General features: G+C 48.1%; 7 protein-coding genes and 1 non-coding gene across 12 annotated transcripts; 5 read left to right on the top strand and 3 right to left on the bottom strand.

Annotated features, from left to right (window-relative positions):
• Window positions 1-9851: 9851 nt before the first annotated feature.
• SPATS1 (spermatogenesis associated serine rich 1) lies at window positions 9852-44129 on the bottom strand. 3 transcript variants are annotated; one of them, XM_003923067.3, is made up of 9 exons: window positions 44030-44129; window positions 43553-43691; window positions 32586-32733; window positions 28913-29037; window positions 27492-27653; window positions 20649-20769; window positions 19343-19405; window positions 13519-13634; window positions 9852-12933 (listed from the first exon to the last, which is right to left on the bottom strand). In XM_003923067.3, exons 2-9 carry the CDS (start codon window positions 43689-43691, stop codon window positions 12905-12907), a joined length of 903 nt encoding a protein of 300 aa, XP_003923116.1. In that variant the 5' UTR covers window positions 44030-44129; the 3' UTR covers window positions 9852-12904. The 3 variants fall into 3 exon arrangements, with proteins under 3 accessions (XP_003923116.1, XP_074253957.1, XP_074253958.1); XM_074397856.1 differs by having other exon boundaries at window positions 9852-13634; XM_074397857.1 differs by having other exon boundaries at window positions 9852-13634; window positions 28913-29034.
• Window positions 44130-67356: 23227 nt separating this feature from the next.
• Window positions 67357-81366, top strand: AARS2 (alanyl-tRNA synthetase 2, mitochondrial). Its single transcript, XM_003923065.3, has 22 exons — window positions 67357-67619; window positions 68450-68641; window positions 69179-69324; window positions 69552-69719; window positions 70263-70407; window positions 73293-73438; window positions 73658-73766; window positions 74156-74194; window positions 74297-74408; window positions 74885-75018; window positions 75481-75625; window positions 75823-75995; window positions 76107-76220; window positions 76317-76457; window positions 77229-77366; window positions 77477-77586; window positions 77743-77851; window positions 78149-78271; window positions 78499-78609; window positions 79215-79298; window positions 79412-79522; window positions 79962-81366. The coding sequence occupies exons 1-22, from the start codon at window positions 67377-67379 to the stop codon at window positions 80124-80126; spliced, it is 2958 nt and encodes a 985-aa protein (XP_003923114.1). The 5' UTR covers window positions 67357-67376; the 3' UTR covers window positions 80127-81366.
• A 1705-nt stretch (window positions 81367-83071) lies between these two features.
• Window positions 83072-101645, top strand: DRC5 (dynein regulatory complex subunit 5). 2 transcript variants are annotated; one of them, XM_003923066.3, is made up of 5 exons: window positions 83072-83140; window positions 93147-93519; window positions 94510-95078; window positions 98530-98979; window positions 100704-101645. In XM_003923066.3, exons 2-5 carry the CDS (start codon window positions 93240-93242, stop codon window positions 100911-100913), a joined length of 1509 nt encoding a protein of 502 aa, XP_003923115.1. In that variant the 5' UTR covers window positions 83072-83140; window positions 93147-93239; the 3' UTR covers window positions 100914-101645. The 2 variants fall into 2 exon arrangements, with proteins under 2 accessions (XP_003923115.1, XP_074253956.1); XM_074397855.1 differs by lacking the exon at window positions 83072-83140 and adding an exon at window positions 83152-83651.
• Window positions 87200-87308, top strand: LOC120363473 (small nucleolar RNA SNORD46). The gene has a single exon (XR_005579018.1). It is a non-coding gene; the product is annotated as a small nucleolar RNA SNORD46 (small nucleolar RNA).
• On the bottom strand, window positions 101646-110306 carry TMEM151B (transmembrane protein 151B). Its single transcript, XM_039467200.2, has 3 exons — window positions 109831-110306; window positions 107232-107672; window positions 101646-105679 (listed from the first exon to the last, which is right to left on the bottom strand). Exons 1-3 carry the CDS (start codon window positions 109963-109965, stop codon window positions 104555-104557), a joined length of 1701 nt encoding a protein of 566 aa, XP_039323134.1. The 5' UTR covers window positions 109966-110306; the 3' UTR covers window positions 101646-104554.
• A 4966-nt stretch (window positions 110307-115272) lies between these two features.
• On the top strand, window positions 115273-123044 carry NFKBIE (NFKB inhibitor epsilon). Its single transcript, XM_003923063.3, is given in 7 exon segments — window positions 115273-115406; window positions 115408-116046; window positions 118395-118497; window positions 119220-119442; window positions 120654-120742; window positions 120929-121168; window positions 121922-123044. Coding segments are annotated over 7 exon segments (1494 nt in total). The 3' UTR covers window positions 121988-123044.
• Window positions 123045-123689: 645 nt separating this feature from the next.
• SLC35B2 (solute carrier family 35 member B2) lies at window positions 123690-127129 on the top strand. Of its 2 annotated transcripts, XM_003923064.4 has the most exons (4): window positions 123690-123826; window positions 124347-124540; window positions 124730-124884; window positions 125583-127129. In XM_003923064.4, exons 1-4 carry the CDS (start codon window positions 123816-123818, stop codon window positions 126519-126521), a joined length of 1299 nt encoding a protein of 432 aa, XP_003923113.1. In that variant the 5' UTR covers window positions 123690-123815; the 3' UTR covers window positions 126522-127129. The 2 variants fall into 2 exon arrangements, with proteins under 2 accessions (XP_003923113.1, XP_010332255.1); XM_010333953.3 differs by lacking the exon at window positions 124730-124884.
• Window positions 127130-127362: 233 nt separating this feature from the next.
• HSP90AB1 (heat shock protein 90 alpha family class B member 1) lies at window positions 127363-134279 on the bottom strand. Its single transcript, XM_039467174.2, has 12 exons — window positions 134171-134279; window positions 132594-132740; window positions 131521-131727; window positions 131259-131418; window positions 130936-131069; window positions 130506-130814; window positions 129908-130073; window positions 129506-129696; window positions 129233-129380; window positions 128847-129115; window positions 127838-128171; window positions 127363-127739 (listed from the first exon to the last, which is right to left on the bottom strand). The coding sequence occupies exons 2-12, from the start codon at window positions 132738-132740 to the stop codon at window positions 127630-127632; spliced, it is 2175 nt and encodes a 724-aa protein (XP_039323108.1). The 5' UTR covers window positions 134171-134279; the 3' UTR covers window positions 127363-127629.
• Between the last annotated feature and the right edge of the window lie 274 nt (window positions 134280-134553).

Here is a 134553-nt window from a genome sequence, read left to right as displayed (position 1 = left end):
GGGCAACGCCAACTTCACCCCATCCCCAGGTGATCCAGGCTTGTTTCAGAAACCCGCAGAAACGTCACGTCAGAGTTTTTAATTCATCGCTCAGTCTGGATGAATAATACCATTGATACGCACTGGAATTAGACAAACTCGAGTTGGGTTGAAATCCTGTGAAATCTTGGCTTCCTCGTAAGTTTGGGTAATAGCCTTATTGAATCTCAGTATCCTCATCTGAAAAGTGGAGCTAACAATAATACCTACCTCACAAATGAGGAGGCAGATTAACTGAAACATAACTAAAACTAAGTGAGGTAGGGATTGTCAAACTCTCTGCTATCCCACCCCAATTACGCATGCAATCTCCTTTCAGAACATCTCTGGCTCCATCCCTGCAAAGTATCAAAATATTTCCTGGGTCGGGAAATGCCCTGTTTGATAGTATTTAGTATTTACATAGTGCCTATCTCTTTATATTTCATTTCTCCGTTTGCCTCTTTTGGAAAAGCTAAAGAGTTTTCTTTCTTTTTCCTTTTAGCTTTTATTTACACACATTCTGTACAATTATGGCCAGCAAGAGGGCATTTTCCTTGGCCACCCTGATAGTATTTGCCTCTCAAAGGTTTACACTGGCAGGCAGCCCACCCTTGAGCTATTTATTTCTACGGTGGTTAGGAAACCATCGGACCTATGGCCAGTTAAACTCAAACAAATGTTTTCATTTGGACCTCTCCTGTAATGGGGCATTTAAAAAATTTTTTTATATTTAATTTTTGTGGGTACATAGTAGGTGTATTTATTTATGGAGTACATGAGATATTTTGATACAGGCCTATAATACATAATAATCACATCAGGGTAGATGGTGTATCTGTCACCTAAAGCATTTATCCTTTATGCTACAAACAATCCAGTTATACTCTTTTAGTTAATTTAAGTGTTCAAGTAAATTATTTTTCACTATAGTCACCCTGTTGTGCTACCAAATAATAGGTCTTACTCATTCTTACTATTTTTTGTACCCATTAACTATCCCCACTGTCCCTCACCCTCACCCACTACCATTCCAGGTAAGCATCCTTCTATTCTCTATCTCTGTGAGTTCAATTGTTTTGATTTTTAGATCCCACAAATAAGTGAGAACATGCAATATTTGTCTGTCTGTGCCTGGCTTATTTAACTCAACATAAGGACCTCCAGTTCCATCCACGCTGTTGCAAATGACAGGATCTCATTCTTTTTTATGGCTGAATGGTACACCATTGTGTCTTAAGTACCACATTTTTTTTTTTTTTTTTTTTTTTTTTTTTTTTTTTTTTTTTGAGACGGAGTTTCGCTCTTGTTACCCAGGCTGGAGTGCAATGGCGCGATCTCAGCTCACCGCAACCTCCGCCTCCTGGGTTCAGGCAATTCTCCTGCCTCGGCCTCCTGAGTAGCTGGGATTACAGGCACACGCCACCATGCCCAGCTGATTTTTTGTATTTTTAGTAGAGACGGGGTTTTACCATGTTGAGCAGGATGGTCTCGATCTCTTGACCTAGTGATCCACCCGCCTCGGCCTCCCAAAGTGCTGGGATTACAGGCGTGAGCCACCACGCCCGGCCCACATTTTTTTTTTTTTTTTTTTTTTTTTTTTTAGTCCATTCATCTGTTGATGGACGCTTAGGTTGCTTCCAAATCATGGCTATTGTGAACGGTGTTGTAACAAACATGGGAGGGGAGATACATTTTCAATATACTGATTTCCTTTCTTTTGGGTATATACCCAGCAGTGGGATTGCTGGATCATATGGTAGCTCTAGTTTTTTTTAGGAACATCCAAACTGTTCTCCATAGTAGCTGTACTAATTTACATTCCCACCAACAGTGTACAAGTGTTCCCTTTTCTCCATATCCTCTTCAGCATTTATTATTGCCTATCTTCTGGATAAAAGCCATTTTAACTGGGGCGAGATGATACTTCATTGTAGTTTTGATTTGTATTTCTCTGATGATCAATGATGCATAGCACCTTTTCATATCCCTGTTTGCCATCTGTATGTCTTCCCTTAAGAAATGTCTATTCAAATCTTTTGCCCATTTTTCAATTGGATTATTAGATTTTTTTCAGAGAGTTGGAAAACCTTCTTATATATTCAGGTTATTAATCCCTGGGTAGTTTGCAAATATTTTCTCCCATTCTGTGGATTGTCTCTTCACTTTGTTGATTGTTTCCTTTGCTGTGCAGAAGTTTTTTAACTTCATGTGATCCCATTTGTCCATTTTTGCCTTAGTTTCATGTACTTGTGGGGTATTCCTCAAGAAATTTTTGTCCAGACCAATGTCCTGGAGAGTTTCCCTGGTGTTTTCTGTTTCATAGTTTGAGGTCTTAGATTTAAGTCTTTAATATGTTTTTATTTTATTTTTGTATATGGTTAGAGATAGGAGTCTAGTTTCATTATTCTGCATATAGATATCCAGTTTTCCCAGCACCACTTTTTGAAAAGACTGTCTTTTCCCTAGGGTATGTTTTTGGTACCTTTGTCAAAAACGAGTTTACTGTAGGTGTGTGGATTTGTTCTGGGTTCTCTATTCTGGCATATGTGTCTGTTTTTATGCCAGTACCATGCAATTTTGGTTACTATAGCTCTGTAGCATAATTTGAAGTCAAGTAATGTGATGCCTCCAGTTTTGTTCTTTTTGCTCAGGATAGCTTTGGCTATTCTGGGTCCTTTGTGGTTCCATATAAATTTTAGGATTTTTTTTTTTTCTATTTCTGTGAGGAATGTCATTGATATTTTGATAGAGCTTGCATTGAATCTATAGATTGTGTTAGGCAGTATAGACATTTTAACAATATTTACTCTTCCAATCTATGAACATAGAATGCCTCTTCATTTTTTGTATCTCCTTCAATTTCTTTCATCAGTGTTTTACAGTTTTCATTGTAGAAGTCTTTCACTTCTTTGGCTAAGTTCATTCCTAGGTATTTAATTTTATTTTTGGCTACCATAAGTGGTATTACTTGTTTATTTCTTTTTCAGATTGTTCACTGTTGGCATATAGAAATGCTACTGGCCAGGCACAGTGGCTCACGTTTGTAATCCCAGCACTTTGGGAGGCCAAGGCAGGTAGATCACAAGGTCAGGAGTTCAAGACCAGCCTGGCCAACATAGTGAAACTCCATCTCTACTAAAAATACAAAAAATTAGCAGGGTGTGATGGTGCGTGCCTGTCATCCCAGCTACTCGGGAGGCTGAGGCAGGAGAATTGCTTAAATCCAGGAGGTGGAGGTTGCAGGTTGCAGTGAGCTGAGATCACGCCATTGCACTCAAGCCCAGGCAACAGTGTGAGACTCTGTCTCAAAAAAAAAAAAAAAGAAAAAAAAAAAAAAAAAAGAAATGCTACTGATTTTTGTGTGTTGGTTTCGTACCCTGCAGTTTTACTGAATTTGTTTATCAGTTCTAATAGTTTTTTAGTGGAATCTTAGGTTTTTCCAAATATAAGATTGCATCATTTGCAAACAAGAATAATTTGACCTCTTCCTTTCCACTTTGGATGTTCCTTTATTTCTTTCTCTTGTCTGGCTGCTCTAGACAGGACTTCCTAAAGAATTTCCTGATTTGATTGTTGTTGGTAGTTGTTGCTATCTCGAATTAGGAAATTGTATCAAAATCACGACTTTCTGTTGAGAGAGAGGCAGTGTAAGATTATGAAAAGCACCCAGATATGACCATCTAAGATCTTGGTTTTCTCCCATCTCTGCTGTCAGCTGGCTATGTGACTAGTGATAGGCCATTTTCTTTCTCTGTGACTTCTGTTTACAATGTTCCTCTGTAGGATGTGTAACCATTACCTACTGTCCACACCATTCCCAACATCCACTCAATTGTCAGGCTTATGGACACGGGGACGCACACACACACACACACACACACACACCCCACTGGCTATTTGATTGATATGATTAAAACTGAACAGAGATTTTAACACTGGAGCATAGAGGAGGTGAGTCTCTGCTGACTACCGAACATCTAACATGTGACACCCAGGAGTTGTCTACCACCATGTTTTGGACTCAGAAGGGAAAAAAGCAGTTAAAGAGAGAGACGTAGGTCCTGACCATGTCAGAGTACCTGGATCCAGCATGTTCCTGAGTCCCAGCTGCATTCCTGTTCTTGCATTCTGATTATTAGTTCCCCTGTTGGTGTTAGCCAGTTGGAATTGGGTTTCTATTATTTGTAAGCAAGAGTCCTAACAATTCCAGAGATGGACCAGTACTCTCTCAGAGCCCTTTCAGATCTCATATTCCAAGAGTTGATGATGGCTTCTCTTTCCCACTCAGGGCCACCTCTATACTATATGTTACCTTTGTGAGAACTAGAAAAAGGTGCCCCTTCCTAGAAAAAGATGCCCCTTCCCCAAGACCCTTCATGCCACCTGCTGGAAAATTGTCAAAAAATACTGATATTCTGGAAACAGGACATTCTATTACAAGAAAATTGGATCTACCATGGCTGCTATGTGAATTGCACCCCTAGAGACACGCATTATACAACCTACTCATCCAGATAAAACTTCCAGCCCTGCCAACTGTCCCCTGTTTCACCTTTGAACATGCAGATTGTATATCCCCTTTCAGAATTCAGAAAATGCAACATCATGGAAGTCCCAGGATGTGTGAAAGCAGAGCACTGTAGCCACAAACATCAGAACACAAACAAACTGTCCTACAGGATAGCCTGGCTGGCCAGTCACCCCCACCACACTACTGCAGCCTCACCGGCCAGGTATGGGAACCCCTAAAAACAGGCTCCAGGAACTGCCAATAATCTCTTGAGGGACAGCCATAAGAAGCATCTGCCATCAGGCAACCCGACTGCATTGTCAGTTACTGTGAATCTTTGGTAAAGCGCTTGGCCGGAACTAAACATCTCCTCGCTCACCCAAGACTTTGTTCCCCAAACATGTTCCTTAGAACACCAGTTGCGTAGAACACTCAATTTTTTTAACCAAAAAAAAAAAAAGTTTTTCATGTTCACCCCTCTTGCAGAGTCACTGAAATTAAAGCCTGTAAGACGCTATCAGATGAAGAAATCTGTTTCTCCCTGTTGAGGGTTGAATTGTGTTTCCCCCCAAATAGATCTGTTCAATTCCTAACCCCTGGTGCCTGTAAATGTGACCTTATTTGGAAATAGAATATTTGTAGATGTAATCAAGTTAAAATGCGATCATACTGGAGTAGGGTTGTCCCTGCATCCAATGACTAGTGTCCTCGTAAGTGGAGTAAAAAAAAGATAAACACACAGGGAGAATGTCATCGGAAGAAGGAGGCAGAGATTGGAGTGACGCAGCTCCAAGCCAAGGAAATGCCAGGGATCCTGGCAGCCAGGAGAAGCCAGGAGAGGGCATGGAGCACACTCTCCCTCTGAGCCCCAAGAAGGAGCCAGCCCTGCTGACACTTTGATTTTGGACTCCCACCCTCCAGAAGTGTAAGGGAATACATTTCTCTTGTTTTAAGCCACTTAGTTTATGGTCCTTTGTTGTGGCAGCCCTAGGACACGGATACCCTCCTTTGTTAATACAGCAGATCCTTGAATAACACCATTTTGTGCAAGATTGTTTCATTATAACATTGATGAGGCTGATGCCTATAATCCCAAAACTCTGGGAGGCCAAGGCAGGAGGATCACTTGAGCCCAGGAGTTCAAAACCAGTCTGAGCAACATAGTGAGACCCTGTTTCTACAAAAAATTTAAAAATTAGCTGGGCGTGGTGGTGCACACCTGTGATCCCAGCCACCCATGAGGCTGAGATGGGAGGATCACTTAAGCCTGAATAGTCGAGGCTGCAGTGAGCCATGCTCACACCACTGCACTCCAGCGTGTGTAAGACCTCATCTAAAAAAAAAAAAAAAAAAAAAAAAAATCCATTTGAGGTCAGGGCCACCATCTGCATGGATTTCTTCCAGACACTCTGGTTTCCTCCCACATCCCAAAGCTGTGCAGGTGAGGTTCATTTGTGAGCCTCCAGTCCAAGTGACTGTGGGTGTGCGTGAGTGTGCCCTGCAATGGAATGGTCCTGTCTCCTGTCCAGAGCTGATTCCTGCCTTGCGCCGGGATAGGCTCTGGCCACCTGCAACCCTGAACTAGAATAAGCAGGAGTGTTTATCTTGTTTTTATTAATCTTTGTTTCCTTTTTTTTTTTTTTTCCTTTGAGACAGGGTCTCACTCTGTGACCCAGGCTGGAGTGCAGTGGCACAATCTCAGGTCACTGCAGCCTTGACCCCCACCCCCAGGCTTAAGCAATTTTTCAACCTCAGCCTCCCAAGTAGCTGGGACTACAGGCGTGCACCACCATGTCTGGCTAAGTTTTGAATTTTTTTGTAGAGACGGGGTTTCACCATATTGCCTAGGCTGGTCTCAAACTCCTGAGCTCAAGTGATTCGCCCTTCTCAACCTCCCAAGGTGCTAGAATTACAGGTGTGAGTCACCATGCCCAGCCTAATCTTTCTTAAATGTATGCATAGCTTACATTTATTTCAATGTTTAATATTAGAAGTGTTTTGGTCTTTATTTAGAAGTTTGCTGATGTTTTGTGACCAGAAATATGCCATAGGAGCTTAACTCTTGTTTATATCAATTAGTCTATGGTAAAATTGATTACATGATACCTCCTTTTGCTTAAAATCACAGTTTCCAAAAACCTATCAATGATAAAAGTGAGGACTTACTACATAGTATTTCCAAACTAATTTGACTCTGAAAACCTTTTTTCTTACGTATTTATTGACACTCAGGAAACACAATTTGGGAAACTGGCTTAGGAAAAAGGTTGGAAGTCCATCCAACTTACAAAGGCTAACCAGGAATGTTAGTAGAAGGATTTTTAGGTTGCATTGCCCCCATTTCCCTACCCCTTACCCCTCTCTGGGGAGCTGGTTCTGGATGGATTGACATTTACTTAGCAGAGAAAACAATCAAAATTCTATTTTCCCTTTCATCCAGTTTTTTCACCACCAGGAAACTATGCAGGAAATGGCTTAAAATTAGGGGCAAACCCCCACGGCAACACCAAAGCATAATTTAGAGGCAGGGTTAATGACTCTCACAGTCTTCACCATCTCCCAAATAAACAGACATAATTTAAATAAAAATACCATCCTGCTTTGCAAATGCGGTCACGTGTCAATGACAGGGCTACATTCTGAGAAACGCATCGTTAGACGATTCCACTGTTGTGGGGACATCATAGAATGTACTCACACCAACCCTAGATCCAATAGTCTGTTACGCACCTAGGCTATATGGTATATATAACCCCTTGCTCCTAGGGTACAAACCTGTATGGCATGTTACTCAACTGAATACCATAGGCAGTTGTGACACAATAGCATTTGTTCATCTAAATATAGAAAAGATACAGTCAAAACATTTATCAGTAAAATGTCTTCTAGTCAGGCACCGTGGCTCATGCCTGTAATCCCAGAATTTTGGGAGGCCGATGTGGGTGGGTTCCCCGAGGTTGGGAGTTTCAGAACAGCCTGACCAACATGGAGAAACCCCATCTCTACTAAAAATACAAAATTAGCCAGGTGCAACAAGAACAAAATTTTATCTCAAAAAAAAAAAAAAAAAAAAAAGTCTTCTAATAATTGTTAAAAAAAATCAGCAAAAAAAGAAAGAAACAAAGAAAAAAAGATACAGTAAATATGGACCATCATAGGTGCAGTCTAAAGTTAATCAAATGTTGTTATGTGTTGCATGGCTGTACCACTTCAAGGCAGGTTCTCCAGCCCCACCCTATCCACCAGGTTGCCATCCATAAGCCCCGCCTTCCCGTTTAGAAATTCCTCAACCAGCATTGGGAAAAGCTAATGTCCTAGTGTCAAGTTGCTACAAAATGAATTCCAAGCATACTAAATCCAGATAATTCATGTTGTATTGCTAAAAACATCACCTAAATTGGCTTGAGTTCCATCCACTGACAATTCCTTATGGTGGATTCAATTGTGGTTTTAGAGGTCTTTCTCAGGGGTTCACCTTTGTGGGTGTTACCAAGGGAGTCCCTGTGCCCTGAAGTGGTGAAGTGTTCCCAAGGAGAATTTGCTTGTGCTCAGGCCCTGAGGTTCAAGGGTCTTTTTGAGCTCCTTGCTCAGTTTGGGATGGATATTCCAATTGCATAATTTACATCTAGACCCTGCATCTACATGGCACAGGCTTGGGATACACATTTCTCACAGGGGACTTTAGTTTTCACGTGCATATATCCAGACCCCCAAATTTATATGCCCAACTACACCCTAGACAGTTCCGCCAGTGTCACAGGGTCCTCAGTGTCAACTTGCCTGAAATTGATCTCCTCCCCAAAAAATCTACTTCCCCAGCATTCCTTATTTCGGTGAATAGCACAGGGCTGCTGTGTACGGTTGTGTAAAGAGTTCACTGCACAACAAGAACATGAGGGTTTAAATCCAGCTTGCACACAGCTCACCAAGCTATGCAGCCACAGGTCTGTGTCCACCAAGAGGGCGTCATTCTCTAGTTGTACAAAGATGCTACATGGGTTCCAGACGGCCCTGGAAACTGCCCCACCATCCACCCTCGTTGCCACTTCTCCTCGTCCATTATGTTTCTCCCACCCATCCCCAAGTCATCCCAGAGTCTTACCATCTTGACCTCCTACTTTGCCCTCAAATCTATCTCCCTTGGGCCACCTCCACTCTAAGTTGCCAGATCTGACAAATAAAAATGCAGAACTCACAGTTAAATGAATTTCAGATAAAGAACAAACAATATTTAGTATAACTATGCCCCTACATCCATTCTGTCTGACAGAATCCCAACTTTTACTCCAGCCCAAACTGTACCCAGACAAAAGAACACGTTTCTAGCCAGACGAGCATACCCTTGCTCACAGCTTTACCACTGGAAGCTGGATCTGTCTGCCACCCCCACACCACATTTGGTGGAGGCAGACACATTTCCTCAGAAAACAAGACATTGGGGTATCTTGGCTGCTTATGTGATATAAGGCTAGGACCCTTCATGCAAACCACAAAATGTTGACTTTTCATGTAAGCATTATAGCCTGGATTTAGGAGCCTCAGTATTGGCTCTCAAGTCAGTAGGTAGTGGCCTCCCCATTCCTGAGGGTAGGATCAGGCCACAGTTCCTCCTGGGGCTCCCCAGCATGGGAAAGACACTGGTCATCTCAAATGAGCTCCCACATCCTTTCCCAGAGCACGCTGCAACCTTGGCCCCTATGCGCCTTAAAAAGGTGCACCATCCCACATAAGGCATGTTGTCCATTTCTCATGGCACGTTCATATCTGCCTCTAGACTTACTAAAGCATGTTGTAGCTGGAGAGGTAATTATATACCCAAGTGCTCTTTCCTGATTTCCGAGGCAGGAAAGAAAAGTCTGTTTAGGCCAGGGGCATGATCTTGAGGGGCTCCAACTCAAAAATACTTCACCCAGTCAAGTTCTGTAAAGTATGTTTACCTGTCTAGATTTTGAGATCCAAATGCCTAAGAAAATAACTAGCCAAACTGGGTGCCTCATATTAGAAATGTGAACAATTAGTGGAATCCTACGGTAAATTCCTAAATTCTTTGTGGAATTTTAGCAGTTTAACATCCTACTGTCTTAATATTTTGGTAACTGGGAGTTCAGAGATCGCTGATTTGAACGTTGGTGCCACTAGCTGAATAATTCAATGTTTCCTCATGTCCACAGAGGTCATTTTCATTTATCCCAGAACCTGAAATTAGAATACCTCTGTACAATGTAAAATTGCACACTAAGAAAGGTACTTGTAAAGTGTCACAGAGTTTATTTCTATGGAACTTCAGTTATTGAAAGTAAGAAATGAACACACATGCACCTCTGTACACACACGTTTATATTTACCAAAGAACCTACAGTGAGGTGAAGGGGATCTTTACATCTAATAGGTTCAACCTCTTTGTAGCTGGAAAGAAGCAAAAGCTGGAACAGCTATGATATGCACATATTTTTCCCATGTGGCCTTTCTCTATGCCTTTGTCTCCCCAACACACACAGACATACTCTTCCTGCCCGAAGTTGGCAGTGGAACTCTACCTGCCAGCTGCTGAGGTGCAGTGGAATAAGGCCTGGCCATCAAGATGTACCCACAGAAAACACCAGATCCAGGGAAAACTGCCCTGATTTTCAGGGGATGCAATGTAGTCCTGCAACTCCAGAAGTTCAATCATCTAACAGTTGTATGGGTTTTTTTTTTACTCATGGTTTCTGCGGCCTGGATTAAAAGAAAAAGAAATCAAATCATATCTACTCTGGTTTAGAGCAGCATCTAGGAATTATATAGACCTCTTTGAAACCTAGAGACTCCAAACCTTCTGAAATTGTATTTTGGTTGTTTTTCGTAATATATTTATAGTGTGAGACTCCCTCCTTCCAAAACACCAGGGTACCTTCTGAGAGTAGTTTCCTTGCCACCTAGATAATCCCATCAGGAAATCTCTGCAGAATCTTTTTTTGTTCTATATTGTATCCTCCATTATTAACCCACCTGGTGGTTGTAGTTGACTTTTTTCTTTTTTAGGGGTGGGGTGTTGTTGTTGACTAGAGGGAAGTAAGACTTTTTTATGTTTAAATAACAGAGGCACAAAAAATTATTTTTTCAGAAGTTAATGTGTTCTGGAAAATCTCTTGGCAGCCTCTCTCTTTTTTAAAAAAATTATTATTATTATTATTATTATTATTATTATTATTATTATGTTGGGAGTAGAGGTGGGCCTGTGTCCCAGTGGCCAGAGGATCAGCGCAGATGATGCTGATGTTAACCCAAGGAGTGGTCAGGCACAGCAACTGGCGGTAGGCACCATGCTCCCTGCCAGTAAGTCTAGAGGCAGATATGAATGTGCCATGAATGTATTGTGGTGTGTGTTTGTTTTTGAGATGGAGTTTCACTCTTGTCACCCAGGCTGGAGTGCAGTGGCATGATCTTGGCTCACTGCAACCTCTGCCTCCCCATTTCAAGCGATTCTCCTGCCTCTGCCTCCTCAGTAGCTAAGATTACAGGCGCCAACCATCACACGTGGCTAATTTTTGTAATTTTAGTAGAGATGGGGTTTTGCCATGTTGACTAGCCTGGTCTCGAACTCCTGATCTCAAGAGATTTGCCTGCCTTGGCCTCCCAAAGTGCTGGGATTATAGGCGTAAGCCACCACGCCCAGCCAAATGTATTGTGTTCTAACCCTGCTCCATTCACTTTCGCTGTGTCTGGAGACAACATTTTGACCAGGAAATAAATCATGCTCATGTCATAGACACATTGAATCTCAGCATGGGCCCCAATCTCCACTTTAAGGTCTTGGGGAGATCTGCAACCCTCATTAGCCAACCAGTGGGGTTCCCCAGTAGAGAGAGATTGGCTATAAAAATGCGGAGAGTCAGGCTGGGCACGGTTGCTCCCGCCTGTAATCCCAGCACTTTGGAAGGTTGAGGCGGGTGAATCACCTGAGGTCAGGAGTTTGAGACCAGCCTGAACAACATGGAGAAAACCAATCTCTATTAAAAATACAAAATTAGCCAGGTGTGGTGGCACATGCTGGTAATCCTAGGTACTTGTGAGGCTGAGGCAAGAGAATTGCTTGAACCTGGGAGGCAGAGAATGCGGTGAGCCAAGATCGCACCACTGCACTTCAGCCTGGGCAACAAGAGCAAAACTCCATCTCAAAAATAAAAAAATAAATAAGCTGAGAGTCATTAGTTTGATTGTGTCAAAGCCTGATGGTGAGGCAGCTTTTGATTTCACCTTTTCCTCCAAATGTTTGCTTCTTGTCTGATTGACAGAAGGCCCTAAAACTTATGACTGATAGTCACTGAGCTCTCACGCTGCTTGGCTGTGTAGATAGGCAATACTGAAGTGGGGAATGCAGCTACAGGGCAGTTGTATTACTCACCTGCTGTAGATCCAGCCTTCATGTTTTTCTGACATGTACCAAGTTAACATTGGAGAAAAACTCCAAAAGATATTAATAAAATGAAAATGGCTTTACCAAAAGCAATGAAAGTTCACTGCCAGGGTCTAAATGTTTGTCCTACCAACCCCAAATTCATATGTTGAAACCTAATCCCCGAGGTGATGGTGTTAGGAGGTAAGGCCATTGGGAGGCAATTAGATCATGAGCTCATGAATGAGATTAGAGCCCTTGTAAAAAAGACCCCAGAGAACTAGCTCACCACTTCTACCATATAAGGACACAGCAAGAAGGTACTATCTATGAGCCAGAAAGCTGGCCCTCAGCAGACACTGAACCTGCTGGCACCCTGTGCTTGGACTTCCCAGCCTCCAGAGCTGTAAGAAATTAATTTCTATTGTTTATAAGCCATTCTGTTTATGGTATTTTGTTTTAGCAGCCTGAACAGGCTAAGACGCTCACATGATGTCTGTATTTTATGACTGATTTGAGGGCATCCTGATCTATAATTGACTAAAACTGAATGTGGACTAAATATTAATAATATTCATATCAATGTTAAACTCTGTGAGTTTGCTATTTGTGTTGTGGTTGTTAGACAGCATCCTTGACCTTAGGAGATACATGCTGAAGTACGTAGTTATACAGGTGTAAAGGGTTACAATATCTGCCACTGGCTCTCAAAGAGTTCAGCAAAATGGTAATTGTAATATTGTGAGAGAGAGAAAGTTTGAACAAATATTAACAATGGTAGAATCTATGTGAAGGATATACAGGTGTTTGTTGTACAATTCTTGCAACTTTTCTGTAAATGTGAAAGTTTTCAAAATAAAAAGTTTTAAAAAAGCAAAACACAGCATTTTCTCATTGCAGTCAAACTTTGGATTTAGAACAGTCACATGACAAAAACCATCAACTGGAAAAGGCTCGCCAGAGTGCAGTCAGCACATGTTTTGTGGGCCTGTTTATGCTCAGGATTGTCTTGGAAAGTCCAAAGCACCTGTGGATAGAGGCATGGAGTTAAAGGTTTCTTTCCATTACAAAACTAACAATTCTTAACCACCACACTTGACACTCAATGCTTGGCTATGAAAACTGCCCATGAGACCACCTCAGGACAGAAGACACATCCATCCACTCCAGGAGATACTTTGCCTGCCCTCCTTTATGAAGCCTCTCAAGAGCCTGTTATTCTGGACTCCTCCAGTTTTGTTGTTATTGTTGTTGTTGTTGTTGTTGTTGCTGCTGCTGCTGTTTTCGAGACAGAGTCTTGCTCTGTCACCCAGGCTGGAGTGCAGTAGGGCAATCTAGGCTCACTGCAACCTCCACCTCCCAGGTTCAAGTGATTCTCCTGCCTCAGCCTCCTGAGTAGCTGGGATTACAGGCATGCACCACCACATCTGGCTGATTTTTGTATTTTTAGTAGAGGTAAGGTTTCATCATGTTGGTCAGGCTGGTCTTGAACTCCTGACCTCATGATCCACCCACCTCGGCCTCCCAAAGTGCTGGGATTACAGGCGTGAGCCACTGTGCCTGGCCAACTCCTCCAGTTTTTACACTACTCTTTGATGGTTCTTTAACCCACCAGAAAAGAGTAGATTGTGCATTAAGGGCACTGCCGGCTGCCAGTTGTCAAGCTCCTCAACCTCTTGTATCTCATTCTTCAAACTGTTGGCCTTCTCCTTCACCCAGAAAGGCAGGCTGTGGGAAGAAGACAACACCCTGAGTTGCAGTTTGATGCAAAATTTACAAACACCAACAGCAGATAAGGCAATATATGCTCCAAAAGTAAACAGACCTCCAATTTAGACCAGCTTCAAAATAAAATATGTTAGTTGTTCACCATTTGCCCCTGCCTCAAACCCAGCTCTTGTTAAGCCCTTCTCTGCCAAGAGGCTGACCTCGCAGCTGGTATCACCTGGGCTCCTCTGCACTTCCACATTTTTTTTTTCTTTTTTGAGAGAGTGTCTCGCTCCATAGGCCAGGCTGAAATGCAGTGGTGCGATCTCAGCTACTGCAACCTCCCGCTCCTGGGTCAAAGCAATTCTCCTGCCTCAGCCTCCCAAGTAGCTGAAACTACAGGTGCTTGCCACCACACTTGGCTGATTTCTGTGTTTTTAGTAGAGACAGGGTTTTACCGTGTTGGTCATGCCAGTCTCAAACTTCTGACCTCAGGTGATCCACCTGCCTTGGCCTCCCAAAGTGCTGGGATTACAGGTGTGAGCCACCTCACCTGGCCCAGATTTTTATTTTTGTTTTTTTGAGACAAAGTCTCGCTCTGTTGCCCAGGCTGGAGTGCAATCTCACCTCACTGCAACCTCTACCTCCTGGGTTCAAGTGATTCTCCTGCCTCAGCCTCCCAAGTAGCTGGAACTACAGGCGCATGCCACCACACTCAGCTAATTTTTGTATTTTGGTAGAAATGGGGCTTTACCATGTTGATCAGGCTGTTCTTGAACTCCTGACCTCAGGTGATCCTCCCACCACAGCCTCCAAACTGCTGGGATTACAGGCATGAGCCACTGTGCCTCACCCGTGCTTCCACCTTTGAGCTGGGCTTGGCTAATGGCACTGACAGGAGATCAGAAGGTGGGAAGAGATTAGGGCATTTCTTACCTAGCTCCTCCCCTGATGTCCTATCTCCCCAGGTACCCCCCGTTCTGGCAGTGCCACAGCTCCAGTTGGGCAGCCCTTCTCCCAGGGCTCTAGCGCTTCCTGCTCTGCAAACCATGATCCCTCTTGTTGCTGCTCAGACCCAGGAGTAGTAACGCTTCCCACTGTCGTGAGCCTCTGGGTGCTTCATCCTCCCATGTGGGTTCCCCCAACCCTGCCCACACACCCATAAATAGTCCCTCTCCTTAAGCTGACTTCAGAATCCCAGCTGAGTGTGCTTTCTGTTTCCTGCTGGGACCTTGGCTAATGCAGATACCCAGAGTCTTCCCAGAGCCACTGAGACTTAAAAGGGCATTTCTAGGCTGTATGTGTTACAAGAGGTAGTAGGAAGTGTGACTCCGGGATGAGTCGGAGCAGGGAGATGCAGAATGTTTTCAGCTTTTGGAAGCTAGAATTCTCGCACTTTTGGGGAGAAATATACCATAATTGGCAAAATGTCCTGATATAACTGCTGGGGGTAGGGAAGTCCCTGCAAGAATGAAAAGGAGAGTTGCCACATAGGTGATTGGCCAAAGTCAAGGTTATCACTTAAAGCTGACAAGCCAAATAGTAGAAGCCCCAATAAGAAAGGCAGGACTAAAAGCAATGCATACAGATATTAGCATAAAGAACTATTAGAACAAAAACATAAGCATTTCTAAATATCAGAGGAAAGAATTTTTCAACCTTTGTTAAAGCAATTAGAGAAAACACTGAGTCACAGTAAATATAATATAGTACACATAATAAATGTAACAAGTAATATAACAGAACTGAAATAAAATATATCAGTCAAATCAATAAATCCAAGTGGCCGAATTCACCTGAATTAAAGAAAATATTTTCAAGCTAGCTCACAGAGCAAAATCCAAATCTATACTAAAAGGAAAGTGCTTCAAAAGCAAAAGAACGGGCAAAAGTGTATTAGTCAGATGCAAACAAAATAAAGAATTAGAATCTTAATAACTGGCTAGGTACACTTGAGTACAAAAAGTATTAAATGAGAAAAATAAAGATACTTCTTTTTTCTTGAGATGGAGTTTCGCTCTTGTTGCCCAGGTGGGAGTGCAATGGCACAATCTCAGCTCACCACAACCTCCAGCTCTTAGGTTCAAGTGATTCTCCTATCTCAGCCTCCCGAGTAGCTGGAATTACAGGCATGTGCCACCATGCCTGGCTAATTTTGAATTTTGAATAGAGACAGGGTTTCTCCATGTTGGTCAGGCTGGTCTCAAACTCCCTACCTCAGGTGATCCCCACACCTCAGCCTCCCAAAGTGCTGGGATTACAGCCATAAAGATACTTTTATAATGCAAAAAGACACGATGAACAACAACAATGTTGAAACACTAATATTCAGACAACCTAACTCTCACACTAACTCTCAGTCCAAACTAGGCCAAGTGAACAAAAATAAGGAAATACAGGGATTAAACAACATAACCAATAAAGTCAATCTTCTGGGTATGTAGCTAACTTTCCATCCTGATTAAATAGAATACACTTTATTTTCAGTACATGTGGAAATGTAAAAATACATATTAAGTGACCTAATACAGATGCATTTGTCCTTGGAAGGAAGATATATCACCTGTAATGCCTCATCGAGGACCCAGATCAAATACCACCTCCTCTACAACACGTTCCCAACTTCCCCACATGTCCTCCCTCTATGTACACAGTGTACCACATTTGCTTTCAGTTGTTTTATGAATACTCATCTACTAGTCTCTGCCCCCAATAGACAACGAGCCTTAAAACATGTGTCGTATCTTATTCACCTTTGCGATCCCTGCCTCTATTACCTCACCACCTTCCCATTTCTCCTGTAGATTAAGTGCATAAATGGTATGCAAAGGATATCTGCTAAGTTGAATAAATAATCCATGTAAACATACTGCACATTATAGGGAGCTTTTCAATAAGTAGTCTTACCTCCCTAATTTTCATTCTAATTGTGGCTCTCTCTGTCACTAACTAACTAACCAGAGAAGACTTGGCAACTTTATCTGGTTCTGGTTATCAGGTTTTGTTCTTATTTTAAAGGTGGATTGTTGCATTTGCAGATTTAACATTTTAAATTTCCGAGCACAATAATTATACTATTTAAAGATGTGAATAACTTGATGATGGTAATGGACTAGTACAAAACTGATTCATCAAGTAACTTGGGGGGAAAAACCTACAATTTTTATTCATGGATGATAAATAATAATATTTTTATTCATAGATAATAATTCCAGCCATAATGAAGTAGCAGGGATCAGATTTACTCTCCTGACTTAAACAAGTAGAAAACTGGACAAAATGTATGAAATAACAGTTTTCAGAATGAGACAACAGGCAGTACAGGATTGTGATCCTAAAGAAAAGGAAAACAAAATGAAAAGGAGAGTTCTATAATCACCCAGCTTTTGTCTGGAGGCACATTCGAGACCACAGCGTAGAATGAGCAACCCCACAGAGTATGGCATCCTCTGTAAGTTTGAGGGGCCGAAGATCTGACTTCAAAGAGTCTTGGAGGGCTGGAAGCTGCAGGGCAGAGTTCTGGAGAAGAAGGAACTATACAGAAAAATAAAATGAAGAAACTTACACAGCATTTTCTTTGAGTCTTTGCCTAATATTAAGACACACATGTGTAGGGTAGAACTCTATAAGATCAGACAATAGAGTGACTGGGAACTGAATGGGCTCACGAAGGGCTCACAAAGGCTAAAAATTATTTTATTTTTAAATGATTTTTAAAATCCTACCAACTGAAGTTAAGACTCCTTATCGATCACTCAAGGCATTCAGTAGAGACTCTATAAGGGCAACATCTTACTTAGTAATGAGGTTAAACTATCCCTAAAGACTACATTAGACAGCCCTAACAAAGCTTGAAAACAAGCCTCAAAAGAATCAAATCAAACTGCAAGTGACTTAACTACCTGCTAGAGCAAAGCCTAGCACTCTTTAAAAGAAGACAACAAACTCCAAATACTCAACAATATAAAAGTATAATGTCCAGTATCCAAATAAAAATTACTACACATATCAGGAAGCAGAAAAATGTGACCCATAATCAGGAGAAAAATCAGTCAGTAGAAACACACCCAGAAATGACACAAATAATAGACTTAGCAAACAAAAATCTTTAAACAGCTATTATAACTATGTCCAAGTATTTAAGGAAGACATGAAAATAGGAAAGAAACAACAGATGTAAAAAAGAATCAAATAGAAACCAAAATAAATAATAAAAAATAAAAAAAGAATCAAATAGAATTTCTAAAGATCAAAATACATAATCACTAGATAGGACTAACAGCAAATTAGACACTGCAGGAGAAAATAGAGAATCTAGGAAACAATAAATGCCAAATCCAGCAACGGAAGCCTTTGCCACTTCTGCCATGACTAACTGGTTAGCAGACTTTTTCATCAGGGGACTGTCCCTGAGGAAAGGGTCCAACTCTCCTAATTCTCTTGTTGACCATAGCACAGAAGAATATGCTGATCTACTTCTCTCTCTCCCTTTTTTTTTTTTTTAATTTGAGACAGGATTTTGCTCTGTCACCTAGGCTAGAGTACATAGCACAATCATAGCTCACTGTAGCCTCAAAATCCTAGACTCCAGAAATCCTCCTGCCTCAGCCTCCCAAGTACCTAAGACTACAGTTGCATGCCACTATATCTGGCTAATTAAAAAAAAAATTGTAGCGATAGGATTTCACTATGTTGCTCATGCTGGTCTCCATCTCTTGGCTTTAAGCAGTACCCTGCCTTGGCCTCCCAAAGTGCTGGGATTACAGGTGTGAGTCACTGCACCCAGCCAGTTTTGAACTTCTTTAAAAAAGATACAAACAAACAAACAAAAAAAAACTTAACCTTTCTTTTTAGGAAAACCAGACTAATTGGTATTCTAATGGTTTATACATGTAAAAACATATTTGTATATGAAAGTTAATATACAAAAGCTAAAATAGTTGGGTAGGGTGATTAAATTTAGGCAATTGCTATTATTTGGAATATTCTAGAATAGTGTTTATTAAAAATGTAAAGTATAGACATGAGAAGCCCTAATCGTGTACCATAAGTGACAATGCAACAACAACAAAAAGACATCAAACATCTCAAGTTTGGAATAAAAGGCCTTTATTCCCACTGAGCTACAGAGTTGGTCAGACCCTGGGACACATGCCCACTCATATGAGACTGTTTTGTATTAGAAAGCAAAAAAAGAAAGAAAGAAAGAAAAGAAAATACCTCTTTACAGGTCAGAAACCTACTTAGGTAAATAAGTGAGGTTCAGAATGGAGTGAAGCAAAAGTGTGGAATTAGAGGAGTGATACTTCCCTCAAACCCAGAAGTGCTCTGTTGGCTTTCTTTCTGCCTCTTGAAACTCTAAGCATTCTCCCCAGTTGCAATCATTTAATTATGTGTCTTTCTTTCCCAACAAACTCATGTTCTAGAAATCAGGAGCCCTGCCTTTTTGTTCCACGTGAACTCTCCTACGGTGCACAGCTAGCACAACACGTGGCCTCTGGTAGTTTATCAATTACATCTGTTGATCTGTTGACTATGTGACCATCCCAATTGCCAGACTCTACAGAGTGTCTATCCAAACACCCTTCTTACAAACTGCCCTGCCCTCTTGCTGGGATTCAAAAGGGCCCTGTGTGCTGGTTATCTACTTGTTCCTCCACAGAAGAAAAAAATAAAATAATCGATATGTGTAAAGAAGGGATAACACAAAACATGGTATGAGAACTCACCTGGGAATTTGTGGAAGAGGCTCAAGTGGAATAAATGTATCAAATTTCTTTTCATAAGGCACTCTGAAAAAACAGAAAAGGCAATCATAAAACTGGTATGTTATCTACAGCAAGAAGATCAATGCATCATTGTATTCAACAGAATGTCCTGTTTTCCAATTTTAATTTTCAAGTATGAACCTCAAAAGTGTAAGGACCACAAATTTTATTTTATTTATTTTTTCAGACAGGGTCTCACTCTGTCCCCAAGGCTGGAGTGCAGTGGCACAATCTCAGCTCACTGAACCCTCAACCTTCCCGGCTGAGGTGATCCTCTCACCTCAGCCTCCCACCTCAGCTGGGATTATAGGTGCACAACACCATGCCCAGCTAATTTTTTGCATTTTTGTAGAGAAGGGGTCTTGCCATGTTGCCCAGGTAGGTCTGGAATGCCTGGGCTCAAGCCATCCTCTAGTCTCAGCCTCCCAAAGTGCTAGGATTACAGGCATGAGCCACCATGCCTTGCCCACAGATTTTATTTTATTTTATTTCATTTGTTTTGAGATGGAGTCTCACTTACTCTGTTGCCCAGGCTAGAGTGAGTGCAGCAGTGCAATCTTGGCTCACTGCTATTTCCGTCTTCCAGGTTCAAGTGATTCTCCTGCCTCAGCCTCCTGAGTAGCTGGGATTACAGGCGTCTGCCACCATGCCCAGCTAATTTTTGCATTTTTCGTAGAGACGGGGATTTTACCATGCTGACCAGGCTGGTCTCGAACTCCTGACCTCAGGTGATCCACCTTGGCCTCCCAAAGTGCTGGAGTTATAAGGGTAAGCTACAGCACCCAGCCCACAGATTTTAGTTTTGGTTATTTTTAGTCGACATCATTATATCTTTACATGGTTGATTTTTTAAATGATATTTTTAATGTAATACACCAACTACTTTTCTTTTAATGATCCTCCCATTTTTCTCTATCACTTTGGTCTAAGTTTAATTCTAAGTTTAAGTCCACCTACATAGTAGTCACTATAGCCAACGATCTGATTCAGTATGAAAATTTAGAAGTTTTCAAATGTGTGGCAATAGAGATAGGAACAAAATTAACAATGAATTTTTTGTAGTCCAACTCCTGCGTGTAATTTTAATTATACACAGGCATGTGTGCAGACACTAATTGAATACTGAAGATGAGCTTTTCAAGGAATTTTCATCCAAGCATGTCTTGTTGACATGTAACCCTTTTCAAATATAATTTATATGTAGTAGAGAGACACAATCCCTTTAAAGTTAACTAAATAATGCTAGTATTAACTAACATACACTTACATTGAAAAGTTCACTGGTGGGAGTGTTGATCCTGCTTTGTGAAAGCCTTTACTCTGTTCTGGGTACATATATGGATTATCCCCTGGAGTTAGCTTTGGGATTCCATTCCTGGGATCAATATCTACGGAGAAGATTTGAAAACAAGATCATGCAAGGGCTGAAGATGATCCACAGATTTGCTGTAAGTATTGGCATGACAACAGAAATAGGATATTTTAGTATTTTGTTATAAATTACAAAGAAGTTTCTCAACATTTTGTTTGTGAGTATCTTGCCTTAAGGATTTGAAGATAAACATATGAGCCTATGTTTGGGACGTTTTCCAAAACGTGTTGTTATGACTACCCGTCCTGGAAAAGAATTGTTAGATTCAGAAGGAGTGTTTTGGTTTAAAATATAAGGTAAATCAGAGGTCTCTTTGCAATTGATCCAAGAATCTCTGACCTAAAAATCTCTTCATTACTGCGCATTAGTGCACTTTGAATCTCCGAGTCTTAGGAAGCCCAAAAAACAAGTGTCCCTGGGGCTCTCCCTCTCTGACTGGGTCCCTGAAGGAAACCAACTAAGGGTGTCTTGCTCCTCCTTCTGCCTGAGGACTGGGGCCGTGCAACAGTGAGAGATGGCTTCCTGAGAAGAGCAAGATTACTCAGCAGAGGCTCTGACAGCCAGCTCAGCCCCTGCTAAATCCCCAGGAACAAGAAAACTAATCACAGGAATGGAAGGCATCAGCCTAGTGTAGGATGATCATTTAAACCCACACACCTAAAGTCCTTAAAATGGCCTATTTTAAAAACTTAAAATTAAATAAATCAATCCACACGCTTGACACTAGATACATCTCCTAAGAGAACAAGGCTAGACTACAAGGCTCACCCGTCTTGGGCTCAGAAGCAGGGACACATGGCTGGAAACATGACCTCCATCTTTGCCACACACCCGGATTCTTCTAGCTAACTCGGAAAAGCCATCAGCATGACAGGTGGGAGTTCCTGAGTTACAGGAGTATTTAATTTTTTGTCTTTCTCTTTTTTTTTTTTTTTTTTTTTTTTGAGACGGAGTTTCGCTCTTGTTACCCAGGCTGGAGTGCAATGGCACGATCTCGGCTCACCGCAACCTCCGCCTCCTGGGCTCAGGCAATTCTCCTGCCTCAGCCTCCTGAGTAGCTGGGATTACAGGCACGTGCCACCATGCCCAGCTAATTTTTTGTATCTTTAGTAGAGACGGGGTTTCACCATGTTGACCGGGATGGTCTTGATCTCTCGACCTCGTGATCCACCCTCCTCAGCCTCCCAAAGTGCTGGGATTACAGGCTTGAGCCACCACGCCCGGCTTGTCTTTCTCTTTTAAAAACCTTTTCAATAACTGACTGTGTTACACTTTTGATTAGCTCTTCTGTGTAGTGAAATAACATCAACTACACCCTTGCATTGAGTGCCTGCTGGGTATGAGATGCTGAGGATTCAAAGCACAGAGAGTGGAGGTTTAAAATATAGTGAATCCCCTTGAGGCCAGGAGTTCTAGACTAGCCTGGCCAACATAGTGAAACCCCATCTCTACTAAAAATACAAAAATTAGCTGGGTGTGATGGCACACGCTTGTAATCCCAGTTACTTGGAAAGCTGAGACAGGAGAATCGCTTAAACCCAGGAAGGGGAGGTTGCAGTGAGCCAGGATCATGTTACTGCACTCCAGCCTGGGAAACAGAATGAGACTCTGTATAAAAAAAAAAAAAATAATTAAATTAAATTAAATGTACGGGGAATCCAAAACCTTTTGAATCCCAAACCAGAGCACTGAGAAGTAAGAGTGGAGTAATAGCAAGGTGTGGTGGGAAGGGTTTGGACTTTGGAGTCAGTCACACCTGAGTACATACTCACTCCTGCAGTTTCTAGTTCTGTGCCCTAGAGCTATTTACTTAACCTTCCTAAGCCTTAGTAACCTCGATTATAAACTGTTTATTTCAAATGGCTACTTTGCAGAGTTATCATGAATACTAAGATTAATACAAGCATATAACAAGCACTCAAGAAATAGTAGCAATTATTCTTATTTGAATCCAGAACTGAACTAATACACCTCATCTCAATTATTTTTTAATCCAAAAGATATAATTGCTATATAGCTAAGGTATAAACTTCTCTCCAGGAATCTAATCTAGATGGGGAGACAAGATATGTAAAGAAGAAGATAACACTAAAAGGCAGTAAATGCCATATACTCTAGAACAGTGTTCCAACATTTTAGTATGCCTGAAAATCACCTAGGAAACTTGCTTAAAATGCAGGCTTCAACCCCAAAATCCTAGAACCAACATTTTTTATAAACTCTCCGATTGATTATGATATAGGTGGTCTAAGGAGAACACTTAGAAATAGACTATGGTGGCTGGGTGCCGGGCTCACGCTTGTAATCCCAGCACTCTGGGAGGGAGGCCGAGGTAGGTGAATCACCTGACATCAGGAGTTCAAGACCAGCCTGACCAACATGGTGAAATCCCGTCTCCACTAAAAATACAAAATTAGCTGGGCATATTGGCACATGCCTGTAATCCCAGCTACTCAGGAGGCCGAGGCAGGAGAATTGCTTGAATCTGGGAGGCGAGGTTGCAGTGAACCAAGATAGCATCATGTACTCCAGCCTGGGCAACAAGAGTGAATCTCCATCTCGAAACAACAACAAAAATTATATATATATTAAAAAAACCACTATGGTAAAAGATATCACCAGATAATGTCATTAGAAAGAAAAAGAGACAATAGTGTGGTGTCAGTATAAGGTGTTACTTTTAGGGGAAAAATCTCCCAAACAACATTTCTGAGATAATGTGTTGTTTAAGCTATTAGGTACAATATGGGGCCTTGATATAATTTCTAAATAGCTCACCAGAACAGGTATCAGCCCAAAGTGCTGGCCACTATGTATCAACAGCTGATAGTCCCATAACACTGCATGATCAGTTCTAATGCTTGTTTGTTTTTAGACAGACCATCCAATTTCTTTACATCCTGAATGTCTTTACATCCAGGAAGTAGAAAATGGGACATACATATTAAGAGACAAATAACCACATGAAGGAGCGACTGTCTACCAAATAACTTACTCTGCCCACATTTCAGTGCCCCAGCACACTTAGGTAGAGCCATGTTCTGACTGGTAGATTGTGAGCAGAGATGATATGTGCCACTTGTTAAAAGAAACATTTAAGGAGCTGATGTGAAAAACCTTCCAGCATTTTCTCTTTTCCCTTCTATGACAATCTTAGAAGCCACAGGTTGAGATGGAAAAACACAGATACAAGCAGACAGGATCCGTGGACAGGATCCTTGGAAAGGAGCTGCCCTGGAGAGCTGCTGGATCCACAGTGGACTTTACAGGAGAAAGGAACAAACTTTAGTGCTTAAGCTGCTGAGGTTTCGGGGATTGTTACTGTGGCAGAATCTATCCTATTCTAATACAATATTGCTATACTATAGGAAGAGCTACACAACAGAAATTATATTTTCAGGCCTGGGCATGGTGGCTCACTCCTATAATCCCAGCACTTTGGGAGACCGAGGCAGGTGGATCACAAGGTCAGGGGTTCAAGACCTGCCTGACCAATGTGGTGAAACCCTGTCTACTAAAGATACAAAAATTAGCTGGGTGTGGTGGCGTGTGCCTGCAATCCCAGCTACTCAGGAGGCTGAGGCAGGAGAATCACTTGAACCTGGGAGGCGGAGGTTGCAGTGAGCCAAGATCACGCCACTGCACTCTAGCCTGGGTGACAGAGTGAGACTCCATCTCAAAAAAAAAGAAAAGAGGCCGGGCGCAGTGGCTCACGCCTGTAATCCAAGCACTTTGGAGGCCAAAGTGGGTGGATCACCTGAGGTTGGAAGTTCAAGACCAGCCTGACCAACATGGTGAAACCCTGTCTTAAAAAAAAAAAAAAAGAAAAGAAAAGAAAGAAAATTACATTTTCAGACCCATTTCACTACCACCTACAATCGCAGATGGCATTTTGTTCTGTGGCAACAACTAGACCTTTAGGGCTAATATCCTGGTTAAGGCTGATGGATAACGTCAACCATTATTTAAAGATATTTTGATTGATTTTTTTCTGTAATAATGTGTTGCATTCCAGTTTAAAATAGCAGCTGGTTGGCAATCCCTGAGCCTACCTCTTCATCTCATCCAAGAAATAATGAGTTGGGGCTGGGTGTGGTGGCTCATGCCTGTAATTCCAGCACTTTGGGAAGCTGAGGTGGGTGGATCAGTTAAGGTTAGGGGTTGGGGACCAGCCTGGCCAACATGGTGAAAACCTGTCTCTACATAAATACAAAAATTAGCCAGGCATGGTGACACATGCCTGTAATCCCAGCTACTTGGGAGGCTGAGATGTGAGAATTGAACCCAGGGGGCAGAGGTTACAATGAGCCGAGGTCACACTACTGCACTCCAGCCTGAGTGACAGAGTGAGACTCTGTCTCAAAAACAAACAGAACAAAGAAATAATTAGTGGGAGAGAATTTCACAAAGGAAGAAGTGTCCAGTGTCATGCTTGACAGTATCGAGTGCTACAGTGAGATCAAGGAAGAGAAGAAATAGAAAAAGACCACTGTGTTTAAAGACCATTGATGTTTAAAGAAGTCACTGTATATCACCTAAGAAGTAATCACACTAAAACGAATCATGCCTGTACATCCAACTACCATTTCACAGGAAATACACAGGAAAGAGAAACCTGTTAAATGGTACCAAGGGATGTAATCAGCAAAGTCCTGATCATAGCCTAGTATCTTCACTAAACAAATTGCAAGGAAAAAGGAAGGAGGACCCATATATTGAAACTTAAGAGACCTACCAACCAATTTCAATCTATGGGCCTTAACTGGATCCTGATCCAAACAAATTAAATATTTTTAAATTATGGCATTTATGAGACAATAGGATATTTGGACACTGAATATATTAAGCAATTACTGTTAATTAAAAAAATATATTATGGAATTGTGGTTATGTTAATAAAATAATCCTTATCTATCAGAGGTATATATGATATATTTAGAGATGAAATAATATGATGTCTGGAATTTGCTTTAAAATAATCCCGGGGAGGGGGAGGGGTAATGATGAAACAAGTTAGCCAGGTGTTGATTATTATTGAAGCTAAGTGGATGAGTACATCTGGTTTCATTATACTACTGTTTGGAAATTTACCTAATAAGTTTTTCTTTTTTAAAAAATGTGAAATATGGGTTACTACTGGAGTTGGGGTTTACCAGTGGAGTTGGAATATTCAGGGAAGAGCATATTGGAGGCTTCAAATATAAAGATAATATTTTATGTCTTAAATGGAGTTAAAGAACACAAGTATTTGTGGTATTTTGTTCTATGTAGTCAACACATTTTCTATAAAAATATCATTGCATTTACTCAGTATTTATAAAACTCTAAAGGAATAAGGGATGTAGAGAGGAAAGGAGGAAAGGAAAAAGGAAGGAAGGAGAGGGAAGAGAAGGGAAGGAGGGAGGGGGGAAGGGAAAGGAAAGGAGAGGGAAGAATCATAAACATAAGATTCAGAATAAAGTGGTTTACTCTGGAGCCAGGAGGGCAGTGAAGAATGGGGATTAGGATTTGGATCATTTTGATAATCCCATTTACTTTTGATGGGTACTTGAAGTTCAAGAGTGCGGGGTGGGCCAGCTGCAGTGACTCACACCTGTAATGCCAGCACTTTGGGAGGCCAAGGCCGGCTGATTGCTTGAGCCCAGGAGCTTGAGACCAGCCTGGGCAATATGGAGAAACCCTGTCTGTACTAAAAACAGAAAAATCAGCTGGGCGTGGTGGCACATGCCTGCAGTCCCAGCTACTTGGAGGCTGAGGTTGGAGGACTGATTGAACCTAGGGCTGGGGGACAGGCATCCCAGGCTCCAGTGAGCCAACATGGTGGCACTGCACTCCAGCCTGGGCCACAGAGCAAGACCCTGTCTTTGAAAAAAAAAAAAAGAAAAAGTGCAAGGTACAGGACTCCTCACATATTCCCATATCAATGACCACTCTCCCAGCTCACCTACTATGGCTTTCCACGTATTTTTCTACCTAGATAAATGACAGCCTGAATTCTCAAAACTATTTGTCTCTGCTGTGAGTTTAAAAGTCTATTTTAAAACTCAAAAATGAGAACAGTCTACTTATTTCTCTTTGTATTCCTGCTACAGCAATCCTATTTATTTCTGGAGCAATGGTGGCCTCCTACACAGGGATTTATATAGAAAAGTGTGTCATAAATGGTCCGTTAGTACTCAGCAACTTTTGAGAGTCTTTCAATAAATCTTTTATGAGTAGGTTGGGGCAAAGAACTCACCAAGCTGCAAACCAAGGGGATATAGATACACAGGTAGATATATATTCATTTCAATAGCCCTTAATTAAATAAGCTATAAAATAAAAACATGCACTTTAGGCTGAGGTCTATGAGATGTTTTCCTTGTGGAGAATATAAAGTACAATTTAAATGTGTATGCCAGGCAGCATCTAATTGGAACATAAATTCTTTTCTTCAGACTTCAATGGAGGTTTCTATTAATAAGTATCTGAGAGAACTTATCTGATGACTTAAATGTCACATTTGCATTTTATGAAATTCAGAGAAAAAAGAAAATGTGGATCAGCATCTGTTGTGAGTTCTCTGCCAAAGCATGCAGCCTGCCAACTGTCCCCTTCACTTTTCTGTCTTCCTGGCTCCACTGGGGGAACATGGTGACTCTACAGGGCTGCCCCCAGCTACAGAACGCAGGGCCTATAGAATCACGACTCGAGAGTTTTTCAGGGACGGCACATTCAAGATCCAGAAGGAAACATCACCGTATTTCTTTCTCCCAAAGCATTTGTCCACCGTCCTCTCTGATAGAGACCTCTTGTTGCCGAGGAAGACTCCATTAAAAAAGCACTGCTTTCCAACGTGGTAGGTGTGGATATTGCTGCTAAGCCTTGGGTAAAATGTCCACTCAGGACGATGCCCATCTTCTGTAAGACACCAGAAAGCCTTCCATTATTGCTGCTCCCAGGCTCGTAATGCAACTGGATGACAAAAAGCTGTGAAAATTCCCCAGGCACTACCTGGCTATACAACCTTTACTTAATGTGTATAATCCCTTGGTTCTACATCAGAGACAGTGTGGAACTCTGTGGGACTTGACACAAAAGGAAGGGAAGTAGTGGGAGAACTATCTAAGAGGCCTTTTTTGCTTTTGTTTGTTTGCCCTCTTCACCCTCTCCTTCAAAAATAAAGCCAACTTTATGTTTGGAAGTTAAGTGTTTATTGGGAAACTCAGAGACAGTCTTACAGGCACCTGTGATGCAATCTTCACTCTGATGAGTGTGTAGGAAAAATAGAATGCCATCAACCAGCAAATGGCTAGGCCAGTGCCATCCACACGGTACCTCAAGTGGATGAAACATGGTGTTGGCTGCAGCAATAGGACACACATGCGCAACAGTGACACCAGGAAATGTACCCATGATCATTTCAAATGAGAAAAGCTGCCGTGAGACCTCAGGCTAGTTTCTGGGCCTTGCAGTGCCTTTGTTTCATCGTCTGATACTTTTCCTGTATTGCTAACAGTGACTTTAAACAACAAAAGATCTCCTAGCAGCTCAAGGGATGCTGGAGAAATGTGGGCACTGGGATAGCCAAGAAGAGCACAGGCTTTGAGACAAGCAAGTTTGTGTTCTGATCCCATCGCTATACTCCCTGGCCATGTAGCTTTATGGAGGACTGAATGTCTCAAAGCCTCAGTTTCCTCCTCTGTAAAATGGGTATGTCTATATTAGCCACATGGATCTATCTGTATTGACACAGAAAGAGGTCCATGATCTATTTATACCAGTTTGTATATTAACCCATTTGTTTAATATCTATATGTGTACACATGTGTATATAACACACACACATTTCAAAATACTGTAAAAATATATATCAACTCTTCACAGCTATGGGGCAGAATAGGGATATTGCTTGAGAATATTGGGGAAGGGGTTTTTATACTCTATATACTTCTATATTATTTTAATGTCTTGCTGCAGTATTTTAATGGGTTTTATATAAAGGCCTGTCATTTTTGAAAAACATATAATAGCTTCCTGGGAGAAGAACTGTGAATTTTGAGATAAAGCATGTCAAATGCCTGGCAGTTGTGGGTCTTCAGTGATGGTGGCCAACAGTATGGCAGACTTCTGAAAAGACCTGGGGCACAGAGGCCTGTGGAGGAGGGCCTGTGACTTACTTGTCTGCAACTTAAGCAGGCTGAATTCCTCAGGATACTTATGCTTCTGGACTGCAGGCAATGATGTTTCAGAGGAGTGCTCAGAATGTGAGGAGGAGGATTTCCGATCCAAGTCAGCAGTACTGCTGGAAAGAAAGCAGAAGGACTGGATTCTTCCACATGCTTAAACTGGTAGTTAGAGCCTGATCTCACTTAGTTCACCCTAGAATTGCCCTCACTTATGAGAACTGGGACTGCTCCACTATAAAAGTCCCTGAGCATATCATTTATTTACTCACAATTTGAGGGGTAAATAAATGAAACTTATTCAAAAGATTGGTATTCAGTAGCTCACACCTGTAATCCCAAAACCTTAGGAGTCTGAGGCAGGTGGAACGCTTGAGGCCAGGAGTTTGAGACCAGCCTGGGCAACATAGTGAGATCTCATCTCTACTAATTTTTTTTAAAGGATGTTTAAAAATAATTTGGTGGTTCCTCAAAAAGTTGAATATAGAATTACCATAAGACTTGGCAATTCCCTTTCTAGGTATATACCTAAAAGAACTAAAAACAGAGACTCAAACAGAAACTTGCATGTAAGTGTTCTTTGCAGCATTATTTATAATAGGCAAAAAGTGGAAACAACCCAAATGTCTATCAAGAGAAGAATGAATAAGCAAAATGTGGTACATAATACATTCCATGGAATATTATTCAGCTTAGAAAGGAATGAAGTGGCCTGAGCAAAAAAGTGAGCCCTCATCTCTGTTTAAAAAAATTTAATTAGCTAGGTATGGTGGTGCATGGCTGTAGATCTAGCTACTTGGGAGGCTGACGTGGGAGGATCACTTGAGCCCAGGAAGTGGAGGCTGCAGTGAGCAGTGATTGTGCCACTGCACTCCAGCCTGGGCTACAGAGTGAGAGCCCATCTCTTTAAAAAAATGTTTTTAATAGCTAAAATGGCAAATGTTGTGCCATATATATTTTACCACAATTTTTAGAAAGGAATTATATATGTTATAACATGTATGCACCTTAAAAGCATTACACTAAGTGAAAGAGGCCAGACACCAAAGACCACATATTGATAATTCCATTAATATTCTATATCTGAAATAGGCAGATCTCTAGAGACAAAAAGTAGATTATGGTTGTCTCAGACTAGAGGGATAGGAAGACAAGGGTGTGGGGGGATGATTGCTAAAGGATATGGATTTCTTTTTGTGGTGATGAGAATGTTCTAAAATCGATTGTTGTGATAGTTGCACAACTTTATGAATACACTAAAAACCACTGAGTTGTATGTACACTTTAAATGGGTGAGTTATATGGTATGTGAATTATGTTTAAATGACTTTGTTGGGCTGGGCATGGTGGCTCACGCCTGTAATCCAAGCACTTTGGAGGCCAAGGTGGGCGGATCACCCGAGGTCAGGAGTTTAAGACCAGCCTGACAAACATGGTGAAATGACAAGAAGAAAACTTAAATGCATATTATTAAGTAAGAGAACCCAATCTGAAAAGGGTATATACTATACAATTTCAACTATATGTCATTCTGGAAAAGAAAAAACTATGGAGACAGTAAAAATATCTGTGGTTGCCAGGGGGTGGGAGGGGTGGGAGGGGTGGGAAGGGATGAAGAGATGGAACACACAGGATTTTTAGGGCAGTGAAACTACTCTGTATGATACCATAATATGCTGGGAGCAGTGGCTCATGCCTGTAATCCCAGCGCTTTAGGAGGCTGTGGTAGGTGGATCACTTGAGTCCAGGAGTTTGAAACTGGCCTGGGTAACATAGTAAGACCATGTATCTACAAAAAAAAAATTAAAAGTTAGCTGAGCATGGTCGCACACACCTGTGGTCCCACCTACTCAGGAGGATGAGACAGGGGAACTGCTTTAGCCTGCAAGGTCAGGGCTGCAGTGAGACATGATTATGCCACTGCCGTGGTGAGCCATGATCATTCCACTGCCTTTCTCAAAAATAAATCAATAAATAAAAATGGAAAAGGTACTATAATGATGGATACATGCCCTTTTACATTTGTCCAAACCCATAGACTGTGCAACACCAAAAGTGAACCCTATTGTAAAATAGGGATTTTGGGTGATGACGATGTATCCATGTAGGTTCATCCATGGTAACAAATGTCCCACGCTGGTGCAGGATGTGATAGTTGGGGAGGCTGTACATGCGTCAGGGCAGGAAGTACATAGGAACTTTGTACCTTCCTCTTAATTTTTCTGTGAACCCAAAACTGCTCTGAAAAAGTAAAACCCTTAATAAATCTTTTTAAAGGGCAGGTTTTATGAAAGAGTAGTATAATATGATCTTAATTGTAAAATACTTTATGTGCAAGAAAAAATTAAAATTAGAAAAAAACTAATATCAAAATGTTAACACATATTCTCTAAGATGTAAAATTTACATCTTAGAGAATTTATTTTGACTTATCTATTTATTTATTTTGACACAAGTTCTTGATTTATCTATTTATCTTGATTTATTTATTTATTTATTTTGACACTAGTTCTCACTCTGTCACCCTGGCTGGAGTACAGTGGCTCAATCATACAGGTCACTGCAGCCTGGAACTCTTGGGTTCAAGTGATCTGCCCACCACCTCAGCGTCCTGAGGAGCTAGGATTACCGGTGCACACCCACATGCCTGGCTAAGTTTTATATTTTTTTTTTGTAGAGAGAGGTCTCACTGTGGTGCCCTAGCTGGCCTCGACCTCCTGGTCCACCTCAGCCTCCCAAAGTGCTGGGATTACAGGTATGAGCCACCACGCCTGGCCATGTGACTTTTATTGTTAATACTTTTATTTTTAAAAAGCCTTCATCTTTTCAAATTTTCTACAATAAACTTAAATTACTTTCATTGTAACAAAAATTACTGGAAAAACATTTTCAAAACTTTTTATTGTAAAAGAAATATAAACAGAGAAAGTACATAAAACACAAAGACAGTTTTACAACTAATTACAAAGCCAACGACCTGGTCAAGAAACAAAATGTTAGCCTAGCACAGTGACTCACACCTATAATCCCAGCACTTTGAGACACCAAGGCGGGAAGATCGATTGAGCCCAGGAGTTCAAGGTTAAAATGAGCCAAGGTAACACCACCTACTCCAGCCTGGGTGACACAGCAAGACCCCTCTCTCTACCCAAACAAAAACAAAACATGGCCAGTCCTTCCCTTCCCCACTCCCCAGAAACCATCTGTGTGTGTCCACCTCTGGGAGCAGTAACCATTCTCCTAATTGTGACTCTTACAATAATCATTTCTTTGCTTTTCTTTAAGTTCTACCACCCGTGTATGTATGTATGTATCCTAAAAATATATAGTTTCACTTATTTTTCAACTTTATAATAGCAAACACACAGAACTTACTGTGTGCCAGGAAGTCTTCTGATCTCTTTCCAGGTATTAACTCAATTAATCCTCACAACAATCCTATAAACTATTGTCACCATTTTACAGATAAGAACACTGAAGCCCAGGGGGGGAAGTAATTTGCTCAGATTCACACAGATGTGAAGTGGCAGAACCAGGATTTGAACCCACACAGTCTAGCTCCAGAATCCATGCTCTTGCCAAGCATACTATGCTACCTCTCAGACTGTTGGCTTCTTGGTCAGGATCTCCCCCAACAGTGACAGCTCTGCACCAGGCCCTTACTTACTCTAGGTAAGCAGACACTCTGGGGAGGCCTGGAGACTCACTGATGCTTGGGCCTGTTTCAACAGAAGAAGAGGAACTGACACTTTTGTGAGAGGATGTTGTGTTCGCAAAACATTCCTTAGATTCCAGAAAATCACTGCAGCTAGCACCTGCAACACAGAGATATCATATTTAATTACATTATTGAAAATACATTCCACCCTATTTTATTTCCTAGATTATAAAAAAATTTTTTAAACAGCTAACATGTATTGAGCATTTAATGTGCACTGAGGATTATGTCAACACCTTACACACGTTATCCTATTTAATCCCTATAACAACCCACAGGCATAGGTATTCCTTATTATCCCCATTTTATGGTTGAGAAAACTGAGGCTGAGAAGGTTAAGAAACTTGCCTATGATCACATAAAAAGTAAACATCTAGGCCAGGTACAGTGGCTCACGCCTGTAATCTCAGCATTTGGGAGGCCGAGGTGGATGGATCGCTTGAGGTCAGGAGTTCGAGACCAGCCTGGCCGACATGGTGAAACCCCATCTCTACAAAAATATAAAAGCTAGCTGGGCATGCTGGTGCACTCTTGTAATTCTAGCTATTTGGGAGGCTGAGGTGGGAGGATTGCTTGGACCCAGGAGGTGGAGGTTGTAGTGAGCTGAGATTGCACCACTGCACTTCAGCCTCGGCGACCAGAGACTTTGTCTCAGAAAAAAAAAAGAAAAAAATCTGGGCCCATATTTGATTCCAGGTCTTGTGACACTAAAGCCTGAGATCCTAACCCCTCTACTAGACTGCTTGCCCCTACACATAGTTCACCTACTCTGAACTAAGTGGAAGACCTAGGATCTGAAGTGAGCTGTATAGCAGTATCTGTTGTATTAAGCATCTCAATAAAAGTATTTGTTCACAGAAAGACTGATGAATATAATGGTAATCACAACTCAAAGAACACCCTCAGAAATTTTGTGGGTTTCCTTCACACTTCTTATTCATGATAGCAGCATCCATAACAGTGCCTGGCGCAAAGCAGGTGCTCAATAAATGTTTGCTTGAACAAGTGAAAAAGAATTATAACTCCCCAACCACCCACAGTTACAAGTAAGGGAGTCCTGAAAACCAGTGAGTGTCAGACAGAGAAGAGCACCCATTATCTTCACTCTGCTATACTATTAATACTTCATGAAAGTCAATCTGTTCTCTTATCATTTTATATAGTTACATGCCTCATCCAGCCACAAAAATAAAAAATCAGATGAGAGGATTATGCATATTTCTTTATGCATAAATTTCATAGAGCACTGAAGCTCAATAGATGGCAATGTAACCTCTGGTAATGAGAAAATTGTAAGAAATAAGAGTCAAACTTGTCTGATTCTTGAGTACATTTTTAGACTGACTACTAGTCCACCTACACAGTATCATGCTTCACACATATAGAACCATCTTTTGGTATCGAAGGGGGATTGGTTCCAGGACCCTTGAAATACAAAAGTCTGAGGATCCTCAAATCCCTTATATGAAACAGTGTAGTATTTGAATATAACATATGCACATCCTTCTGTATATAACATATGCACATACTGTACTGTAAATCATCTCCAGATTACTTGTAATACCTAATATACAATGCAAATGCTATGTAAATAGTTGTTATATTTTTATTTGTATTATTTCTGTTGTTATACTTTGTTTTCTTTTCTTTCTTTTTTTTTTTTTTTTTTTTTTTTTTTTTTGTGAAGGAGTCTCACTCCGTCACCCAGGCTGAAGTGTAGTGGTGCCATCTCAGCTCACTGCAACCTCCGCCCTCCGGGTTCAAGTGATTCCCATGCCTCAGCCTCCCGAGTAGCTGGTATTACAGGCACCTGCTACCATGCCTGGCTAATTTTTGTATTTTTAGTAGAGACGGGGTTTCACCATCTTGGCCAGACTGGTCTCGAACTCCCGGCCTCAAGCAATCCACTTGCCTCGGCTTCCCAAAGTGCTGGGATTACAGGTGTGAGCCACTGCACCCGGCCTTGTTGTTTCCTTTTTGAATATTTACTATGGGCTTGAATCTGCCCGTAGTAAATATTCTGCCCAGTTGGTTGAATCTGCCGATGCAGAGCCCACTGATAGGACTGTAGAGTAGAAACTATGCAAATTCCTACCACCTATCAGCAGGACTGCTACTCAGACAATTTTTTATTCATTTCCTCTCAAATTCATATCACAAGTGAATAATATCTTTTCCACTCTCTGTCACCAAACCTTTCACTCCTAAGAGGACTTTGCCTGTGACTCTACAAAGCTTAAAGTTCAGCTGAGCTACTTCCTCCCTTCAAAATCCTCCCACTCTGAGTTTCTCAGGACATGGCACAAGGCCTATCTGCATCAGAATTACCTGGGAAGCCTGTTAAAAATACAGATTTCTGAATTCCATCGCAGACCCATTGAATTAGAATCTCTCCAAGTGAGGCCTGGGAACCTGCATTTTAAATAGGTCTCCCCCACCCCCCGTCCTTACCCCTGCTCTTCATTTAGGCTCATGTCTGGCAGTGATCTCCTTCTTGAGGTCTAGTTGCATCACTGCACTATATTTTATCCTGTTCCACTTCCAGATTCCCAGCTACACAGAACTTCCTGAATATCCCCAGTCATGAGAAGCCCCTTGGGGTGCTTGTTCAACATGCAGGCTGCAGGGCTCTTACTCAGACCTACAGTCTGGGAGCCATGATATTTAAGAAGCACCTCAGGTGACTGTTAGGGCCTGCCAAGTGTGGGAAGTGCTGCTCTGGAATATGCCCCAGAGCCTAGAGCAGCCCCCAGCACAGTGAGGGCCAACTGGTTACTTGAAGTGTAGCCGGGATGGAGTCAAGCCCAGGGGAGATGGCAGGAAAGCAGCAAAGCTGTGAGGACGAGGGGACAGGTCCCCAGCAGCCTAGGGAAGAACCACCCATATACTAAGCCACAAAAGAAGTATCAGCAATACATAGACCACACTCTGACCACAATGCAGTACAAATTAGAAATCAATAATAAAAAGACAGCCAAAAAGTATTCATAAGCTTGGAAATTCAAACCATGCTTCTTAATAATTCACATACAAGAAGAAATTGTAATGGAAATCATGAGGTGCTTAATGATCGATGACATTAAGTACTGTATATCAAAACTTGTGGGATTCAACTAAAGCAGTAATTAGAAATCTGGAGCCTTAAATGCATATGCTGTATTTCACTGAATATGAGACACCATCAATGGTACCAGCATTGTTATTTTACGTACCACAAAGAACAAAGGCTGCCAATTGAAGTATGACACATGCTTTCATCCCTTAGAATTTTTATTTTATACTTATTGAAGCATTCTTTTGGATTTACTTAGACATAGATTTTAATCACATATCACTCATGTGCATATGTGAAGAAGGAAAATGTAGGCAAAATAGACTGGCTAAGGCATTCCTAAATCTTATGCACATTCGGAAGTCTGACTACTAAATCACTTTCAACTCAATCACTGATGTCCACATTTTCCACCTAATACTGACCTAATAATTCAATAAGAATGATGCAGCTTTTTTTTTTTTTTTGAGTGGGAGTCTGGCTTTGTCGCTCAGGCTGGAGTACAATGGCCCTATCTCGGCTCACTGCAACCTCTGCCTCTCGGGTTCAAGCAATTCCTGCTTCAGCCTCCTGAGTAGCAGGGATTACCGGCACTCACCACCACAACTGGCTAATTTTTGTATTTTTAGTAGAGATGGGGTTTCACCATGTTGGTCAGGCTGGTCTTGGAACTCCTGACCTCATGATCCACCTGCCTTGGCCTCCCAAAGTACTGGGATTACAGGCATGAGTCACTGCACCCAGCCCCACATTTCTTAAATGAGTGCTTCTCTATTGTCTCTGGAGTTTTCTTCCAAGCTATGAACATACATTCTACTTGCTTCAGCACTCATACAGCAAAAATTATTACAACTACCTCATGGCTGCTGCTGGGCTCACAGACCTGGTAACATGCAGTCCCTACTTGAAAGATGCAAACTGCCCATCTAACAATTGACAGGTTATAGTGTTCAAAATCAAAAATTCCAAAATGAATGAACTAAGCTTTCAATTTAAGAAATAAGAAAAAAAAAAAAAAAGAGTAAACCCCCCCAAAATTTTAAGGAATGAAATCATAAAAGCAGAAATGAATGAAATAAAGATTATCAGAACTATGGCTTCATACAAAAGCTAACTAATGTAGATAAACAAGGCTCAGGAAAAGATTTTAAACACAAATAAATAATACTAGGGCGGCCTGTAATCCCAGCACTTTGGGAGGCCAAGGCTGGCAGATCACCTGAGGTCAGGAGTTCAAGACCAGCCTGGCCAACATGGGTGAAATCCCGTCTCTACCAAAAATACAAAAATTAGCCAGGGCATGGTGTCACACACCTGTAATCCCAGTTACTCAGGAGGCGGAGACAGGAGAATCCCTTGATTCCAAGAAGTGGAGGTTGCAGTGAGCTGAGATCACGCCACACTGCACTCCAGCCTAGGCAACTGAGTAAGACTCAGTCTCAAAAATACTACTACTACTAATATTATTATTAAAAATGAAAAGAAGGCCATAATTATAAACAAAATAGAGATAACTTTACAGATAAAGAAATTAAGCTCCAGAAATGTCAAATAACTTGTTCAGGGTTACATAACTATGGAGTATAATTTTTTTTTTTTTTTTTTTTTTTTTTTTTGAGACGGAGTTTCACTCTTGTTACCCAGGCTGGAGTGCAATGGCGCGATCTCAGCTCACCGCAACCTCCGCCTCCTGGGTTCAGGCAATTCTCCTGCCTCAGCCTCCTGAGTAGCTGGGATTACAGGCACACACCACCATGCCCAGCTAATTTTTTGTATTTTTAGTAGAGACGGGGTTTCACCATGTTGACCAGGATGGTCTCGATCTCTCGACCTCGTGATCCACCCGCCTCGGCCTCCCAAAGTGCTGGGATTACAGGCTTGAGCCACCGCGCCCGGCCAACTATGGAGTATAACTTATAAAATGTAGTCTAATATTCAAATAATCAAGATGGTACTGACAAAAACCCTAACAGATAAATCAATAGGACAAAATTGTAAACATAAATAGAATAAAATTTTATATGAAAACAAGTGGCATTTTATCTTTGTGAAGAAAAGATAGGTTGTTATTCAAAAAATATTGCTGGAACAACTAATCATTTGGAATAAAAATAAAATTAAACCTTTTTTATCCCAAACTGGAATAATCCAGATGAAATACAGATTTGAATATAAAAATTGAAATTAAAGATGTACCTGAAAAAATAAGTGAACGTGTATATAATCTTAGAGTGAAGAAGTTATTGCCAAGAAAGATACCAAATGCAGAGAGAGATCCAAGATGGCTGATCACTAGCAGCTCGGGATTGTAGCTCCCAGCGAAAACACAAAGAACAAGAGGACGCCACAGCTTCACATGAATTCTTGTTGCTCACGCACCAGGAGATTCCCAGCGGAGGAGCCCCACAGGTCGCCAGTGGGACTCTTGTGACCGGCGAGGTGGTTTTGCCAGCGCCTCGGAGCGTCGGTTCTTGGTGCAGAATCAGAAAAGCACCATCAATCTTAACGCCGCTGATTTAGTCGGCGCAGTGGGTTGCTCAGATTTCGGCCCTGAGAATCAATAAGTTGGACGTCCACTCAGAAACCCAATGACAAAGACGGTAATTATAAAGACCACAGATGGATAAATCTACAACGAAGGGAAGAAAACAGTCAAAAAAGGCCGAGAATACCCAAGATCAGAACGCCTCTTCCTCAGCAGGGGATCACAGTGCCTCATCAGCAACGGAACAAGGCTTGATGGAGAACGAGTGTGTTCCAATTACAGAAGCAGGCTTCAAAATGTGGATAATGAGAAACTTCTGTGAATTAAAAGAACTTGTTCTAACCCAATCTAAAGAAACTAAGAACTTTGAAAAAAGGTTTGACGAAATGTCAACAAGAATACAAAATTTAGAGAGGAAAATAAGTGAATTGATGGAGCTGAAAAACACAATAGGAGAACTACGTGAAGTATGCACAAGTTTTAACAGCCGAATTCATCAAGCAGAAGAAAGGATATCAGAGGTCGAAGACCAACTCAATGAAATAAAACTAAAAGATAAGATTAGAGAAAAAAGGATAAAAAGGAGCGAGCAAAATCTCCAAGAAATATGGGACTATGTGAAAAGACCAAATCTACGTTTGATAAGTGTACCTGAATGTGACGAAGAGAATGAATCCAAGCTGGAAAATACGCTTCAGGATATTATTCAGGAAAATTTTCCCAACTTAGTAAGGCAGGATAATATTCAACTCCAGGTAATACAGAGAACACCACAAAGATATCCCTCAAGAAGAGCAACTCCAAGGCACATAATCGTCAGATTCACCAGGGTTGAAATGAAGGAGAAAATACTTAGGGCAGCCAGAGAGAAAGGTCAGGTTACCCACAAAGGGAAGCCTATCAGACTTACAGCAGATCTCTCAGCAGAAACCCTACAAGCCAGAGGAGAGTGGGGACCAATATTCAACATCCTTAAAGAAAAGAACTTTCAACCAAGAATTTCACATCCAGCCAAGCTAAGCTTCATAAGTGAAGGAAAAATAAAGTTTTTTTGTGAACAAGCAAGCACTCAGAGAATTCATCACCACCAGGCCTGCTTTACAAGAGCTTCTGAAAGAACCACTACACATAGAAAGGAACAAACAGTATCAGCCTTTCTAAAAAATACCAAAAAGTAAAGAACATCAATATAATGAAGAATTTACATCAACTAATGGGCAAAATAGCCAGCTAATATTAAATGGCAGTATTAAACTCACATATATCATTATTAATTCTAAATTTAAATTGACTAAATTCCCCAATTCAAAGACAGACAGGCAATTTGGACAAAAAACTAAAACCCATCAGTATGCTGCATCCAGACCCATCTCACATTCAAGGATTCACAAAGACTCAAAACAAGGGATGGAGAAAGATTTACCAACCAACCAGAGAGCAAAAATAATTAATAAAAAGCGGAAGTTACAATTTTTGCCTCTGATAAAATAGTCTTTAAAGCAACAAAGATCAAAAGAGGCAAAGAAGGACACTATATAATGATAAAAGAAGCAATGCAACAACAAGAAGAGTTAAAGATCCTAAATATATGCGCACCCAATACAGGAATACCCAGACATACAAGACTTATAAAGAGACTTAGACTCCCACATAATAATAGTGGGAGACTTCAATGTTAATATTAGACAGATCAATGCGACAGAAAATTAACAACGATATCCAGGACTTGAACTCAGATCTGGAACAAGTAAACGTAATGAACATTTATAGAACTCTCCACTTTACACAAAATATACACTCTTATCAGTACCACATCATATCAACTTAGAAGTTTAAACGAAATGTTGGTTGGCTCCTTGTTTGTTATTCTCTTCCCTCATTTTCTTTCATGTCTCCATTATTAAGGACAATTATAGGCATACCCATATTTAGACTGCATTCTAGCCCGGGCAACAAAGCAATACCCCCATTCTCTCTCCCTCTTCCTCTTTCTCTTTCTTCCTCTTCTTTATTCTTTTTCTTATTATTCTTTTTTTCTTTCTAAAAATAAAAAAAAAAGAAAAAGAAAAAAGAAAAAAAAGAAACCAAATACAGGCAAAATAAAGGAAAAGAGGCATAGATTTGAATATGCCTCTTTAAATATACACTTAAAACTTTCATAGCAAACTATAAACTGGGGGGAAATCTGTAACATACATGATAGAAAAAAAATAGTAGCCATGACAAAGTATGAGCTTCTATACATTTATAAGATGAAAATAAATATCCAAAAAGAAAAAAGAAGGGCAAAAGACATGATCAGGTAACTTATTTTTAAAACAGGCTGGACACAGTGGCTTATCTCTGTAATCCCAGCACTTTGGGAGGCCAAGACAGGTAGACTGCTCGAGGCTAGGAGTTCAAGACCAACCTGGTCTCTAGAAAAAAACTGAAAAGTTAGCTGGGCGTGGTGTTGCATACCTGTGGTCCCAGCTACTTCGGAGGCTGAGATGAGGGTTGTTTGACTGGGGAGGTCAAGGCTGCAGTGAGCCCTGATTGTACCACTGTACTCCAGCCTGGGCGACAGAGTGAGACCCCATCTCGAAATAAGATGAAATAAAATAACACATACAAATAGCAAATATATATTTGGGGGAAAAGTTCATCAATCATAATTGGGTTTGGAGCAGTGGGTGGTTATTTTTTGGGTTTTTTTGTTTGTTTGTTTGTTTGTTTGAGACAGGGTCTTGCTCTGTCACCCAGGCTGGAGTGTAGTGGCATGATCTCAGTTCACTGCAACCTCTGCCCCTAGGACTCAAGTGATGCTCCCACTCCAGCCTCCTGAGTAGCTGGGACCATGGCATACATCACCATGCCCAGCTATTTTTTTTTTTTTTTTGTATTTTTTGTAGAGATGAGGTCTTACCATGTTGCCCAAGCTCATCTCAAACTCCTGAGCTCAAGTAATCTACCTGCCTCAGCCTCCCACAAAATGCTGGGATTACAGGTGACAGCCACTGCACCTGGCCCATCCTAATAACTGAAGAATTGAATTTAAAATAAGATACCATTATTTGCTAACAGTTTGCAAACACTCAGGGTTGCCATAGCTTGGAGTAATAGCATTCCTATCATTGCTGGTGGGAATGTCCCCATCTTCCTGAAGAGCAATTTGGCCATATGTTACTTCTGAAGCCTATGAGAAGTGCATATCATTTGACTCAATAGTTCTACTTCTGGCAATGTATCTATGAAAAAGGCATGAAATGTACATATAGAAATATAGAATGGATTCACATATGTGGAGAATAAATGAAATCAAGGCCAAAGATGTGAGCTCTGAAGTATTTATGGTAACATCTACTTATGACAATTTTGGCCTGTAGGTTTTCACAGTGGCTGCCTTTCATAGCATGTAAACATTTTAATTGTATATTGCCACTCTAGGACTTGAGAGTTCCCCCAAGCAAGAATTGGTTGGCTCTATCGATGGTATCAGAGAGGGCCCTTTCCGAAGTTTTTTGCTTGTTTGTGTTGGGGCAAAATTTAAATGTTTAAATACTGATGCTCCCACAGTGTAGAGTACCATCCGGTTACTCTGAGCAAGTCAATTACCTCTCCGCATCCAGCTCCCAATGGCTACCCTCTCTCCCATCTGGCTCATAAGGCTGTGGGGAGAAACAAACACGCTAAGGAAACACACCCTGCTTGAAAGGATCGCCATTTATCTTGAAAATTATTATTCAAATGCAATAAACGTCAAGCAAGCCAGAAGCTAGGAAATTCTAACAAGTTTCTAAAACACTATGAAATAAGAAGAAACTATGTAATTAAAGGCCAAGCGAAGGTTCTGGTGACCAGAAAGGAATTCAAGGGAAAAAGGAGAATTTGGAAGAAAGTCTTGTTTCTTTAGTGCCATCTGTGGAATTCAGGATAATTATTTCCCTTTTTTTTTTAGGCAGGAATAACACCTTACATAACCAAAGCACTTTCATATGCTTGTCATCTCAGCTGATTTTCACAATAGCTCTGTCTGGTAGGGAGAAAAATAATACATCAAGCCATGTTTGTTTAATGTGGATACTCATTTAACCAAACACTATTTCCCACCCCTGCTTATCTGCCTAACAAGGGGCCTAAGGATCAAGGACAGTGATTTTTAACCCGTTTCTGGATTATATCCCCTCCCCCATGAGCAGTAATGAAAGCAATTGGTTCTCTGGTGGAAAAATGTGTGCACACACACCCACACCCACACAGGTATCTTCAACTGGTTTGTGGAGCCCCTTCCTTCCTGAAATCCATAGACTCCAAATGTATTCTAAACTCAGATGTATTCTCCTGAATGGACTCACCTACACAGTAGAAAAGGACACCATGGGTCTTTCATTAATGTGGTCTGGGATCTGGTACCCTTCTTGTACCCCTAACTAAAAAACATGGATCCCTAGGACATCCCTAAAACAGCAGCTTCCTCCTTTACGCCAAACCTAACTGGAAACGGCTGGAGCTTAAGTTAGAATCCCAGAATCCTTTTTTCCTTGCTGTTCCAGACCCACTTGTACAATTAATAGTTCTAACTCCTCCAGCTCCTCCTTCTCTATGGTTCCAGCATATATCAATAGCTGGGTGGAACGAGTAGTACCTCCCTCCTTTCTCCCTCCTTTCTCCCCACTGTGAAGGAGAATGAGGCGATCATAGACCCAGAATACAGAAGACCAGGGAGAAAGCTAAGATTTGATTCAGCAAAGTCTGGACATTTCACAGCCCCTTTTTGCAGCACGCAGACCACTCACCCATAGCAGGTAAATGAGAACTTGAGCGCAGACGCACTCTGAGCTTTTCTGGGAGACTGTGGCTGTTCGGCGACATGACACTGTTCTCTAAAGGCAAACCAAGGTGCCTCCAAGTACCCTCCTCGCCCAATTATGGAGCTACCAGCCATTATTTAATTTTTAGAGTGTTCATAATTCCCGCCTGAACGGTCCCATCCAATAAACACTGACACAAACCTACTAATATACGAGCAAAAGAAAGATGAAAGGCTCGGCAGTATGGCAGACTCACGTCAAATCCAGGCTCACAATTTACTAACCCAGGCACTGGGCAGGTCAAATCTCTGGCTCCGTTTTTACTCATAGGTAATATACTTCTCCACTGCTGTGAGATCCCCCGAGGTAACTTATGAGAATGTCCGCTTTGGCGGTGCTCTCTGCCTAACCAAATCTTGGGTTAGTACAGACATAAGCTACTAATCAAGCAGCTCTTTTTACACGCCCCCAAACTAGCCTCCTTCTAAACTTCAAATGGTGCCCCACCCCGACCCCCGACCCGGGTGCAGTATATTTGCATGTGAACGCCAACTCCACACCCAGTGCTCTGGGTTTCTTAGCACTCAACTGTAGGTCCTCTCCGCCTTGGTCATGCCAGAGTCCCTTTTCTCTGGAACCTTCTCCGGCTCTCTGGCACAGGTCACGCTGGAGATGGAGGGGAGACGGCAGCCCCGTGGACCGTTTCCAGTGAGCATAGGTGGTCTCATCTGTGCACGTGTTGGTTTTAAATTTTAGAAGGAACCCAGAGACAAAGAAAAGACTCTTGTAAGAAAGGTGTCTGTGAAAACAAATTCCACAAGCCACCGAAAGTCAGGAGGGAGGAATGGCCTCTAAACCGGAGCCTCCCTCCCTCCACCCAGGCGTTGCTTGGTTTCGAAGCCCTCTGAGCTCCAGCAAGTCCTCCCCCAGCCAGAGGGGGAGGAGCTGCACCCCCACCGCCAGCTCCAGGTGCTCCTTCTTTTCCATCTCGGGGTCTTCCCACCCCCGCCCCCCGGGGAGGCTCGGGTCTGTGCTCAGAGGCCTCCGCAGCTTGGGACCAACGCACCAACTGGCAGGCGAGCTGCCGAACGCACGCCGAGGCCGAGGAACCGAGAGCCCAGGGCAAGAGGGACGCCGCGGCCGCCTGCTCCTTCCGCGGAGGCGCGTTCCGGGGTTGCCGGGACACCGGCCCCAGCCACGCGGTGCGCAGCGTCCCGCCTGGCCCGGCTGCCGGCCCGCCCACCCGGGCACTGTGGCCATCGTTATGGGATGGAGGCTCCCGAGAGGTGCGGAGCCAGAGGCTCCAGCAGTCACCCCCAAGGATCGCTGCAAAAGCCACTTTGTGGTTTTGGATTTTTTTTTTTTTTTTTTTTTTTTTTAAGAGTTGTGGTTCTTTTCCAGGCAATTTTCGTTATTAGAACTGTAGGCTCTGGTGGCAGTGAAAGATGCGCCCTCCACAAAGCTTGCAGATGCCTGGTTATAATTGGCATTGATTAGACAGGATCCACCTACCACTTACAGAGAGCCTTTTCTGGGCCAGGCGCCCTGGTGGATGTTATCTTCCTTAAGCAGCCAGCTGCATTTTTCAAAATAGAAAACCAAATTTTAGCAAAGGCTTGCTCAAGGTCACCCAGAAAACAGAGTCCTTTCCAAGTTTCCTCATTCCAAATCCACCACTCTTTCCATCATATTGACTTAAATTTATCTTCCTCATCCTTTCCAGTATCTAATAAATCTTGCATAGAAAGCTTCTCTTCAAGTCTAGTTTAAGTCCTTAAGTTTGCATTTAGACCAAGTTTTCCCTTTTTTTGTTGCTGATTATAAGAGAAATAAATAGTCATTGTAGAAATATTGGAAAATGTGGAAAAATATTGTCAATATCCATGATCCCACAATATAGAGGTTAAATATATTTTTCTGGTTAGCTATTGCTGTGTAACAAATCACCCCCATATTCTGTTGCTTTAAACAACAACATCCATTTTTATTTTCCGATTCTGGTGGTTGACTAGGCTAAGCTTGACTGCTCATGCTTGGGGTCTTTCACATGGCCACAGTCAGAGGTCACAGAGGAGCTCTCTCACTCACGTGCCTGGTGACTGATGCTTGTCAGGGGAGGTCAGCAGGGGTAGTGCCGGTTCACCCACGTGTGGCGTTTCCATGTGCTTTCTCACAGCAGTGTCTGAGTTTCCAATATGAGCATCCCAGGAGGACCAGGAAGAAGTTGTACTGCCTCCGTAGCCACAAGTGCACGGAGAAGGAATTATGACCACACCTCTCCATCAAGGTCATACTGTATGAAAAGCTCAGGGGACAGGGCAGCTTGTGGCAGTCCTACAAAATACAATCTCCCCTACTGATATTTAGGGGTTATTTCCTCCTTGTCCTTTTTCTGTTCACATGTACATCATATAACCCTAGTGATTTACACCCCTGCTGATATTTAGGGTCTGCTTCCTCTCTGTTCTTTTTCTGTAAACAAATAGGTTAATATAATTCAAATTATTTTATATATGTATATAATTTTGTATTGGGTTTTTAAAATTTAAGATTACAGTTGATGGCTAGGCACTGTGGCTCACACCTATAATCCCATAATCCCAGCACTTTGGGAGGCCAAGGTGGGTGGATCACTTGAGGTCAGGAGTTCAAGACCAGCCTGGCCATCATGTTGAAATCTGTCTCTACTAAAAATACAAAAAAAAAAAAAGCCAGGCATAATGGTGGGCATCTGTAATCCCAGCTACTTGGGAGGCTGAAGGAGAATCTCTTGAACCCAGTAGGCAGATGTTGCAGTGAGCCGAGATCACACTACTGTACTTCATCCCGGGCAAGAGAGCCAGACTCCATCTTGAACAAACAAACAAAAAAAGTAGGCCCTCTATATCTGAGGGTTCTGGAGCCACAGATATGACCAACTACAGATTGAAATATTCAAAAAATATACAGAAATTTAAAATATTACATGCACTGGAACAGAATCATAAAAAAAAATAATAAAAATAAATTTTTAAAAAATTTAAAAAATAATACAAATAAAAACAACAAAGCTTAGCAACAATTTGCCTAGCATTTACATTGTTGTAAGTATTATAAATAATCTAGGGATAATTTGAAGTACTGTACAGGCAGATATACATAGGTTATATGCAAATACTATGCCATTTTGTAAAAAGGACTTGAGCATCCTTGATATGCTCAAGATTTTGGTATGTGAGGGGAGTCTTAGAACCAATCCCCTAGGGATACAGAGGAATGGATGCATTTCCTGAGCTTTTCCCCGTACCGAAGTTTAAAAAACATATTATCTCTTTATCCCATGGTAGGAGAGGTAACAGTTCTGTAACAGAAACGTTAGCTGGGGAACATTAGTTATTACATTAGTTATTAATAACATTAGTTATTAATGGCTTGACTCAAGATGCTGCCTCACAAGGAAGGCAGAGATTTTTGTCTGTTTTGTTCACTGCTATATGCCGAGTAACTAGCACAGTGCCTGACACATATAGATGTTCAATAACCATTTGTTTATGAATGAATAAATGAGTGAGTGGGTGGGTGAATGGGTGGATGATTACAATGGTCTGAGCTGAGCCCCTCCCTCTCTTGCTCGCATCTGCCTAGAAGGAAAGAGAACCAGGTTTCTAACCTGAATGACCAGGTTCCAAGAGATCAAGACCTATCTGTTGGTCAGGTGATTGCAAGGCAGGCGAGTGAATCACAGAAGGGAAACTTTCTCATCTTTGGTGAGTCCTGTGAACTATGACTCATAAGCCTTCCCTTACTCTGCAGCTTAAAACCTCCCACACCATGTTGCCCCCACTCCTTGGGCAAGTTTTAAATGCCTGCTGCACCAGGCCTGCCCTGGCAGCTGTCCCCAAGTTTTGGTGGGGCACTGAAGCCAGCTAAGGGATTCTCAGGGCTTCAGAGCTGCCTCTAATCAGCTTGGCCCCATCACACAGCCAGTGCATTTCCAGGATTGGCACCTGAAGTTTCCTGTGCCCAGCAGCCCCACAACCAGAGTTTGGCAGCACAGGCAAGGGGAGGATGCTGGGTGTGCCCAGAAGGCTGGGGTTTCTGAAGGTCCCAGAAAATCCTGACCATATAGCCAGGAGGGTGAGCACAGTTGGGCAAGAAGGAGGCCTTCCCCAGTGTTCCCTTGCTGGCCCCTGGCTGAGCACCCCAAACCAAGCCCCACCTGGAGGTTACTGTAGACCCTGCACAGGAGCATGGAGGCCTGATGTGGGAAGGGGCGTTGGTCCCAGGTCCTTAAGGTCAATTCAACCATTTCTCCCGCGTTAGGGCCCTCCTTCCAGCTCTACTGCTCGGGATCCTGTTGTTCCACAAGCCTGGCTTTCCTGGGTCTGAATGAGCTCAGGAAACCTGGGGCTCCAGGCCACCACAAACACGCACAGGGTTTACATGTGAAGTATTTCTCTGAACTACATAAAATTTCTGGTTTTGCGGGTGAAACAGAGTTGCATATCAGCAAATTTGTGTTATTTGACTTAATCATGAAAGACAAATGCTTCTAGCAGGTTTCATGGTGAGGTCAGAGGAGGGTGGGCTGAGCTTTAACCCCCGCTCTTCCCCTGTGCCCCTTCTCCCTGAAGGACCCCACTTTACTTTCAGTACCTGGGAGCTTGGCTCTGGGAAGGAACGAGTGACAGCGAGGTGGAGGTGGAAGCAGGGACTGGGCACTGGATAGGGATGGTCGATTCTGGTTCTCCCCTGGCTCCCATGACCCCAGACCCTTGAGAGCAGCTGGGGCAGCCATAAGAATTAAGAGCCCAGAAATTAGAGAAAACCAGACTGTGGAGGGAGAAAGATAAACTCAATACACTCTACCCCATTCCTCTTGAGTCTTGGCAGGACAAAAAGTGCCTGCTGGAGAAAGAAACTTGAGCCTAGAATGGTATTATTTAATGGCCAAGGGGTCAAGAGACCTTGGTAAAAAGTCTCTGAGTTAGGTAACCCTCAAGAGCTGCGAACTAAACTGGGTGGGGAGGGCGTCTTAAACACTACTTCTCGCAAGAGCACAGCAGAAGGTCTATATGGTGGAGCCTCTTTTCCCCAATGTCAAGGAAAGGTCACCCAGCAGAAGCCCTCATTTAATGTGCTTGTCCCATAAGTATGCAGCAGAGGGCAGTATAAACCCAGGTATGGAAAACAGAATGTGCTCATAGATTCTCTACGGTTTATTTCAAGTAAGAGGCATCACAGAGCCTTGTATAAAGACAGCGCTGGGGGAATGGGCTTGAGTGAATTACTGATGCACGGTCACCGTCAGAAACCTTCAGTGGTAGGTAGAGGAAGCCTGGCAAAGATGGGGAGAAAGAGCATTTGCTACCTCAGAATCAGCTAACATCGCCAGCTCCCAAATAGTCAGAGGGCCTCCCCGTCAGTTCAGTCCAGGAAACAATGACCAGATGCCTGCTATGTTCCAGGCACTGTGCTAGGTACAGGGATTTACAGGTGAGTAAAACACAGTCCCTTCCCCGGCTGAGTATCCGTGATAGCGACGCCCATCTCTTTCCATTCATTATCTCACTTAATCCTGGCCACAGTAAAGTGTTAGTAGAATCATCCTCTGTTTGCAAATGAGAAAAGACAGACTCAGAAGGCAGAAGTAACTTGTCTCACCAGAAACTGGCAAAGCTGGAGTTTAAATCCAGTTTCTCTAGATTCAGAGCCTGGGCTCTCACCGTGGTCCCAGAGCTGTCTTAGTATGTCATTGCCCTCAGCAATGAGCAGGTCCGTTGTCAACTCAGTTCTGGTCAGGCTGTCAGGGCCGCCTCATAGGCTGCCAGACCACCCAGGAGAAGCCTGGGAGGACAATCATCCCGGAAACACAAAAGTCCCTTGGGACTTGGATTTCTGAGTAACATAAATCAATGACTAAGATTTTAAAATGTATGTAACATATGTAATACATAAAACAGACATGCAGAGTGGGATGCCAGTTCTCTATGGAACAGGAAAGGAAAGGAAAGGAAAAGGCTGAATTAGGTGAGGTTGAAGTGGAATTCCGTAAATACCAGGTTTAACGCAATATGGAATAGTCACTGCAGATCTCTCATCAGAGGTATGAGGAGGCAAAAGTGGTATATGCTGCCCATCTTTGTATCCCTCCCACGTCCATTCCCATTGTCCCCACCCTGTTCTGTGCCTGGGAGGTTGGCCTATGTGGACTGCACCCCCCAGATCCCATGGAGGCACTGGAGGGAGGCACAGGGAGGAATGAAGTCGGGGTATTTACCCCTCAACCCCCAGCTCCTGTCCCATTGGCCTCAGTTGTCTATGCCCCTCCCCTTAGGGCCACACAGGGGTGGGCTCCACACAGGGGTGGGCTCCACACAGCTCTCTTTGGGGACTACTGACTACTTCCTTCCCTGGACCTTGCAGGCCTAGGAGTAGCAGTGACTCCCAGCTGTTACAGTCCTGAGGCATTGCCGCATTCCCTGCTGCTTTTCCTAAACCCCACCTGCACCACTGTGAATGATGCCTTTATTATACCCTGCAGTTATCCAGCTGGAGGGTGCCATTTCTTTCTTGCTGGAACCCTAGAGCTTTAGGGAGATTAGTCTGATGAGGTAGGAATGCTGCTGTCTGAGGAAGAGGGCCAGCCGGAAGGAACTTATGGGATATGAGAAGCCAACCTAACAGAGGAGGCAAAGACAACCCCAAGACTTATGGCTTGAGGACCCCAAGTCTTGGAAAAATAAACCTCATTATACATGAGTCTCTGTGTTAGCCTAAGAGGAAACAGTAGCAAAAGAAATGGTTAAGTTGGTTTCAGCCAGGCTGAGAGTGGGAGATGTTGGCACGAACAGGAAGTTGAAGGAACTTTTCCTGGTGCCTGGAATTGGTACCTGGGGCTCCAAGTTGGAGACAAAAAGGCATTAACTAATCCACATTCTAAAGAGAACATTCGCCCATGGAAGGCCAGACTATTCCTGGAGCCTATTAAGAGGCTGCCAAATCTCTGAACATTGCTGAATCTTTGTTACTTTTGCAGAAAAATAAGCAGATAAATGTCATTGTGGCCTTCAACCCAGCCAGTACTGTGAAAACAAGCATGGCGACGTTGTGAATACAAGTGCGGTCTCAGAACCAAACTCCCCAAGTGCAAATCTTGCCACTCCTGCTAACCAGCTGTGCACTCTAGGTAAGTTACTCTGCCTCTGGAAGCCTCAGTTTCCTCCTCTGTAAAGAGAGATCATAATAGTACTTCCCTCATAAGGTGGAGAGGATTCATGAATAAATGCATGTCAGTCACTTAGAATGACATGCACATGGTAGGAAGTCAATCATTGTGTGCTTTTGTTATTAAGAGCAATTCCTTCTATGACTGATTTCTGTAATAAAGAAGTACAAACACTCTAATCTGATGCAAGAGGAACTGTACAGCATTTGGCCTGTTCTCTTGGGGAAGGGTGGAGGAGAGAAACCAATAGAAGCAATTTCACTCTTGCAAGTTGTTAAAGAGCTAGAGGCCCTTAGGGAAGGAGTTAGATCATCTCCTTACCCTGCTCATCATGAACTCTGTGAGGAGGGTTGCTACATCCTCCGGTATCTTCACTCAGGTTTGAACCAGGACCAGGGACAGACTAAAAGCCTCCAGAAAAGCCAGCTTTTGGAAAACGATGTGGAAGACTGCATCCTGAGACAGGCCAGCGTCTCCACACAAACTCCAAGAAAAATGCAAAAATGGCTGGGTAGGGAGCTCACTGGCCTTGGAAACTCTCCCCTGAAAAAGCAGAGTGCAAGACAGAACTGAGGCGAGATTCTTCGGTAGGTCAGGAAAAGAAATGCAAGCTAGCGTGACAGGATCTTCCTGGTTTAAAAAGCCCCAGCTGTTGTTGTGATGAAGGTCATATGATCCATTTCACAAGCCACAGGTACAGCAGAGGGGTCACCTAGGTCATGGTGGAAGTGTCAATATAATATAGCATTTCCACAGCCCAAGCTGGTGGCTGGAGCTAGCATCCTGCTGAGGTCCACCTCCGCCTTTTTTCCCCCCTACAAAACTAGAAATAGACAGATTTCCTGAGAAACAGAGAAAGGGGAAAGAAAACAAAAGCCAGCAAGTTGGCTGACATGGGCTGAGGAACAAATGGTAGAATTCAGATTTCTGCTCAGGGTATTGCTAAGGAGAGTTCCAACTTGGTGTGACAGTCTATCTGATGGGACTTCTGTTTTTTGTTTGTTTGTTTTGTTTTCAGACGGAGTCTCGCTCTGTCACCAGGCTGGAGCGCAGTGGCGCCATCTCAGCTCACTACAACCCCCACCACCTGGGTTCAAGCAGTTCTCATGCCTCAGCCTCCCAAGTAGCTGGGATTACAGGCCTGCGCCACCACACCAGCAAATTTTCTGTATTTTTAGTAGAAACAGGCTTTTGCCATGTTGGCCAGGATGGTCTCGATGTCCTGACCTCGTAACCTGCCCACCTCGGCCTCCCAAAGTGCTGGGATTACAGGCATGAGCCACTGTGCCCAACCTTCTACTTTTAAGAAATATCTAGGCTCAGAAAAACAAGACATATCCATTTCTTACGGAATGTCAGATATCAGTCTCATTACAAAATGGCAGCATAAGTTGTGCATGGTAGCACATACCTGCAGGCCCAGCTACTCAGGAGGCAGGGGCAGGAGGACTGCTTGAGCCCAGGAGTTCAAGTCTAACCTGGGCAACATAGCAAGACCCCAACTCAAAAAAAGAAAGAAAGAGAGGGAGAGAGAGAGAGAGAAAGATAACGAGGAAGGAAGGAAGGAAGGAAGGAGGGAGGGAAGGAAGGAAAGAAGGAAATGGCAACATGACTATTGATATTAATTCATGGCGGGCTTCACTCTGCCAGCCATTGTCAGAGGCTCTCTACCTTGACTCTTTGTAATAGTCCTGTGAGGATAGGTACTGTTATTGTCCCCATTACCTCCTAGTCTCAGTTTGGAGAGATTAAGCAGCTTCTTCACGGTCACAGGACCTTACAGAGCCCTGCTCACACCAGCATAGCCTGGAAGTTCTGCTTTGGAGAGCTGGCTCCCTGTACTAATGGCCGTGTAGAGTTAGGGAGTTCCCAGCTAGTGATGCCAATACCCATTCAGCAGCGCTCTCCTTAGATCTCAGGTGCTCCACCTTTCCATTATTGTTGCATTGACACAGCATGACCATGAGCCCAGATTGACTCCATAACTGGAAATCTTGACCCTGTTAGGAGTCAAACATCTACTCTCTAGAAGCCTCCTGGATATTGGAAACACTGAACAAAGACAGCAGAAAGGCCCAGTGCTCAGCAGAAGCACAGAGAGGAGGGGTGTTGGGGGGGGCGGGGGGGGCTGCCCCTCCGTCCAGCCTCTGGTGGAGCTGCAGTGCAGCGTTCCTTTCCCCCATCTTCTCCACCCTGTTCCTGCAGGAGCTTCCCCACATGCTGTGTGCTCAGACCCCACCATCGCTTCCTTATTGACTCACACATCAGCCATCTACTCCACTTACCCTTTTACTCTTGGCTTCTGCATTTTGGCCTTTGTATTACTCAGCTATTGGCAACATAATGTTGTGTAACAAATTACCTCAAACTCAGTGGCCTACAACAACAAACACCTGTTTTGCTCACTCACGCGTCTGGAGGTCAGCTAACATCAATCTCCTTCAGGCTAGACCTGCTCAGCTGAGCCTGGCTTCAGACTGCGGCTCGGATGCAGGTTCGCTCCCTGGGATTTGTCTCACTCCCCAGGGATCAGCAGCAGCTCCCCAGGGTCTGCTCTTCTCATGTCGAATGGCATAGCGCAGGAGGGGTGCATGAAAACACATCATGTCTCTGGAGGCCTCTGCCTGAATTTGTTGCACTTCCACTCATATTCTGTTGGCCAAAGCAGGTCACATGGGAAAACCCAAAATCAGTGAGGTGAACACACAGACTCCATCTGCACACGTGGAAGATAACATAAAGTCACGTGGTGCAGAGAGTGGCTGTATAGTTCTAATACAGGGAGGCTGTCATGAGTGGAGAACGATGATTGGGTCCTGTGCATTTCATCCATCCTCAGTGTTCCTCCAAGACACCCATGGGGTTAGGAGGCCATTGGTTCTTGTTACTTTGCAAGTGGAAGGAAAACACCTTCCTCTTCAGTCTTCTGGAACTCCAGAGAGGAACTTGTGGTCCACATGTATGAGGACTGGACTGCTGGCCGGTTCGTTATGGGGCTTTGAAGGGAGGAAGGCCCCGGCTGCCGGACTGCCCACTTCCTCCAAACCAAATGTCGTCATGAATCTCATGCTCTGCAGTGAGAAATGGACACGTTCTCCCAGCACACTTCAATCTTGTCCAATTTCCATTCTGCTTTTTCATTTTCCAGAAATACTTTAAAACAGATGTGCCTTTCTCTCACATGAAAAAAAAAAAAAAGGCCTTGAAAAGTCCCAGATGTTCCTTATTCAGCTAAACAGGATTCAGATTTAGGAGAAGGGATAATGGCAGGAAAGAAGCAGAACTGCATGCTTAACGCATTTTTTTTTTCCCCAAACAGACGCTGTTTTGGGTACAAAACCTACCTATTTAGGAAGAAATCTTTCAGAGGAAATAAAGAGGAAAAACTCAGAAATTATCACTGGTAGAAGCAGCATCCTTCAAACATGGCTTCAATTTGTTCTGAGAGATGTTCACGGCACCACCGGCTCTTACCCAAATCCACTTAAGTGGAAGGAATCCACTGATTACTGTGACGGGCAAGAGGAGTTAACTGTGAAGCTGGCAGCAAGTCCTGCTCACACTGGAGACTGCGGTCTGACATGGAAACATTAGCTGCGTGGCAGTTTCTCACAGTGATGACAGGAAATGAGAGAAAAATCCCTGAGCACAGTCTTCAAGGCACCGTAGCTGGCTGGGGACTGTCATCGCACGGCTTAACAGTAATACACTTAAGCCAAATAAACAGAAACAGGAGGCACATGATGTCGAGTGCTCAGGGTCACAGCCAGTGACTCATGACCACATATAACGTACTGGGAATAGTCAGATTCATAGAGGCAGAAGGTAGAATGGTGGAAGCCAGGGACCCTGGGGAAGGGGAATAGGGACTTCATGTTTAATGGTACAGAGCTTCAGTCGGGGTGATGAAAAATTTCCAGAGATGGATAGCAGTGATGGCTGCACAACAATGGGAGTGTACTCAATGCCACTAAATTGTACACTTAAAATGGTTAAAATGGCAAATATTGGCCGGGCGCGGGGGCTCACGCCTGTAATCCCAGCGCTTTAGGAGGCTGAGGTGGGTGGATCATCTGAGGTCAGGAGTTTAAGACCAGCTTGGCCAACATGGTAAAACCTGGTCTCTACTAAATAATACAAAAATTAGCTGGGTGTGGTGGTGGGTGCCTGTAATCCCAGCTACTCAGGAGGCGAGGCATGGAGAATTGCTTGAACCTAGAAGGCGGAGGTTACAGTGAGCTGAGATCGTGCCACTGCACTCCAGCCTGGGTGACAGAGAGAGACTCCATCCCAAAAACAAAAACAAAAAAATGGTTAAAATGGCAAATATTGTGTTACATATATTTTACAACTAAATAAATAAATAACATTTTTGGAAGTCCGTGACCTTCAGAAAAATGCATCCAGCAGTTCACCTACGCACTTTTCTGCACCTATGTTATACTTCAATGACAAGTTTTAAGATGGTAGAGAAATAAATATAAAAATGAGAGATAGAAATAAGTTCTATAAGGCCAGGCACAGTGGCTCACGCCTGTAATCCCAACACTTTGGAAGGCCAAAGCAGGCAGATCACTTGAGGCCAGGAGTTCAAGACCAGGCTGGCCAACATGGAGAAACCCCGTCTCTACTAAAAATACAAAAATTAGCTGGGTGTGGTGGCGGATGCCTGTAATACCAGCTGCTCAGGAGGCAGAGGCATGAGAATTGCTAGAACCCAGGAGGCAGAGACTGAAGTGAGCCAAGATCGCACCACTGCACTCCAGCCTGGGTGATAGAGTGAGGACTCTGTCTCAAAAAAAAAAAAAGAAAGAAAGAAGTGCTATGAAGAAAATGAAATAGTGTAGGGGTATGGAGAGTAAAAGAAGGAGAGGCAGGACTCAGGGCACAGTGCTTGGAAGGCTGTGTTATGAATTTAATTCTCTCTTCTAAAAACACAGGGAAGCAATTTTATACTCTTCTTTTTGTAGAGAGAGATTAGATGAAAATTCAAGCACTTAGTATGGTGTGTATAATAGTTATAGCTCAATATATTTATCTATTGTGTCAAAGAGGACAATGTTAATACATTTAGGGTTAAATTTATGTTAAATAGAGGCCTCTTATCATTACATTTTCATTTCAGCAAAATTCAAGGGCTTTTTCTCTCTGTATTTTATTTGTTCTATTTTATTATCTTTTTTCACCTTGTCACAACGTTTTGCACGAAAAGCAAATGGGATAAACACATCTTTGTTGAAAGCCAAGTGAAAAGCATCTGTGTATATGTATATGTGCATATGCATATGTATTAGTCCATTTTCACACTGCTGATAAAGACTTACCTGAGAGTGGGTAATTTATAAGGAAAAAGAGGTGTAATGGACTCACAGTTCCATGTGACTAGAAGACCTCACAATCATGGCAGAAGGTAGAAGGCACGTCTTACATGGTGGCAGACAAGAGCAAATGAGAGCCAAGCAAAAGGGGCCTCCCCTTATAAAACCATCAGGTCTCATGAGACTTATTTACTACCATGAGAACAGTATAGGAGAAACTGCCCCCATGATTTAATTATCTCCCACCAGGTCCCTCCCACAACATGTGAGAATTATGGGAGCTACAATTAAAGATGATATTTGGGTGGAGATGTAGCCAAATCATATCATGTATACGTATATATACATAATATACATACATACGTATGTGTATGTATATTGTGTATATATACATATCGCATATATATTATGTATATATACATACATGTGTATACACACACACACTCTTTATGTGAAATAATGCAGTTTTCCTTAAAATATAATTTTAAGCAGTTTTCCTAAAAGGCCGTGACCATATACTGCTGGATTTTGTCTTTGACATATGGCTCAGTCAGAATCAGACCCAGGTCTTAACTCTGGAGACTAGAGCAGTATGGAAAAACTTTGGGGTGAGACCCCAAGGATGCCAGCCTCAAACCACATTTCAGGGAAAGAACATTCTCAGGACTGACCCTACCCCACCTTTTCTTGCTTCTCCTCTACATTCTACCATCTTCTACTCCAACTACCAGAATCTGGACTCTCTTTCTGAGTTAATACTCTCTAAGGAAAAGAGAATGTCACATATCTTTCAGACGTCAATATTTCTGCGACACTGCTCCAAGATAATTAATTACTGGCTTTCTTTCGTAGTCTGGCAAGTGTCATCTAATACCTTCAATTGATCACTCTCCACAGTCCCCTGCTTGGACAAGGGTAACATCGTCATCCTCAGAGCTGACAACCAGAGTTAAATAATTTGTCCGTCCTCTATCTTCCTGTCATCTGGGTGGGCTTTTCAATTCCAGTTTCCATAAAACATATGTACTCCTTTCTTTAAGGAAAACTCAACTTCTTTTCAGCCTTAGAACTCTGTTTGGCCATCTCTCCAAAGAGCCTTCCCTGATGCCCTAAGCCAGGGCTGGATTCTGTGCTCCACCAGCCCTGATCACTGTTGATGTCTGCATGCTCATCTGTCATTGTCCCCCACACCCCAATGACTGTGAGTCCCTGAGGGTAAGGACTCTATCTGCCTTGCCTGGCACATAGTAGCCATTCCATAAACATCCATCTTCTACCCCAACTACCAGAATCTGGACTCTCTTTCTGAATTAATACTCTGTAAGGAAAAGAGAATGTCAAGTATCTTTCAGACATCAGTATTTCTGCGAGACTGCTCCTAGATAATTAATTACTGGCTTTCTTTCACAGTCTGGCAAGTGTCATCTAATACTTTCAATTGATCACTCCCCACAGTCCCCTGCTTGGATGAGGGTAACATTTGTGGACCTGAATTGAATTTACATGCCCCCTTTATTACATGAACCAAATAATGCATACCTCCTTTTACTGTCATCATTAAGGAATTTTCCAGAGATATTTCCAAAGAATTAAAGTTGCCCCTATTAGGAGTCAAAGGTTGGTTGTTACTGAATTTCTAAATGCTTTGAATAATTCCTTGACTTGTTAATATAATGTAGCCTTACTTTCATGCCCTGGGATGAATTCATTGCCTTGTGAGTTTGGCTGCTATCATAGAGATTTAAAGCATCTTAAACAGAAGATTTATTTCTCTCACATGTCATAATGCAGGAATAGATACTCCAAGGAATCCTTGGTACCTCCACAGGGTCAGAACCCAAGCTTTTTCCAAACTCTTGCTCTGCCACCCCTGAGTGTGACCTTTCTTAGCACTCTGACCCCTAACACCACATTCCAACTCGTAAAGGAGGAAAGGCAGAAGGGCAGAGCTGTATGACCTGGCACATCTCACTTCTGTTCCTAGAGCAGAGGCCAAAATGCATCCACATGGCCACATCCAGTAGCAAGACAGACTCAGTATGTGTGGTCTGTGCAAACACTGTTCTGTAACTAAAAGACAGAAGGGAAAATTGAGCATGGTGGTTAACAGCATCAGCTCTGGCACCAGGCTTCCTGGGTTCAGATTCCTGCTCTACTATTTACTGTCTATAGGATGTTTAGTAAGTCACTTCACTTCTCTCAGTTTCTTCATCTGTAAAATGGGAATTATAACTTACCTCATTGGATTGTTGTGAGAATTAAATAAGTTATTACATATAAAGCATATTACCTGGTACATAGTAAGTGTCCAGTAAGGGGTAGCTACTCCTATTAATATAAAGGAAGTTACTGATTCCACAGGCCCTGAATGAGTATGGTAAAGACCCTCCTTTGAATTGAGCTTCTCAGACTTCACGGCAGCACTTCTCGCTGCTCAGAGGCCCTTTTCCCTCACTCCCATGCTCTGGGCTGTGTCCCAGACAGCTTAAAACCACTGGAAGCCGGTGGGCCAGAGAAATGGAGTGCCATTGTAAACTGGAATCAGCTTGAATTTGATGTTTTATCTCACTAACATCCTGCATGCATTTTTAATAGCATCTCAAAGACAATGGAGTAAATTGATAGCAAATGAAAATTGCATTAATGTTAGGATTCTTAACTCTGTGTTTACATTTCCATTCTCCAGACATCCTTACAGAGGGCCCCTTTCAAGAAGGGATAATGGAATTCTGTGTTCTAATTTATTAAACACTTCATGGAAGGGCTTCCTAACACAGATTTCTAGACCAAAGACAGAGCAACTATCTCCTTCCCTAACAGCGCAAATGAAAGATGGAAGTCAGATACTCCGGCAAGTGGGCCAACTTGACTCCCAGGAGCCACAGACCTCATATAACACCTGACTTTGCAACAGGTCTTCTGAAAAATAACATTATTCTGCAAACAAAAATCCCTCATTTAGCAAGGGGTCTGTCTAAATATCTTTATGAAAGGAAAGGATGTGATGATAAACTTACCTGTAGAATAAACAAAGAAGCAAAATAGAAAAAAAAAAAAAGAGAGAGAGAGAGAGAAATGAAAACAGTATCAAAATAAAGTACCTTGACAGCAGAGCCTCATGCACATGTGTTAAGATGCAGAGTCTCTGTCTCACAGCGTGGAGCTCATCTTTGTAACTGAAATTATGTTCAATCTGGGAAAGGCACAGCCTAAAATTTCCCTCTCTTATTTCTTCCAAGGACCTGGAGAACATTGTTTCATGTTATTCTATGTCTCTCTTTTGTATTTTACTTATTTAATTTTGAACAGGAAATTTATTTATATAGCGTGCGAAATCAAAAACTATAAAAAGGGATCCAGGGAAAGCCTCTCTGCCACCCCACACCCCCAGGCAGGCCCCACCTCTACCCCCATCCCAGCTGAAATCACTGTTATTTCTTTTTTTCTTTTTCTTTGTTTTGAGATGGAGTTTTGCTCTTGCCTCCCAGGCTGGAGTATAGTGGTGCAACCTCAGCTCATGGCAACCTCCACCTCCCAGGTTCAAGCAATTCTCCTGCCTCAGTTTTCTAAGTAGCTAATATTACAGGCATGCACGACCACACCCAGCTAACTTTTGGATTTTTAGTAGAGATGGGTTTTGCCAGGTTGTCCAAGCTGGTTTGGAACTCCTGACCTCAGGTGATCCCCCTGCCTTGCCCTCCCGAAGTGCTACAATTACAGGCGTGAGCCTCCGTGCTCGGCAACCACCATTATTTCTTATGTGTCCCTTCCAGAGCTACACAAGCCAATATGAGTACGTGTGTTTTCTTATTTTCATCCCTTTGTAGGCAATAGTAGCATATAATCACACCATTCTGCATGTTTTTCTTTCTTTTTTTTTTTTTGAGATGGAGTTTCGCTCCTGTTGCCCAGGCTGGAGTGCAATGGCGCGATCTCGGCTCACTGCAACCTCTGCCTCCTGGGTTCAGGCAATTCTCCTGCCTCAGCCTCCTGAGTAGCTGGGATTACAGGCACGTGCCGCCATGCCCAGCTAATTTTTTGTATTTTTAGTAGAGACGGGGTTTCACCATGTTGACCAGGATGGTCTTGATCTCTTGACCTCGTGATCCACCCGCCTCGGCCTCCCAAAGTGCTGGGATTACAGGCATGAGCCACCACGCCCGGCTCTGCATGTTTTTCTTTTCAAGCTTGGAGATCTTTCCATAGCATTACGTACAGACCTTCTTTATTCCAGATTTTCTCAAGGAAGGAAAAAACATTACACAAGACCCCCAACCTTAGTTAATTCTGATGGAAAAAATTGATCTTAACTGTGAGGCCCCAAGGAAAGCTGCCCAGACACTACACCACATGAGCTTTATTGGCTAGTCAAACACACTGCTTAGCTAATAGGGCTGGGATTATAGATGTGTTCTTTGTGCATCTCAGCCCATCTTTCCTTCTTCCATTCTCTTCATAGCACCAAAGCATCTCAGGCCCATGACACAAACCCAGGATTCACAATTACACCTTTTTTTATTTTTTATTTTTTATTTTTTATTTTTTTGAGACGAAGTCTAGTTCTGTTGCCAGGCTGGAGTACAGTGGCACAATCTCGGCTCACTCAACCTCCGCCTCCCGGGTTCAAGCAATTCTCCTGACTCAGCTTCCTGAGTAGTTGGGACTACAGGTGCACACCACCACATCCATATAATATTTGTATTTTTAGTAGAGACAGGGTTTCACCATGTTGGCCAGGATGGTCTCGATCTCTTGACCTTGTGCTGGGATTACAGGTGTGAGGCACCGCACCCAGCCACAACTACTCTTTTAAAAAAGCTGCTTAGCCAGGCATGGTGGCTGACGCCTATAATCCCAGCACTGTGGAAGGCTGAGACAGGCAGATCAGGAATGATATCAGGAATTCAAGACCAGCCTGGACAACATGGCAAAATCTGTCTCTATAAAAAATACAAAAATTAGCCGGGCATGGTGGCTCGCACCTGTAGTCCCAGCTACCTGAGAGGCTGAGGAAGGATGATGGCTCGAAACCAAGAAATGGAGGTTGCAATGAGCCTAGATCGCGCCACTGCTCTTCAGCCTGGGTGATGGGAGTGAAACTGTTTCAAAAATAAAATAAAATTAAGGTGGGATGTGGTGACTCACGCCTGTAATCCCAGCACTTTGGGAGGCTAAGGCAGGCGGATCATCTGAGGTCAGGAATTGGAGACCAGCCTGACCAACATGGAGAAACTCTGTCTCTACTAAAAATTCAAAATTAGCCAGGTGTGACGGCGCATGCCTGTAATTCCATCTACTCGGAAGGTGGAGGCAGGAGAATCCCTTGAACCTGGAAGGCAGAGGTTGCAGTGAGCCAAGATCACACCATTGAACTCCAACCTGGGAAACAAGAGTGAAATTTTGCTTTAAAAACAAAAAATAAATAAATAAAAATTAAATTAAGGTAGGACATGGTGACTCACGCCTGTAATCCTAGCACTTTGGGAGGTCCAAGAGGGCAGATCACCTGAGGTCAGGATTTCAAGACCAGCCTGGCCAACATGGTGAAACCTCTTCTCTACTAAAAATACAAAAATTAGCTGGGTATGGTGGTGCATGCCTGTAATCTCAGCTACCCAGGAGGCTGAGGCAGAAGAATCACTTGAACCTGGGAGGCTGCAGTGAGCCAAGATGGTGCTGCTGCACTCCAGTCTTAGCGACTGAGCCAGACTCCATTCAAAATAAAATTTAAAAGTTAATAAAATTAAAAATTAAATTTGTAATGATATTTTGTTTCATTATTTTATTCACTGAGGTAAAATTTATATAACACAAAATTAATCATTTTAAAGTGTACAATTCAGAGGCATCTAGTACATTTGCAATGTTCTGCAACCACCACCTCTATCTAGAGTTAAAACATTTTCATCATCCCAAAATAAAACTCCGTATTCACTATGCCACACTTCACATTCTCCTCTTCCTCAGTCCCTGGAAACCACCAATCTGCTGTCTCTGTGAATTTACCTATCCAGGACATTTCATGTAAGTGAAATCATGCAAGATGTGCATGATTTTTTTTTTTTTTTTTTGAGACAGAATCTCGCTCTTGCTGCCCAGGCTGGAGTGCAATGGTGTGATCTCGGATCACCGTAACCTTGGCCTTCTGGGTTCAAGCAATTCTCCTGCCTCAGCCTCCTGAGTAGCTGGGATTACAGGCATGCACCACCACGCCCAGCCAATGTTTGTATTTTTAGTGGAGATGAAGTTTCTCCATGTTGGTCAGGTTGGTCTCAAACTCTCGACCTCAGGTGACCTGCCCGTCTCCACCACAAAGTGTTGGGATTACAGGCATGAGCCACCATGCCCGGCAATACGTGCCCTTTTATGTCTGGCTTCTTTCATTTAGCATAACGTTTTCGAGGTCCATCCCTCGAAAACATTATGCTAAATGAAAGAAGCCAGACATATATATGTTTTTTTTTTTTTTTTTTTTTGTCTTTTTTCTTTTTTCCCGCACCTGCGCACGCACTCAGCCGAGCGCCCCTTCACCTGCCCCATCTGCGTGGCTTCTTTATGGCCGCCTATCTGCAGTGGCACCTGAGGACGCACGCCCCAGCCAACACGGCTCCCAGCACCACAGCCCCCGTCGCCGGCCGCCGGTCCCCAGCCCCCTGCGCGGCTGGCCGCCGCCGCAGCCCCGCCAGCCACCCAAGATGTCCACGTCCTGCCCCACCTCCAGGCCACGCTCTCCCTCGAGGTGGCGGGGGGCACGGCCCAGGCCCCGACCTTGGGCCCAGCGGCACCCAACTCTCAGACGTTTCTCCTGGTGCAGACTGCCCAGGGCCTCCAGCTGATCCCCAGCTGATCCCCAGCAGCGTGCAGCCCCCTGCTCCTTCATACAAATGTATGAAGATTTTATTTCTTTCTATGGTTGACTAATACTCCATTGTATGCACATACCGCATTTCATTCAGCACTGATGAACATTTGGGTTGCTTCCACTACAATGAATAGTGCTGCTCATTGCAGGGTTTTTTAGTGGTTGCTGTAAAGCAGCAATTTTCAAATGTTTATTTTAGGTTTCACTCCTAAAAAGTATTGAAAATCCCAAAAGAGCTTCTATGTGGGTAATATCTATTAGAAATTAAACAGGGAGGCCAGTCACAGTGGCTAATGCCTGTAAACCAGCACTTTGAGAGGCTGAAGTGGCTGGATTACTTGAGGTCAGGAGTTTGAGACCAGCCTGACTAAGATGGTGAAACCCCATCTCCACTAAAAATATAAAAATTAGCCAAGCATGGTGGTAGATGCCTGTAATCTTAGCTATTCGTGAGGCTGAGGCAGGAGAATCACATGAACCTGGAAGGCAGAGGTTACAGTAAGCCAAAATAGCACCAAATGCACTCTAGCCTGGGCAACAAGGGTGAAACCCTGTTTCAAAAAAAAAAAAAAAAAAAAAAAAATGCAATGCAGTGATTACTATTAAAGTCAGAGTAGTGGTCACCTTTGGGAGAAAAAAGGTGGTTGCAGGCAGGGCAGAATCCATGGAGAGGCTCTGGGGTGGCTGCAAAGTTCTACTTCAAGGTCTGGGTGGTGGATACAAAGCTGTCTGCCTTTGAATCAACAACATTGAAACAAATCAACATTTATTTTGGTTGATTTTCTACATCTATGTTTTATGGTATGATTTTTTAAAAAAATCTTTATTGCAATGTTTGGCAAACTTTTTTTAAAAAGGGCCGCATATGAAATATTTTAGGTTTTCCAGGCCAAGAGGTAAAATCGATGTTGTTATGTAGGTATTTCCATAACCATTTTAAATGTTCCCCTTGGAGACCGAAGCGAGAAGATCACTTGAGACCAGGAGTTCAAAACTAGCCTGGGCAACACAGCGAAACCCCATCTCTTTCAAAAATAAAATAAAAATAATGTAACTACAGTATTTTTTAAATGCATAAGGATAAACCTCTAGAATTGAGACCCTCAAAGGTCCACTAATACTTGAATTACCCATCCAGGGGCTCCACTGGCCATCAGCATGCCCTGATGACTCCACCAGATTCCCACGAGCACCGTTCCCCTCCCACCCTGGTCCACATTAACCTCCACATCTCTCTTTTTTTTTTTTTTTTTTTTTTTTTCTTTTTTTTTTTGAGACGGAGTTTCGCTCTTGTTACCCAGGCTGGAGTGCAATGGCGCAATCTCGGCTCACCGCAACCTCCGCCTCCTGGGTTCAGGCAATTCTCCTGCCTCAGCCTCCTTAGTAGCTGGGATTACAGGCACGCGCCGCCATGCCCAGCTAATTTTTTGTATTTTTAGTAGAGACGGGGTTTCACCATGTTGACCAGGATGGTCTCGATCTCTTGACCTCGTGATCCACCCGCCTCGGCCTCCCAAAGTGCTGGGATTACAGGCTTGAGCCACCGCGCCCGGCTTTAACCTCCACATCTCTAAGCCACAGGCAGATGTAATTGCCACCCTCAATTCCCTAAGAAGCTGGTGGAGGGAAGGGTTCGAGCACTCTTGCCCACATGAGCTCCCAGCTACACCCACCTGCTCTGGGTGAGCGCCCCTCCTAGGAGAAAGGAAGAACCTAAGGGCACCTAAGTCTTAGGCCCCAGGACCAGGCAAAACAATATTTCCCAAAGCCTGTGTCCAGACTGTCCTCACCAGTCCTTTACTACAATCTTGTCACTCAAGGAAGGGTCTAGTAAACTAGCAGCAGCAGCATCACCGGGAGCCTGCTGGAAATGCAGAATTTCACCCACCCCAGACTTACCCGATCATTGTCTGCATTTTTAACAAGATTGTAGGAGATCCATATGCATATATTAATGTCTGACAAGTGTTGGTTGGTTTCACAATTCCAGATAAGGCAATGCCATAAATACATACAGCAAACCAGAAACACCTCTTGAAGGCTGAATTTTTAACCTAGATGCTAAAAGCCTGCTTTTATGATTTTTAAGAGGAAATTCCCACAGCTGAGTTCCCCATGCTCAGTAAGAGTGAAAATTCCCTCCTGTCTTCTCTGACCGTCAATCCAGGGCAGAATGTCCCAATGACCTTGGGGTCCTGCTCTGAAAGCCAAAGGGGAAATCAGAAAGGACAATTTCTACTCCTAGAATAACAGTGTTACATCTTTTAAACAAGGTGAAAGGGAGAGCACAAAGAATGGCTGGGTGCCTTGAATCTACCAAGATAAGTAGGTCAAATGGCAACATCAGGAAAAAGCCCAGTTCCAGGGAAGATAAAGCACCACTGTCTTAAACAATGAAAGGAGCGCCTAAAAACGGTGCTCACAAAACCCAGCTGAGTAACTCCCAAGAAACAGACTCTATTTGCATGTTAAACCTCAAAATGAAATTCCCACAAATACTAAGACAGTGGATCAGTACCTTGAGAGAAGTTCCCAGGGTTGGTAACTTCCCTGTCTGATGAGTTTTCTCCACTCCATCTATCTTGGGAAGCTGCAGTCCTTACGTTTAACTTCCTCATCAGATGACAGTTGCAAACCAGAATAGACACATCCCAGTCCTAGATGAACCACTTACTTCACTTGGAAACACTAAAAAGAACCTAATGATTCACCAAAGAACACCACATTTAAAGAAAAGAAAATTATCTTGCTCATGCATGGCTAAGAAAGAAAAAAAAAAAGAAAGAAAATTATCATTTTTAGTGGCAAAGACAAAATAAGATGAGAGAAAAACCTACTTCAAAGAGAAAACAAGTAAAAACATTTTTCTAAAAATCCATGGTACATGCTACAACACGAAGGAACCTTGAAAACATTATTTTAGGTGAAAGAAGCCAGTTGCAAAGAACCACATATGATTCCATTTATGTGACATGTCCAGAATATGCAAGGCTGTAGAGACAGAAGGTAGATTAGTAGTTGCCAAGGGCTAGGAGGCAAGAGGTGATTGGGGGTTAATAGATAAAGCATTCAGGATTTCATTTGGAAGTAATGAAAATGTTCTAAAAGGGATTGTGGTGATGGATGGGCAACTCTACGTAAGTATACTAAAAGCCATTGAACTGTATACTTTATTTAAATGGATGAATTGTATAGTATGTAAATTATATTTCAATAAAGCTGTTTTAAAAAGTTATATGGCTCAATACTAGATCCACATTTGGAGTTTCTAATATAATATAATGACTTTCTGGGCAAAATCTGAAAAAAAAGTTGACATTCAATACTAGTAGAAGCCCTGCTAGGCTTGTATGGCAAAACACTTCCATCTCAGTTTGGGAAATAATTTCATAGTCTTGTCTAAAGATCATCAGTCTTGGCCGAGTGCAGTGGCTCATGCTTGTAATCCCAGCACTTGAGGAGACCAAGGCGTGCAGATCACCTGAGGTTGGGAGTTCGAGACCAGCCTGACCCGACATGGAGAAACCCCATCTCTAATAAAAATACAAAATTAGCCGGGTGTGGTGGTGCATGCCTGTAATCCCAGCTACTTGGGAGGCTGAGGCAGGAGAATCACTTGAACCCGGGAGGTGGAGGTTGCAGTGAGCCAAGATTGTGTCATTGCACTCCAGCCTGGGCAACAAGAGCAAAATGTCTCAAAAAATAAAATTAAAAAAAAGATCATCAATATCACAGAAATCCCCATCTGGCTTTAGCTTCCTGTTCCAGAAACACTGGAAAAACCAAAACAGGCCATATGCACTTTCAAAACAACACCTTTAATCTATGTGGGGAAGGGGAAGAAAAAGGGGATCATGGAATAGATGCTGTCAGAATACAATATTGAGAATGTACTGTTACTACAGAAATTCAAGCCCAGTGTAGATTCCCCAGAGAAATCATGTATCCAAAGACCCCAAATAACTTAACACACACAGAATGGTGGCTAAAAGAGACCACCTGGATGGCAAAGGTCTTCTCAGTTATTACACTGACCTCAGCTCTGGAACCTCTATTGAGTTTTAGCTTTGGCAAATTCTCTTCTCTCTTCCCAATGTGTTTAATTTCCCAAGCCAACGGCATCAAGAGAAGCCCTGTGAGCAACCTGACTGCACCCACAAGGATCTGTTGGCTTCAGGGTCACTGCTTTACTATGGAAAGACAGAAGGGAGAGGTAAGACTGGTGTATCTCTTACCCTACAGCAAAACACAAAACCTTAGGGCACTGGAAGACTTAGAGAGTGAAATCTCTGCAGCTATCAGCTTCCTCCTGCCTTGACGACCTGGATTCTCTCTGATCCCCAGGCAAATGAGAAGACCAAATGTTAGGCAATTAATAATATAGCAAATGCTGTCTGGCTTCTCTGTTCTCCTACAGACTCCTGCTTCAAGGACAAAATGGCTGTGTGTGATGCCAAGGTCCAAGGCAACTGGCAAATGCCTAGAGCAGTGCCTAGCACATACTAGGTCTTCAATAAATATTTGTTGAATACCTCTTGAATGAATGCTGATATTCCCGTCACTCTCTGCCTTCTTCCCTCAGCCTGGAAAAACGCACCACACACACACACACACACACACACACACACACACACACACACACACACACACGAAGTTGAATCCACACCTTTTAATTGCAACCCCATTTATAACTTTGCAAAACTAATAAGCACAACAGCAATTACTGCTAGAATATAGATTTCAGTGGACAGGGCATTTTGTCAATTTTGTACCCTAAACGCCCAAAACAATGCCTAGCACATAGTAAGCTCTCAATGAATATTTAATGCTGAATGAATTAAGAGCCTACTATGTGCCAGGGCCAGGCGCTGTGCTAGACCGACTTCTGCTAGCGACCCAATTTCTTCTACCCAGGCGTCAGAGGCGGTCCTCAGAGTCCTCCTACCGCCAGGGGCCGCTGTAGGAAACACCTGGCTTCCTTCCCTCGTCACTCTTTGACCCTGTAAAGTCACTGCCCGGAGCTAAGATGGCGGCGTCAGTGGCAGCTGCAACCCGGAGGCTGCCGCGGGCCGTTCTAAGGTCGCCCGCATGGCAGGGCCCCAGCCATCGGCCGCTCTCATCGGAGCCCGCTGCAGCCCAGGCCTCGGCGGTGAGGGCTACCTTTCTGACCTTCTTTCGGGACCGTCATGGCCACCGACTGGTGCCCTCCGCTTCCGTGCGGCCCCGCGGCGACCCCAGTTTGTTTTTCGTCAATGCGGGCATGAACCAGGTGAGGGCCGAAGCGTACCGATAGGGGGCGGAGTTTGTGAGGTTTCCGGTGAGAAAGACGCTGCAGGATTGGGTAAAAGAAGCAAGAGGCCGAGTTCATAGTTTTGGGGGGAACGAGGACGGTGCTTGGTTGGAAGTGATTAAGGGACGGCGCTCAGAGTATAGGGAGTGTTAGGGGAGGGCTTGAGCGGGGGATTTATGGATTGGGATTGAGTATTAGGTCCAGAAATGGCTGGTGTGGAATTCTGTTGGGGCAGATTGGTGGGGAAAGTCTGGTTTCATTTATTCGTTCGTTAAATAAAGATAATGCTTTCATTAAATGTTTATTGAGCACCTATTGTGTGCTGAGTACTATTCTCTAAACTTTTGATTTTTATCAATCACTCACCATTTCTAGACTTCATTGTCCTCATCTGTAAAATAGGACCGGCATCGGTTAGCCTTACAGGCTGTCTGGGATCCCTACTAAATGAGTCCCAGTTTTGTACTCTGAAGTTACTGGGTGTGTTTGAACAAGCTGGGACGGAGGATGCCACCTTTCAATGCCCTGTTTCCAGCTCCCAACACATCCCTCCTTCTTTTACCTTGCCTATTTTACTAGCAGAGGGTCTCTGGTTCGTGATTTATTTACCTCTTCCCTGCTCCCCACACACCAGAGATGGCTGTCCCCAGGGTCTCAGGTTGTCCTCCTAGACCAAGATTACACTGCACTTTCAGGGGGCACAGTCAGCCTTCGGTCTGAACAGGCATCCCTATCCCCACTCCCCACCTTTCTCTTCTACTGAGAAATTGGGAAATCCCTCTCCCCCTCCCCACTTCATGTGCTTCCAGTTCAAGCCCATTTTTCTGGGCACCGTGGATCCACGAAGCGAGATGGCAGGCTTCCGACGTGTGGCCAACAGCCAGAAATGTGTGAGAGCTGGAGGACACCATAACGACCTGGAAGATGTGGGCCGAGACCTTTCCCATCACACCTTCTTTGAAATGCTTGGCAGTTGGGCCTTTGGGGGTGAATATTTTAAGGTGGGTCTTTGGGGAGCAGTGGTCAGCCAAGAAGGGAGTCAAAGTTCATCCTGTTTCCATTGTACTCTCTGCTTAGGCAGGGCCTCATACCAGATCCGGAGGCAAAGTGCTAGTTGAGCAGGTGTAACAGGAATTACCTCACTTCCCTGATTGGATTGTAAGCCCCTGGAGGGCAGAGACTGTGCTTCCTGCCTAATGGTTACTCAAAAATTGTTGTTTGAATAAATGAACAAATAGCAATGCTAAGGTGCTTACTGGAGTTAGAGATCACCCCAGACTACAGTAGGCAGAGAATTTCATGTGAAAATGGGACTTTTTCTGGGACTTGAAAGAAGATAGGATGTAGAAGAAGGGGGAAGCTTTCTGGGCAGGAAAACACTCAGGCAGTAATGGTTCATGGCTTATTCTGGGAACAAGATGGCAGCAGAAATGCTCTTGTCTTAAGCCGAGGGCAAAACTCATGTGGCTTGATGACTTCAGTGTGATCTCCCTCTCACCCGTCTTCCTTTCCCCACCCCATGTTGGTTTCTGCTGCAGGAGGAGGCTTGTAGCATGGCCTGGGAACTGCTGACTCAGGTCTATGGGATCCCTGAGGAAAGACTCTGGGTCTCCTACTTTGATGGTGACCCCAAGACAGGGCTGGACCCAGACCTGGAGACCAGGGACATCTGGCTGAGCTTAGGGTAAGTCAGTCCCCTCCTTATGTTCATTCCTGGAGGGCAGGAGGACTGGAAAATAGAGACTACCAGCACCAATCCTCAGAGTCTCAGCATATCATTCCAGGACACTGTGGGGTCAGCCCTGTTCCTCCTCTTGCTGAGCTGCGACTTGAGCAGGGGCTCTCGTGACAGAGAGGGTCCCAGCTTCTGGGTCTGTCTGTCTCCCACCACTCACCTGCCTTTCTCCCCAGGGTGCCTGCTAGCCGTGTGCTTTCCTTTGGACCCCAAGAGAACTTCTGGGAGATGGGGGATACTGGCCCTTGTGGGCCCTGTGCTGAGATTCACTATGACCTTGCTGGTGGGGTGGGAGCCCCCCAGCTGGTAGAGCTTTGGAATCTGGTCTTCATGCAACACAACAGGTAATGGGGTGCTGAAGCAGGACGAGAATCCCTGGCTAGAAGTGGAAAAGGTGGCAATTAGGAGACTTTGATCTATTTCATATAAAAACAAACACGTAAATGGTGCTTACCATATGCCAGGCACAATTCTCAACACTTTATAGATAAGAACTGATTTAATCCTAGTCCTTGCCTGTGGCAGTTTAAACAAGTCACTGCTAGAGTCTGGCCTCTTATCATATGATATAGTTGAACTTAATGATCTTAGATTTTCTTCTAGCCTTGACATGTCTTTCTAAGGGCAAAGGATTCTGTCCTAAGATGGGATGTGGTGCCCAGGCAAGGGCTCAAGCAGGGGTGAGAGTGGAGATAGCCCTGTATGAGAAAGGACGGGACCCAAGGCCATATCATCTGCTATTGCAGGATGGCAGGGGAAGATACTGCTTGTCTGGTTCCTCCCACTGTCAGCCCTCTTGGGCCCCCTCCTTCTCTACTCCACTTGGGCATCTGTCTCACACTTGTAATCCTGGGTGGGGCCTCACTTTGCACACCTTCCCTGGCCAGAGAGGCAGATGGAAGCCTGCAGCCCCTGCCCCAGCGGCATGTGGACACGGGAATGGGCCTGGAAAGGCTGGTGGCTGTGCTGCAAGGCAAACACTCCACCTACGACACTGACCTCTTTTCCCCACTGCTCAGCGCCATACACCAGGTGAGTGCCTCTTCCCTTCCAGAAGCCCTCCAACCTGCTCTTCACCGCCCTCAGCTCCATTGCTCTCCATCTTTGTTGAGAACTCAGAATGTTCTCAGCATCTGAGGACAATAACCAACTAAGAATTCCAAGATGTCATGCAAGCCACTAGGATTCATTACTTATTACCTGATGTTGCTCCTGACTCCTTCTTTCATTTATTCAGAAAATGTGTGTTGAGTGGCTCCTTTGTGTTAAGTCTTTTGTGCTTGGTACAGAAGACACAGCAGTAAACAGAAAAGAGATCATGAAGATTACATGCTAGCATGGGAGATAGACAATAAATGTGTTAAAGCACAAGATAATAGCTTACAGATTGTGAGCAGGCAGTAAACACGGGTGAAAGTAACTAGGAGGAAGGAGGGTGCAGAGGAATCTTAGATAAGGTGTTTGGGGAAGGCTCACCAAGAAGGTGACCTTTGAGTTGAGCCCCAGCGGAAGAGGAGTCGGCCACAGGAAGCTCTTTCCAGGCAGAGGGGACAGCAGGTACCAAGGGCCTTAGTACTGATGGACTGGATGGGGAGGGGAAAGAGAAATCAAAGATGGCTCCCAGGCTATTGACTTGAGTAACAAGGTGAATGGCATGACTGTTTATTGAGATGAAGCTTGGGGAAGAGAGGGGTTTGGAGCTAGGTGAATGAAGCTCCCTGCTTTGGAGCATTTTCATGTGTGTGTAGCTTATACCCTCTCTCCTTCCCCCCCAAGAAAGGGCTTGATATGTGCCAAGAACAAAAAGGTGGCCAGCCGGCTAAAGGAGAATCCCATGGGATATAGTAGGAACATGTGTCTGTTAGCTTTTGCTGTATAACAAACCACCCTAATGCGCTGTGGCTTAACCGACAACCATTTATTTGCCCCCCAAGTCTGCAGGCTAGCAGTTTAGGCTGGGCTTTCTTTGGGTCTTGTGTGAGCTCACTCATCCATCTGTGGTCAGCTGAGAGGCAGCTCCTCTTCTGGGGCTTGGCTGGCTGTCATTTTGGGGGCAGTCAGGGTGACTGGGCCATGTGTCTGTCATCACCTAGCTGGCTAGTCTGGGCTTGTCCACATCTCAGCTCAGCAAGTTTCCGAGACAGAGATCAGACACATAGGCTCAGAACAATGTTATTTCTACCATATTCTATGGGCCAAAGCAATTCACAAAGCCAGCACAGATTCAGGGGATGGAGAAATAGATTCTGTCTCTTGATGGGAAGCAGCTGTGAAGTCCCATTTTAAAGTGGAAAGGGCCATTTTTGTGAACAGTCTACTACAGAGAAGAAGGCAGAGTCCAGTCTTGTGGGCCTTAAAGTCCAAAATGGTGCTTTGACTCTCAGAGTGACCGAGAAGGGTTCTCAGGGCCAGGCGCGGTGGCTCACGCCTATAATCCCAGCACTTGGGGAGGCTGAGGGAGGCGGATCACTTGAGGTCAGGACCAGCCTGACCAACATGGCAAAACCCTGTCTCTACTAAAAAATAGAAAAATTAGCCAGGCATGATGGCACACACCTGTAGTCCCAGCCACTTGGGAGGCTGAGACAGGAGGAAATTGCTTGAACCTGGGAGGTGGAGGTTACAGTGAGCCGAGATCGTGCCACTGCACTCCAACCTGGGTGACAGAGTGAGACTTAGTCTCTAAATAAATAAATAAATAAATAAATAAAAGTGTGCATCAGATCATGCCACTCCAAGCTGATAACTTTTTTTTTTTTTTTTTTTTTGAGGCAGAATCTTGCTCTGTTGCCCATGCTGAGTGCAGTGGCATGATCTCAGCTCACTGCTACTTCTGCCTCCCGGACTCAAGCTATTCTCCTGCCTCAGCCTCCTGAGTAACTGGGGTTACAGGTGCCCACCCCCACCCCTGGCTAATTTTTGTATTTTTAGTAGAGATGGGCTTTCACCATGTTGGCCAGGCTAGTCTTGAACTCCTGACCTCGAGTGATCCACCCATTTCAGCCTCCCAGAGTGCCGGGATTACAGGCATGAGCCACTGTGCCCGGCCTGATGTACACTTTTGAAAGGCTACTCTGTTGCTGTGTGGAGGATGAGCTGGAGGGAGATGACAGCAGAAGCTGAGGAATCAGTCGGGAGGCTATTACCAGTCCAGGCAAAGATCACAGGGCATGGCTTCAGCTAACAGCAGTGGAAGTAGAGACAAATAGATTGATTTGAGAGATCTCATGGAGGTAGAAGCAAAAGGACTCACTGATGGATTGGATGGGGAGGAGAAAGAGAAATCAAAGATGGCTCCCAGGCTATTGACTTGAGCAACACAGTGAATGGCATGACTGTTTACTGAGATGAAGCTTGGGGAAGAGAGAGGTTTGGAGCTAGGTAAACAAGCTCCCTGCCTTGGATCACTTCCATGTGTATGTAGCTTAAGCCCTCCCTCCCTGCCCACCCCCACAAAAGATGGGAGAGTCGAGAACAGGTAGAGGAAAGCACCTGGAGTCCAACAGGCCTGGCTGAGATCTCACATCTGCTCCTCGTGAGCTGGGTAGCCTGTATCACCAAGTTCCTCTGAGCCTCAGCTTCCTCTTTTTTAAAGCAAGGATACTGATACCTCCCGGAACAGGCTGTTTTGGGGATCAGAGGTCATGTTGTTCAAGCACTCACCCAGTTTTGATAATAGAAATTCAGTAAGTAATCACAGATACGATCACTTGTAGCACCAAATATGAGCCCCATGAGGACAGGGCCTGGCTCCTGTTCATCCATAAGGCTTCTCAGCCCATGACTGGACTGGCAAGGCCATTCTGCATGTGGTTGGCTTTAGGGCTGAGGGCAGGTGCTCTGGAGGTGATAAAGAGCCCCCACCTGGGCCAGGTCAGGCAGGGCCACTGGCTGACTCTCTCTCTCCTGCTTCCCAGGGCTGCAGGGCACCCCCTTACTTGGGCCGGGTAGGGGTGGCAGATGAGGGCCGCACAGACACAGCGTACCGCGTAGTAGCTGACCACATCCGCACACTCAGCATCTGCATCGCTGATGGCGTCTTCCCTGGGATGTCAGGTGCCCCGTGAGTCTGGAAGGGCTACAGAGAGGACAAGGGCTGCTGGGGGTCACAGGTGGAGGAGGGAGGGAAGAGGAGAGGGGGGTCTGGTTGAGCCAGTAAGAGGAATGGGGAGAGGGAGAGTTTTGGGGTGGGAGCACACACTGTGAACCGTATTCTTCCCACTCCCCATATTGCTGATCATGAGCTGCTGGGAGTTAATGTCTGGGCTCTGCACCCCTTTAGGTTGGTTCTTCGTCAGATCCTCCGTCGAGCTGTGCGTTTCTCCACGGAGATCTTAAAGGCACCACCTGGCTTCCTAGGCAGCCTGGTGCCTGTAGTGGTGGAGACATTGGTAAGGGGAGAGCTGCTTCTCCACTCTGGGCCTTCCTGGGCATTTGGGGAGCCTATCACTGAGCCTAGACAGTGCCCCCAGGTACCAACCTAGCCTGGATGCCCAGGGGTCCCCACCCTAAATGCCTAGCCCAGCATCCTATCAGCAAGCTAAGAAAGCTGTCCTTGCTTACAAGAAGCAGGGAGACTTGAGCAGGCTCCTTGCTCAAACTGCTGAGCCTTTGACCTTAGGACCCCCTTCTGCCACCCTACAGGGAAAGCAGTTCCCCATTTGAGACCCTCTCCCAGCCCTCAATGTGTCTGACGCCAGGGCAGGTGTCCTTAGGGAGGCCCAGGGTGGAGAGGTGGGGGTGGGTTGGTTGCCTTTCACACCTTCTCCACCTCCCCCAGGGAGACGCTTATCCGGAACTGCAAAGGAAGTCAGCCCAGGTACTGGATTCGGATGGGAGAGAAAGGGGCTGATGGGAGAGATGTGGAGAGAGACTCTCCCTCCAAGGAGACCCAGCTCCACTTCTGTTCTGCCTGGTTCAGATAGTCAACCTGGTATCAGAGGATGAGGCAGCCTTCCTGGCCTCCTTGGAGCGGGGTCGGCGGATCATTGATCGGACTCTGAGGAGCCTGGGGCCTTCAGATATGTTCCCTGGTGAGTGGGGTACCTAGCCCCTGCACAAGGGGCTCACTGAGACTCGCCAGGGTGGGCAGAGGAGGGGGCTTTGGGCCAGCCCCATGCCTCATGTCCACCCCCTACCTCAACCCAATGTTCCTCCCTTCCTGGACTCTCCTTCCATACCCAGCCCCCTCTGCAGCAGGAACACCACCCTGCCTCTCCCCCATCCACACTGCCCAGCTAGCCCTGCCTCCTGCTTTCCTAGGTTGGTTTCATGCACAGAGTTTCCCTCTTCTTTTGAAATGACGTGTGCCCAGGGAGTATCCTAGACTAGCCCCAGCTCTGGCCTTGATGCATGAAGCCTGAATGTGCCCTCTCTCCTGAGGCTACGCAGTATGGAGGGGATATTTACTTGTGTTTGGCATCTGGTGGCTTCTGCATGGTTAGAAAGGCCCTGGCCTTATTTTCTTATCCCTCCCCTCCTCAACATTCTTTGTCTGCCTTTCTCAAAGCTGAAGTGGCCTGGTCCTTGTCACTGGCTGGAGACCTGGGGCTTCCCTTGGACCTGGTAGAACTGATGCTGGAGGAGAAAGGGGTGCAGCTGGACTCCGCTGGGCTGGAACGGTTGGCCCGGGAGGAGGCTCAGGTACAAGCTATCCCACCCCCATGCTGGGTTCTGTTGGGACATCCCTTCCCCAGCCCTGAGCTCCTGGGAGAAGAGCTGCAGCTATTGTGAGGAATCAAGAGGCTGAGACAGGACCTGTCCTCTCACCTGGGAGGTTTCTAAAACCTCAGGCCACAACCTGCAGAGAGCAACACTAGCCAATGTGCTAAACACAGGAGCAGAAGCTAGCACAGCTTCCTGGAGAGGGGCCCTCCAGGGGCAGCGGTGGGCAGGGAGGCCTTATCCTAAGGAGCCCACACGATGGATGGTTCACCAACCAGCCCAGGGGCTCTACCAGCCAGCCAAGCCCTGAGTACTTATCTCAGAAGGGTTGCCGCGTCCTCAGCTGTGTGGCAGGGATAGGACTGTGCAAGGCTGAAGTCCCATGCAGCCCTGTGACATGCATTCTCCATGTACCTCTTCTGTGACATGCCCATCCTGCAGCACCGGGCACAGCAGGCTGAGCCAGTTCAGAAGCAGGTATTGTGGCTTGATGTCCATGCGCTGGGGGAGCTGCAGTGCCGAGGAGTGCCCCCAACTGACGACAGCCCCAAATATGACTACTCCTTGCAACCCAACGGAGGTTATGGTGAGAGCCTGGACTGAGGCGTGTGGCCACAAGCTTGCCTGACCATGACTGGGAAGAATGTCCAACATGGTTGCTGCTAGCCCCTATGCATTCCCCAGGATGACCGCCAGTGGGGTGCCTGTTGTCCCCAACACACAGACCCACCTCCAGGTCCCAAGCCCCTGTCCAGCACTAATAACCATTCCATGCCCTGGCAGAGTTTGGTACCTGTGAGGCCCAGGTGTTGCAGCTGTATACAGAGGACGGGACAGCAGTGGCCTCTGTGGGGAAAGGCCAGCGCTGTGGCCTCCTCTTGGATAAGACCAACTTCTACGCAGAACAGGGGGGCCAGGCTTCAGACCGTGGCTACCTGGTGCGGGCAGGGCAAGAGGTGAGTCTCCTCCACAACCCAGGCTAGTTTCTGTGGGAGGCAGACCCAAGCCTGGGTGGGAGCCTAGGGGAGGGAAAGGCTACAGGCACCTTGACCTCTCCCGTTCCCCAGGATGTGCTGTTCCCAATAGCCCGAGCCCAGGTCTGTGGGGGTTTCATTCTGCATGAGGCAGTAGCCCCTGAGCGCCTGCAGATAGGGGACCAGGTGCAGCTGCATGTGGATAAGGTAAGGATCCTCCCTGACTTCCCAATACCCTGCAGCCCATTCACTCTGCCCACCCTCTGCCCTCACCCAGGACCCTGGGTGACAAAAGTGTTTCAGGCCTGGCGTCTGGGCTGCATGGAGAAGCACACAGCCACCCACCTGCTGAACTGGGCACTGCGGCAGACCCTGGGCCCTGGCACAGAGCAGCAGGGGTCCCATCTCAATCCTGAGCAGCTGCGCTTCGATGTGGCCACCCAGGTGAGCCTGGCACAGAAAGACAGGCTTCATGTGAGATGAGGTGACAGGCTTAAAGAAAGACAGCCTGCTATAAGTGGTTTGACCAAACTAAGGACCTAGGCTCTAGATCCAGCATGGCCACCAAGTCTCTATGGAACCCTGGGCAAGTCCCTGTGGAACCCTGGGCAAGTCCCTTCCCCTTGGGCTCTTCCAGCAACAGTTAGGAGTCAGGCTACAGGGTGTCTGGGGCCTTGCCCAGCTCTGATGTTGTGGGATTCTAAAGGGCCTCTAGCAGGGGCCCTCCCTTCACCTCCAGCCACGCCCCTTCCTTGTTTCTGCTGTCACCCAAGCCATTCTTGCTCGAACTGGGCTGCCGTCTCTGCTGCCACCCTGTCTCCCTGCCCAACTTGCACGTCTGACTCAAATCCTTTCTCCAGGAAGCACTTGCTGGCTAATCCCCATCCCACCTGCTTATTCCCTTCCCCGGCATCCCCCAGTCCTGTAGTTCCCTCTTCCATTGAGCTGCCCCTTGTAAGCTCCTTGTGGATACAGCCTCCTTTTTCTGTTTGTTCATCAACTTCTGGTGCCTAGTGAAAGGCCCGGAGCTTCCAATAGGCCCAACTCCCAGATAGCTTTCTAAGGAAAAGAATTGTCTGCTCAACCTGTGATGTGCTAGCCACTATTCTCGAACCTGGGGATAGCTCAGTGGACACTGACCATGTTTTAATGCATCAGTTACAGGTAAGGGGCTGACTGCCTGTTGGTCTTTCCGTTTCCTCCCCACCCCTCCAGACCCCACTGACCCCAGAGCAGCTCCGGGCGGTGGAGAACACCGTGCAGGAGGCTGTGAGGCAGGATAAGGCCGTGTACATGGAGGAGGTGGCCTTGGCGCTCACTGCCCAGGTCCCTGGCCTGCGCTCTCTGGATGAGGTGAGTTGGGGAAGCCCTTTTGGTGGAGATCAGGGGCCTCCTTCAGGCATACTAGGAGGCTTTATCCTTCTCCTTTGGCAGCTAATGGGCCCATCCCCTCTTGACCTCAGGTTTACCCAGACCCCGTGCGAGTGGTGTCAGTGGGGGTGCCCGTGGCCCATGCATTGGACCCGGCCTCCCAGGCCGCACTGCAGACCTCTGTGGAGCTATGCTGTGGGACGTGAGTCACTGCTTTGTGCTGCCTGGCCCAGGGGCCCTGGGTCCTCGCCCTTCCTTGGTCTTTGGAGCCATCAGCCCTTGATGGGCAATACTTTCTGGCTTCTCCCTTCTCTCCTGTCATCCCCCTTGACTTTCTGCTCCCTCCTTCCCCCCACAGGCACCTGTTACGTACAGGGGCTGTAGGGGACCTGGTTATCATCGGGGAGCGCCAGCTTTCCAAAGGCACCACCCGCCTACTGGCTGTCACGGGGGAGCAGGCCCAGAAGGTCAGCATGCCAGTAGGCTTGGGACTTCTGAGTTGAGTGGGTACAGGGGACACATGCAGGTGACATGCTAAGGCTCAGGGGTGCCCAGCAGTAGAGCCAGTGTTCATACGTGCATACCAATGTGGCCATACCAGCTGTTGGCAGCTGGCATCTGTTTTGATCATTTGGTGCTGGGGCCTTGATTGGTCCTGATTGTTAAGTCTAATTTGTCCCTGACCAGTAATGAGTTGAGAGGCCTTGTCCTGGGGAGATGAATGTCAACCTGGCGGCCCTGACCCTCCTGTTCCCTCCCGGCAGGCCCGAGAGCTAGGCCAGAGCCTGGCCCAGGAAGTGAAAGCAGCCACTGAGCGGCTGAGTCAAGGGAGCCGGGATGGGGTGGAGGCACATCGGCTATCCAAGGACATAGGACGACTCATTGAAGTGAGGCCACGCCTACCGTGGAGCTGTTCCCCAACCTCTCCTGGCCCTACTTCCCCCTGCCCCCATGCCTCCCTGGACCCCTCCAGCCTCTCCCCAGCTCTCCGGTTGGGCTCCAGCTGGCCCAGATATTTGTCTGCAGGGTGGGTGGCTTCCCTGGCCCTGAGGGTCCCTACCTCAGAGACTATGGCTCAGGAAGGGCAGGGGTGATGCCCTGCTTCTGGCCATAGGCTGTGGATACTTCTGTGACACCCCAGTGGCAGCGGCGGGAGCTGCTGGCCACACTGAAAATACTGCAGCGGCGTGCCAACACTGCCATCCGTAAGCTGGAGATGGGGCAGGTGAGAGGAGGTTTCACTGTATCCTTTTGCCTAGAGATGCTCCAGCACATATGCTGAGAAGTCTCAAGGACTGGGGCATGGGGGTGAGTCAGAGGCTGTGCAAGGACATGGGGTCGGGGTGGTGGCAGCTTCTTCCTTCTGCCAGCTGGGAACCGTCACCCAGGCCATTCCCCTACTTCTCTCTCGGTCAAACTGTGTTTCTCCCCCAACTCCCAAGTCTGGCTCAGACCTCTCTCCCCACCCCGGGAAGCCTGCTGACTTGATTAGTGCCATTCAGCCCTGATTGCACCTTCACTGTGGATCCCCCTTCCTCCCGCCCACTCCTGGTCCATCTGTACTCTGACCTTCCTCCTTTCACCTTCAGCAACCTATTTGTAGGGGCCTGGAGCTATGATGAAAGGGAAGTGGCAAGGGAGGTGAGGAAGAACACATGTGGGACCCAAAAAGGAGGCCACCCTAGGCAGAGTCCCTGCCACCTCTGCTTAGACCTGATGACCTTTGGGGTGGGTGGGGGATTGCTCAACTGGGCCTCAGTTCAGGAGTGGCAGATAATTGGAAACCTGCCTCCCAGCCTGACCCCTCTGCTGGTCCTTCCTGCCCCATAGGCTGCAAAGAAAACCCAGGAGCTGCTGGAGCGGCACTCGAAGGGGCCTCTGATTGTGGACACAGTCTCTGCTGAGTCCCTCTCAGTGAGTGCTGGCCAAGCGGGGCTGTCCCAGGGTCTGGGGAAGGCACAGGCCTGACCAGGGGGTAGGTGGGGTCTGGGAAGCTATGGGCTCACCATCTGCCTTTCATGGCCCAGGTGCTGGTGAAGGTCGTACGGCAGCTGTGTGAGCAGGCCCCCGATACGTCTGTGCTCCTACTCAGCTCCCAGCCTGTGGGGAAGGTGTTGTGTGCCTGTCGGGTGGCCCAGGTGAGGGAAGTGGTAGAGTAGCCCACCACCCCATTACTACCCATCCTGGTCTGGCTGTCTGATTTTACACCTTTAATTCTCCCAAAGGGGCCAAGGCTGGGTGGAGGTATCTGTGAGCATATTCCAGGGCAGGGATAGGGGAATCTCCTTGTTCCTAAAAACAACCGTCCCCACCCCAGAAAGCACCAAGAGATTCCTTAATTACCAACCCCTCCCAGGCCTCACATCCCTTGTAAACAAGTAGCAGATGTTCACGTTCATAAACCTCCCCACACACATTTCCAGCCCAATCCTTCTGCTTGTCAGCCAACCCCCCAACCATGTGCTCAGCTGGGAAGCGGGTGCTGATCACCTTCAACTCCGCTGTTGAGGGTACCTTGAGTGGATGCTAGCAGGGAGGGCCACTCTGCATCACTTCCCCTTCTGATTCTGTTCCTAGGGTGCCACGTCCACCTTCACAGCCGAGGCCTGGGCACTGGCAGTGTGCAGCCACATGGGGGGCAAGGCCTGGGGCTCAAGAGAGGTGGCCCAAGGCATCGGAAGCACTGCTGACCTGGAAGCCGCCCTCAGCACAGCCCGAGCCTATGCCCTCAACCAGCTCTGACCCAGGCCCACCAAGGGACCCGCATGGACTAAAGGCAAGTGCCAGGAGCCCTGAAGGAGCCAGTAGAACTCCCCACAGGCTGAAGCAAGGACTAGAAACTGGAGGCCAGCAGCTGAGCCGAAGACCACGTGGACCAGGCCCTGCATGACGCAAGAAGATACGGGCTAGGGAAGAAGTGGGCCCAGAGACACACACCCCCTTGGTGAATGAGAAGACATATGGTTGTGATTGCACATTAGAAATTATTGCAAAGAGGATAGGAAGCTCCAGAAGGTTCTATTACTTTGGAAAAACAACAGTGTTTCCCCTCCCAGCAACCTGGTATGGGTGCCATAACACCAGTCTGAACTCACACTATCCGAAAGGCCACCCAGGATCCAAATCGGGCCATCCTCATTGCCATGAGTGCTCAGACAGGCTCTGCATGCCTGGCAATGGCGGGCACCGACAAAAGGCTCCCTGGCTACTGTGAAGATACAGAATCATCCTGTGAAGATCATTTCAGCAGCACAGATCCTCTTTACTATCACTTCTTTCATTAACAGTGACCTAGCCGGGTGCGGTGGCTCATGCCTGTAATCCCAGCACTTTGGGAGGCCGAGGCAGGTGGATCACCAGGTCAAGAGATCGAGACCATCCTGGTCAACATGGTGAAACCCCGTCTCTACTAAAAATACAAAAAAATTAGCTGGGCATGGTGGCACGTGCCTGTAATCCCAGCTACTCAGGAGGCTGAGGCAGGAGAATTGTCTGAACCCAGGAGGCGGAGGTTGCGGTGAGCCGAGATTGCGCCATTGCACTCCAGCCTGGGTAACAAGAGCGAAACTCTGTCTCAAAAAAAAAAAAAACAGTGACTTTGGCCAGGCGCGATGTCTCACACCTGTAATCCCAAGGGCCAGGGCGGGTGGATTTCCTGAGCTCAGGAGTTTGAAACCAGCCTGGGCAACACAGTGAAACCCCATCTCTACCAAAATACAAAAAATTAGCTGGGCGTGGAACTACAGCCATGTGTCTGTAGTTCAGCTACTCAAGAGGCTGAGGCAGGAGAATTGCTTGAACCCAGGAGGCAGAGGTTGCAGTGAGTTGAGATCACGCCACTGCACTCCAGCGTGGACAACAGAGCATGACTGTCAGAAAAAAAAAAAAAAAAAGAAAACCTCTAAATTTGGCCCTGCTGATTTGTTGACAACTTGAGCAACTGAGAATGTTTTGAGCATTAAACTAACGATTCCTTCCTTCATGGAGTCTGCTTCTTATGGAGGAAACAGGCAATAAAGCGAAAGACAAGGGTCAGGCTTTGTGGCTCACAACTATAATCTTGACATTTTGGGAGGCTGAGATCAGAGGATCGCTTGAGGCCAGAAGTGCTAGAACACTCTGCACAAACAGCAAGACCCTGTCTCTAAAAAAGAAAAGTATGATCTTTCTGCCTCAGCCTCCCAAGTAGCTGAGATTACCCACACCTTAGTCCCAGCTACTTGGGAGGCTGAGGGGGAAAATCACTTTAGCCCAGGAGTTCAAGGCGGCAGTGAGCTATGATTGCACCACTGCACTCCAGCCTGGGCAACAGAGTGAGACCTTGCATCAGACGGTGATGAGGTCTGGGGGGGAAAATACAGATTGGGGATGAGGAGTGTGGAGGGTGGTACCTCCGTCACCCAGAGGCAGCATGTGAGCAGGGAACTGGGAGGTAAGAGTGTGCGCCATGTGGAAATCTAAGGGAAAAGCATTCCAGGCTGAGGGAACAGCCAACTCGGAGACTGTGAGCCGACCAGTGCCACTGAGCAGTGAGCTGGGATAGGAGCCGGTGATGAGGTTGGAGTGCGGGGTCAGACAAGCAATATGCTGATTAAAACAAGTACAGCACCTGCCTTAAGCCTGAGCTGAAGCTGAAAATTGGCAGCTCAAAGCAAGAGGAAGCCAAGAGATGGAGGGGAGTCCTCCTTCCCTACCAGAATGAGTCCACCTCAGACAGCCAGACGTTGGACCTCTGCCTCAGTTCCTAGATCTCTGTTGCTAGATGCAGGAAAAGGCCTCAGGAGACCCATCTTCAAATCGAGAGCTCCCTGGCTACCAAGTTCTGTCTAGTAAAAATTATTCGAGCAGCGTGGGCCTGCCTGGCATCATTTTCTGCAGTTTCCCATTCTAATTAAGGCACCGATTTGCTGGTAAGGCACCGGTGAGGGCTTGAAGGGACCCAGTCCGGGTCCCTGGCCCCTCACTGCTTGCAAAGCTTTGCCTCAGCATCCTGGCCACTGGAGCAGTAGCCACTGTTCGGCAGTGCTTACCACAGGCCCAGCTCCAAGCTCCGCGGGCACCAAGATGAGTTGTAGCACCCCTGATTTATTGATGAGTTAACAGAGCTTCGAGGTATTCCTCCAGGGTAACCAACTAATAGTCCTCAGCAGAACTGAAATCAAAGCTACCCTTTGAAACCCCCACCTCCTTGGCTGCCTCCCCCTTCCTGAAAGCCAGTTTCTTTTTTTTTACTAGCCATCTCTCTGAAGTCTGTCCCTCTTGCCCTCCAAGAGATCAGGGGCCCCCACAACATCCGTCCACCCTCATCTTCCACAGACGCTTTTCCTGGACCAACTCCCCACCTCCAGCTCCTTATCCATTGCCACACAAAAGCTACGGAGAGAGCACAAGCACTCCAGACCAGCAGCCCTGCCCCGGGGTCTCCCACCTCCAGCCCCCTTAGAAAGCCCACCCGTTCCTAGACACTAGCCACGGAAGCACAGGGCGTAGCGCAAGGCCACAGTCCCACGACCCCCAAAACGGCCCCTTCCACTGAACCTTCCCCAGGCAGGGCCTGGCCGCCCTGCGCGCGAATGAGCCGCGTGCGGGGGGCGCAGCGGCAGCCGATGAGGCAGCAGCGCCCCCTCCTCCGAGGTGCGGCGCGCACGCCCTCCCCGCCTGGCCCGCCCCTAGCGACGCGGGGCGTCCCTAACAACAGCGACCAGCACCTGCTCGCGGGACTTTGCGTGAGGCCAGCGCCCGGGCTCCCGGAGCGGGTGAGGCGACCTCCGGGAGTGGGGACACCCAGCCCTGGTCTCCCTTATCGGGGTTCCCCCAGGCCGGCAGGGCCTCGGAGCCGCTCCAGCGTCCTTGGTCACACCGGCCCGAAGCTTGCAGGCGGCCATTGCCTGGGTTCCGTTTCCCGGGGCGGGGAAGAGCCAATCCATACCCACAGAAGACCCCACGCTCTCCACGCCGGGACGCCTCGCGCCTCCTCACCACCACAGTCACTGTCTGCAAACCGTGTGGCCCGGGGCTGGGGATCCGAGTGAGGCAGGGGAAGGATCGTGGGAAGGAAGAGGGGGAAAGTGGGGCATCGGTAGGGCGTGGTGGAGAGTGGTCCTAAGCCCTGGGGCCCCAGGCCTCTCTGAAAGGCGGTCCCGGTTCCCAGCACTCGAGGGCTGCAGTCCCTCCCGCGGGTCCAGAAGCTTCCGCATCTCCCTCCCTCCCACAGCACTGCCGGTTTCCCTGGGTTGCCAAGGAGAAGCCAGCGCCTCTACACCCCAGGTAGGAGGGGGGAGGGACCCCGTGGCCTTCGGAGCTGAGCTTCCCTGCTGGGGCGTCTGAGCTGAAGGTAGGGAGGAGGAGTGGGGAGGAGAGAGGCTGGAGTCCCTTTTGAGACAGCAGACCCCTCAGTGGACAGGAGTTGGGAGGAGGCCAGCACAGGGACTGTGGTCAGTGAACAGGCGGTCTCACCTAGCCCAAGTCCAAGCACTTGTCGAGGCTCTGTCGGAGAAACTTTTTTGTCCTTCCACAAATGGAATTCCCAACTTGGGAGTGACTTGCCCCAAAGTAAGACACGGTGGGCATGAAAGAGATGGAGGCGGGTGTACACAAAAGCCCAGAGCCCTGAGGACAGAGGAGGCTCTCCTGCGGGGATCTGGGGTGGGAGCAGCTGAGAAGGCAGGCAGAGCAGTGGGTGCAGAGCCAGCTCCTGGGGAGGTATCCCAGGCACAGAGGCGCTGTCGTCCCAAAGAGGGCTGGGTGTCTCCATTTTTTGGCTAAGAGGAAGGAAGGAGTGGACAGTTGAGGACCAGGACTGTGATGCACAAGAAGGTGATGCTCCCCTGCACCATCTTCCTCGTGTTCCCATTAGGGCGGGATAAGGTACTCCTACCCAGAGGGGTTAGATTTATCTGGGGACGGGGGAAGGATGGAGAAGGCCCAAGACTTCCTGTGGAGGGAATGTGCCGGGGCGGGGGAGCGCCACTCTGCAGCAGCACTCTGTTGGGCTCCTTGGGCCCTCTAAAACATGCAGGCAATGGTCCAGCCTTGCGGAAGACTCCTGTGCCCAGCAGTGAACTGGGCAAGGGAGCCTGAACTATTTAGGTCAGCACCAAGGGGGTAACCCTGGGCTCCATGCTGGTGAACAAGAGATCTCATGAGCTGGAGAAAGTGAGAGACCCACTGGGAAGTGCTGTGAGTGACTGAATTGGGAGCAATTTATAAGCAACCCCAGCATCTGTCTCATGGAAGTAAGAGAGAGCATTAGACAGACACAAACTAAAACCTCAGTTTCTCCATTTACTAGCTAGTGACATTTACTAAGTTATTTAAGCTTTCTAAGTTTCAGTTTCCTCATTTGTGAAATGGGGACAATAGCGTTAAATAATAATCCTCAATAATACATTTGAGAATTTGATAAAATTGCGTTAGTAAGGCATCTAGCACCTTCATTATAACTTCTAACATGCATCTTGAGTGCTGGCTCTGGGCCCAGCACTATATGAAATGGCTCACACACATTAGCTCCTTAAGCCTCTGCGTACTATGAAGTACTGTCTCCATGTTATAGATGAAGAAACTGAGGCAAGCGGGGACCCGCCCGCGGTTGCGCAGATAGTGTGGGGGCACGGTAGAGATTTGACTTGAGGCAGCACAAGTCCTGAGTACTTAGCCAGCTGCTGTCCTGCCTCCTGCTATGCACATGCTATTGAAGGCCTAGAGCTCTCAGTAAATCGTAGCTATATATAGCCAAGGGTATGGTTCCCAGAACACCTGTCCACCAGATTCAAGCCATCAGAAATGAGGACAACCCTGGCCAAACTGGAGCATCTTGTCACTTTCTATTACCTGTGTTGAGGCATGGAGAGAGTGGTCCTCCACACCCTTTGAGTTATGGCCTGGTGTGGACATTGTTCCCTGTATGTGATTTCAGGACCCTGGACCCTGTTCCTGAGGATACAGAGTAGGGGCCCAGGGGAGGAGAACTGGCCTTTCCCTAGGGACTGTGGTCCCAGGTTAGAGACACAGCCATGTGAAGCCAAACAGGCTTGTGAGGCCCCAAGAGAAGTGAAAGCCAAACAGGCCCCAGAGAAGTGAAAGTCCACATGTGTCCCACTCTCCCATTTTCCCCCTCTGAGAGCACAGCACACCCTTGGATGGGGACACCAGATGGTGGCACAAGATGTACTTGCTCCTGGTGGCACTGACCTCTCTGGAACATCAGGATTCCTGCCCTGGAGGACTGGAGTCTTGAACACGCTCCTAGTCTTCAAACTCTGGGATTCTCTGACTGACCCAACAGGCTTCCCAAGGAAAGAAAGCTCCAGAGAGGAAGGTGACCCTTCAGCCACCTCCAGGACTGCCCTCTGTGGGTGCCTGGGGACTATGTGCCCCAGGCCCCCAGCTGTTGGTTATCCACCCATCCCTCCAGGCTCCCAGGGAAGATAGTGCCACCTACTAGCATTCTCAGCTGCAGGCTGGTGACTGCCAGGCCAGACTAAGGCCAACCTGTGAAGCAGGCAGAGCTCTCTCAGCCTCCTGTCTTCTACTGCGCCCACTCCCCACCTCTCCTCTCCATGGTTGTTCCCCTGGCCTCCTTTTTTCCCCTCCCTCCCTCCCTTCCTTTCTTCCTTTCTTTTCTTTCTTTCCTTTCGAGATGGAGTTTTGCTTTTCTTGCCCAGGCTGGAGTGCAGTGGCACAATCTCAGCTCACTGCAATCTCTGCCTCCCAGGTTCAAGCAATTCTCCTGCCTCAGCCTCCTGAGTAGCTGGGATTACAGGCATACCACCACACCTGGCTAATTTTCGTATATTTAGTAGAGACGAGGGTTTCACCATGTTGTTCAGGCTGTTCTCGAACTCCTGACCTCAGGTGATCCCCCCACCTGGGCCTCCCAAAGTGCTGCAATTACAGGCATGAGCCACCACACCTGGCCTACCTTGCCCCCTTTCTAACTTTGCTTTTTGTATCTGAAACTCATTCACACTAAGATGTAGAATATATATCTATATTCTAGAATATAGATATATATTCTACACCTTAGTGCAAATTACATATATAATATACATGACTATATATTATATATGAGAATTATATATTATATATAATTAATATTAATATCTAATATATAGTCATGTGTATTATATACGTAATTTCTGCACACTTAAACTGTCAGAAACAATATATTACAACTTCTACTTTTTTTTTTTTTTTCTGAGGTGGAGTCTCAGTCTGTCACTCAGGCTGGAGTGCAGTGGCCCAATCTCGGCTCACTGCAACCTCCGCCTCCAAGGTTCAAGTCATTCTCCTACCTCAGCCTCCCAAGTAGCTGGGATTATAGGTGTCCACCACAATGCCCAGCTAATTTTTGCATTTTTAGTAGAGATGGGGTTTCACCATGTTGGTCAGGCTGGTCTCGAACTCCTGACCTCAGGTGATCCACCCACTCCGGCCTCCCAAAATGCTGGGATTATAGGCGTGAGCCACTACACCCAGCCTACAACTTCGACTTTTTTAAAAGTTTGCTACATTAGGCCAGGCACAGTGGCTCACGCCTATAATGCCAGCACTTTGAGAGGTTGAGGCAGGCGGATTACCTGAGGTCAGGAGTTCGAGGCCAGCCTGACCAACATGGAGAAACCTCGTCTCTACTAAAAACACAAAATTAGCCAGGCGTGGTGGCACATGCCTGTAATCCCAGCTACTCTGGAGACTGAGGCAGGAGAATCACTTGAACCCGGGAGGCAGAGGCTGTGGTGAGCCGAGATTGCACCATTGCACTCCAGCCTGGGCAAGAGGAGTGAAACTCTGTATTTAAAAAAAAAAAAAAAGTTTAGGGTGATGAAAAAGCATCCTTAGGCATGGTTGTGGCTATCTTGGTCACTTGTGTGCCACTTGCCAATGCTAGGACATGTCATAAAAAAAGAAAGTTTGCTACATTAGTGTCAATATGCATTTTATGATTTACTATGCTTTTGTTTGACCTAAAATGATGAGAAGTATTTTTTAAAAGCAGTTCAGGGTTAGCGTGGATATAGGCACACAGGTATTGATATCAAATTTTGTTTTACTTAGGGGGAAAATGCATTTGCATAACAGGGATGAAAACTGTATATTAGGGCCCTGAAATTCCCATAGTGGAGTGCCAAAGGCCTGGAAGCTCTCTCAGCCCAGGGAGGCCCTCCCCACTTCCTAAGGAGCAAGAATATGCTTTCTTCTTTCCTAGTGGAGGGCAGGAAAAGCGAGGGGAGCGAGACATAGTGAGTGACTGTGGAAAGGTAGTGTATTGTGGCTAGAGGTAGGAGACCTGCCCTCAGATGCTGGCTTCAGCTGTCACAGGTGTTTTAGGGCCAGTCATTTCCTGTTTCCTTGTTTCTTCGTCTGTAAATGGAGATAAGGAAACCCATCCTAGCTCCTTTATACAGTGCTTGAAGAGTCACATGAGAAGACTTTTTTTTTTTTTTTGTAGAGACAGCATTACAGGCGTGAGCCACCACACCCAGCCCTTTTTTTGTTTGGTTGGGTTTTTTTTTGTTTTTGTTTTTTCTTTTTTTTTGAGAGGATAGTTCTGAAAGGACCTTGAAAGGACCTTGTAATGCTGGACAGTTGTAAAGTAATAACCTGGGGGCCTTTGGCCCTTCTCAGCTATGCCGTTGAACTCTTTCATCTACTGGTTTAGGATTTTCCCCGTAATTCCACTCACCAAACTGTGAGCCTTTTAGTCAAAATGGGGCAGGACCTTTTGGTCAAAAGGGGTAGAAACCCAACTCTTAGTGTTGGCAAAGGGACTGCCAACTTAGCTCTCAGAGCTGGAGGCACTGCCAAGGAGCCAGGCAGCTCTGGGAGCCTCCAGACTAGGTATGGGGACCGAAGATACCCAGATGCTGTCTCTGTCTCTCTTTTGTTTCTGCTGGTCTCCCCCAGGCTTCATTCCCTCCTGCCGAAAGCAGACCTTGGACATGCGGAGAGAAATGACTTCCAGCAGCAGGAGATCCACATCCTTCAAGGACATATGTCCTCTGTCTCCCTCCACTTGGGCAAATCTCAAGAAGGACTCCAATTGGCTTATATCAGATAGCCTCCCCCAGACCAGTTGCCCTGACCAATAGGATACTCCTTTTGGTCGGAATCTATTAGCAGAAGCCAGTGGAGCAGCCCCAAACACCAGCTATCTCGCCTAAAGCAGACCTGGCACTGGGCTAGGAATTGGAGACAAAAATGAGGAGGAGACAGCTCTTACCCTCGAGCAGCTCACGGTCTAGTGTGGGTGTGGGAAAGGGTGGCAGCCAGGTCATTGGAGTGGTGCAGGTACTGGAGAGATGGGGTCTGACAATGGGAGGGGTTGTTTTGGGGGATCAGGGACAAAGAAGCACCTGGCCTTCAGAAGGGAAGTGGTGCTTGAGCTCAGACTCAGAAGACCAGTGATTGTCCCTTTCCCTGGCTGAGATGGTGGGAAAGGCATTCCAGGCAGAGGGAACAGTTGAGCAAGGGTTGGGCAGCATGAGCTGGGCTGCAGTGTCCCAGATTCAAAGAGGAGCTTATTTCCAACAAAATGTCCAGACATGGAGAGACTTACTGTCAAGCTGAGGAAGCTGGTTTTACCCAGTGAGCAGTGGGGAGCCACTAGAGGGCTTATATGGAGCCTCTCACAGCATCTGTGTGAGGGCTAGATGTGAGAGGACCAGACTGGATGCCAGAAACTACGGGCCCCACAGCTGAAGCTGTGATCCAAACAGACACTGAGACCCTGAGCTAAGACAGGAGCAGGAAAGGAGAAGCTGCCTGGGTGGGAGGCAGAACTGAATCAGTAACTAGATGGCAGGGTGGGGCGGGAGGGCTGAAGGAGAGCGAGGTGACTCCCTGCCTGCTGGTGCCGGCATCTGGATGGACCGAGGCGGGTCCCAGTGGACTTGTCTGGAATGCAGATGCAGGGGAGTCTGGCATTACTCACACCACCACCCAGCCCCACCATCCTGATTGGCAGTACCCTCTGCTTCTCCTGGGACGCCACAGCTGGGAAACCCCACCTGGAAGAGGTGAAAGCTAGAACCCATCAGCAAGAACGAGTGGGTGACCATGGTGGCACGTGAGGGGTGGGCAAAGGAAGAGAAGTCTGTATGAAGACTCTTGGAAAAAGAATGGTCAGAAAGTAGGAGGAGAGCCAAGAGAGTGACATGCCAAAGAATGACCCCCAAGGGCAGGGGTCAGAACATGGCCTGCCGAGGGAGGGGCCACACTCCATATCCTCCTCAGAACAGTAATAGCAGGGCAGCAAGGAGTTAGTTTTGCTCGTTATCCTTTTAAATATACTTTGTTTTCTATTTTGTTCATTTTAAAAATAGATTTTTAAAAACATTTAGAACTAAAATCCTCAGGATTCTTAGAAGAATCTTCTGTGTCTGATAATAATTTGCCTGCCAAAATATTTTTGTAATATTCATTTTTGTTAAAAATCCAGAGATAATTTTTTTTTTTTTTTTTTTTTTTTTTGAGACGGAGTTTCGCTCTTGTTACCCAGGCTGGAGTGCAATGGCACGATCTCGGCTCACCGCAACCTCCGCCTCCTGGGTTCAGGCAATTCTTCTGCCTCAGCCTCCTGAGTAGCTGGGATTACAGGCACGTGCCACCATGCCCAGCTAATTTTTTGTATTTTTAGTAGAGACGGAGTTTCACCATGTTGACCAGGATGGTCTCGATCTCTTGACCTCGTGATCCACCCGCCTCGGCCTCCCAAAGAGCTGGGATTACAGGCTTGAGCCACCGCGCCCAGCGAAAAATCCTGAGATAATTAACTAAAAATTATCAACTCTGATCTTATGCAGTTAATTTTTTCAACGTTTGCCTTAAAATGACATCAGGCCTCATGGTATGGATGTTCCCGTAAACCGTGAAGGTGGTAGGGGCTCATTTTGATACCAGCCGTGTGCACTGCAGCCACTTGATATGGAGCAAGGCCCTGCCCCTTCCTTCTGAGGAGTTGCTTCAGGGCCCTGGAACACGCCCCAATGGGTCCTGCTGTGTCATGCCCAGAGGCGGGCTGCAGGCACGAAACAGCAGCAAGAGCAATTAGGACCAGATCCTAAGGAAGAACTGCCAGGTCCTGAGAGTGGGGCACGAGGCCGTGGGACCAGAGTCACCTCATTGCAGAGGCATCCTGCCTGGCCCCATGTGGGGTTTCCTGAATGTGATCCCCAGGAGAAGAAGGAGAAGGGACTGGCTCCCAGGATGGTGAGGCTGGAAGGTGCCATGAGGAATGACTAAAAAGCCGACTCTAGGGCAATGCACACCAGCAACCTGGGGCTCCTCCTGCCAAGCCTGGTCTGCGCCCTGGGTGTGGCCCATGGGTGTCCAGCGATATATCTAGGACCACGGGAAATTATAGAATGTTTTAGGGCAAAACCAGGGAGGAGTTGGGCTGGACTGTTGCCTCTGACCTTCCTCCATTGCCTCTGTCCTGATGTCCTTGCAGCCCCCCAACACCACTACTGTCGCCTTGCCCTTCACATAGCTCCTGGAAATAGGGAAGGGCCTCAGACACTTTGCACTCACCCAGAGATACCATCTCAGATCAGCACTTAAGAAGCAGGTCTCCAGGATGTGACCCGTCCAGCCTCAGACCCCTGCCCCTTCACTCTCCACACACCCTCCCCTCCTGCATTCTTTACAGTCATCAATATTAAGTGACCATTATCTCAGGGGGATCTCCACTACAGCCCATGTAGGAAGATATTATTATCCAGTTTCACAAATAAAGAAACTGAAGCTCAGATAGGTTAAGTAACTTGGCCAAAGTCACAAAGCACAGAACCGGCAAAGCCAGAAATGCAAAGTCAGCCAGCACCACTAAGCAGCAACCCCCTCCAACCCTACTCTCTGAGAGCCATTAGTCAAAAAGCACGATCTGGTTATTCCACAATTCTGGACACAATCTGTGTGTGAATTTGCATTTGATTTGCATAAGGATGTCACAATACCTAGATATCTTTCCTGCACTATCCCTCTCCCTGCCACCCGCCTCTCAACCAGGCTTTTCCTCCTTGAGATGCCTGGCAGGCTGGGGAGCACCATCTGGTCCCTTCCTCTGCCAAGGACGCCTTTGCTGGTTCAGAGCGTTCCCTCCCACCGGCCACTACCCAGTGCACTGAGTCAGGGTGCACATCTGAGGGGAACTGCCTGGAGGAGGAGCCAAGTGCCAGCAGCTCCATTTCCTCCTGCAGATCTCAGGGCAGGAGTGCAAGGGTGCAGAAATGGGCGAATGCAGGGAAGGTCCCTGGACCAAGCCACATCCTCTGTCTTCTGTCTTCAGCCCCAGATTTAGCTGCCTTCTTCCCTCCCACGCCTGCCCGCTGCTGTCTGGAATGCTGGGAGGCTGGGAGAACTAGAGGAAGACTGGATGGGGAGATGGAAGGGAGGGGACCTGGAGCTTAAGCTCTCAGTGGGAAGGAGGAGAGGAGGGTGCTGGCACCCTGGGCAGGGCATGGGTCTCATCCCCCCTCCTTTCTCTCTCAACCTGCAGTCTCCAAAACGGTAGACGCAGGCTCAATTTGCCTATTGAGCCATCAGATTTTGAAGACCTCATATGAAAACATATAGTATATAAAATGTCTTACTAATAATTTATATTGATTATATGTTTAAATGAACACTTTGTACATACTGGGCTAAATATAAAATTAATTTCACCTGTTTGTGTGTGTGTGCGTGTGTGTGTCTGTGTGTGTGTGTGTGTGACAGAGTCTTGCTGTATCACCCAGGCTGGAGTCTGATGCACTCCAAATTCGGCTCACTGCAACCTCTGCCTCCCAAGTTTAAGCAATTCTCATGCGGGGACTACAGGCACCTGCCACCATGCCCTGCTAATTTGTGCATTTTCAGTAGAGATGGAATTTCATCATGTTGGCCAGGCTGGTCTCAAACTCCTGAACTCAAGTGATCCACCTACCTTGGCCTCCCGAAGTGCTGGGGTTATAGGCGTGAGCCACCATGCCCAGTGTTATTTCTCTTTACTTTTTAAAATGTGAGCACTAAAGAAATTAAAATAACATATGTGACTTGCATTTTGGCTTGCATTATATTTCTGTTGGCCAGAGCTGTTCTCAGCCCCATCCTACGGATCAGGCAGTTACTGTTCTAGAAAATACTTAGTGCAGGGGCCTGTTTTGAGCTGAATGGCTCTTTATTATACCTCTGTCTTTTGGCAATATATACCCTCAGAGGGGTAGTCCAATGTAGGGTTCAGAGTATGAATTTGATAGATTGAATTTAAACCCACCTTTGATATTTCTAAGCTGTGTGACATTGAGCAAATCAATTAGCCTCTCTGTGCTTCAGTTTCCCAGCAGAAAAATGGGAATAATACAAGCTGCTATCTGAAAAAGGCTTTTGTGAGGACACAGGAATTAATAGGCATAAAGAACTAAAAAGATTGTCTGGCACAGAGCAATTACTGTAATTGCTGTAGAGCTATTATCTAAAATTTTGGGCTGCTCCTTGGTACAATTCCATGTGTAAGATAATATATTGTGCCCTTTGGATGCATTATTTTATCCACTCTTCCAAATAATCCTACTGGAACTGACCTTCATTTCTCAGAGGCAGCATCTGAAATTCAGAGATTCAGTAACTTTCCCAAGGCCACACAGATAACCAATGGATGTGTACTTGGGTCTGCTTTACTCCAGGGACTGATCCTTAAGCACTATTCTGCACCACCTCTCTTAGTCAATGCCCACCAAGACCCTCCAAAGTAACACCTCTACCCTCTTCCTTTTGCTCCAGATCTCTGCCTGTATCAAGGGTCTGCCAGTCTGAGAAGCTTCTTGTCATAAGGGCATCCAGGGGCCACCTGCCCCTACGGCACCAGCCCCCAGCATGCAGGATACTGTAACAACATCAGCGTTGTTGGACCCCAGCCACTCCTCAGTCTCCACCCAGGACAAGTCCTCCACTGGAGGCCACACTTCAAGCACAGGCCCACAGCCCTCAAAGCCTTCTTCAATCACACCAGTGCCTGCAAAGTCCAGGAACCCAAATTCTGGGGCCAATTTCCATCGGATGCGCCGAATCATTGCTGAGGATCCTGAGTGGTCACTGGCCATTGTGCCCCTCCTCACAGAGCTCTGCATTCAGCACATCATCAAGAACTTCCAGAGTGAGTCTGTCCCTGTTTTGGGTGGGAAGAAGGCCAGGAGTGGGGCAAAGTGGGTAGGGACTATCTAGAGCCAAGACTGCAGAAGCTGGGTCCCAGGGCAGCCCCTGCTTTCCCACGTGGCATCCTCATACCCCCTCAACACTTCCCTTCCACCCCAGGGCCAAGACAGTTTCTCCTGCTGTTCCCACTGGCAGGTCCCACCAGACTCCCTCCCACACTGCACCCTCTTGCCTTTTCCACTCTCTCCAGCAAAAACCAGTCTGAGCCATGTCTACTTCCTTCTCCAGAAAGCCCTCCCAAGTGAACTGCCCCCTACTTTGATGGAGTCTTCCATGCCATGTAAAGGCTCTTGGTTTGTTCTATATTTTGTGCTCTATGATATAGATCCTTTCCAAAGATGGGTTTCCAGCCTCTCCTACCAGATGGGGAGCTCTCTGAGGGCAGGGCCATCATTTCATCTATAGTAACTATCGTCACCCAGTCTCATTCATTTTGTTTATTGTCAGCCTCCCCTTACTAGAATTTAAACTCCAAAAGGGATGAGCCCTGTTTTGCTTGCTTTTATGTCTCCAGCAGGTGGGACATAGTAGTCTCTCACAGTGGTACCTTCAGTGTCTAGCACATAGTGGGTGCTCAAAAAATTTCTTGTTTCGACATGAATGAATAAAATCAGATTGGAAGCCTCTGACCTCAGGGATTGTATCCCCCACCAGACCAGGTGATAATTGAGAGTTGAACCTGAGAGTCTGTCTTAGTCCGGGAGCTCCCTGAGAACAGATGCTGAGATGTCCACCTTCATGTAGGGAGCATCCCAAAGCTAAAGCCTGGGTCTCCCCATCTAATAGAGCCTCCCAGAGAGCAGAGGCTGTCTCTTCCCCAGGGAAGGGTCTTCCCTTTGCCCAGTGCCATGAGGCAGGCCTAGCCTGAGGCATCATGGTGAAGTGTCCCCCAATACTGTGACCCCCTGCTTTCCTTCCTCTGTTCCCATAGGAAACCCTATCCTGAAGCAGCTGCTCCCAGAACACCAGCAGAAGGTCCTGAACCACCTGTCCCCTGACCTACCACTGACTGTGACCGCCAACCTGATAGACGATGAGAACTACTGGCTCCGCTGCTGCATGCAGCGCTGGCCCGTGTGCCACGTGGCCGAGCATGGCGGCAGCTGGAAGCGCATGTTCTTCGAGCGGCACCTGGAGAACCTGCTAAAGCACTTTATCCCAGGCACCACGGACCCTGCGGTGATCCTCGACCTGTTGCCACTCTGCAGGAATTACGTGCGCAGGGTCCACGTCGATCAGTTCCTTCCGCCGGTGCGGCTCCCAGCCCAGCCCCAGGCCGGGGACCAGTCGGACTCCGGCAGTGAGGGAGAAATGGAGGAGCCCGCTGTGGACCACTACCAACTGGGCGATCTGGTAGCTGGCCTGAGCCACCTGGAGGAGCTGGACCTGGCGTATGGTGTCAAAGACTGCGGCATGAACTTCGAGTGGAATCTCTTCCTCTTCACCTACCGCGACTGCCACTCCTTGGCAGCCACCATCAAGGCGTGCCACACCCTCAAGGTACTGTCTGCCCCCAGCCTTCCCCCCCACCCCTTTCACCATCTCTCAGATTCCCTCTCCCCATCTCTCAGATTCCCTCTCCCCTCATCTTCCTCCTCCATTATTCCCGTTTTCCCATTTCCTTCTCTTTCATTGGCCAAGTGTTTTTTAATGCTCCCTGCGCCAAGCTACACGGTTCTGGGTGTGCAGAAATGAACAAGGCACTGCCCTCCCAGTTCACCAGTTTGTTTCATTGAGCAAACATCTGCTCTCCAGGCCCTGTCCTAGGTGCTGAAAATGCAACGATGAGCAAGATCGTTCCCTCTGTAGCTAACAGTCTGATGGGATAAAGGCACTAATCAACAATCATATAAACATAAAATTGAAACTAGAATAGGGTTACCATATTTAGCAAAGAGAAATACAGGACATCCAGTTAAATGTGAATTTCAGGTCCAGGCATAGTGACTCACTCTGTAGTCTCCCAGCAACTGAGGAGGCTGAGGTGGGAGAATCCCTTGAGCCTAGGAGTTCAAGCCTGCAGTGAGCTTCAATCACCACGGCACTCCAGCCTGGGTTACAAAATAAGACCCTGTCTCCAAAAAATATTTGAATTTCAGATAAACAAAAAATAATTTTTAGTATAAGTATGTCCTGAATATTTCATGGGGCATTCTTATTTATCTGAAATTTATATTTAACTGGGAATCATGTATTTTTTTCTGGTACCCCTGTATTGGAATGAATGTTATAAAGAAGAGATACTTTTTTGTTTTTTTTTTCTTTTGAGGCGTAGTCTCGCACGGTTACCCAGCCTGGAGTGCAATGGCACTATCTTAGCTTACTGCAAGCTCCGCCTCATTCAAACTATTCTCCTGCCTCAGCCTCCCGAGTTGTTGTGATTACAGGCGCCCACCAACACACCCAGCTAATTTTTGTATTTTTAGTAGAGATGGGGCTTCACCGTGTTGGCCAGGCTTGTCTCGAACTCCTTACTTTGTGATCCACCTGCCTCAGCCTCCCAAAAGTGCTGAGATTACAGTTGTGAGCCACCGTGCCAGAAACGGTACTCTTATGAGAGACTATAAAGGAGGGTTTGACCTTGCAAGGGAAGGGGGTCCCTGAACAAACGTCACTTACATAGAGATTAGAAGGAGGGGTAGGAGTTGTAGTCCTAAGAGGGAGGAACGCTCCAGGCAGAGGGAGCAGTGCCTAAGGCTCTATGGGCAGAGCGAACATGGCCAGCTTTAGGGACTGAAAGAGAAGACTGTGTGGCTGGAGCAGAGTGTGAGGAAGCAGGGTGGGATGAAAACAGAGAGGCAATCAGTGATCAGCCTTGCTGGGCAAAGGAGGCCTTGTTCAAGAGGCTGTCTTTTTATCCTCAGGAGCTCTGGGACACCACCCAAGGGTTTTAGGCAAAAAAAAAGTAGGTACCATTACTGGATTTCACATATGAAAAGGTCACTGCGTCTATGAGGGAGAATGGCCTGGGCAGGGCAGCCGTGGACATGCAGATCACCTAGGAGATCATTGCCAGATTGCCAAATCCAGGTGAGAGTGAGAGTCATTTCAGCAAGGGCAGTGTCTGTGGAGACTCAGAGGAGTGGAGAGAGTCAAGACATATTTAGGCAGACGTATGTCTACCATGCACCTGACCACACTGGCATGGGGAGAATCTGAAGGAAAAGGAAGGAGAAGGAGGTGAGGTGCAAGACATCTGGCTTATGAGACTGGCTGGCTGGAGGGGCCATTTGCAGAAACCAGGAATGTGGGAAGAGGATCAGTTTTGAGGAGGAAGAGTGCGTGTTTCAGTTTGAGTCATCTCAAAGAAAGGGTCATTTCATTAGTTAGGTAGAGGGTCCAAAGCTCAGACAAGAGGTCTGAATTGAATGTGGAAATGTGTGCTGGCTTCGTGAAGGTGGCAGTTGCAGCCCTGGATTTGGATGGAGTTTCATAGGGGAGAGCCAAAAGTGAGACAAGAAGAGGCCTGACATGTGGTCTTAGTGGAAAAAGAAGAGCTTGCCAGGAAGCCAGAGGGAGGAGGAAATGGGGGACATGGCATTGTGTCACAGAGCAAGGGAGGGGTATGTTTCAAGTAGAGAGAGTGAGCAGTGGGGTGGAATGGAGCTGAGGACTGGATTTAGTGAACATGGAGGTCACTGAGGAGGAGTTATTTTAGTGGAGCGGCAGGAGCAGAGGCCAGATAGCAGTGGTTTCTGGGGAGAGTGGGAAGTGAGGAATGGGTGGTTGTGATCAGCTTTTTCAAGAACTTGGCTGTGAAGGGGGAAAGGTACAGCCATTAACAGATGAGAACTTTGGGTTCCTTCAGAATAACTCACATATGTATAAAACCAATGTAAGGCTCCATCCAGTTGCAAGAAAGGGGATGAATGCAGAAGAGAGGCACGGGTTCATAGACCAGTGGGTCAGTGCTTTGGTATCAGGAAAATTACAGGTTCCCATTCAATGGCTGGGAAGGCAAGAGGAGAGGTCACCTGCTGAAAGAGAGGGCTCAGCAGGGAGGCTCCTGAATTCTGAGGAGGCTGCAAAAACCTAAAATAGTTGTAGATTATACGGGAGTATTTTGGCCAGAGAAATATAGTTAGATTGGCGTGCAGGCCTATCAGTGGTTCCAGTGATAGCCATCAGTCCCATCAGCTGATGTTTTCTATTTTGTCAGTTGCTTGCGCACAGGCATGCAGAAAATAGAGAGTGGGGCTGATCCAGGGTTAAGGCTTTGCCAGATAGATGCCATGAAAAGAGAAGAGACACAAAAGACTAGGCTGGCTAAGAGGGGTATAAAAAAGGAGTGAACTGAAGGGGAGGGAGGAGGGGCCAGACACTCAGAGGTCTCAAGGGAGAGAGAGAAGCCGGGACAAGTCAGTGGGAAGGTGAGGGAGAGAGACTCCCATGGACAATATTCATATGGCCAGCCCCATCCCTTTCCTGCATTCCTTTATCCAACCCTTTTCCTGCTTCTCCCCTCCCTACTTTTTCCCTGGTTCTTACTTTGGCAACCTCCTTCAAAGGGGTCCTCTCCTTGCCCTGGTGGGTCTTGGCTGGCAAAGGAGGATGCAGTGAGGGGTGGAGGCCTCAGGCAGACCTGGATTCCAAACCTGTCTCCACCGCTTCAATCACTGTATTATCTGGGAAAATAATGTAAGCCTCCATTTTCTGTCTGTAAAATGGAGAGAACTTTCTCTTCTTCATTGAGATGTTAGATGGTTAGAGATAATGGTTATGAAAGATCCAAGCAGCATATCCAGCATGTAGTAGCTGCTCAATAAACAGTGGTCTTTCCTCCCTGCTACCTGCCACCAATTCTACACTATCTGCCATGCAGATAGGCCAGGCCCCCTCCAACACTCAGCCAGGTGACCAACACTAGGTGAGCAGAGCTTGCCAAAGACCTGGATGGGAGGGCTGATTACCCCTGGCTGGCAGGTGCTGTAGACCCTCTGCCTGCCCACAGATCTTCAAGCTGACCCAAAGCAAAGTGGACGATGAGAAGGCACGCATCATAATTCGAAGCCTTCTGGACCACCCAGTCCTCGAGGAGCTGGATCTGTCACACAACCTCATCGGGGACCGTGGTGCACGAGGTGCCGCCAAGCTGCTGAACCACAGCCGCCTGCGTGTGCTCAACCTGGCCAACAACCAGGTGCGTGGGCCAGGTGCCCAGTCCCTGGCTCATGCTCTGGCACACAACACCAACCTCGTTTCCCTCAACCTACGCCTCAACTGCATTGAGGATGAGGGTGGCCAGGCTCTTGCCCATGCCTTGCAGACCAACAAGTGCCTCACCACGCTGCACCTCGGTGGCAATGAGCTGTCTGAGCCCACCGCCACCCTCCTGTCCCAGGTGCTCGCCATCAACACCACACTCACCAGCATCAACCTGTCCTGCAACCACATTGGGCTGGTGAGTCACCTATTCTGGGCCTGTGAGGGTAGGTGTGGGATCCAGCTGCCAGGGGTACGTGTGGGGTAATTGTGAAGAACACAGACTTTATGTACTACAGACTGCATCCGGTATGCACACATACCAGGTATCTCAGTGTTTATTATTTTTCCCTTAATCTTTATGGTTACCTAAGTAACTGTATATAACCCTAAGCATATTTAACCCTAATTAAGTTTAAGTATATTTAACCCTACTTTCTAGATGGAAAACAGCCTCAGAGAGGATGGTGAATTGCCCAAGGGCATCAAGTTAGTAGAAAGTGGCAAGGCTGTGATTCAAATCCAAGATTGATTGATAGCCTGAGTTCTTTCTAATTGACTATGTCTCTCAAATTTTCTTAACCAAGTCTGAGAGTAAGAAATGCACTTGATTGGGTGCAGTGGCTCATGCCCGTAATCTCAGCACTTTGGGAGGCCGAGGTGGGTGGATCACCTGAGGCCAGGAGTTTGAGACCAGCCTGGCCAAGATGGCAAATCCCTTTCTCTATTAAAAATACAATAATCAGCCAGGTGTGGTGGCATGAGCCTGTAACCCCAGCTACTCAAGAGGCTGAGGCAAGAGAATCACTTGAACCCAGGAGGCAGAGGTTGCAGTGAGCCAAGATCACACCACTGCACTCCAGCCTGGGTGACAGTGCAAGACTCTGTCTCAAAAGAAAAGAAAAAAGAAAGAAAGAAAGAAATGCAATTTACAGGGACACAGACATAAATATTGAAATTTACTCTTTGTGATATATACTGATATTTTCCTTTACATTCTACTCTATTTTATTTTTTAAAATGCTTCTATGACCCATTGAATTGACTTTGCAACACACTGCTGAGTCACAATCTTAGAAAGGTAGCATTCTGCCTCCCAACATGAAGTTCTTTCACAATGAGGCTGGCCCACCCAACCCAGCAGGGGCTGGAGCTGTGATGACCATTGACTGGGGCCCTCCATTAGGTCACTGAATGCTCTACTAAACCTCCCCATGAGGACAACCTTGCTCACCTACACAGGCACATACATCCACACACACACACACGTGTGCGCGCGCACACACACACACACACACACACAGTTTCTAGAGAGGGTGCTGTTGACTACAAGTAATAAAAAGCTTAACTAGAAATGGATTAAGCAAGAGGAACATTCAGTGTCTCCCACAACCAGAATTAAGGGGTTCTAGGGTTGGTAAACCCCTGGGTTCATTGTCACCCTCTGCTCTGCCCACCCCAGCCTTGTGCCCAAGGCCTTCTCTAGTGCTTCTCTCATTCTCAAGATGGCTGCCTCTGACATAGGAGACATGCTCAGAGGCAGAAAAAGGGTGAACACCTGCTCTCTTTTGTTCTCTTTTTGGAGTGAGGAGAACCTTCCCAGAAGCCGCCCCCTCTCAGCTTCCCCCTCACATCTCATTAGATTTGCCCCACATGCCCATGGCTGAACCAAAGGAATGGAATTATCATCATTGCTGGAGATTCATGTTTTTCAAACTAGTAGTGTTCAGAAATCAATTTAGTGGGTCTTGGCTACCATTTTTCAAATGAAAAAGAATAGAATATGTCAACATGTGTCACAAATAGGTTAAGTATTGTTTTGTGAAACTTTTGTTTTAGTCACATCTACATGAAAATGCGTAGCATGTGCGTGAGATCCTGGGTAGTGATGTAAACGCCCCTTCTTTGGCACCCTTCTCCCAGGACGGTGGGAAGCAGCTCCTGGAAGGCATGTCAGACAACAAGACCCTTCTGGAGTTTGACTTGCGCCTGTCAGATGTGGCACAGGAGAGCGAGTACCTCATTGGCCAGGCCCTCTATGCCAATCGAGAAGCAGCCCGCCAGCGGGCCTTGAATCCCAGCCACTTCATGTCAACCATCACTGCCAGTGGCCCTGAGAACTCTGTGGGATAAAATGACCTGACTTGGGTCATGGCCCCAGCCCCATCTCTCATTTCATACCCCTACCATGCCTGTTAGAGAGGTACTTGTTCAGACGGAGTGGAGAGGGGGACCGTGAATATCCTTGGAGTGATCGAGGGTTGTATGGAGATGTGAGGCAGGGAAGGGAGCCTGGGACGGGGATAAAAGGGGTATGCAGTAAGGACCCAGTCCCTGTGTCCAGGGAGAAAATATTACTGGACCCCCACACATGATCAACTTCTTCCAGGTATAGGAAAGTCAGAGAGGTGTCTGAGGGACTATGCCTGCCAGATTCTCCCACGGGGCTGCCTGCCTCCCTGCCTCCCCTCTCCACCATTTTCTTCTCTACCAAACAGATCCATGGTCTTCAAACACACACACACACACACACACACACACACACACACACACACACCCTCTGGCTACAGCAAAGCTATCCCTGGCTCTCTCTGCCACCCTTACCCCTGCAGATGAATCTCCCTGTTGCTTGACTCTGCTTTAAGTGATCCAGTTCTATAGGCCATGCCATCCCCTTGTTCCTCAATCCCCAACCTGGGAAGGGGACAACGAGCTGACCCCAGGGGCTGAGACCCAGTGGCCTCTTCTGGGGAGGCAGCTATAGATGACTGCTAGGGGAGGATGACACGATCCCTGCCATCCACCCCAGAGAGTTTTCCCAGGAGGGAGGAGGTAGCAAAAGAAGTGCCACACTGAGACAGGAAGTCAGTGAGTTATCCACAACTTTATTATCCACCAGTTTGATTTGTACAATCTTTGCGCTTAAATCCACGACAAAAAGGCCACAGTGTGATGCACCCAATTGACAGAGACCTGTCTTCTCCCCAGCCAGGCCCAGCCCACCCCACAAGCCCTTGTCCCCAGGACACATGGAGCCTTCCAGGTGCCCTCCATGAGCCCCCATCACTCTGTAGCTGCCCACCCTGGGGCCACACCTACAGGAATCACATCAGCCCCCAGGGCCACAAGATACCTAGCTGACTAACTGATTCAGGCTGAGCGCCATTCCCCATCCTCCTTAGGCTGACTGATTGGCCCAGAGCCTCCAGACCCATGTCCCTAAAGGGCAGGTCACGGGCTACAACCCCAGTACAGGAGTGCCTGCTCTCCAAGGACTCCTAAGCAGGCGCTGAGCAGAGCACCAAATGGGGCTTGGGAGTGACTGCATGTGTGCGCCTGTCCGGGCAACCTAGAGTCTGTCTGTGCCTGACACCCTCTGACAGTTCTGGAGTGCAAACGTGTAGGTGTGAGGGTGTGTGTGTGTGTGTGTGTGTGTGTATGTGTGTGTGTATAGCCACAGCTGCTAGCAAAGGTTCTAATTAGAGAAACAAGAACATTCAGTGTAAAGTTTAATTTTAGAGATTAATTAATTTTCTGGTTTTCATTTTCCCTGGCAATCAATAAAACCACCAAGAAAATAGACCAAAGAATTGGTTTCTCTCTAAGTCTGTGCATGTGTGGGAGGTGAGGCTGTCTGTGTGAGACAACCCAGGCAGAGATGGTCAATACAGGCAAAAATAATAATAGAGGTCCCCCTTCCCCTCTTCGGAGACCCGGCTCCATCTCATGAACAGGCCTGAGGGAGGAGGAGCCACGTTCCTCCCTCCTTGGAGCCCTGAGGTGGCCAGGCTGTCCCCACACAGAGCATGACATCCAGGTGCCAGCTGGCTTAAGAATTGGAACCTGAGGCAGCAGCTCACCACCTGTACCTCACAGATGTCCATTCAAAGAGGGGTGCTCCAAACACCAGCACCCCAAGGAGCACAGACTTAGGGTCCAGGCAGGTTCAGTGCTTGTAGGCAGGTGGGCACTGCTGTCCAGGAAAGTCTGGTGGGCAGCTGTTTGCCCCACCCAAGCCTCCCTCTGTCTAGCCTCTCTTCTCCCTCCTCACTCAGCCATCTCTACCTGAAAGTAAAGCTAAACCCTTTAGAAGCCACAGGCCGTGGTATCCCCCAGTTTGAGCCCCTCGCATTCTCCCCTAGGAAGAAGGGAAGGGGAGCCAGAGGCGATGTTGCATAGGTGGAGGCCACACGGTTGGTTGTGCAGGCCTGGCTGGGCTGGAGGAAGATGAGAGGGGCTGAAGGACGGAAGGAGGAGTTCTGATGGCTCAGGTGAAGTAAGAAGCATCAGGGGTGAGAGATGCGGGTGGCCCAAGGGTTATCCTCTCTACCCTGAAATGTAAGCTCAATCCCTGGGCACTAAATCTGCTGGGGAAACGTTAGCCAGGGGAGTCGGGAGGGCAGGAGGGCTGTTCACAGACATGCACACTGAAGCACATCAGGGAGGAGGTGGCAGGGGGAGCACAGGGAGAGAAGGCGGTGTCAGAGCTTTGGGGGAACAGGATGTGGGGCCAGCGCCCTGGGGTGGTGGCAGGATGCCCCTTCGAAGACCCTGGGACACACAGCAGGGCTTCGGCTCATAGGATAGGAGAGGATGGAAGGGTCGGGCAAGATGTAGAGAATTCTTGCCTCTGATCCTGCCACTGGAATTGAGTTATTTCTCCAGCTGGGGCTTGTGACAATGTCCTCAACCCCCCAGAGATGTGTTTGAGGAACAAGCACACTCCGCTCCTCCCCACAAGTTTAGGGAAGCGAGGGCTGCCTCCAAAGGCAAACCCCACCTTCAGAGGTCCTTCTCCTCTACCTCTCTCACTCCCACCTGCTTCCAGAGGTCCCCGTTGTCACCCAGGTCTGTGCCATGCTTTCTCCCCTTAGTCACTGGCCCTGGCCAGCTTTAAACAGTGCCGCCCAGGTGGCGTCTCACACTCTCTAAAGGGAGCACACACCCAGAACCCAGGTGAGGAGGCTGCCGCGGGAGGCTGCGGAGTTTAGAAAAGGACTGAGGTACACAGCCCTCCACACTTCACTCCCCGCCCCGCTGCACCCTGGCAACGGCTCTGCAGGGCTAGGAGGCTGGAGGTGAGTGACGTCTGTGCGGTGAGCACAGTCTCTCTGCACCCAGAGTGGGGGCCCAGTTAGACAAACAACAGCGGAGGAAGCGGCAGAAAGGAAACCCCAATCTCTGGGGTCAGCGCCAAGAAGAGGGCAGAAATATTTCCACGGTGTTGGATGGAGGCTTGGGGCTGACACCTGGCTCCAGCCTCAGACCTACTGAATGCATTAGCTAGCTGGAACCCAGCCTGCTGGTCACCAAACCACCGCCCCCTCCACAGAGAGAGGCCCCAGGGGATTGAGGCCTTGGAGAAAGGAAACCCCCAAGTTTCCTTCTCCACAGCCTCTAAATCTCCCAGCGGCATGCCAGGGCCTCTCCCTTCAGACCAGGCCCAGCGTGGGGCCCACAGCACGGCTGCCAGCTAACAGAAGATCTGCTGAAGGGCTGGACCGGAGGGAGGTGTCCCCTTAGGAACTCAGGGATGGGGCTGGAAGAGAGACTTTGCCGGGGGGATCTCGGGGAGCAGCCGACCCCCTCCCGACAATCGATCAGGGAGGGCGGGGGTCTCGGCCCCATCAGGGTCTGTCTTGCGGCCCTCACCTTCCTTTCCCTCCCCGCCGCGCGGCCTCAGTCGCCGTGGTGACTCGCCCTGCGCCGCTCAGGGAGCACAGTCCGGCGAGGGGCAGGCGGGAGGATGGCGCGGGCCGCTCCGTGGCCGGAGGTCACAGTGAGGTCTCTACGCAGGAGCCGTGGCGGTGCAGCGGCCGGTGGCTGTGGCCCAGACACCCCTCCTGCCGGTGGACGATGAGGACCGGGAAGTAGAGGGCGTCGTGGTAGGGCGGCGGCGGCCCGGCCTCCTCCTCCTCGTCGTCCTCGTCGTCGCCCATGCTGGCCTGGCTGGACAGCCGCGTCTGCTCCGTGGGGCAGCTGGCCTCGTTGACGCTCCCGCTGCGGCTGCGCCACAGGCAGCTGCGCCGGGAGCCGTAGAGGCGGCCGAGCGAGAAGCGGCTACCCCCGCAGCCCGCGCCCCCGCCAGGCCCCGGGCCGGCCCGCGGGCTGGCGCAGATGCTCAGGGCGCTGCGCGAGAAGATGGACGAGCTGCTGACGGCGCGCTGGCAGTGCTCGCAGCTGCGCCGGTAGGGAGCCACGCCCGCCGCGCCCGGGCCGCCCACCCCGCCGTAGCGGCACGAGGGCGCGTAGCCGCCGCCCGCCCCGCCACAGCGCGCCCCCAGCCCCGCCAGGTCCATGAGCACCGCCTCCGAGTAGCTGGGCACCAGCTGCTGGTTGGAGCGGATGTGCCACTCGAGCTCCGTGCTGTCCACGGTGTTGACCCGCGGCAGGCGGTGGGTGAGCGGGGGCAGCAGCTCGTCGCTGGGGCTGAGGCCACCGCCCGCGCTGCTGGCCGAGCCTGGGCCCTCCAGGCCGAAGAGCTTCTCCACGTGGTAGTGCGCATAGGCCGTGCGGTACTCGGACAGCACGCGCAGCGGCCACGACAACGTGAGCAGCGCCGCGGCCCAGAAGGCCGACGAGCAGGCATACCAGGGCGGCCGGGCCGGGTCCGGGAAGGCCACCATGAACTCACGGAAGTCCACGTTCTTGAGGTGCATGCCCTCGCGTGCCTCCATGTAGTCGTCCAGGCCCTCGTTCTCGGCGAAGAAGCGTGCGCGCTGGCACAGGTACGCGTTCTCGGCCTCCACGCTGGCGAAACTGAAGCACTTGGTGAAGCGCAGCCGCGTGGCCGGCGCACCCTCCAGCCCCACTAGCGTCTTGGACACGTCGCGGACACCGCAGCGCGCATAGTCAAACTCGGCCTCTGCCACGTGCGTGTTGACGCGTTCGTGGTAAACCTGCGGGGCATGGGGGTGGGGGCAGGCGATGGGGTCGTAGGGAGCCCATCCGCGGTGCCCATTTCTGCCCACTCACCCTTGCCCGCCCCATAGTTGCTCTGGTTGCCTGGTCGGACCCTAAGCCTGTCTTGGTTTAGGTGCCCGTTGGGTTGGACAGGATCTTTCCATCTGACTTACAGAGCAACTGACGCCCTTTGCGTAATCATATGTGAGGCCCGGACTAGAAGCAGCCCTACCTGTGCGCATTTAAATTTTAAGTAAGCCTTGCTTCCTCTAGGAGTCAGGCCCTGGTCATGAACTGCCCCTCTGGCTTGCCTGATCCTTTTGCCACTGCCTCTGTTTTCCAAGTGCTCCCAAATCACCACAAACAGCCCCTTCATCTTTCTTTCATTTTACAGTTGTGTTTCCAAATGGGTTCCTCAGAAGCACTGCCTAAAGAACCCCTCTGTCTCTAGTCTCCCTGTTCCGGCTGGAGCTGTCATTCAGCCTCCTTCCTGCTTCTCACCGGCCCCAGGCTTGTCTATTGATCCTTAGACTGAGATGGATGGCCTGCATCTAGGAACGTCTCCTCCAGGACCCCAATATGTCTCATCCTGGCGAGTCGGCAAAGTGCTGATTGACCTGCCCACCCTCAATGAGACCTCCCACCTCCTTTGAGAGCCTTGGACTTGGGATCCAGGAAGCTAGGTCTGAGTCTAGCACTACCACTTAGAAGCAGCATATTTTGGGCAAGTCACTGAGTTTAGGTGTCCATACCTGTGAAAGAGAACTCAGTAGCATCACCTCACTGAACAGGTAAGAGCATGCTATGAGACTGGGAATGTGAAGCCATCTCCAACCATTGAACACCAACTTTTTTTTTTTTTTTTTAAGATGGGGTTTTGCACTGTGGCCATCACAGCTCACTGCAGCCTCAACTGCCCAGGCTCAAGCTATTCTCTTACCTCAGTCTCCTGAGTAGCTGGGACTACAGGTGTACACCACCAGGCCAGCTACTTCTTTTTATTATTTATAGAGATGGGGTCTTACTATATTGCCCAGGCTGGTCTTAAACTCCTGGGCTCAAGAGATCCTCCTGCCTCGCCAAAGTGCTGAGGTTACAGGCCTGAGCGACCACACTCTGCCATTAACCACTAAATAGATCCATTAAGCACCAAACAGTATAGATCCTAGAGCCAGATTGCTTGAGGTCAAATCTCATCTGTAACACATACTGCCTATTTGTCCTTAAACATGTTACTTAAACTCTCCAAGGCTCAGTTTCCTCATCTGCAAAATGGGAATACTTACCTACCTCATAGGTTTGTTATGAGGGTTAAATACATGATTTGATGTTTGTAAAGTACTTAGAGCAGAGCCTGGCTCCTGGTCGGTGTTTGCTACGGTCGTTGTGACTACGGTTGTTGCTATCGACCTGCTATTACTAAAATGCCTGTGGGAGCTCACTGCTGCTGGTGCTCCTCCCACCTTCCCCCAGGGAGGTGGGGAGGGAGTGCGGCTGGGCCAAGTACCACCTCCCATCTTGAATATCCTGTACTCTCCGCCAGCTCACCTGGGTGGTGGTATAGGCATCTCCGTTGCGGTATCTGGTGACCTGGCGGGTGCGGCGGACATAGTGGTAGCTGATGGCCTTCCACCAGATGCAGGGCGTGGCTTGCTGCATGCGGTCCACACGCTCCCGCACACTGCTCACATCAACACGGTGCTGCAGCTCATGGCGGGCTTGGCAGTGCCAACACTCCACCAGGTAGACGGCATACAACATGAGCAGGAAGGCCAGGGGGATGTAGACATAGCCGTTGGAGCAGGGGCTGTCATGGTACATGAGGCTGTTGCCCTGGTAGGCGCTGCTGAAGGTGAGTCGCGTCACTGTGGTGACGTGGCACCAGGCCACTGCCCCCAGGCAGCCGTACATGAGCAGCGAGAGCAGGAGGCACTTCCAGTGGGACTCACGGCAGAGGGACTTGGTGAAAGAGGGCTGGATGGGACGCTGCTGCTCAGGTGGGCAGGGAGAGGGGCCAAGATGAGTGGGAAGTAGAGCAGGCAGGACCCAGTACAGAGATGGATGCAGGGATGGAGGGGCAGAGGCCAGCACCAGAGATAACAGGCAGAGAGAAACAGACAGGGATATGGAGAGAAGGTGAGTCCCAAGTGGGAGCCAGGGGCCGGAGGTAGAAACAAAAGTGACACAGAGCAAGCCATGAGGACAGGAAAGGGGATCAGAATGCCAGTACAGGACAGTGCCGAGAGAGACACCCCAAGAGGCAGAGAAGGGTCAGAGCCAGAGATGGAGGCCCAGGCCACAAACATAGATGGATAGGTTGGCACCCAGAGAGAGTCCAAAGACAGACACAAAGATGGCAATGAAACGGGAGAAGATGTGGACAGGGAAGACAGGGGAGGACAGACAGACAGGCATCAGCGAAGGCAGGTCCCCAGCCCAGACCCCTTCCAGGTGCTCCAGAAAAGGGGGAGGGACCCACTGACATCACCTCCCCACTTAACAAGAGGGGCCCTCACTTCTAGACTTTTTTCAGTCCTAGGTTCTAGAGGAGCTACTCCCCTCTGACCCATCCACCTCCCTAACCCTCACAATTAGCCTAGAAGGGTCTCCAGAGAACCTCAGGCCCTGTCTCATTCCCCATAGTCTAGACCCTGGTTCCCCTGTGAGCTTCCCTACTGTGCCCTGACGTCTTTCCCTCTGTCGGAGGAGGGGAGGGAGGGGGCTGGGGTCCCTGAGCAGCAGGCAGTCAAGGAGGAGGTATCCAGAAAGGCATAGGCATGTGGCTGAGGAGAGGACGGGCATAGGGGATGTGGGACTGGGGTATCGAGGACGATGTTTGAAGCCCAGCCATTTGTCAAAAGAAAACGGCATTTGGTACTCTCCCAGAGCCTATCTGTTAAAGCACTTGGCACATTCTGTCCCAGGGTTGGCCCTGGAGTTGTTTACATGTCTGGCTCCCCACTAAACTAGGTACTTCTGAGGTCCCATGCCTCATTCTCTTTGCATCATAGAAGCCTGCCATGGCCCTGGCCCCCAGCAGCCACATCCTAATTGAGTATTGAGTTTGATTTCTTGTAGTGGCCTCTGTTTTCCCACCCCTCCTCTCTGCTGTCTAGCTTTAGGAACCCATCCCCCCAACACTCACACACAACCGTCTGCTGGGATCCTGACTTGCTCCCTTAATTCCTCAGGCCTGACCTGGAGGCCAGGCAGGGAAGAAAGGAAAAGAGTGGAAAAGAAGGGTACAGAACTAGGCATTAGGCCCTGGATCTACAAGTACGGATAGTTAGGTGAGCTAGGAAATAGCACACAGTACAGTGGACAAGGAGATTAGGGCACATGTGCCTTTTGGGGAACCTTGTCCTTAGGAAGTAGGAACACATGGACCCCTTTGTGTGCCTGCCTCACTGTGTGCTTGTCCCAGTGTGGGCACCTCTGAAAGGGGCTTTACCTGCAGGCCCATCCCTGCTCATGTGCTTCAGCCCTAGTACAGGGTGCATGCGTGTGCACAAGTGTGCATGGGAGGCTGGAGTGGGGGTGCTCCTGGTACTTTCCTCCTCTTTGTCTTCAGGTTCAGAGAACTTAAGGCTGGGGACCCCCAACTAGGGATATGAGGAAGCAGCAGGAGCCTCATGAGAGAGGTGCACACACCCCCAACACACACACACTCCCAATGACCACAGGGGGGGATCCCCCTGCACACATCTGACCTTCTTAGGATCCCAAATCAGGTAACACCATCACTTCCCCATGGTACCCTCCTGGTTGTGTAGCCCCTACAAGTCGTCCTTCCTGGCCTTCTAGGTAGCATCTCCCCTCTGTAAGACAGGATCCCCGCCACCGTCCCCACCCCGGGAGAGCCTAGCCCCCTCTCTCATCCGCCCAGGGTCCACGAGGCTCCGCCCCTTGGCCCCTCCCCCTGCCCGGGACCCCCCCTGAGCCCCGCCCCCGGCGCGGCCCCTTCCCCGGCACCGCGGACAGCTCCGGCCGCCGGGTGGGGGCGGCGGCGCGGACTGCAGCTGCGGCGGCCGGCTCGGGGTGCAGGGCGCCGGCCGCGCTGCGGCGGAACCGGCGGGGGCCGCGTGCCGTGGGGGGAGGGGGACCAGGCTGCGGCCGCGCCCCGGGAAGGGGCGCCCCCGACTCTCACCTCCTCTCGGGCGGGGCCCTCGTCCGCCGCCGCCGCCGCCGCCGCCGCCGCCGTGAGCTCCTCCGGGACCCCGAGGCCGCCACCGCCGCCGCCTCCGGCGGCGCTCTCTCCCGCGGCCGAGCCAGGGGGGGACATGGCGTAGAGGGGGCGCGTCGAGCTCAGGACCTCCCGGGGGGCTGCCAGGGGCCGGGGGCATCCTGCGCCGGCCCTGGGGAGAGGACGGGAGGGGGCGGGACCCTCGCTGCTCCCCACCCCCCGCCGGGGGGAGGGGGCCCGGGAAGGGCACCGGGAGTAAGGGGCTGAGGGCTGGGGGTGGGAGGCAGGCTGGGGGGGCCGGGCCGGGGGGGCCGGGGCCGGGGGCGGGTGTCACCTTGAGGCCCTCGCGGCGCCGCTCCGCCTCCCGCCCGCTCCCGCCGCCGCCTTTTGTCTGAGCCGAGCTGGAGCCAGCGCGCCCCCCCCTTCCTCCCAGCGCAGCCGAGCCCCGCCCCCAGCCCCCCAAACTCCGCCTTTCCAAGCCTACCTAATAACCACCCCCCTGAAGAGGTAAAGCAACAGGGGCTCCCCACACCCCTTCCCCACTCGCAACCCTGCGCACTGCACCTCCCTCCCGCGCTCCCATCCTGAGAGAATCTATGCCGCAACCCCTCTCCATCTATCCTTCGTGGACGGGGTGCTCGAGGTTCAACCAACAGCACCCCCCCACACACACACACACATCCCTAGTTCCTGCAAGTTTCTGGGGCTCAGGAGTGGAGAGAATCAATTGATTCTTGGAACCGGAGGGAACGTCCTTACTCCCAGTTGCGTGGTAAAGGGTTAAGGCAGAAGCTAGCTTGGAGGGGGATGGAATAGGGTGAAAGGGAAGAGATTGAAGCTAGATGTGAGAAAGGACTAACAGAGGGCAGAGGATAGGACATTGGAACCAGCCTTCACTGAACCATCTTCCTTCCCTAAAAGAACAGCTTCAAAGAGGCAGTGAAGTGTGTGCAGTGCCCTAGGCTGAAGAACTCAGGAAACTGTATTCTAATTCTCAATCCTGTCTCTGCCATCAAGGAGTTATGTGACCTTGGGCAAGTTCCTTCCTCTCTCTGAGCCTTAATTTCTTCATCTGTGCAATGAGGAAGTTGACTGGAATCTCTAAGGCTCTGACCTATGGGTGTAGGAAGCAAAGTCACAGACCACAGACCAGGCTGAGCTACTGCAGGCAGCTGATCCCTTCAGGCCATCTACCCCACACTGCTTTTCCCTGCATCCCCTGGCACAGCAGGAAGGACCCTAACATCCCTCCGTCCATCCATTCATTCACTCATTCCTGGATGTCTCCATTCAATAAATAGGTGTTGGGTACTTATTGTGTGCCCAGTGCAGAAATGAAACAGTTTCCTGCCCTCAAGGAGCACAAAGTCTAATGGGGAGAAAAGAACATGAAAACCAACCATTAGGAAGAATGTAATAAAAGCAATGCATGATCAATCTTGTGCATGCACAGTCACTGTGGAATCCTACTATGTGTCATTGGGGTCTTTGACTTACAGTAACTGTTCTCCCCATTTACTCACAAGGAACTAAGGCAGAGGGAGAGTGAGTGGCTTACTCGAGGTCACCTGCTAGCACTCACAGAGCTAGTCCTAGAATTAGTATCTTTCCCATTCAAAAGTCAATGGGGAATATTTGCGGGTAGGAAGTTAGTTTGAGGCAAAGCCTTGATGTCTGCTTTTGGGGGATAGTGTACAAGGCCACTGATCTGCCCAGGATGTTCCTTGCCCTTACTGGGGACAGGAGAGCCACTGCTTCCACCTCTCTAGTCCCACTCCTGGCCTTGCCTTCATTTAACTACTCTTCCCTTTCCAGGAGAGGTGAAGGTGGCTCTCTGTCCACCTGTTGCTTAGAGCTACCTATGCGGCCCTCTCCAGGTTGGTGGGTCCATTCTCCCTGCCCAGAAGAAGGGAAAGGAAGGGTCTTGTTCACTCCCTTGGTAGAGGCAGAATCTCACTTGGTGGCTCATTCCAGCATCTCCCACCCATGCTTTTTGGGAATTTGGCCTCACAGCTAACTCCAGCCCCTCTCGTTCCAGTTTCAGCCCCTTCCACCCAATTCAGTCCTCACTGCCCACAGAGAGCGGAGCCCCTAACCTTGGCCTTTCCAAATCCACAGAGGATTCCTCATGCTCCCCATTTAGGCACCACAATCTTCCTCTTGACACCCACCTTCCTGTCTCCACTTCAGAGGCTTTGGATGAGGGACAGTTTAGCTCTTTTTGGCCAACCCTAGAGCTCCCAAGAGACAAAAGGCTACCCCTGCCTTCTCCATTCATACACAGTACCCTTCCCTGGAAGCTACAGGAAACAGGGGGTGAAGGGAGGGGGTGGTGGAAGGAGCCAGCTGACCGGCTGGTCACCATGGAAACCAGGCCTGTTTCCTGAAGATAAGCCTAGCTGGGGTGGGTGGAGGTGGGGAGTGGGGGCACAAAGGGAATCAGAAAACAACAGAGAGGAAGACTGGAGGGGCCCAGCCTCAGGGAAGACTGGAGCTGAGGAGGCGAGGTCAGGTCCCTAACCATGCTGCGGCCTAAGTCCAAGTCCCCAGGTCACCCTTTCAGAGAACACTGCCATGGTCCCTCTCCCCATTCCTGGAGTGATGGAAAGGATACCTGTCAAGAGTGCAAGCTCTGGTCCAGGGGCCAGTGGGTGACTCAATGCTGACCTCATGTGGCCGTAAAAGGGACTGCCACACACCTGTCATGCCTCAGGGCCAAACACCTGGCTGGGTTGAGTGGGTTTTTCCTTAAATTCAGCCTCTGTATGAATAAAAAGAAGGTCCTTGCACACTCCTGAGTTCTTACGTCCTTGCAGAGGGCTCAGACACTCCCACCCTATGTGGTTTACACCTTGATAAAGAAAAGAAGGTTTCACTAAAAATATATATAAAATTTTGGATTAGGTCAGAAGCTATCTTTGCACTTTCTATTTTACCTTGAGCAAGTTAACCCACCTCTTGGGGCCTCAGTTTCCAAACATTAAAATGGGAGTGATAGTGTCAGATTTTGTGTGGGTTTTTGTTTTTGTTTTTAGACTGAATCTCACTCTGTTGTCCAGGTTGGAGTGCAGTGGCGCAATCGCAGCTCACTCATGGCAACCTCCATCTCCCAGGTTCAAATGATCCTCCTGCCTCAGCCTCCCAAGTAGCTGAGACTGCAGGCATGTGCCACCAGCCCTGGCTAATTTTTGTATTTTTATTAGAGACAGGATTTCACCATGTCGGCCAGGCCGGTCTTGAACTCCTGCCCTCACCCACCTCAGCCTCCCAAAGTGCTGAGATTACAGGTGTGAGCCACTGCACCTGGCCAGATTTTGAACCCAATTGGTCTAGGTCTGGAGTTTTATTACTACACTTTTGCTGCAGTCTTTGAGGACTGGAGAGGAGCATGTCACGGGAGGAAGTTGAGAGCATCTGAAATCATGCTGACCCAAGGGAAGGAGATCCTTAATTTCCCTGGGCTTTCCTCTCCTGCTCCTCAATGGTCTCCATGCTCATCACATCCTTCCCACTCTGGTCCTCCATGGGGTTGAAGAACAGTGGGCCGTCTTCTCCCCTCAGCCCTCATCCAACTCTTCTGTCTCCAATCACCTCCCCACCGAGACTAAGTCCTTCTCTTCTCCCTACCTCTCTTCCCTTCCCACTCTCAGTTCAAATGGAACCTTCCTTGCCCCTCACCCCACTGAGTAGTCGGCCCCACTGTGTGCCCCCACAACACCCTGTTCTCACTCCTGTCTTATCCCAACCACTCTGAGCTGTAATTGCAAAAGACCTTTTTTAGGAACATGGGATTTTTGTTGTTGTTGGCGGTAGGTGGGGGTGGGGGTGGGGTTTATTGGTTATTACTGTTACTATGATAGTCAGTTTTGCTTCAAGTAGAAAGAACAATGTCAGACATTATAGGAGATGTTTCACACGTTTGTCAAATGGATGAATGACGGATGAATAAAACAAGGTTGCAGGGGGAGAGCAGTGGGAAAGCTGGCCTCCCCCATGAAGAACGTTGCTTTCTAGCCTCATCCACTTTCCTTTCCCCAATGCTGGAGATGGAAAAGCTAACTCTTCCCTTGGGGATAACCCTCTAAGAACATTGCTGGCACTAGGCTGGTAGCACTTGGAGTAGTGGGGAGGAACGAGGGACTAAATCAGGGGACACTGTTTTAGGGCTAACTTGTGGTGGGGTTATCCTATGGCCTCCCTAGGCCCAGGGACAGGGAAAGAGGAAAGATGTTTTGGGACTAAGACTGGGGCAGTGGTGGGGACCTGAGCAGAGTGCAACCCAGCATGTCGGGGCCTCCCCAACATGGCCCCACTTCCTTGACGGCTGGGGGTGACCAAAAACTGTAACTACCCAAGACCAGGGTTTCACCCTTTGAGGAAGAAGAAACCCCATAACCGCTTTGCTTTTTAGACAACAGTCTGCCTGAGAAGACGCTCTTTCCAAAAAAACATTTTCATGCCCGATTCCATGTGATGTGGAAAGCTGACACAGGAGACTGTCTTCCAGGACCCAGGAGAACCAGCCCTTTAAAGATGATGGGAGTCCCCTTTCCTGACCGATACTCCTGGGCACTGATAGGGAAAGATGAGAAAGCCAGAGAAATTGAGATAAATGGGCAGGGGATAGGAAGCACTGCTTCCCCATCCCACCGTGCACATGCCCACCCCCAAAGACGCCAGCTTATACAGACAATTAATAGATATTTCTTTAAAACGAATTAATGGTCTGGGCCTGGTGGCTCACAGCCTGTAATCCCAGCACTTTAGGAGGCCGAGGCAGGCAGATCGCTTGAACCCAGGAGTTTGAGACCAGCCCGGGCAACATGGTGAGGCCTCTCATCTTTTCTTGTAGTCCCAGCTACTAGGAGGCTGAGGCAGGAGAATCGCTCGAACCCGGGAGGCGGAGGTTGCAGTGGGCCGAGATTGCACCACTGCACTCCAGCCTGGGCAACAGAGCGAGACTTTGTCTCAAAAAAATCAAAATAGCCGGGCGCGGTGGCTCAAGCCTGTAATCCCAGCACTTTGGGAGGCCGAGGCGGGTGGATCACGAGGTCGAGAGTTCGAGACCATCCTGGTCGACATGGTGAAACCCCGTCTCTACTAAAAATACAAAAAATCAGCTGGGCATGGTGGCGTGTGCCTGTAATCCCAGCTACTCAGGAGGCTGAGGCAGGAGAATTGCCTGAACCCAGGAGGCGGAGGTTGCGGTGAGCCGAGATCGCGCCATTGCACTCCAGCCTGGGTAACGAGAGCGAAACTCCGTCTCCAAAAAAAAAAAAAAAAAAAAAAATCAAAATAAAACGAATGAAGAAATAGAAGTGAAAGAAGGAAAGAGTAAATGCGTGGAACTAATGAATGGAGTGAAAGAGGAAGGGGGAAAGAGTGAATGAATGAATGAATGAGTGAATGAATCAACGAAGGAGTGAGTCAGGGCCCGGGAACCACAGACTCCAAGCCTACGTAGAGGCGGGGAAGGGGGATTCCGGAGGGGCGGGGTCTCTCTCCGGAAGCGCCGGCTGGGGGCGGGGCGGGGCGGGGCCATCTGAGACCTCTCGGGTCCGGAGGGGCGGGGCGAGGAGGAGAACCTGCTTGGGCGGCCCGCCTGCCCAGAGTAACCGTTGGGTGGACCCGGCCAGCGCTCCGAACCTTGTCCTCGCTGCGCGCCGGCCGCTCGGAGCCCCACAGCCCGGGAAGGAGGCCGCCGCGGGCCGGGCGCCGGCTCTGCTAAGCGGACCGGCAACCCGGAAAGGCGGCGCGGCGGAGCCCGGAGCCGGATCCTGCTCGGACTGGGCCCCTGCGGGCCGGCGCCGCGGGCATGTCGGAGGCTCGGAAGGAGCCGGACGAGGCGGACGAGGGCCAGTACGACTCTGGCATTGAGTCCCTGCGCTCTCTGCGCTCCCTACCCGAGCCCACCTCGGCTGCAGCCTCCGGGCCCTCGGACGGCGGCCCTCAGCCCTGCACCCATCCTCCGGGGCCCGCCAAGGAACCTCAGGAGAGGGAAGACGCGGATGGGGAGCGGGCTGACTCCACCTATGGCTCCTCCTCGCTCACCGAGACCCTGTCCTTGCTGGGGGGCCCCGAGGCTGAGGACCCGGCCCCACGCTCGCCACTCCCCCACGCGGGGGCGCTGAGCCCTCAGCAGCTGGAAGCGCTCACTTACATCTCCGAGGACGGAGACACGTGAGTATGGGGGCTAGGCTGAAGCGGGATGCTAACTCTGGGCCTGCCCAGGAGCCGCAACAGGCCGGGCACCCCCACTCCCCGCTTAGGATCTTTCAAGTCCCCATTCGCTCTTCCAAACTCCAGACTTAACTCTCAGCCCACTTTTGAGGTCCAGGCAGGCCCAGACCAGAAAACCCGGCATCATCTCTGTCCTCCCATTTCGGGGTGGGCAGAGCTGGCAGGACCCTTACCCAGGGACCACAGCCAGCATCTTGGAAATCTACCAGTAATCCACTCCTAGGAAGAGAAAAGTCCCCTGACCAAGTCCAGTTTTTTTGTTTCTTCTTGCAGGGGAAGGGGACATCCTTATTTGCTCAATACAATAGCTGGGATTCCCAGTTCCTAACCTCAGAGTGCTCTGTCTCAAGGACCAACAGGTGCCAGTTACAGGGTGCCAGTCGGGGGCCAGGAAGCTAGGCATGGGGGGGTGCCACCAGGGTGTAGGGTTGGGGCTGGTCCTCAGGAGGAGGGGTGAGCCAGACTGGGGCACTCTTGCCCCAGCAGACAGACAGGAGGCTGGCTGCCCCAGCTTACTTCCTCCTCTGCTAAGAAAGGGGAAGTGAGGGCTAGAGTCAGCATCCCTGACATCCTCTACCTCCAGGGCCCCCCGATCCCACTAACTGTCGTGCCTTACTCCCTCATTTAACCCTTCCTCCTCCAGACCCAGGTGGAGTTTGGTGGGAGTGGGCCGGAGGAGAGTTGAAGTAAAAGGCAGCTGTGTGGGGTGGGTTGGCCAGTTGAGGATTTAGCACCCCCCCTCCCCCACAAGAAGAAAACATTGACAGAGGAGGGGAAGGCTGGGATCTGGGGATGAATAAATAGAGTTGGTGGGGGGGGGGGGCTGGAATTCTTGATCAAGGGTGCTCAAATACATAGGACAAGGGAAGGCAGGAGGTGGCTGTTCTAACCTGCTTTTTGGAGGTGCAGGGGCCTAATCCTGGGTGACCATTGATAAAGATAGCTGGTGGACCCAGTGGCTGGGAGAGGAGTGACCCAGTCCTTTTCGTACTCTGCCTGGATCACCAGCCCTCAGGCCCAGAACCCCAGGGTTTTGGGGGCTGCATGCAAGATACCTCTGATGACGTTTGATCCAAGGAGAGGGGACTTTTGACACTGCTGTCTTTAGTTAGTCTCTCAGCCCCAGCCTTTTCCATCTCTAGTTAGAAGCAGGTATTTTATCCAGACTGGGTGTGTGTGTGGAGGGGAGAAGCGTCCAGGCTCCGCAGCCAGTCCCCAGAGAGAAGGGGGCATTTTTCTCCATTGGAGGTATCTGGGCTGTAGAAGGTATGGAAGTGGGAAGAGGAAGTGGGAGGAGGGGATACTGGGGGAGAGAGGGAGGTGGCTGCAAGAATGTGACCCAGAGAGCAGGCCCTGACCGAGGGGATTTCCAGAGCGGTTCCTCCCTCCCTCCGTCACTCTCCTGGGCCTCTCCTGCTGCCTGCCTCGAAGGCTTGCCACCCTCCTGCCCAAGCAGCCCCCTCCCAGCCCAGATGGGCCTTTTAGCCAAGCTCCTGTCCTCACGAATGCCCCAAGGCAGCTGTCCCGACCTAGACCCTTCAGCACTGGCTTTCATTTTCCCCACCTGACGTGGGGAAACCCCAAGACTGGAACTTCCCCTCCCAACTGACCCCATTACCCCTAGATTAAGGTTCTTGGTCCCCTCAACAAACACATTTTCTGCACTGCAAAGACTTCCTCTTGGAGGTGCACACAGGAATGGAGGGCCCCCGTTAGGCCTGACCTGGGCTGTGCTATCTGAGAAGCGCTCTTGCCTCCCCGGGAAGGGCAGCAGGACAGGATGCTGCTCTGTCTCGTTGCTCCTCTTCCAAGAGTGTCTGTGTCTCTCCTTTGGAATGTATAGCATTGAGTTGCTTGGGGGTACGGGGTGACCCTGCATCTGCCTCCTTCTTTCCTCTGTGCTGAGGTGCTCAGCCCTGGAAACCCCCTCTGGACTACTTCGGCAGCTTTCAATTTGGCTGTGAGCAGCAGCTGGCCCAGCAGAGCCCTGAGGGCAGAGAGGAGTGGGTGTGGGCAGGCCAGACAGGAAGGCCCTTGTTCTGTCAGCACCCTGCCCACATGCCCACCCAGCCGAGGCCCTCCTGAAGGCCATCAGTGGGAACTTGGAGCTCCAACCCCTAGGATCCTGGCTTCCCACACCAACCCTCACTTCCTGGCCCACATTCTCACTTCCTGGACCTACCCTATGGGTAGCTAGTTAAAAGTTGATGTGTTCCTTCTAATCCCAAGACCCCAACCCTTCCCTGTGGCCTGGGCCCTAACTCTAAGCCCTGCCTCTGCTCCCCTAGGCTGGTTCACCTGGCAGTGATTCACGAGGCCCCAGCGGTGCTGCTCTGTTGCCTGGCTTTGCTGCCTCAGGAGGTCCTGGACATTCAAAACAACCTTTACCAGGTTGGTGACGAGAATGGGTTGTGCCCAGATACCTGTTTGTGCCCTGACAGCCATCCCCAGCAGCCACACTAGTCCATAGGCTGCTCACTCAGGAAACCATATGCCAGACACTGAGCTAGAAGCTGAAGAGACAAACACAAGTAAGACATGGCCTCTCCCTAAGGTGCTTGCAGCCTGGGCTGAGGGACTCATGTCAACAGCTAAATACACAGCCTGGTGACAAGAGTTGTGATAGAGACACATACCAGCTGCTATGGGGTCTAGCGTCTGTGTGCAGCAGCCAGGGAAGGCTTACAGAGGAGGTGACGTCTGAATGGAGCCTTAGCAGAGAGGTTTGCCAGGGAAAGACTGCCTGGTGCCTCTGACTTTCCTCCAACATAACCCCTGCAGCCTAACGCCTAGGGGTAACAGAAGTCTCCCCACAGGATGAGAGGCTAGACTCTGTCCCTACATGTCCTTTCTCCAGGGCCTACGGTGACTTACAAGAAAAGCTGAGAGCTACTTTCTTCACCTTGCTTCCAGAATTGGGGTCCCAAGAGATTGGTGGGACTCGGGGTTGACAGGAGAAGAGCTTGGTAGTATTTCCTTGGAAGCCCAGGCTATGACCTTTATAAGCGGCTTTCAAAGAAGATGCTGGCAGCTGGTGCTTCTGGAGCCCAAGCTTGTTCCCAGAGGTGGGAGCATGCTGCAGTGGCCCCATGACCCTCTATTTGTGCCTCCAGACAGCACTCCATCTGGCTGTACATCTGGACCAACCGGGTGCAGTTCGGGCACTGGTGCTGAAGGGGGCCAGCCGGGCACTACAGGACCGGCATGGTGACACAGCCCTGCATGTGGCCTGCCAGCGCCAGCACCTGGCCTGTGCCCGCTGCCTGCTGGAGGGGCGGCCAGAGCCAGGCAGAGGACCATCTCACTCTCTGGACCTCCAGCTGCAAAACTGGCAAGGTGTGGACAGTCTTAGGGCCTGTGGGAGGACGAGGGCATAGGAGATAGAGATCCCACTCTTGGGGAAGGGAGGGTCCCAGCTTGTCCATTGGTGCCCCTCCCAATGTAAGCACATAAGAGATTCAGCACATCTTTGCTATATGAATGAATGGATGATTTGAGTTAGAATTTACCCAGTGCCTACTGTGTGCTGAGCAGAAAACCAAATATTGCTTTTAAGATACTTAGTTTAACAGAGATCAGATGACCCGATTCATTCATTCAACAGAAATGTACCGAGGGTTTTTTGTGTGCCAGACATTATCCTAGGAACTATGTTTGCATCTGTGTGCAAAACAGAGAAAGATTGAGACGAGCAATAAATACAAGAAGTGAACTATGTAATAAGTTAAAAGGAAGTAAGTGCTGTAGTGCAAAGTAGAGCAGTGACGGGAAGGAGAGTTGATGTGATTGTTAAATAGGGTGGTCAGGGAAGGCCTCATGGAGCCAGGGACATCTGAATAGGGACTTGAGGAAGGTGAAGAATGTAAATTTGAATCAAAATCTCTATTACTAAGCAAGGATCAGGAAGTGCCCAGGTGTCCAGACCAGAAAGGAGACAGCAAAAAGGTCAGGGGAACACACAGAAGGCAGTGGCCCCTAAGAAAGGGCTGGGGGCATGAGGATCTTAGATGGCTTTTCAGAAAAGGTGGCTTTCAGACTGGGCTTGAAGGCAGGTATTGTGTGTGTGTGTGTGTGTGTGTGTGTGTGTGTGTGTGTGTATGTGTGTGTGTGTATGTGTGTGTGTATGTGTGTGTATGTGTGTGTGTATGTGTGTGTATGTGTGTGTGTGTATGTGTATATGTGTGTGTATGTGTGTGTATGTGTGTGTATGTGTGTGTGTGTTTATGTGTGTGTGTGTGTATGTGTGTGTGTGTGTGTGTGTGTGTGTGTGTGGTGTGTATAGGAGGAGGGTGTTTTTTTGGCATGTCACTCAGCAACCTGACTCCTGAAGCATGAAAGTTTCAATAACATGACTCTGAAAAGGTGGAAACTTTGAGTTCCTTTCCCCTTAAAGTTTTGAGGGGGTTTTGGGGTTTGCATTTTAACAGTCTTGTGATTAGAGACATTGAGTGGGCAGTGAGTCCCTTGGGGCTGAATGGCTGGGAGGTCCCGGAAGAGAGGGAGTTGGTGGGTGCAGATCAGCAGCCCTCACCCTCACCCCATCCCAGGTCTGGCTTGTCTCCACATCGCCACCCTGCAGAAGAACCAACCACTCATGGAACTGCTGCTTCAAAATGGAGCTGACATTGATGTGCAGGTGAGGCAGCCGTCAGCACACTGCCTGGCACAGGGCCTGCCCCCCACCTGACCCTATGCCCCACCTGACCCAGCCCCAGGTCCCCTGCCCAGTGGTCAGAAGTGGTAGCATTTACCTCCTTATCCAGAGCCCGGGCCCAGCACACTGCCTCAGAGGGCCTTGGCTGATATCCTTATTCCTTCCCAGGAGGGCACCAGTGGGAAGACAGCGCTGCACCTGGCTGTGGAAACCCAAGAGCGGGGCCTGGTACAGTTCCTGCTCCAGGCTGGTGCCCAGGTAGATGCCCGCATGCTGAATGGGTGCACACCCCTGCACCTGGCAGCTGGCCGGGGCCTCATGGGCATCTCATCCACTCTGTGCAAGGCGGGTGCTGACTCCCTGCTGCGGAACGTGGAGGATGAGACACCCCAGGACCTGACTGAGGAAGTAAGAGGCATATGCTTTGCTCTCCAGGGCCTCACACACCCATGGCAGAGAGAGGTGTTGTCATTAGCTGAAAGGGCCACAGAGCTAGGAGTCATGGGGCATAACCAGGACTCTGCCGCTGACGAACTGTGGGAACTTGAGCCTGTTTCCTTAGTTGGTCAGGATCAGGGAGCCAAATTTGGACTCCTACAGGGACTCTGCAGTTAACGTGAATCAGTGAAGCTGGCCAGGTGTGAGACCATGGTGTGGTGAGGCCTATAGGAACTCAGAGAACCATCCCTGAGGGTCTCTGTACTCAGCTTCAGCAAAGGCTTACAGAGCAGGAGTGTAAGCCCAGTTTTTCCTGGTCTTGGAATTTTTTGAGAGGTGAAATCCAGATTTTCTGTATAGTCTTTCCTATGTTTAAATGTTCAGTGTAAAAAAGAAACCCAAAATTTTCTGCGAGTACCCAGCCTCCCCCACCCCCACAACAACAAAAAACCCAGGTCCATGGGCAGGATCATCTCTAAGGTTCCTCCTAACTCGGATATTCTGGCATTATCTTAGAAAAGGAAGGCTCACCTATGTCCTCAGGGCTCTGCCAAACCCAGAGAGGCCACTACTTTGAGGATTCGTATGAAGATCTGTTCCCTGATGGTCTTCAACTGTCATTTGGTGGGGAGGGAGTGGCCCAACAGGTTTCCCTGGGTCCCCTTTCCCAAGTCACCTTTTCTCATGTCCTCTGATCTTGCTTCTCTCCATTCTCCTTCTCAGTCCCTTGTCCTTTTGCCTTTTGATGACCTGAAGATCTCAGGGAAACTGCTGCTGTGTACCGACTGAAGCCAGGCAGGGTCTGGGATCCTCGGGGCTCAACCTCTTTCTATCTGGAAGCTGGAGTCATCATTGCTGCAGTTTGGGCCCAGGCCGTGTGCTCTGCTGGTGCCCTAGGGACTGCTATGGCCAGAGCCTGGGGCCAGCCAGTACAGTCCTGAGCTGAGAAGGAAGGACTGCAAGGGAGAGAGAGCCAGTCTGGAAGGAGGAGCTTTCCAGATGGACAGGGATTCTTGGAAGACCCCCAAAGCCCCAGGTATCCTGGGTGAAGCCTGTTTGCCTCTCTTGAAAATGGCAGGTGCTCTTGTTTCTACCCATGTTGGGTCAGCCTGAAACTGTCAATCAGTAGGAAACATGATGGACTCTCCTGAGTGAGAAGAGACGGAAATAGGAGCAAGCTGAACTCTGAGGGGGCTCCTATCTTACTGCTGTTGAGGACCCTGAAACACTTGTTTAAAGACTTCACAGAGAAGGCTCTGAACTGAGTGACTGGGGAAGGGAAGTTTCAGTAACATGACACTAAAATGGCAGAGATGTTAAAAAAGTTTTTCCCTTCTAGAGGTGTTTTGTGTGCGTGCATGTCTGTGTGCATTGGGGCTTTTTAGACAGGCCTGCCCTATGACTTTGTGGTGGAGGCAGAGAGAAGGAAATTGTCCCCTGAGCACGGTAGGGCCTTGCTGGGTGGGGTCAGAGGCCAGTAGTCCCCAGGCCTTTCTCTGTGTCCAGCATAGACCCTTGTCCTTGCTGTGGAAATGATGAGGGATGGAGGGAGAGGAGGAAGAATGAGAAGACACGGGCCCTGGAGCCCTCCCCACTGCCCTGGACACTGCCATCTGGCGGAGCCTGGGGACAAGGGTAGCCCCAGGGTGGCTGGGCACCAGGGAGCTGTGACTTCACATTTTTCCTCCCATTCCTCACCTTCCAGGGCCCAGCTAGGTTGGTCCTGTGCTGGCGTGACGAGCGTGGGGGAATAAACCAGCACAGTCGCTGGCCACTTGGAGCTTCTCAGCCAGGGAGAGAGAGAGCTGTTCAAAGCGTAAACATCCAAATAAAGATGTCCTTACAAGTTGTAGTAGGTGCTGTGAAGGGAAAGAATAGTGGGAAGGAAAAGGATGGAGTCGGGAGAAGGCCATGCTTTGGGTGGCCCGGGAACCCCCGCCTGAGGAGTATCATCTCAACTGGGATGTAAGGATGAGTAAAGGGATGAGGGCAGAGCATTTGGGGGAAAGCCTTGGGTAAATTAGAAGAACTGAGAGCAGGCCAGTGGGACGCCACAGCGGGTGGGTGAGTAGGCGGGGAACGCGGGCAAGGCCATGTAGAGGTCATGAGAAGTTGGGGGACAAGATTACTGCCCAGCCAAAAAAGGAAGGAGACACCTTCATCCTTTCAGAAAACGGGACAGCTGTAACACAGAGGAGGGGTTTGGGATGCAGAGTCTCAATGTCCGGTCCACAAGATGGCAATGGTCACCATGACCTCTGGGACGCTTACGAAGGCCAAGGGCGATGACGAAGCACAGGGGACGCGCCAAGGTGGCGCCTCTCCAGGGCTAGGGTTCCCCGCGCCCAGGGGCAGCCCAGCTCCCCGGAACCCGAGCCGCGTCTGCCTCCGGGCCGCGCGGGGGCGCTGTGGCCCGGCGGCGGCCCGGGGCGCTGCGTGGTCGCGGCAGGGGCGGAGGGGGCCGCCGAGAGGGAGGCGGGAAGAGCACGGCACTTCCGCTGGCCGCTGGCTCGCTGGCCGCTCCCGGAGGCGGCGGCGGGAGCGGAGGGAGCGCAGGGGGCGCGCGGCCCGGGGACTCGCATTCCCCGGTGCCCCTCCACCCTACGCGGCCTGGACCATGGACGCCAGGTTGGGGGCTAGGGCAGCGGCGAGCTCACGTGACCGAGCCCCCGGTCCACGTGACTGCCGCACCTCAGCACGGGGGGCCGGGTGGGGTCCTGGCTACCCGGCTGTAGGCCAGCATAGCGCTGCCCGGAGCTAGTGGGGATGGGGGTGCGGCTTGGTTTTGTGCTTCTTGGGGAGCTTCGGGAGTGTCGTCGGGCGGAGGGGCTGGGGACCCTGACGCCCCGGGAATGTGGAAGGGAGGGTGGGGGAAGGGGCGCCGCCTCTGGCCTGAGCAGCGGGCTAACGCTGGAGGGAACAGAGGAGACCTGTGTGGCCGGAGGGGCGGATCCGCCGCCGGGGAGGGAGGAAGCCCTGCCTGGCCAGCGCCGGCCCCCGCCCCCAGAGAGAGAGGCTCTTTGTCCCGGCCGGGCTGCAGCGGAGGGGGCGGGGAAGCGACTGCGGGCCCTACTCCAGTGTAGTCCCCTCTGGAGGGCGGAGGGGTTGAGGAACTGCACCCTAATCCTTACGTCCGCTTTCCCTACAGGTGGTGTGCAGTGGTGGTGCTTGCTGCGTTCCCCTCCTTAGGGGCAGGTGGGGAGACTCCCGAAGCCCCTCCGGAGTCATGGACCCAGCTCTGGTTCTTCCGATTTTTGGTGAATGCTGCTGGCTATGCCAGCTTCATGGTACCTGGCTACCTCCTGGTGCAGTACTTCAGGCGGAAGAATTACCTGGAGACAGGTGTGTGTAGAAAGGGCGGGGAAGTGAGCCAAGTCGGGACGGAGGATGTTGGCCAGCAGTCCAAACGGGATAGGACTTGGAGAGGGAGAGAGGGAGCCCGGCCTGTAGGCGGGACAACAGAGCAGGCTGGCTGCTCTGGGGAAGTAGTGCTACGGAGATCTGGGGCTTGACTTTGTGTGCTTTCTTCAGGTAGGGGCCTCTGCTTCCCCCTGGTGAAAGCTTGTGTGTTTGGCAATGAGCCCAAGGCCTCTGATGAGGTTCCCTTGGCGCCCCGAACAGAGGCGGCAGAGACCACCCCGATGTGGCAGGCCCTGAAGCTGCTCTTCTGTGCCACAGGGCTCCAGGTGGGTAGGTGGGCTCAGCCTCTCTTCCTGGGTTGGATCCCGGTGGGCAGGAATTCTGTGAAGGTTTCCATCTTACCAGCCCCAGAGCTTTGCTGGTTGGTGTGTTTCGTGTCCTCCTCCCAGGGGCACACTGCACCTCCGTCTTGGAGGTGTTTGGGGGAAATGCTCTTTTCTTTCCTCCCTTCCCCCTCTCCAGCACTGGTACTGAAAGTTCATGCTGTTATTTCAAGATGTCTAGTGCACAAGAGAGACCTCCTCTTGCCCTCTTTTGTCGTTTCTACCTTGCCGTTACACTTCTGTACTGCTGTTGCACGTACTGTGAACTCACTGATAAAATTGCGGGAGAGCCCTTCAGCCTTCCCCCGGTAGTGCATGTGAGAGGGTGCTAAGATGTGGACCCAAGGCATTTTTGCAGTGAGTACTGGTTGCACCTTGAATGTCATGTTGAACTACAGGTATCCAGTTCTCCCTGAGAGTTCTTGCCTCCCTGAATTGGTTTTTCGCACACAGTTGATTCCCTACAAAGTGAATCCAGACTTAGGAGGGGAGAAGAAACTCCTGCAGAGGAACCCGAAAGTGTGTATTTTCCTTTGAATCACTAGGCATCATCCTGAAGAAGAGGGAGAGGTCTCTTTTTGTCTACCTTTTCATCCTCTTGCTTACTGTCTGTCTCCTCTGCCTCTACCTTCCCCCACCAGGTGTCTTATCTGACTTGGGGTGTGCTGCAGGAAAGAGTGATGACCCGCAGTTATGGGGCCACAGCCACATCACCGGGTGAGCGCTTTACGGACTCACAGTTCCTGGTGCTAATGAACCGAGTGCTAGCACTGATTGTGGCTGGCCTCTCCTGCGTCCTCTGCAAGCAGCCCCGGCATGGGGCACCCATGTACCGGTACTCCTTTGCCAGCCTGTCCAATGTGCTTAGCAGCTGGTGCCAATACGAAGCTCTCAAGTTCGTCAGCTTCCCCACCCAGGTGCTGGCCAAGGCTTCTAAAGTGATCCCTGTCATGCTGATGGGAAAGCTTGTGTCTCGCCGCAGCTACGAACACTGGGAATACCTGACAGCCACCCTCATCTCCATTGGGGTCAGCATGTTTCTGCTATCCAGCGGACCAGAGCCCCGCAGCTCCCCAGCCACCACACTTTCAGGCCTTGTCTTACTGGCAGGCTATATTGCTTTTGACAGCTTCACCTCAAACTGGCAGGATGCTCTGTTTGCCTATAAGATGTCATCGGTGCAGATGATGTTTGGGGTCAATTTCTTCTCCTGCCTCTTCACAGTAGGCTCACTGCTAGAACAGGGGGCCCTCCTGGAGGGGACCCGCTTCATGGGGCGACACAGTGAGTTTGCTGCCCATGCCTTGCTACTCTCCATCTGCTCCGCATGTGGCCAGCTGTTCATCTTTTACACCATTGGGCAGTTTGGGGCTGCTGTCTTCACCATCATCATGACCCTCCGCCAGGCCTTTGCCATCCTTCTTTCCTGCCTTCTCTATGGCCACACTGTCACTGTGGTGGGAGGGCTGGGGGTTGCTGTGGTGTTTGCTGCCCTCCTGCTCAGAGTCTATGCACGGGGCCGCCTAAAGCAACGGGGAAAGAAGGCCGTGCCTGTTGAGTCCCCTGTGCAGAAGGTTTGAGGGTGGAGGGCCTGAGGGGTGAAGTAAAATAGGACCCCGTCACCATCCCCATTTCCCTCTTCTACTGTAACCTCTGAGGAGCTGGCTCAAGGGCAAAACGCAGGTGTTTTCTCAGTATCACAGACCAGCTCTGCAGCAGGGGGTGGGGAGCCCAGGAGGCAGCTTTCCCTTTTGCCTTAAGTCACCCATCTTCCAGCAAGCAGTTTATTCTGAGCTCCAGGGTAGACAGTCCTCAGTGAGGGGTTTTGGGGAGTTTGGGGTCAAGAGGGCATAGGGAGCTTCCACAGTTCTCCAAGTTCTGGTAAGTCTTGCCCTAGCTGTGACTCTGCCACCTTCTAGACTCCTCCCACTGCCCCCATCAATAGACATCAGTTTCTTACCCTGGTGAGAAAAGCACAAAGTGGTGTAGGCTCCAGTGCTGCTTTCCCAGGAGGGTGAAGATGGTGCTGTGCTGAGGAAAGGGGATGCAGAGCTCTGCCCAGCACCGCCACCCCTTCAGCTCCTGGATCCCTAGGTTCTGCTCCATGAGCCTGTTGCAGGTTTTGGTACTTTAGAAATGTAACTTTTTGCTCTAATTTTATTTTATTAAATTAAATTACTGCAATGGACTTGGTCCTGTGTTTTGGTTGACTGAAAGGGCCTTATTACATAGTAGTTTACCCAAACTGCCTTTAGTTTCAGTGTGTTTTAAGACACAGAATACCAATGAGCCCTAACTACAAAACCAACTCAACTTGCTGTGCTCATGAAAACAGGAAGGTAAGAGCTGGGGTGGGGGAAGGGATAGAGAAGCTAGGGAAAGACAACATATTCACCTTACAAGGGAGAGCAGAACTGTATAAAAACGGCATATTCTTTATTTTGCATACTTTAATTTCAGAACAAAATGAACAAACAAAATAAAAAACCACAATACACAACATCCAAACCTGCTGTCAGAGTAGGGAAAGAATGGGGGCTTAACACCCTTGTTTCCTGCCTTCAACCGAAGGACAGGACAGAAAAACACCAGACATCAGTAGGGGGAGCCAGGTGGGACAGGGGCACTCAAGGCTGCAGGGGGAGTCATGGGGACGCTATACAAGGGCAGTTTTCCAACTATAAACTCCTAATCTACTTCTTCCATGCGAGATGCATCCTCATCACCCTCAAGAGGAGGGATCTCATCAGGAACTGCAGCACTGGGTTCCTCTGCTGCCACTTCATCTTCATCGATACCTGAAGAAAAAAAAGCCATGTGAGACTTGACCAAATAGTAAATCAAATCCATACTAGTTGCACAAACTCCTTGCCACACAAATACCAAAGCTACTCACCTAGACCTAACTTGATCATGCGGTAGATGCGGTTGGAGTGGGTCTGGGGATCCTCAAGGGAAAAGCCAGAAGAGAGCAGGGCGGTTTCAAACAGCAGCACCACAAGGTCCTTAACCGCCTTGTCATTCTTGTCTGCCTCAGCCTTCTGCCGCAGCGTCTCCACGATAGGATGGTCAGGGTTTATCTCCAGGTGCTTTTTGGCCATCATGTAGCCCATGGTGGAGTTGTCCCGAAGTGCCTGGGCTTTCATGATCCGCTCCATATTGGCTGTCCAGCCATAGGTGCTGGTCACAATGCAGCAGGGTGAAGACACAAGCCTATTGGAGATTGTCACCTGTGGACAATCACAAAAGCCTTTTCACTTTGAAAGAGAAAATGGAGCTGGGCGCTGTGGCTCATGCCTGTAATCCTAGCACTTTGGGAGGCCAAGGCGGGCAGATCACGAGGTCGGGAGTTCGAGACCAGCCGGACCAACATGGTGAAACCCTGTCTCTACTAAAACTACAAAAAATTAGCTGGGTATGGTGGCACGTGTCTGTAATCCTAGGTACTCAGGATGCTGAGGCAGGAAAATCGCTTGAACCCGAAAGGCGGAGGTTGCAGTGAGCTGAGATCACACCATTGCACTCCAGCCTGGGCAACAGAGTGAGACTCCGTCTCAAAAGAAGAGAGAAAATGGGAACTGTCCTGCCTGTAATCCCAGTACTGGGAGGAGGAGATGGGCAGATAACTTGGGTTTGAGACCAGCCTGGCCAACATGGCAAAACAAAAGCCTGTCTCTACAAAAAATTAGCCAGGTGTGGTGGCACACATGCCTATAATCCCAGAAGCCCGAGTTTGCAGTGAGGTGAGATCCAGTTAAAAAAAAAATAGTATTTTTATCTACTCTCAGAAGTTAACTGAAGGAATGCCTAATCTTTGCCAAATTTATTAAAATAGCCTGCCTCAAACCACAAAGCCCACCTCAAAGATACGTTACAAAATACATCCTAGTCCCAGAATGGCTTACCTTCTCAACCTTCTTATCTAAGATTTCTTTCATGAGCTTGCAGAGGTTCTCAAACTTTGCCTTGCTCTCTTCCATTTTCTTCTTCTCCTCCTCATCCTCTGGTAGCTCCAGACCCTCCTTGGTAACTGAGACCAGGCTCTTCCCATCAAACTCCTTTAGCTGCTGCACGCAGTATTCGTCAATGGGCTCAGTCATATATACCACCTCGAAGCCCCGCTTCCGCACTCGCTCCACAAAAGCTGAGTTGGCCACCTGCTCTTTGCTCTCACCTGTAGGGTTATTAAATAGACTCAGTGACCAAAGTGCCTTATACTGCCAGTTCCCAGGTAGCCCTGAATATGCTCCCTCCTCCTCCTCCAAAAAGGCTTCGATCAGAACCAACGTACCAGTGATGTAATAGATGGACTTCTGTGTCTCCTTCATGCGAGAAACATACTCTGACAGAGATGTCATCTCATCTCCAGACTGGGAGGTGTGATAGCGCAGCAGCTCAGACAGGCGGCGTCGGTTAGTGGAATCCTCGTGAATTCCAAGCTAGAGGAGTGAGAAGAGAAAAAAAAATCCAACTTAACTACAATAACCTTACCTTCTACAAGAATGGAAGAATTTATCGTAATTACTAAGAAAGTGGTAAAGGGAATAACCATGTACCTCCTTACCTTGAGATTTTTAGAGAATGCCTCATAGAATTTCTTGTAATTCTCCTTGTCTTCCGCCAGCTCAGAGAAGAGCTCAAGGCACTTCTTAACAATGTTTTTGCGAATGACTTTCAAGATTTTGCTCTGCTGGAGCATTTCTCGGGAGATGTTCAGAGGCAAATCCTCAGAGTCAACCACACCACGGATAAAGTCTGCCATCAACCAAGGTAAGAAAGCTCAGTAAAAACAGCTAGACCAGACCTGGTACCCAGATTCAAACAGAAGGCTCTATTGCCCCCTGAACCTTCACACTATGTACTGCAGAGAACTATTACAGCTAGGAAAAAGACTTTCTAGTTGCAGAATGCTGAAAACCTTGTCCTAAGACTTCACCCAACTAAATTATGCCAAGGAGATACTCACTGAGATACTCTGGTATCAACTCATCACAGCTGTCCATGATGAATACACGACGGACGTAGAGTTTGATGTTGTTCTTTTTCTTCTTGTTCTCAAAAAGGTCAAAGGGAGCCCGACGAGGAATGAATAGCAATGCCCTGAATTCCAACTGACCTTCTACAGAAAAGTGCTGAAAGAATCCAAACATGAGCAAGTAATAGTACATTTCCAAACAATGCCTTTTAGCGCCAACAAATTATCTAAAAGTGGAACAATGATCCTCCCCAAGCGTAAAGAACAAAGCACACACAACAGAAAACCGAGCCTTAATGCCCTCAATGATCTAGAGGGGCACTAGCAGTGTACAGAAAAAAACTCCCTTCTGATCAGAACCCTAGATGTGTAATGCTGCCATAGACATTACCAAGATTACCATCAGAAGAGAAAGTGAGGTCATTAGGAAGGATGATGGCTCCTCACTGTGATAGGATAATCAATGAAATCACATGGCGCTCAACATTTATCAGGTGGACAAGTTCCATGTGCCTATTACCTGCCAAAACGCCACCTACTCACTCATCTCCATATTTGTATGCTGAACCAATGCGCAAGGGCTTCTCACCTTGACTGCCAAGTGGTCTTCCCAGTCATTGGTGAGGCTTTTATAGAATTCTCCATACTCCTCTTGAGTGATGTCATCAGGGTTTCTAGTCCAAATGGGCTTGGTCTTGTTTAGTTCTTCCTGATCAATGTATTTCTCTTTGATCTTCTTAGTTTTCTTCTTCTTATCCTTACCACTATCATCCTCCTCATCTGAACCCACATCTTCAATCTTGGGCTTTTCTTCATCTTCTTTATCATCCTCCTCTTTCTCACCTTTCTCTTCCTCTGCTTCATCATCACTAATTTCCTTCTCTCGTTCCTTCTCCAACTAAGTAACAAAAACAGAAGTTAGCCACTAACAGGGAAAGCAAAAGCCAGGGACCATGATGACTCCAGAACAGGAAACACCCTGCACATTAAATGTAAAATGTTTAAAAGTCCACACTCACATAAAGGGTGATAGGATAGCCTATGAACTGAGAGTGCTTCTTCACCACTTCTTTGACCCGCCTTTCTTCTAAGTACTCTGTCTGATCTTCTTTAAGGTGGAGGATCACTTTGGTACCCCTGCCAATGGGCTCACCTAGAAGAGTTAATCACAAGCATGTAACAGGGTGAAAATATAAGCAGTTAAGACTTCAAGTCAAAAAAACATATCTCTTAGCGGAACTGCTATAATTTGAACTGCTTTACAAACAGGATGCTAAAAATTTCTGCCACTTCACAAGCCCAGAAAACACCAACCCAGCTAACTTGTAATGGGAGAGCTTACCATGGTCAGCACGCACAGTGAAGGAACCTCCAGCAGAAGACTCCCAGGCATACTGTTCATCATCGTTGTGCTTTGTGATCACAACCACTTTCTCTGCCACCAGGTAGGCAGAATAAAAGCCAACACCAAATTGCCCAATCATGGAGATGTCTGCACCAGCCTGCCAACAAGTTATTTAAAGTCAAACACAAGTTTTTAAAAAGCAACAAACCAAAGAACACTGACAAATATGAATGGTGTGTGCCTACAAAACTGCACATACCTGAAGAGCCTCCATGAATGCTTTAGTACCAGACTTAGCAATGGTTCCCAAATTATTTATAAGATCTGCTTTGGTCATGCCAATGCCTGTGTCTACCAAAGTCAAGGTACGTTCCTGAGGGTTGGGAATGATGTCAATTTTCAGCTCTTTACCACTGTCCAACTTGGAAGGGTCTGTCAGGCTCTCATAGCGAATCTTGTCCAACGCCTGAAAATACAAATAGGAATTTGCTTTGGCTTGCTCTTTAAGACAGGCTCTGGCTCTGTTGCCCAAGCTACAGTGCAATGTTAAGGATCACAACTCATTGTAGCCTTGACTTCCCAGGCTCAAGCCATCCTCCCACATAGCTGGGACTACAGGCACATGCCACCATGCCCAACTAATATTTAATTTTTTGCAGAAACAAGGTCTTGTTATGTTGTCCTCAAACTCCTAGGCTCAAGTGATTCTCCTGCCTTGGCATTACAGGTGTGGAGCCAACAGCTCGACCAATTTTTTTTTTTTTTGAGACAGTTTGGCTCTTGTTGCCCAAGCTGGAGTGCAGTGGCGCGATCTCAGCTTACTGCAACCTCTGCCTCCTGGGTTCAGGTTCAAGTGATTCTCCTGCCTCAGCCTCCCAAGTAGCTGGGATTACAGGTGCTTGCCACCATGCCCAGCTAATTTTTTGTTGTTGTATTTTTAGTAAAGACAGGGTTTCACCACGTTGGCCAAGCTGGTCTTGAACTCCAGGCTGGTCATGATCCACCTCCCAAAGTAGTGGGATTACAGGTGTGAGCCACTGCGCTCACTTTTGTTTTATTAAAGCCCTTATCTTCAAAGAAAATCTTGGTGTATTTCAGCCTCAGTCTGATTGCCCCTTATCTTGGGGCTTTAGAACCATAGTTACATTAGCCCACTTATCCTGGACATAGTCCCTCTCAACTTCAAAATGGCCACAGAGTAAGACAAATCTTTTTGGAATAGTTGCAGGTTTACCCCTTCAACAGTAGTCCCCAACAAAGGCCAAACTACTCCTTTCCCTTCTTCCAGAATGTTAAAATAAATATATCAAATGTGAAAACCAGAGTACTTACATCAGAAGCATTAGAGATCAACTCCCGAAGGAAAATCTCCTTGTTGGAATAGAAGGTATTGATGATGAGAGACATGAGTTGGGCAATTTCTGCCTGAAAGGCAAAAGTCTCCACCTCCTCCTCTCCATGGTGTACTTCCTCAGGCATCTAAAATAAAAATAGTAATTAATTACAAAAGACTATGAAGGCCCCATATTTAAAAATCCTCAAAGTCATCTCAGTTGTTAGGACATTAGTACGTGAGTTGACTGGTGGTTTAAGCTGACTACTATCCCTTCCCAAGAGATGGAAAAAGCATTCTCTAAGAGATCACAGGCTACACACTAAGTGGGAAGCCAATTCAGAAGGAAAAAGAAAATAAGCTACAATGTTCTTCAACCAAATGTCACAGAACCCAGCCACTTAAAGAGTGGTGGTCAGCATGCTCAGCGTCACCTGGAAGTATGGCAGAAACTCATAATCCTGGTCCAATCCAGGTATCTAGAGATGCCTGGCAATCCTTAAGCAAATTTAAATGTGAAAATCACTAGCTACGGTTCTTTATTTGGGGGAGGTCAAAGTGACTAGTTTAAGATAAAAATGGCACTAACTTTAAACCGGTCCCCCTGAGGTGTCTTCCTAAAATCAGCCTAAGGGGCAGCACTCCAGCCCCACACGACAAAGAGGAATCATCTGAGATTCGTAGGCCACCAGCCCGAGAAGCAATTAAATCCAGACAAAAACCAGACAAAAAAATCGAAAAACCAAAAGCTCAACCACGACCCCTTTACAGCACAGAATTAACAGTACAGGACCAAACCCAACACAAGAAAGAAAGTGGCCGTAGCCACCGGGCCGAGCCCCGTCACTGCTGGACATGCGTCGGCAGGGGCCACGCGAGGAGGGGGCGCCGCCGTGCACCCTCCCTTCGCCCCAGCATCCGGGCACCGGGGCGGGGCGCCAGAATCCAGAAGCTTCCAGAACAATCTCAGCTCTCGAGGAGGGGCGGAGGAGGGAGCTCAAGAATCTTCCAGAGCCTGCCCCCTCCCCACCCCTCCTCCACGGGGACTGCAAGAAAGATCTGGAAGGAGGAAACATGGGAGCTGGAGGCTGAAAGCGCTTCTCCCTCACCGTGAACCCTCACAGAAACAAAGCACCCAAGGCTTTTGACGCGGCCGTTAAGAGAAATGGGTGAGGCCAGACCCGCAAGACCGTGCTGAGTCACCCCGTGCGAGCACCCCCGCCACCGTGCGGTCCCCCTCCGGCGCCCTGTAGCCGCGTCCGGAAGTGGAGAAGCAAGAATGGCAGCGTCCTGGGCCGCGCGGCCACCACGTGCAGCTGCCCGCCGCCCACTCCCCCAGCCCCTCAGCCCACCTCGCCACGGCGCGACGAGAAAAAAGCCCACTGCCCAAGCACACAAGGGAAAACTGAGCAAAACTCAAGCGCCCTCACCTACTACCACCCTCACCCTGTAAAAATCCAGGGCGTTATCCACAGCCCACCCGGACAACTGGGCTCCCTAAAACAGATAAAAAAACAAAACAGCAACACCAAAGGGGGGTAAAAGGAAAGAAGCCTGGCGGAGACCTCAGCTTTACCTTGATAAGGCTCACAGGTATTAGAGAGCAAAGAGGACTGGCCGTCCAGCACACACGCAGCACAAGAGCAGCGCCGGAGTGACTCGAGAGAGCTATTTCACGCCCCAGGTCGCCCTATATAAGGCGAAGCACAGCACAGCGGCCCTCCCCCGGATCCCTCCGCCTTAAAGGAGTATGCTTGTCAACCCCGCACCTGCCGCCACCAGCCCACCTTGACGTCATGGTCTGAAATAAGGGAGGGGGCGGGGAAAAACGCTAGCAGCGGGTCCACTCACACATTTGCTTGTGACCACAGCCCCCATATCTGCACGTCTAAGACATGACCCGATCAAGAGCGAGGATGAGGAGTGCTCATTTGACAAAGCAGTGTTTCTACGGGCGAG

This window comes from Saimiri boliviensis, chromosome 4 (assembly GCF_048565385.1).
Source record: "Saimiri boliviensis isolate mSaiBol1 chromosome 4, mSaiBol1.pri, whole genome shotgun sequence".
Classification (NCBI taxonomy): Eukaryota; Metazoa; Chordata; class Mammalia; order Primates; family Cebidae; genus Saimiri; species Saimiri boliviensis.
The sequence above is the reverse complement of the archived record's forward strand: the minus strand, read 5'-3'. Positions and strand labels throughout refer to the sequence as shown.

Coding starts and splice junctions, on each gene's coding strand:
- AARS2 (XM_003923065.3), top strand. CDS start 67,377: ATGGCGGCGTCAGTGGCAGCTGCAACCCGGAGGCTGCCGCGGGCCGTT. Junction 75,626..75,822: donor GCAACCCAACGGAGGTTATG/GTGAGAGCCTGG, acceptor ATGCCCTGGCAG/AGTTTGGTACCTGTGAGGCC. Junction 78,272..78,498: donor ACATAGGACGACTCATTGAA/GTGAGGCCACGC, acceptor TTCTGGCCATAG/GCTGTGGATACTTCTGTGAC.
- TMEM151B (XM_039467200.2), bottom strand. CDS start 109,965: ATGTCCCCCCCTGGCTCGGCCGCGGGAGAGAGCGCCGCCGGAGGCGGC. Junction 107,673..109,830: donor AGGGCCCCGCCCGAGAGGAG/GTGAGAGTCGGG, acceptor CCACCTGAGCAG/CAGCGTCCCATCCAGCCCTC. Junction 105,680..107,231: donor ATGCCTATACCACCACCCAG/GTGAGCTGGCGG, acceptor CATGCCCCGCAG/GTTTACCACGAACGCGTCAA.
- DRC5 (XM_003923066.3), top strand. CDS start 93,240: ATGCAGGATACTGTAACAACATCAGCGTTGTTGGACCCCAGCCACTCC. Junction 95,079..98,529: donor AGGCGTGCCACACCCTCAAG/GTACTGTCTGCC, acceptor GCCTGCCCACAG/ATCTTCAAGCTGACCCAAAG. Junction 98,980..100,703: donor CCTGCAACCACATTGGGCTG/GTGAGTCACCTA, acceptor CCCTTCTCCCAG/GACGGTGGGAAGCAGCTCCT.
- SLC35B2 (XM_003923064.4), top strand. Junction 124,541..124,729: donor GAAGAATTACCTGGAGACAG/GTGTGTGTAGAA, acceptor TGCTTTCTTCAG/GTAGGGGCCTCTGCTTCCCC. Junction 124,885..125,582: donor TCTGTGCCACAGGGCTCCAG/GTGGGTAGGTGG, acceptor TTCCCCCACCAG/GTGTCTTATCTGACTTGGGG.
- SPATS1 (XM_074397856.1), bottom strand. CDS start 43,691: ATGAGACCACCTATGCTCACTGGAAACGGTCCACGGGGCTGCCGTCTC. Junction 29,038..32,585: donor AGAGTGTCTGCTTACCTAGA/GTAAGTAAGGGC, acceptor CTTTCTTTCCAG/CAGTACTGCTGACTTGGATC. Junction 13,635..19,342: donor CCTCTTCCACAAATTCCCAG/GTGAGTTCTCAT, acceptor TTCTTCCCACAG/CCTGCCTTTCTGGGTGAAGG.
- HSP90AB1 (XM_039467174.2), bottom strand. CDS start 132,740: ATGCCTGAGGAAGTACACCATGGAGAGGAGGAGGTGGAGACTTTTGCC. Junction 129,381..129,505: donor CATTCTCTAAAAATCTCAAG/GTAAGGAGGTAC, acceptor TCACTCCTCTAG/CTTGGAATTCACGAGGATTC. Junction 129,116..129,232: donor GTCCATCTATTACATCACTG/GTACGTTGGTTC, acceptor ATAACCCTACAG/GTGAGAGCAAAGAGCAGGTG.